Source organism: Typopeltis vanoorti, chromosome 12 (assembly GCF_054136105.1).
Source record: "Typopeltis vanoorti isolate ZY-2024b chromosome 12, IOZ_Tvanoo_1.0, whole genome shotgun sequence".
Lineage (NCBI taxonomy): Eukaryota > Metazoa > Arthropoda > Arachnida > Uropygi > Thelyphonidae > Typopeltis > Typopeltis vanoorti.
Genome location: NC_143560.1, coordinates 103,492,291 through 103,597,510, shown reverse-complemented (window position 1 = coordinate 103,597,510; position 105,220 = coordinate 103,492,291). Strand labels below are relative to the sequence as shown.

General features: G+C 34.9%; 1 protein-coding gene across 1 annotated transcript; it reads right to left on the bottom strand.

Annotated features, from left to right (window-relative positions):
- Positions 1-39,360: 39,360 nt before the first annotated feature.
- Positions 39,361-100,678, bottom strand: LOC150101087 (SCY1-like protein 2). The gene is made up of 17 exons (XM_090402161.1): positions 100,532-100,678; positions 83,162-83,322; positions 82,875-83,022; positions 78,133-78,279; positions 73,836-74,051; positions 64,716-64,832; positions 63,627-63,752; positions 63,307-63,483; positions 60,918-61,040; positions 57,799-57,912; positions 53,945-54,077; positions 49,696-49,814; positions 49,363-49,466; positions 48,666-48,793; positions 44,921-45,144; positions 44,446-44,595; positions 39,361-39,429 (listed from the first exon to the last, which is right to left on the bottom strand). The coding sequence occupies exons 1-17, from the start codon at positions 100,676-100,678 to the stop codon at positions 39,361-39,363; spliced, it is 2,403 nt and encodes an 800-aa protein (XP_090258287.1).
- Positions 100,679-105,220: the final 4,542 nt, after the last annotated feature.

Below are 105,220 nucleotides of genomic sequence, written 5' to 3'. Positions count from 1 at the left end.
CATGCTCTGAACTGACATTTAAATGATACTTTTTAGAGCTATTATTTAAATAACTGCTTTTAGGAAATTTTTTTAATAGAAAACAGAACATAATGCGGTCATCTTCAGAGCATCTATTAGATTCGTAGGTTTAATAAATTCTGAGTAATATTATTTGAACAAACACAAACAAATAATTACATGTTACCAATAGTCTGAATTAGTAAAGTTGGTTTTATTAGATTTAAAAATATGTTTTTAGTGAGTTGATAATTTTCTAATCTTGAAATTACGTATTGCACATATAAATAGAGATCATTCAGTTAAAAAAGTACACTTCGTTTGTAAATTACATTGAAAGAAGCCAAATTTTAGTTTATTATTATAATTATTATTATTAAAGCGTGTATTCATAATTTTTTAAAAACTTTCTCTGTACTGATACATCGTTTATTCAGTGATGAACTACACACACTCCAGCAGATTTGCATTTCCAATATCATAAATGTAGATAACATAAGCTAAGTTTTAGATTAGTAATGTCCAAAAAATAAATCTTTAATAATTCGAGGCAGGCCTCACAAATTACCTTGCACGTTGTGCAATGTTGGTGCTTCTTTCTTTGTGCACCAGGTGGTGTGCCCATACCAGTACAACGAAACTGCCTTAAATGCGAAAAAAAATCGCCATTTTTTTTAGGATATGAAAACCGGCACGCAGCAGTGTAAAAGCTCAGGCTATTTTATCAGTTGCCTTACTTCGGTAAAAAAAAAATACAGCACAAATATTTAAATTAAGTTTATGGTGGTTGGTGAAAACAGAAGATGGCGATCCAATATGTAAAAAAAAAAATAAATAAAGTAGGAATTTTTTTACTTTTGGGTTAGATTATACTGACCTTATCTTTGTAGATGTATATCATATATAAAGTCAGATAATATAAGAATTTAGGATCAATCTAATCTACGTAACTATTTATGTATAAATCTCTTGCAAATAACTACATCTTCTCTGAATGATAGTATTTGAATTTATACTGAAAATAATCTAAATACATTATACTATATCCTTTCCTTATAAGGACTGGCTTAAAGGGGCGAAGCAAGAATGCTTTTCATCTTCCCCGTTATCTGTAGAGGACAGTGTAGGAATAAGGTGGTATTGAGCTATTAAAGCTCTGATCATGGCAGGAGGGTAACAGCAATAGCCGAGCCTCAGTTAGAACTTAATTGGCTACAGCATTGCCATCCATTACCCTCCAAGGGTATTGGATTGAATGAATCAATCACCGCATCTCCTACATTATACTATATACGAAATATGAGAATTATTTAACCATTCTTATTAAATAAAATTTTAGCTGTAGCTGAAAGTAAAATTTAATTTCAAAATAAAAAAGTATTTTTTTGATCTCTGAAAAAAATCTTGGAGAATATTATAGATCCATCTATATTTTATAGCTAAATAAAATTATCAAATTTTAATATTTGTCAGGGTGCTTATAAGTGTATTACCTTCGGATACGGAGATGCATTGGTTTACTACTTAAAAAATACGCTATATTCTCCAAATACAAACAAATGTAATTCAACCTAATAAAATGCGAAATGCGGGCTCCTGGGTTGAGATCTTCTTTTAAGTAGTGCAAATCAAGGCGTCTCTGATGGAAGGCCATATTCGTAAATTTCTTTATTTTGTATAAAATATCAATTGATCTTTAATATCCTCGATAAAATTCTATTTCTTATGCAAAAATAAAGCACCTAAGTTTTATAATTTGAATTTAATTCATACTCTTTTTGTTAAATTGCTTACTGTTCATATATATAAGTTACTTAAAACAGCAACGTAGAGTTGGAAAAGGTGGGAAGAAAACGGAAGGAATCGACCGTGAGATGCGGTGATTAATACCCTCGGAGGGTAATGGATGGCAATGCTGTAGCCAGTGAAGTTCTAACTGAGGCTAGGCTATTGCTGTTACCCTCCTGCCATGATCAGAGCTTTCATTTAATAGCTCAATAACACCTTATCCCTACACTGTCCTCTACAGATAACGGGGAAGATGAAAAGCATTCTTGCTTCGCCCCTTTAAGCCAGTCCTTATAAGGACTATAAGAACGTAGAGTTGAAAATTGAAAAATTCGTTACCAGGTAACGAATGGTAATGCTTGTTTTTGCATAAAATATCTTTATTTTTTTTTTTGTATAAATTTCTTTATTTTGTATATTTTGTATAAAATATCAATAGATCTTTAATATCCTCGATAAAATTCTATTTCGTATGCAAAAATAAAGCATCTAAGTTTTATAATTTGAATTTAATTCATACTCTTTTTGTTAAATTGCTTACTGTTCATATATATAAGTTACTTAACAGTAACGTAGAGTTGAAAATTGAAAAATTCGTTACCTGGACTCCCAGGTAACGAATGGTAATGCTGTAGCCAATGAAGTTTTAATTGAGGTTCGGCTATTGCCGTTACTAGAGCTTTTAGCTCGATAGCATCCAATTCACACAGATTTTCTTCATTCAGATGGCGGGATAAAGAGTCAAGGACTCAGTCCATCTCCCAGTTCTTTTAAGAACGTAGTGGAAATTTAGATTGCGACCTATTTAAATAATTTATAATTTAAGTATAACTACTTAAATTGATGGAGATATATGCGCCTCTATTATTTAGAATGCACTTCAAATTAAAGAGAAAGTAGTAAATTGTATAACCATATTCAGTAGCGATCTCTTACTAGAGATCTGTGTATTAATCGTAAAGAATGATTCCGAAATAAAGAGAAGATGCAAGTATTTGTATACCTTCTAGTTATCTGTAGGAAGCAATCCTATCCTTACCGATGTTCCTACATCTCTTTAACCTCCATTCTTCACCACTATTTCTTTCTCTCCAGCACTTACACAATTCCAAGTCCCTTGCTAAATGATACACACACAAGGACTCTTGCATTATTCCGAAATGAAATTTTATGAGATATCAAGGCAACTTGTTGTACGAAAAAAGTCAATTATCCTTAGTATTTTCTACTTCAAAAAAATTGTGCAAAAGTTTTTCAGGATTAAAAATATTCCCTTGAATGGAATATGAACGATTTGTATGGATGTTGCAAACCATTCTGTTATTTGAGCTAAAATATAAAAAAGTGATCTATTTTTCTATAGGTCTAATATAACTAATTGATTATAATTTTTTGAAATGCGATTACTACTTTAAAGGAATACTTTCTTCATTAATAATTCTGCTTGAATACGACTTATATGCATTGTATATTAATGTCAATGTTTTTGGTGTTATGTAAATATTGTAAATAGACCCGCAGACCACTTTGTATTATTTATCGTAAAAAAAAAGATAATTTTTGTCTCTATGTGGATGTTTATGTAAACAATTGCTAATATCGTATAAGTTATAGCACTTAAATATATCATACTTATATTTTTTGAAGTAAACAAGGCCTAAAACATTTAAAATTTTAACATGAAGAATGTAATTAATTGGTTTAGTGGAAAAATGTCAAGTATCCATCATTTGATAGTTAAGTGAGGCAAACAAAACTTTGTACTCCGAATCTGGATCGATAGCAGTTTTCAGTTCAAGTTTTGAAGGTTGGGAGAAGAAGTCAGCATCTTTTTTTATCTGAAAACGAATGACAGATTAAAAAAAAAGAAAAATAATTATTGTATTTTACTCCTTTATTATTTATAGTTTAATTAAGTCATAATTTGTTTGTTTGTTTCTTAACTCTCTCTCTCCTTTCAGTTTCAAATCTCTTCTTCTACATATTAAAATGCTATCGATCTTTTTATGGCTAATACAACCCTGACAGAATAATAAAATAGTGTATTTAATAGCAATCTTTATTTTAAATTCAAAGTATTTTTCTTATGTTAAAATAATCCTTATTAGTATGAAAATTTATTATGAGAAGTCCACAAGCTGCACTAATTCTACCCATAAATGCACTGTTTCAATATTAATGATGGTCTTTTTTTAGCTAATGGATTCCTCGTGTTGCATTTATTTTCTGTATTGCGTATGCGTGCCAGCAAAATGTGACTGGCACGTGTTTTATTATTTTGTTAATAAATGTATTAGCCATAAAAATAGAAGGTACAGTAATGTCATTGAATGTTTGCTTTTCCATATATCCATATGGAAATTAATTACGTGATTAGTCAAGATAATATAGAGATGGAAAAAAATTTGTTTATTAGGAATAATCACAGAGAGTTTCGCAATGTGTGTGTGTGTGTAGGATTAAATTCTTTTGTAGCGGTGCATCATAGCATGATTAATACTAATAGGTATGTAGAATAATGACGTTTTTCTCTAAGCAAAGCTAGCAAACACTTATTAAATTGTAAATTTCCAGACAGCACTTAGTTCTCTATGTCTGGATGTAATAATGTGGATAATATGTACAGTTCATGCAAAAATAAAAAAACTCTGCATGTTTTTATATAAATTGTGTGTTTTTTCTTTTATTACGTTACTGGTTTTATATTTATATCTTTCACTGAGACACCACAACGAACGATTTTTTTTTTCACTAAAATATTTGAAATGAGATTATGCAAATTGGAATTAACTCGTCGAATGTGTTGAGACAATACTAAACACTGGACTTGCACTTGATTTCTATATTCAGAATAATATTTTAAAAGTTAACTATTTCCTTTACAGACTCACAAGTACGATAACTGTCTAATTATCTTTTAATTCGTAAATAATACCTCTTTTATAAACTGAACTAAAAGAACAGTCGAAGTTCTGAAGTGATGTAGGTCAGTGTGACCATTTCAGCCACGCCTGTATGGGTACAGACATTAGTAGGGTGTAGATGAATTTCATCTGTATGATGCAAGAGAGATGTTATAGTTTTTCTCCATGAAACTATAATTTTCATCTCGAAAAACGAGCAAAACCACTCTACATAATAGACACAAAAAGCTGCTGACCTCATAGCCTACTTCGGCCCCAAAAACAACTAAACCGATCTGATTTCTAAATTAGAAATATTTCACTCAGATCTTTACATTATGTAGATAACGTTATATCCATAGAAAATCCAATAAGTCTTTAGGATTCTTTAAGTAAATTATATGATAGGAAAATGGAAAATATCCATTTAGTTTTCACTGGATGCCTTATAGAACAAGTAAAACATTTTAGCTGTATCGGCACACTCTTTTAGTAAAGATGGCAAATTAAATATGGAAATAGACAACAGAATTAGCAAAGCTGGCATTGCAGGAAATCAACTGAATAAATTTATATGGAACTAGGGGGCTCCGCCCCCTGACGCCTACGGCGGCCAATCCCCCCGTGTTCCGGACTGTTAGACCGGTTCTCCTTGAATTCAGATGACTCGAATTTTGAAGACTCGACACTCAGGGTAGCCCTGAGTTTCAAAATGTTTCAAATAACTTGACAAAAACGTTACAAAAAACGTTACAGCCTACATCCGCTTCAAGCCGACGTCACATCCGTTTCCAATTTCAGCTTATCATTTTATAGTATAGAACAGATAAGAGAGAAATTAGTGAAAATATTAATTCAGCTGTATACAACACACTGTTCAAACCGGTCCATCGAAATCTGCGACTATTGATATAAGAGTCGCAAGAAGAATCAGGGGTCGCTTAAGGTTTAAAGCTAGTTAACTGAGGGTAGACTTCCAATTGGTATTTAAAGGAATGCCGAGAACCAGGATTGCTGACCTAATGTCCAAGCCTCATCATTGCGTGTGCTGCGTTAGTAAGTACCCACTCGATACTGCACTAACGAGGATGGGATGGTAACTTGGAACATAGTCGACCAAACTACGTATATTCCGTATTGGCTTAAACTAGAAACAAAAATCATGTTGCAACTTCATGCTGGCAGGGGTGGGGGTGGGGTGGGGGGAGAGTCGCTCTGGTAGATAAGATTCCTGCTGTTTTCGTTAGCTAACTGTAATCAACTCAACGTCAGCAGAATTCCAAGTAGGTCCCATCAGCGTAAGAAGACCGTCCTGGTTGGCCAAGTAGCGTATCCGCTCTCGGGTTTCCATCCATGGCCCAGTTAAGTCCATGGATGGAATCTAGTTAGGGGTCCAGTTAGGGGCATGGATGTTTGTGATTGTCCTACTAACTCTTAGTGGCTTCACTCCCAAAACTCAATGAGGTACGAGAGTGACTATACGGCGTGAAAATGACGTCGCATGCGAATTACTAACTAAAGCATAAGCAGTGTCAACGGAAAAGAAGTTGAGCTAAGACCGAAGAAGAAAAGAGGAACCACGTGGACATATTCGGCGTTACTGAGATGAAGAAGACTTAAACAGGTGAGATCCTGCTATATACATAAATGAAGGATTTTCTATTCCTGACATGTGATCAAGGAAAGAAAAGAGTAGAACGCTAAACGCAAAGGTGAACTTCTTCATTGGCAGGCAGTAAGAGTGATGTAGACAAATTTCAAAATGAGAAATTGGAAAATGACAGTTCTTTAGTTCAACTAAGGAATAAGTGAAGAAATTGTTCGAGTTAATGGAGAAGGCAGCTGACATAAAGAAAAAGGAGCAGTTGGTCTTTGTTGGAGATCTAAACAGAGAAATAGGAAATAAATACGAGACAGAAATGCTTTGGAAAATTTGGAGAAATGCCCAAAGCGAATGATAATGATAAGTGCCTGCTGGTACGTTCAGGACAGACTAATCGTCACTAACACAGGTTTCAACAACAACAGAAAAATATTCGCAAATTCACATGACGCAAAGATGCCAGAAATAGAAAAAGTCTCATTGACTATGTTATTGTTGATAGCGATGCCTTCACAAGACACGAGAGGATTTGAAATATGGAGTGATCTCCATTTAGTTTTGATCTGGATAAAATTGATAATTAAAAAGAAAAGTGTGCAGGAAAGTTTTAAGTACAGTCGAAAAGCTTTCACCAAGGAATTGCAGGCTCATTTTTATTCTTATTCAAAAAAACAAATAATGTAAAAACAAACAAACTAAAAACCTGAAGTTTTAGCGATAAACTTTGAACAAAACATTTTAAGACAGGAAGGCATGTGGTGAAGTTGTCGGATGATAGAAGCATAAGAACTTTTAATATTTTCTCTAAATATTCTACATATTTAGAGCAATCATTTTGAAAGAATGCTAAATGAAACAAGCGAATGATAATACAAAGTGGTAGAAAATTAACCAGGAATGCCAAACGGAGTATCAATACTTGAGATAGAAAAGCTATCAAAGCTTAAAATGAAAAAGAAATTTAATGCTCACGGGCAATTGTAGCTAGTTGCGTGAAGTCCTTATAAGGACTGGCTTAAAGGGGGAAAGTAAGAAAGCTTTTCATCTTCCCCGTCATCTGTAGAGGACAGTGTAGGGATAAGATAAGGTGTTTTTGAGCTATTAAAACTCTGATCATGGCAGGAGGGTATCAGCAATAGCCAAGCCTCAGTTAGAACTTCATTGGCTATAACATTGCTATCCATTACCCTCCGAGGACACTGGAGTGCTAGATTAATATTATAATACTATTAGAATCTGATATAGGTGTGTTTGCGTATGTGTTAAAATTAAGAAAGAAATTTATAACAATTTCCCAAATTTTATCCACTGACAGGTCATTAATAATATTCTTAATTTTTTAATATACGCCCAACTTAAACTGAAAAATTTAAGGCAATGAAATACTTTTAAACTAGCGGATAGTAACACTGTAATAGTGTAATAAAAAAACTATCGCGAAGTGTTCCTCTAATAGAAATAAAACAAGTTGAACCCAATTTTGGCCGAGTTATAAAATACGCACGACACATATTTCTTGCCAGCCTAGAATAATCGGTATCATTTCCGCTAATATCCTTCTGGTCAACAGATATCTCGCTGTCTCTCAGCTAATCCAACAACCGGATGAAACTCTTGTTGATACAGGATACCGAACTCTTTTGTTTTCTGTTACCGAGATTGCTTGAAGCAATCCTAGGCAGAATGATAAACAGCCGGCTGCGTAAGTGAAGTTCTACAAATCACACACTACAGCAAACCGTTGTCATCGTTTTTTGTTTACCAAAACAACAAACAAGAAAACGTCTGTTGTAGGAAAAAGTTTACGGCAATCACCTAAAGAGGAGAGCTTTCAGCATATGATAGAAAGAAAACAAAAACGGCAAAATAAACACTCAACAACATATTGCATGTTCAACTTTAGATTCCCATTCGATAAACTTCAAAATAAGAACACGGTTGCTTTTCCAATTCTCGCCCAGAGTTATCCTTAGTAAATCCCTCAAATAATCGTGTATTAATAGTTCAGTGAAAAAGGATCGTTAATAATTAAGAAGAAAATTTTACAACGTTTCCGGTGGATTCCATATAATCATCGATTTCAGATTATATATATATATATAATCGATCCATCAATTATTCGCGCTAAGCGAAATCGCGTTAAACGAATACAATAAACAATAGGAATAAGTATAATTCATCCATTAGTTAGCGTAAATTTGGAAAACAAATACAGTATAAGCTATAATAGAGGATAAAATCATCAAAGTCAATAAAAATCGTGCTCGACGTTTTCATCTTGTCATGCAATTTGCGATACGATCGCCTTATCAAGATTTCGGTGTACTTCGAAGCTTCATCGGCATCAGCATTGTAAATACTAAACTTTGTACATCTATTTTATTTAACTCATTTATGTTCTAATAACTTTGAACCCAGGAGCTCAAGTTTTTTCTCAGTTAGCTTCTTAGGAGTAGGATTCTCTTCTTGTTCGCACTCCTTATCTTCTTCTTCATATGCACGTTGTTCTTCTAGTGGAAGGAGACCATTCTCGTTTAACTGTTCTGAATGGGAATCGAGCGAGTTTCTCACATCTTCATTAAGTCTAAATTCTTTTCCAATTGTGCTGATTTCTTCAATCATGTTAGATCTTGAATTTTGCGCACGATACACTAGCATAGGCTTGAGTTTAAAGTCACCTTCTGTATTGCCTCCTAATAAAAGTGTAAGACGATCTTTAGATACTTACTTTAGATATCCTGGTTGCGATAATTCAGTTTTAGCTACGAAAGTTTTTGTTGGCATACGCTTCCAAAAAGAGACCAATTTCTCGGCGTTGAATACTTGCCGATCGCCATAATCACCCTCTTGAATTATCCTTTTGCAATTCTTCAGCAAACCTGGCCGCAGAATCTTTATCAGCACTAGCAGATTTCCCAATTATTCTTACGTTATGCGGTCCAGCTCGATTTTTAAAACAGTCAAACCATCCCAAACTCGCAGTAAAGCTTTCGCATTCCTCTTGAAATTTGGTTTCTTTCAACGAGGTAATAATATTGATAGCTTTTGCCTGAATATTCCCTGTATTAAAAGGTATTTTTTATTGGTTACAATCCTCAATCCAGAGTGATAGAAAACGCTCCATCTTGATCATTAAATGGCTTCTATTTCGGGTGATCTGCATGCTTAAAGAAACATTAGCAACTTTTCCTTGTTTTCTGTATTCTTTGTTCCTCTTATTCAATATAGTCCAAACTGTAGACTCGCTATATCCCAGGCCTCGAATAATCTTTGTATTACTAGCGCCACTTTCACGTCTCTTAATGACTTCCAGCTTTTCCGCTCTCTGCAGATTGGCGACAAAAAATTCCACGTAACGTAATAAAATCACGTTAACCGATTAATCACTCGCTTAAAGCTGGAAATGGTATCGTTTCACTCACTCTCGCTAACTAATTATCGCGCATATCGAATTTGCGTTAAGCGGGAGTTTTCCTGTACCCATTCCTTTAACATACCCGAAAGGAAGGCATCAAGTGATGTGAGATCAGAAGAACTTGAAGAGCACGGGAATTCTGTGAGCCTCCCGAGGAAGTGTTATAATAAACAAGCTCTTGAACCACGTGATGTGTGACAGGTTGCTCCGTCCTCTTGGAACACCGTGTACGAAATGGAATGTTTTTTTGCACGACGCATCCTATGCAACACATTCTTTTCGTAGCGTTTCGCTATCAAGGTCACGGTTACACCACCCTCTTCAATGACGGAGGACTCAATTATGCCATGGCCGGAAACCGCACCCCCCATAAGGTGATCTCGCTGTGGAGGGTTTTCTCTTGGACAAATTCTGGTCTCAAGAAACCTGTGGGTTCGTCTCATTGCATGACTACTTAGATGGAAATGCGTTTCGTCCGAGAACCCGACATTATGGAAGAAGGACAGATTTTCTTAGACATTGGTCAGCACGTGTGCATAGTATTCCCGCCGTACAGCGTAATCCGTTGCTGTTAAACACTGACCCACATGGACCGACGAATGAAAAGGCTCCTTAAGGATTCTCTGTAGTGACCGCCTCGGGTGTCCCAAGTTTTTCCGCTGTTCGGCGTTGACTGCGTTTCACAGACCGTAACACTTGCTCCAGCACACCTCCGTGATTCTCGTTTGTGTTAACAGTTTCGTGGTATCCACGAATGCTCTTTGCGTTGCGGAAGAACACTCCCGGTACGTCGAAACCTCTCGATTAATGCAATGATGAAACTATTGCTTGAGACAAGCTCAGAAATGAGCAACAAACTGCTCACAAACATGCTGTAGGTTTGAACCATTTGCTCTACCAACTCCGTATGAACGAAAACAATTCTCAACACGAAACGTCTTCTTCTAACGTCAACACAACGTCTACACGTGCTCTTCTATTAATATGAATGCAGTCGATAGGCATCTCATAATGCATGTACTGAAGGTGGATGTCGAAGTTCAGTACCATAATGTTTTTTTTTTTTTGAATGTGGCACGAATTATTTCTATGATAAACTTCAACTTTGCTGAAATAGTTGCTGATTATGACTTTCCCACGACTGCGTACATCGAAGAAGAATAGTTTGTGGTCATTCCAGTTTTGCAGATGCAGAACATGGAGAATTCGTTGATGGATTTCAGCTGGTAAAGAGGCACTGTTTTTCCATGGCGGATTGAATGCGTGGATTCACATAACAAGTGTTATAGATGAAAAATGAACCTCTGAATTTTTTTAAACCTGCAAAAAGCAGGTCTTTGACATATTAATCCGTATAAATAAAAATGGACACACACACACACACACACACACACACACACACACACACACACACACACACACACACACACACACACACACACACACACACACACACACACACACACACACACACACACACACACACACACACACACAGAAATAATTTGACAAATTTTAATAGAGGTTCTTAAATGCCAAATTTCAGCAAAATTCTTCTAGCTGGAATGGAGTTGTAATATACGTACCTAAGAACAGACACAAACAATCCACTACATTCTCATGCATTTCAAATAAATTCATGTAGCTATTAAAACTATCACTAATATGAAATTATTTCTTTGCATCGAGAATACAAGAAGACAAATAACAAAATAAGGGAATCAAACTTTGATGCACTCCAAGTAATCTGTGTTCATCTCTTTTGCACAGCATCGGACGGTTATGACGGCTTCATGTCAACATTTATGTCATGTTACGAGTCTAAAGAGGTGATCAATTACAACTCAAACTGACTGTCAAATTTCTGAGCGCATTCGAAAGCGATCCGAAGGGTGACCATCGTAACTGTATTGTGAACCTTCGAGTTATCCGAAGATGTTTAGACGGGTCTAAATGTTAATCTCCGAGTAATATAAATGAATCGTCATTGCTAGCGCCTCATAAGCCCGTGCCAAAAAAGAACCTTCAAGTTAAACTTTGTCGGTAATGGCGATCATTTCCTCGAACAAGGAAAGGCAGTTTAGAGCGGAAATATGGACTTCAATTAGGATAGCAAAATACTGCATTTACATTATTTCAGTCCTAACAGCCTTCTCGATGCACTTTCCTGCTTAATTATACAGCGGAGCACCTTCATTTGCGTGACTCAGAACCACACCCGGTGAAGGGAAAGAGGTTACCATGGAGATGGAGGAAACCTGGTGACCCATTTCCCATGACAATGAGCCACACTAACTCTCCGCACGACATGAACAAACACACCACGTCTCCGGTAGCCTGTCATTTCTTAAAAAGTGACTAACAAACACCTTCGTTTAATGTCATAACGCGCAGGTCTACACGCGTGTGTACTATCCTTCATAATTCCCCCATTGGGAGCTTCGTCTGGTTCTGTAAGGCTTCTACATCACTTTTACAACGCATGAGTGTGTGCAAATGAAGTCGTAATCTTATTAGACTAGAAAATGTGTGTCGTGTAAGTATATTGTCTGGAGAATACGGAGGACATTGACAGGAAATTCTTTCTACGGGACGTATCATCACTGGCCTGAGCACGTAAGCATTCACTTCTAATTCTAAAAGCAATCTGAACACTCGTAGAAAGACTGTTACAGTAATTTGAATAATTAGTGCTTTCTCTATTAAAAGTATCAAAAGATAGATTGCATTCTGTTTAAAAATTACATATTTACAGTATAAAATAAGCGAGATGCATCAATTGTTGCAAGGGCGTGCGTAATTGTTACGTCACAACAATTCAAATTCATGTATGCATTCAAATTGAAGATCATTAGTATGTATGACAGGCTGTTTCATTGTTGTAATTAGGTGATTAAAGCATGTCACGATTCAATGGTCCTTAAGGTAGCCAAATCGAATGCAGACAACAAGTGTTGCACGCAAACTTTTTCGAGAATGACGTAATAATCACCTTCCGGAATTCGAAGAGAAAAATCGATGTGGAAATTTATACAAAACAGAATAATTGAAATTAAAATTAACATTTAGTAAAGTTCCCCCAAGAGGAAAAGAGCATGCGTTGTGAAGTTGTCCAAAACCATGGGGTGTACTCCTACTAAACCCCCGAAACAAAAAATTGGAATTACGAAAGGTCCTTATCGCATTACGTATGTTAAACCAAGAGTGGTAAATGATCAACTGAAAACGAATACGGTTAATCCGACTCCTCGACATACCACCAGGAGCAGATCGGGATCCGTTTACCACAATAACTGCTTACATCGGAATGATAGGATCCAAGAGGTAAGTGTGATCATGCATTTAATTTTCATAATTGCATTGATTGTTCCATGTCGCTTTGCGAATAAAATCAACAATGACATTTCATATTTGGATGGTGCTCAATGACTTAATTGTTGAAGATTTGTTTCATTGTTACCTGATAATATAAGCTAGATAGCAGACGTGATCAAGACGCATTCATAGTTAAACATCAAAGTTTGTATTTGTTATCACGTGATACGATGTGCTTTATAACAATGTGCAATTTTTAATCGTTTATCATTGACAAACATCAACGTCTAATATGCCATTGTTCCATGAATATACTTTAATTGTTTGTTATTAAATAGCGATACTACATTAAAAATGGGAGTTTTGTTAATATACTCGACTGTAAAATGAATGTTCCTTAGTTTATAAAACATAGAAAGACTCCCAATTTATAATTCCTGTCTCAGATGAATAATCCCTCGCTAATGCTTACAATCTAACCCTATGTAAACGCAATTTGTCTGCAGTACAATACAAAGAACTATTTCTGTCTTATCAATATGTCATATGTCATTCACGTTAGTTATTTGCTATTAAACAAATAGCCAATATTATAAGAGAATGAAGTACTTGTCGTAATGACGACGCATGGGTTATTTGAGTGTGATTATCGAGGGAAAAATGGACGAAGAATTGCTGCAGGTGATAGCGGATGTCGAAGTTAGCTTATGGCTAACAAGTCTTATCAGAGATATAATGAAGGAAATTGGACTCAGATAAGGAAAATCAATGGGCTTCAGAAGCGAAACTCGTACTGATTATCTCTTTTCAACGCATCGTATTTTTTTTTAATAACCAAGAATTGGAATCAATAACTGAGTGTGTTCGTAAAGTAATTAAATGCATTGTTTGACTTCCAGAATGCGTACACAGATTTTATTTTCAATCATTAAAATTCCTCTCTTATGAAGAGAAAATTGGCTTGAATTTCCAAGAATATGCTGAGTAAATTGCTGCTTAAAATTGTCTAGAAAACATGGAAGTCAATGAGGTCGAAATTTTTTTATTTTTATTTTTTTCTATTTTCATAAATGTCCACGCCTAAGTGTTTGACCTTGTAACCTAACCGTTTGCAGTTATAAAAATATTCTTGACACATTTCGGTAACCAAATGTGACTCTTGATGAAGGGAAGAAAAATAAGGTTTCTCCTATTAATCTCTGTCGGGAGTCCCAGTTAATTTCTCTCTCCTAATTTTTTCGTTTTTACTGCATCTATGTTGAGTTAATATTCAAGCGAAAACCTTCCATCCTAAATATTATCTGTTTTACTTCCTGTCCATTTCCATTTACGGCATCTATATATCATTAGCAAAGGGTGTCATCTGCACTTTTCTTTCTATCTTTTATTACCTTCATTTCATTCTCTTTATACGGACTGAAAAACAAGAGGAACAGTGAGTGTGCACCTTTTATGTTCAGCATTTCTTTACTTTTGCTTTATTTTCTTTTATTCTTATTTTTAGTTTATGTCGTCATACAGTTAGTTTCGTATCTCTATTCCATCCGATTCCAATTTGTTTCGTCATTTTCAAAGGTTATTCTTTCTAAATCTATAAACTGGAATTATTTACTTCGCTCCTTCTGCATGCTATCATTCAGAGTGCATTCTTTTTCTAGTTTCCTTTCAAGAATCGAGTAGTCTTGGTTTTAAAATATACTCAGACTGATTTTGTGTTTCTCTATTCTTCTTCTTCTTCTTCTTCTTCTTCTTCTTATTTCGTTATATTATCAAGCGCCACCTATCTCTACACTGTCACGTTGTCACTGCATTAACAACAGAAATACCTGCTAATCTCCCGAAATTAAACCCTTAACACATGCCAAATACCTTGCCCTTTACGTAGATTATCATCACAAATGGATAAACACATAGAATACCTACACACTAAACTCCGCATCATACTGAACTCCTCCAAGAAAAAGACATGGTCCCATCTAACGTAAGAAAACTCCTATATCACAGTTTTTGAAAATCTCTGCTCAGGTACGGTATATACGCAAACACATCACTCAGTCATCTTGAGAAACATTACATCGGAAAATCTTTCAACAGCAGTGATTTTCGGACCTCATATACAACAGCCAATAATCGAATCGCTTTTGACTATAGACAGAATTCTGAGGCATTAAAAATCTGAAACACTACTTAATCTTACTAAGGAACTACTTCAACATAACCTATCGAAACAACAGAGACACATATCGTATAACACGACCCACAACAACTCTCTACATCCCCCATACCTTTCAACAACTCATACGGTTCTTTTGTGAGATCAAGCAAATACCCACCTACTCAACAACAACCTACCAAGAAATTTAAAACACATAGATAACACATAGATCACCAGCATCCAATGCCTACATTCCATCTATAAATAGTAACAACAACATAAATAGTGAAGGCTAATCCCACTCTCTTAATAAAAGCTAATCCTGGCTTCGAAGTAGGTGGGATAAGTCCAATTCAGAATTGTACACTTAATCCCTATAGAAACGAAATAATGTTACCCCATATTAGTTGTATAAAAAATAGAAATGTATTCAAATTAAGGGGGTATTAAATCCCACATTGTTTTAAAACCGAATAAGAAACTCAAAGATTGGAATCAGAGAGTTTCATGCCGAATATAGTAAACTATAAAAGTATCGGCGATTACTAGCCTGAGCCAATGCAAGTAGTCCTAGTACGTAGTACAATACCGGGCAACTCGCAGCAAAGTCGGTAAAGTTCTGATCGCTATTCTTGGTATTTTCCATAATGTAAAAACGCATTTCCTAGGAAATGTATGCTGTTATTACATTATGGTGGGAGGTCACTACCCAGACCGGTTTCAGCCTTTTTTTGAGGCTTCATCAGTGAGTAGCCAGACCAAAAGATACCAAAGGGTATAGCGAAAATGTATGCATCTATGCAAAGTTATTATTGTTATTATTATTATATAACATTTTGTACTAAACCGAAAATATAATATGTGAATAGTCTAAATGTAAATAGTCGTAGGATAATAACACTTTTTCAAATAAAAAAAGAGATATGTAATAAAATGTAAAATGCAGCATGTAATCACATTAACTACCTTGTGTAGCTGCGAACTATACTTGCAAACGATTACTGTGATTGTTATTATTCTGTTACATGAATTCCACATTATGCAAATTATAAAGATATTAAGAGTAAATATATAACGTGAGAAATTATAGCACTGTTGCCTAAATATTATAAAATATGGCATTTCTCTGAAAGGTAATAAAAGTGAAAATACAGTGATAAATTATTATTGTACCGAATTATACAGAATTGTAAAGTTTGTCTCATAAGGTTACAAAAATTCGTTATTATCCTCACTAGTGACTTGCATAATCATAATTATCTTCCTCTTGTGAAGCTTTTCTTAGTTCGGTCTACCCCTATAACGTGCTCATCTTTACTAGCTTACCAATATAATTTCTAAAATTAATTCTCTATTTAAAGAAACAAAATACATTAAGTTATTCTACAACCTACCCATTGACGTATAAGCAAACAGAGAAATTTTACACTTATGCTATGAAAATCGTTTATGATTACATGAAATAACAAAGCTCCCGCTAATATCAGGCTCCTAATAACCAGGTAATTGGAAAGATATTTAATAATTTCCCTATGAGCACCCAATCCTTCTCTTAACTGTTCATCTTCAATATTTTTAAGTTCATCATTTGATACTCCATCTTTTCTTTACATTTCGTCTTCGTTTTACATATTTTTCTACGTTTTGTTTCACGCTGCAATGAACATTTCAGCTTCAGGTTACTTGTAAGACGATTTTAACTTATTCCACATCACTGACATACAGTTTTCTATAGACGAAGGTCTCCTGTTGTTCACCACATAATTTTTGAATACTTCAAAAAAGGTATTACGAACTTCAAAACATGTTGACAAAACTCTAACAATCTTTCTCTCGTTTCATGTTTTCTATTAATCCCCCACCCTGCCCATCTCTTATGCGCTTATTCTCCTCACCAGCCACATAATTTGCATGCAGTTAAATGCCGTCCATATAATCAAATTACATTTATCTCTAAGCGATGTTATTATTTCTTCTATCTCATGATCAGAAGTATTACTTGTTGAAACGAACACTTTAATTATTTTTTTTATGTTTTTTTTTTAAACTGAATGCGAGTTAGATGTCCCAAGTAACAGGGTTTATATTCCCAAAAGACTGTCTCACCGGCTAGTAGAGCACTTGCAGGTCACAGATAATAAAACACTGCCACACAGCCTTAGTTGTTTAAGCCATAATCGAAAGCAATCCTCATCGCAACCAATCTCTTACAGATATTCATAACATTTTTCCAGAGATTATTCAAAACCCTTGTTCCATTTTCTTAAACGCGAATCTGAGGGCATTGTTTGAGTTTTCTAAGTGGAATGAAAGTCATCGCCAACTAATTCGATGCTTCTTGCTGAACTTGAGCTATTAGCACTTCGCTGTATTCAACGGAATCATCTTCAGGATGGTCCTCATCGTATGTTACGCTTTCGCGCAGGCCTACACATTCTGCGGGATTATCGGTTACGTAAGCTTCCGTAACCGATAATCCCGCAGAATAGGTTGGTTGCTTCTTATTCCTAGTAGTAATCCATGTCTGTCAAAGCGTGTGTTCACGGGGCCGGTTTACTTGCTTTGCCGGAGGAAAAACCCCAAGATAAACTGGGGAAAAACCCTGCTGTCCACGCCCAAGACCGGCTAACTTGGCTATGGCTGAGGAAGAGCCTTAAGCTGTTCACGGCGTCGACGGGAATCGAACCTAGGACACTCCTTCCCCAGGCATATGGTTGCGAAGCGCACAGTCATTAGGCTCGGATGGTCCTACCAAACGTAAATACTCTCAGCTTGTATGGTCCGTTCCTCCAATGGAAAGTTCCTCTGTCACGTTGAAGTAGCTAACAGAATTCGAAGGGCAAAAATTTTTAAAAATGCTTATAAAAGTTTGTTGGAAGATGAACTAATCTTAGTGTATGAGAAAGATTCATTTACTCTTTTGGCTGTCAGCAACTATAATCTCTCATTTTTATGTTAATCATCTCATTCACGAAAGTTTATAAACATATCGTATCGAATTACTAACAATCAATCCACAACCATTAAAATTATCTTTATTGACTTTTATTTTGCATTTATTTCCAAATTTAATTTTGGAAATAAATTTAATTTTGCGAATATAATAATTTAGATAATCTGATTTCTCCCTCTATATGTAAATTCATAATAATAATAATTTTTTTTAAATTTTTATTATTCCTCAGATAAATTACATACATTATATGAACACAATATGCATAACACATACTTTCTCGTACATAAAGTTTTTTAAATAATAATAACAATAACTGTTTACAACATATATTATTATAATATTCATAGTGATGATTATTACAGATGTTTCTTTGCAATTTTACACTCTATATATGCAATATCAATGGATATAATCACTCTATATTGAATACTTTTGTTAGAGTTATTACATACATTACATACATATGATATATTACTTACATTTGTTTACATATGATACTTACATTACATATATTGGTTTACATGTGATACGTACATTACATGTATTTGGTTGCATATGATACGTCTTGGATGAGAACTAATTTCTCTGCTTTCTTCCTCGAAGCTTATATGTAAGCTTATCTGAGGATGACATCAGTTGGTTATTGTTTATGTTTTTTTACTGTGTTGGGAAGCTACGAAATCTATGATTGAGAAATTCACACGCACGCACGCACGCACGCACGCACGCACGCACGCACGCACGCACGCACGCACGCACGCACGCACGCACGCACGCACGCACGCACGCACGCACACACACACACACACACACACACACACACACACACACACACACACACACACACACACACACACACACACACACACACACACACACACACACACACACGTCGCTGAACTGGAAGCCTGAGCGAATATATTGTGTTTCATTAAGTTTGTATGGTATTTTGGGTGCGTGTTTCTTGTTCGTAGTATGTCCTTAGAGCTCTTTTCAGGCTATTGTAGTTTGTAAGGTTACTGTATTCAAAAGGTAATTTGTTTATCATGTCTGGGATGTAGAAGTTTCGCGTCGCCTTTCCGTAGTGATTATCGTATTTATATGTGATATAATTAGTTGTCTGAGGTCTTGTTATGCGATATGTATTTCTGACTATCCTGTAGTTGGCATTATTAATAATAATAATAATAATACTTTTTTTTATTGATTTGTGAAATATTTACACAATTACAATAATCATCGTTAGTGACATTAAACTTGTAATTTTTACAAAATTCAGCACTAAGTGCTGCATATGTGATTCATTTTCTAAATTGCATTTTAATTAAAATTTTTGATAATAGTACTTTTTTTGCATCTTTGTTTACAACACGTGTTCTTCTAACATTAACAATAAAGATTACACGGATTTTTTGAATTATGGATAACAATAATAATAATAATAGTATTATATGATATTGCCTCAGATAAATTACATACATATGATTATTACAGACATTTTTGTATGTTTACACATTAAGTATAAAATAACAATTTTTCTATTTTCATCGTACAGAGTATGTACATATTTACAATTAATTCATATTACACTTGATACTCTGTACATTATACTGTACGCAGTTAAGGCACATTATTTCTTTTCAATATTTTTTCTTTGGATACAAATTCATATGCTTTTTTTCTTAATATCTGTATCTTCATTATTATTATACACCGTATTGATTGTTTTGTTAACGTAATTTACAGTCTTTGATTATGAGGATTACGTGTAGATGAGTGAAGCGAGTTAATCCCGCATACTTCGAAACTTGGTTTGGGATTAGCCTTCACTATTTATGCTGTTGTTACTGTTTATGGATGGAATGTAGGCGTTGGATGCTGGTGATTTGTAATGTGATATTAGTGTTAATGGTATATTGACTTTGTTGGTATATTTTCCAGAGTTCGTGTTTTAATGTTCTGTAGTTATCTATGTGTTGTTTTAAATTTCTTGGTAGGTTGTTGAGTAGCGTGGATATCTGATGTGATTTCACCAAAGAACCGTATGAGTTGTTGAAGGGTGTAGGGATATAGAGAGTTGTTGTGGGTCGTGTTATACGATATGTGTTTCTGTTATTTCGATAGGTGATGTTGAAGTAATTTCTTAGTAACATTATGCAGTGTTTCAGATTTTTAATGTTCAGGATTCTGTGTATCGCCATGTTCTGGTCGGATATTGGCTGTTGTGTATAAGGTGTCCAACTCACTGTTGACACAATTTTCCTAGGTAATATTTCCTTCGTTAATTTTGTTAGGTGGCTGTTTGATGTGTTTGCATAGACTGTTATACCGTATCTGAGTAGGGATTCGCAGATACCGTGATGTAGGAGTTTGTTTTGTTAGATGGAAAAATGTCATTTACTTAGAAGCGTTTCGCTGCGATGATGAGGAGTTTGGTATGTAGATATTTTATATGTTTTGTCCATTTAAGATGGCAATCTACGTAAAGACCAAGGTATTTTGAATGTGTTACAGGTTTGATTTCGGGATATTGGCAGGTTCTTTTGTTGTTAATGCAGCGGTATGTGTGACAGTGTATCGATAGTGGTGCGGGGCGCATGATTCTTGGGTTGTGTATTATCAACATCTGTGCTTTGGTGCCGTTGATTACAACTGCGTTTTGGTAGAAGTATGTTGTGATTTCATTTTTCTGGAATTTTTGAAATGACTGGTAGGGTGGCTATTGGTCTGTAGTTCTAAGTATCGTTTGTTTTACAATGTTTGTAAATTGGCGTAATTATTGCTGTTTTTAATTGTGGAGTAATGCCAGTGTCGAATATTGTGTTCACGAGTTTCAAAAGTATTGGATTTATTTGTTCAAAGTGTGTTATAAGGTCTGTGAGTCTTATTTTGTCTATTCCTGGAGTGGTCTTTGGTTTTAGCTGTAAGAGTGCTTCTTTTAGTTCCTGTTTTGTTATGGGTGGAAAATACATCGTTTGTTGTTGACTTTGTGTCGGTATTTTTTTGTTGATCGTTGGTAGTTTGTCTTTTTTGAGTTGTGTGATGTTGTTTGTGAAAGCATGATTCAATGAGTCTGCTAGTTCCTCTTGTGCTGAAGTTTTCTTTTTTCGGGTTACTAATTCGTTCAGTGTAGCCCATGTTTGCTTAATGTTGTCGTTATATTCCATGAATTTTTGGAAGTAGTAGCGTCTTTTTGCCCTACAATTTTTTGTTGTTAGTTGATTTATTGTGTTTTTGTATAAGGTTTGTAAATGTGTGTTACTGGGTGACTTTTTAAGTTTTTGCGATAGATTTTCGTTTACAGTAATACTATTTAGTATGTCGTCATTTATCCATGGATTGTTGTCTGTTTGTCGTATCGTTTGTGTAGGTTTTGTTGCTTTTTTGTATATTTCTGTGAACTTTAGTTGAAAATTCTCGTATAATGTTACAGGATCGTTTATTTTAAATAGGGAATTCCAGTCTGTATTTTTTACTTGGTTATCGACAATGCCCTTTAGTATGATCGAGTTTTGTCGACATTTGTGGTGGTGGGAGGGGGGTAGGAAACATAATAAAACGAAGTTGAGACAAAGTAGTGATCGGTAATTTTGACGTTAATTACTGATGATGTATATGTATGGATGGGAGCCCGTATGTTGATATGATCAATGCATGATAATAATAATAATAATAATAGTTTTTTTTATTGATTGCTAAAATATTTACTACTACTACTACTACTACTACTACTACTACTAATAATAATAATAATAATAATAATAATAGTTCTCCTTGTTTTTCAAATATAAATCCATTTGTTAAATAGAATAATTTGACAACAGAAATATGTTCTACATCTTAGTGGATGTGAATATTCCAATTTATTCATATATTGCATGACAAATTATTTATTTAATCAGTTATAATTGAACAATGATAAGGATGAACTCTTCTTTTATATGTCAGATGCGAAATTAGAGTTGGTTTGCGGCACAACACTTTAAGAATATGCTTGTAACGGATGTTATAGTGTTAAATTTTACAGACGATAGAGGAAGTCAGTGTGGTGAGCCATGTTGTTAAACGTGTGGATGCTCAAATTATTATTTATTTTAATTCTACTGCATTGACTATCAATAATCATTCTCATTAAGTTGCACGAGTTTATTTACTTATGTTTTTATGTTGACCATCTTATCCACGACAGGTTATAAACCTGTCCCACATTTGAACTCTGGATGGGCATTGCATTAGATAAGCCTGGATTATACTTGGGGCCGACACACGTGGATAAAATGGTATATTTTGCAGTAATAGTTGAGCGCTCTCTCTCTCTCTCTCTCTCTGTATTTATTAAGATGAAGACAGCACGCCATGTTCGAGGACATAAGAAACATAAAATGAGACACTTATGTAAAATAATGCGCTGCATGTACTAAAAAGCTCATTGAATATGAAATATTGTCTTCTACTTTGATGCGTATTAATGCTGAATAATAAGTCTGTATTCGTCTGGAATATTAATAAAGATATTAAAAAGCTTAACCGGACAGCATGGCTAACCTTTGCGAAAGCTAGACGTGGCGTGTCGGGGGGAAATCAGGGGAAAGTGAATTTGGTATCATACACGCCGCAAACTGCTGATAGGCGTGGTATCAATATTGTGGTGTACATCGCGTGCTCTGAATTTCCACCGCTGTACATTGTAAATTAAGGTAGATAATGGGAGAGAAAGGGACGTCATAAAATATGGAATCTTTTCTTTAGTTTCTGAGGAAGTTATGCTTCCTTATTTGAAGTCTGGAGAGGAAAAGCACTTCAACGACTTGGCTGTTCTTTCATTGTAAGTGGATGAAACACTAAAAAGAAACTTTTAACTACACCGTCTGAAAGATCAATGCGAAAATGAGAAAACTTAATTACAGTCGATTAGCGCCATCTTGTGAGTCATTTCCGAGGTGAGACCTTTATACTCTCAAGATGCAGATTTAGTGTATTTAGGAAGACACATTTAGGAAGAAAAAACATTTAAGAAATTAAAATGATAACAACCTTGAAATATAGAAAGGGGGATAGTAAATCCCTTTATGTTTTTTTTTATTATTATTTTTTATTAAATTAGTAATTAACAATAAATATAGGAGTACACCACTTCGGAAATTCGATAGTAGAGGTATGTAAGTTCGTGTTCACTTAAAACCTTGATATTCCAGGTCTATCTACTCACTGATGAGACCTCAAAAAAGGTTGAAACCGGTCTGGGTAGTGACCTCTTATCATAATGTAAAACAGTATATTTATACATCTCTTAGAAGCTGGGTTTTACATTATGAGAGAATATCAAAGTTAGTGACGGAGCTTGCTCCACCTTTGCATGGAGCTGCCGTGGTGTTGTACTACCCAAGTGATCATTTACACTTGGGCTCGCCGATAGCTTTTTCGGTATGAAACTCAATGGATTTACCATGGATAAACTCGATGGATAAAGGGATTTACCATCCCTCTTTCTATTAACATATTCGCCGGTAAAATAGCCTTTCGGCTTATTAAATTAGTAACCTTGAAATATTTTTTGTAATGAAAATCTTCTCGATTTAGTAATATTGAAGACTGAAGATAATTTAATTTGCCCTTTGGTTGGAAAGATCTGGGTTCGAATCCAGACTAGGACGCGAAGAACCTTTTTCCTGGTTTTATATCTGAGTTATACGGTCTGATAGGGGTGTCATAAGGTTTTTTTCCCTCAACAAAATTCGGGTTTTGCATCCTGCAAAAACAGGCAAATCGGCCAGAGGAACACACGTAATTTATAGACATCGGAAACTACGGGAATAGGAACTAACCACCCCATCCCATCGGATTAACTTCTCGAATGCCTGCATGGTAGGTGTACACGTAGACGTCAAATAGGAAGGAACGAGCGAATGGTACTTAGTAGTATACACCATTAACTTTTTGTTTAGTTTAATTCGCATAGCGAAACAGAGAGATGGCTGTAATCGTATTATGCTACCAAATAGTTTCCCGATCAGTTCACTTGTACGAAAAATTTCGGAGTCACTTCGTTATACAGTCACACCTCAACTTCACAAACTACACATCATACGTCTCTTTCCGCCACACGGGTGGCACGTTTGCATTCCTGAGAACTGCCGTACATGCTAGAGATTCGAACTCCTTGAATCCCCACTATTTGATCTGCTTTGGCTCAAAATTTCTCTACCAAATCAATCTGTCGTTTTCATATGCTCCCTCTATCGCTCTCCAACCTTCGTCAACCACTCTGGCCCCTTCCTCTCTCTCTCTCTCTCTCTCTCTAGTGAGGTCATCCTTCTTGGGAACTTCAATGTCCACAACTCATATTGGCTCCCCTTCTCCAGTTTCACTGATCAAGCTGGCAGGGGTGCTGAAGTGTTTGCCATCAGCAATGACCTATTTCAGATCATCAATCTTCCGGTTACCAGAATACCTGATAATCCCCTCCAATTTGCCAACACACTTGACTTCTTCCTAACAAGCTCCCCCTTCCAAGTATACTGTGGATGTCAGTTCTCCTCTTGGTAACTCGGATTACAACTTCATACAGTCTCTTTAGAAGCAGAACAATCTTCATCTACCAGTTTGAAGTCTCGTGTCGTTTGGCACTACAAGGATGACAACTGGAAGGACTTCCGTGACTTCTGTTCCTCCTTCTCCTGGTCTTGTTTCAGCTCTTTTGATCCAAACACCTGCTCAGATCGAATAACAGAAACCATCCTCACAGGAATGAAGGCTTTCGTCCCTCATTCCACTCCAAACTCTCAGCCACCTTGGTTCTCAAAAAAGTGTGCCAATGCTGTAAAAGAGAAAACCTCTGCTTACCACGAATGGTTCAAGTCCAAACCTCCAGCTGCCCACTCGGCCTATACTGCAGTTCGCAACAGTTGTAAAAGAATTAACACCAAGTCCAAGTCAGACTTTAAAAGGGCCAAATGCTGCAAACTCGCCTCTTTCCCAAATGTCAGCCGCTCCTTCTGGTCCCTGGCCAAGGCTATTGGGTGCAGCTTCTGCCCACCCATGTTTCCACCACTCTCACAAGACGATGGTACTGTAGTCACCTCGCTTAAAGACAAAGCCAACTTACTGGCATTACTTTTCTCTTCCAATTCCTGCATTGATAACTTGGGCATGTTCCCTCCACTCCACAAAGAACGACTCCCTTCATGTCTCCCGTAGTCTTCCAACAAAAAGAAATTCGAGGAATCCTGAATAACATGAACAAAAACAACGCATCTGGTCTTGATGATCCCATGTATTGTGTTAAAAATTGTGCCCAGAATTAATCTATTCTATTCAACTGGCATCTACCCGACAACAGGCCCACATCCAGCCTATCTCAAAGCAAGGCGACAAAAGTCCACCAACAAACTACCATCCAATTGCTATCACTCCTGTTCTCTCTCTCTCTCTCTAAAATTATGGAGAAGTTCATCAACAACCAACTCTTGAACCACCTATAGAGTCACATCAACTATTCAGTGACCAGCAGTGTATGGATTCTGCCACTCACGATCTACAGCTGATCTTGCTTACACCACTCACCTCTGGACTCAGGCCATGGAGTAATTTGGAGAAACTCACGTAGTCTTCCAACAAAAAGAAATTCGAGGAATCCTGAATAACATGAACAAAAACAACGCATCTGGTCTTGATGATCCCATGTACTGTGTTAAAAATTGTGCCCAGAATTAATCTATTCTATTCAACTGGCATCTACCCGACAACAGGCCCACATCCAGCCTATCTCAAAGCAAGGCGACAAAAGTCCACCAACAAACTACCATCCAATTGCTATCACTCCTGTTCTCTCTCTCTCTCTAAAATTATGGAGAAGTTCATCAACAACCAACTCTTGAACCACCTATAGAGTCACATCAACTACTCAGTGACCAGCAATGTATGGATTCTACCACTCACGATCTACAGCTGATCTTGCTTTCACCACTCACCTCTGGACTCAGGCCATGGAGTAATTTGGAGAAACTCACGTGGTTGCCTTGGACTTTTCAAAGGCATTCGATCGGATTTGGTACAGGGGCCTACTCACCAAACCGCAATCCTATTGTCTGCCTTCCTCGCTATGCAACTGGATTGCCAAGTTTATCAGTGGTTGTTCATTACGTGTCATGGTGGACGGTTTATTCTCCTGAGATTTCCACACCAGTGCAGGAGTACCTCAGGGTTCTGTTCTTACATCCACTCTCTTCCTCTTGTGTATAAATGACCTGCTCTTTCAGACTTCCAATCCTATCCATAGCTTTCCTGACGAGAGTACACTCTGTTCCTCATTTTCATTCGACAAACCTTGCAGTGCTCAAGTATTAGAATCCTCAAGATCTATCAAGACCAGAGACCTGCGCTCAGATCTCCTAGCCACATCCAAGTGGGACAATGCCAACCTTGTAAACTTCAATGCCATCAAAACTCAGTTCTGTCTCATTTCTCGCAAGAAAGAGCTCGCATGCCTCCCCCCCGCTTTCAGTAATACTGAGATATCTAAGCACAATCAGATTTCTGTTCTTGGTCTGATCTGCGCCTCAGATCTTTCCAGGCACAACCATATTTCAACTATAGCTTCTGCAATCGCCAAAAAAACTTGGTGTACTTTTTCGCATAAGAACTATTTCACACTTTGGCTGCTTCTAACTCTATACGAAGCCCAAATCCTCCCAGTCATGGAATAATGTTCTCATATTTGAGGTGCTGCACCAAAATCCTCTCTAAAGTTGCTTGACTCCATCCAGAAAAGGGCAATCCAGTTAATTTCTGATCCCTGTCTCACAGATGTTCAGTTTCTGCGATACTTTCATGGAAAGTGCTTTGCTGAATTGGCCACTATAATTCCTCCACTCGCTTCGAAAATCATTAAAACAAGAGCCTCTGCTAATACCCTTTACACCCTTTTACAGTCCATCTTGAAATCACTGAACCAACTTCATTGCTTCCTCTTTCATCCCATCTACTTCTCTCCTTTGGAACAGTCATACCATCTCTGCCTATCCACCCCTTCCCCAATATTATAACCCGCAGCTGTTGAAGAAAAATGTGAACGGACTACTCCTTTTAATTTCAAATTAATGTCAAACAGATAATCATCCTATTAAAATGAAATCTTTATTCGAAATTTATCCAGCATCCCTAGGTAATTCATCCAGCATCTCTACAAAATTCATCCAGCATCCCTATTTTTTCTACCTTATAATTTTTTAAATTATTTTTCGAGCTCATAAATGTTATTTATTTTTAAAATAAAAATATTTATTTAATATTTTATGTCATTTTTTAAAGGCGCATAAACCCAGACGTTCATTTGTTTCTTCGATGTCGAACCAAAAGTACGATACGGGGATCTACGAGATGGAAGGAGACTACAGTGTTGTCATTACAGAAACATCGGATCCCTCACTGATACGAAAAGTATTCGAGGACTTCAAAGATGTCGAAGGACAGCAAATGGGTAAGAAAAGTTCAGATTTGGGTTTAAAAATGCAAAATCAAAGCATCGCAAAACACTCATTATTGAAAACAACAAACGATAATGTTAATGCCAGCCAAGATGCTCCTAAATAATAATAATGATTAATCCTTTTAGTTCTCTATTGATCTTCACAATATTTCTTTCTCATGCCTTTTTACAGAACTGTTTGTGGAAGGCTTCGCTTGTTCAACTGGAAAGGGTAAAAATGACAAAGCAAAAGATCGTTTGGACGGTAAAGATATCATTCAACGCCTTGTAGAGGAGGGTGTCATAGTTCACATTCCTTCTCCGTCAGCAGAAGATTCCAAGTAAGTGAACAATATCTCATTCAATGAAATAATGACATTTTCATTTTCGTATTAGCAACTGAAATTACATCCCATTTAACAGAAATAAGAAGATTCGAATAGAAAGTCACATTTCTTCCTTTTTTATTTTGATTTGCACTTCAAGATTTTAAGCTTTATCTGTAATTCTTTTATTTTTATACTTCTATGTAAAAATATCGGTTTACTGTATTGAAATCCGTAAGAGAGATGTACGAATGTGTGTATGTAAATTACGCACCTTCTGTCCAAAAAGAAACCGAACCGAAATTTTGATAGAAAATAAAACACAGGCCAATTATAATTATTCAAATCATTTATTTCAATTAATACACTCTGAATCAGTTTCCATACAGTTTGGCACGGTCAATTAATTCGTTAAATGAATTTTTTATATTGGTCTTTGGGATACTGGTGAGGATCGCGGTTACTGTCGCATGAACGTTTTCCATGGTGTCTTATCGCTTTCCTTTCATCGGCAAATGAGGGGGGAAGAGAAAGAAGTCCCAGCATGCTACATCAGGTGAATACGGCGAGTTTGTGATTTTGTGATCCAATACACAAACTTGGTTTTTGCTCAAAAACTGTCTCGCAATCTTCAATCGATGAGATGGTGCATTATCGTGCAATAGTGACCAGCTGCCTGCACCACGATATTCATGCCATATGTGACGAATTCTCGCTATCAATCGCTTCAAAACGTTGAGATAAAACTCACCATTGACCGTTTGGCCAGGTGGAACGAATTCTTTGCCCTTAGAATCGTAGAAACAAATCAGCATTGTCTTTACTTTTGACTTCTCCAAGCGACTTTTTTTCGGATGCCCTTCTTCTGGTAGTCGCCACTCAGCACTTTGGCGCTTTGCTTCGGGCGCATACTCAAAACACCACGTTTCGTCACCAGTAAGGATCGTTTCAAGGAAGTTCGAGTCCTTACAAGCGGTTTTAATGAGGTCCTTGCAGTGTTCAACTTGATATACATTTTTTGGTCGTCGGTCAACTTGTGGGGAAGAAATCGCGAATTCGATTTATGAAGGCCCAAACTCTCGGTCAAAATGTTGTGCACAGTTGATTTTGGAATCCCCAATTCATCTTCAATCAATCTCACGGACGATTTCTGGTTTTCTTTGATGAAATCACGCACTTTTTGGATGTTAACTTCGCTCAGTCCAGTTTTTGGACGGCCCGGTTTTTGTCGTCCTCAAACGTCTCACGACCACTTTGAAATCGCTTAAACCACTCGTAAACTTGAGTACGGGATAAGCATTCATCACCGTACGCTTTTTGAAGCATTTGATGCTTTTCGATAAACTTTTACCAAGTTTAACACAAAATTCAATCGCAGCTCTCTGTTTGAAACTCATTTTGCGACCGTTCGTCAAAACAGACTGTCACTCTTGGCACTATAACTCGGCTTCTAATGAAACAAATGTCATAAACAGTTGACATAACACTAATGAAGGTTGCCATGTTCGACAAAAAAAAAAGATATAACAGGTGGCCCCACTAGTTTCCTCTATTGTCGAAAAGTTCTGTTTCTTTTTGGACAGAGGGTGTACATATGTAACAAGGTTATCTTGTTAACACTTTCATTGCCAAGCTGAAATTTGGAATTTCGTGTGGTGGCCAATTTTTTTTTATTTTTTTATTTAGTTAGCGACGTCAACGCGATAACGCGTGATCGACCGTTTGGTGAGAACTCGCATCGCGCGATAGCGCGTGATTGGCAATGAACGTGTTAAGGATAACAGGAACGATTCAAGCATAACCACGTCTGGAACAATTCTGAATTATCCAAATGTGGAAAATACCGATTGTCCGCGCGGTTAGCCTAGTGGCTTTGCGCTTCGCAACCATATGCCTGGGGAAGGAGTGTCCTAGGTTCGATTCCCGTCGGAGACGTGAGGAGCTGAAGGATCTTCCTCAGTCATAGCCAAGTTAGCCGGTCTTGGGCGCGGGCAGTAGGGTTTTTTCCGCCAGTTTATCTGGTGTTTTTCATCCCGCAAGCAGGCAAACCGGCCCCTTGAACACACAGGGATACAGCCAAGAATACCTTGAGGCATAGGAGTGACCATTCTATCCTCGTATTTCGGTTACGAAATCCAAGCATGCTTGGAAGGTTGTGGGCCTTAAAGGCCTGTTAAAGCCATTGAGATAGATAGATAGATAGGAAAATACCGATTGAAGGACAATATTTACTGATTGACAAAATAAGGGGCAAGAAAGTGTTGATAACTAATCACTTAGCAACGGATAAAGTTGGAGGGAAGATGAATTAAATCCTTTGATAATAAGCAGTAAATATCAGGATTACGAATTCCACTTCTGGTCATCTTCGATAAGCCGCTGAAATGAGAAACAATCCATTCTGAGTGAAAGTTTGCAGTGGTTATTCCAGTCATTAAGGTGGATCATCACATAAAGTGGAGGATTATGGACCAGTGAGTCCAATCGGTGCTATAGACATTACGTAATTGAAAATTAGTAATGGTATCTAGGATATTTTTGACAGGGTTCACTTGTTGACAAAAGCGGAACATAATTTTGTTAAGCATGATCACTTATAACAAACCTACTCATCAAATTTACAAATCTGTGTTCATTTTTTTTTTCACTTAGACATTGTGAAGTGGGGATTGTTTTCCTCCAGGTGCTTCGTCCCCTCATAAACATAAAACCGCCCCGAACATATTCGATAGTACGATTTCAGAACGAACCAAATTAATAAATTGTTTTTTTATTATTTTATAAAATAATTTCCCCACCTACGTAATTAAACAAACTATTCACCAGCTTAATATTCAAAAATAACCACCAGGTAGCGCAGATATGTAATGTTTCGTTCGATAGTTTGAAGTGGATGACATTTTAGCTCTCTGATGTGTCACCCGTTCAAACGCAGACGTCAATGTCTTGACGATGACATTTTGACAACAGTCTGGTGATAAATCGTCTTGTATTGCTGACAAGAAACAAAAATTGTATGCATCAAGAAATTTAAATATTTTCAGTGGTTAAATAATTTAGATAGAAACAATAACTTTAATGTCCGTCTCTTATGTAAGATTATGCTCTCTGCTTGCTTGGTAAGGTAACATTAGTATAATCTTCGCATTTCTTTCTTATGATTTCCCTAAAGCATTTTCTTCGTGTTCTATGGTGATCGAAAACCACGTGAATGGACATAAGATTAAAATTACAAAAAACGGAATAACAGCTGGAAATAATTTTAATTAATGGATTACGAAGGTTTGTTTGAAAAGGGAAGGAAGCTACTAATTATATTCTCGGAAATTTTCCGCTCAATAGATACACCGAGAAAGGCAAAATGATGACGCCAGGTGTCGTCTCCATTTATTTCCGTCTTCATTGTCTTCTTTCTTTCTTTATATTTTAAATTCTGGTTATCCAAATGAATTAATTTTGCCCAACGTCCAACTAATTACCTTCTGGGAAATTGCTGTCACACACACACACACTAAATTTTATTTTGTTCCTCTTTTTTTCAACTCTGATGTCAAACTTGAGATTAAATAGTCTTAATTATATCAAAATACCAAAGATCTTCGCAAAAGAATACGAAAAATAAGATCTTAATATATTAAACCAGGTTACGAAAATGTTCATTAGTTGGTCTTGTTAAATCGGGTTTTTTGCATAACTTTTAATAGAGAGTTATGCAAAACAACACGTTAATTTTTTTTTTTTTATAAAACAACACGTTAATTAAATTTTGATTATCGAAAATGCAGTCTGCTTAAAATGAGCAGAAATATTTGTAAAAGACTGCAAAATTATAATAGACTAGACATTTATTATGCAATCGAGGAATTCGCCTCTATACTATGAATAAAAAAAAACCCGTACTCATTAAATAAGTTCAGAAAAGACTAAATTTTATTGTTTTTGAAAATGCAGACAGTTGGAGAAAAAGGTACGATCTACATTCAGCTAGCAAAATATTTGAAACATTCCTAAATAAACGAAATTCTCCAATAACGTGAAACGACAAATTAATAAACGAACACTATGTAAATAGATGGTGGCTTGCCTCCGGAGGTAGTATTTGAGTTCAAGTTTGTATGTAAAGAGATCGTGACCGGAGTGACTTTCAGTTGAAGAGATCGTAAACCGTTGTCATTCTACGATGCTCACTGCATTTATCGTATCTGTTATAGCGAGAAGATGTGATAAATAGAAAACATGGAGTCATCATCGAGCATGTGGCCGAAAACAGCCGATTGCCACAGACGCAGAGGAAGATAAACGACATTGTCAAATTCAATAAATAGATGCTTTAATTGAGAGAGAGAGAGAGAGAGAGAGAGAGAGAGAGAGAGAGAGAGAGAGAGAGAGAGAGAGAGAGAGAGAGAGAGAGAGAGAGAGAGAGAGAGAGAGAGAGAATAGCTTGAATACAATATAAGGGAAAAGTACCACAAGGATACTGAAGGGCACTGCTTGTGTTAAAAAGTCTACAGTAAGGAGGAGGAGGAAGAAACGACATCCACAAGACAGGATTAGAGATAGGTTGTATGCAGAGAGGAATCCTGGTTCCTCTCTGCATATTTCAATTGCGAAAATACTATGGAATGGAGGCAACAAGAACTCTTGATCAGAACAACTCAAGCCGGTGGAGAATATTTCCTTGGTACTTCTTAGATGTCTTGATACCAGAAGCTCAAAAACTCAATTATACAGCCTACCCGATTATCATTCCCAATGAGGTACACTCATCAACTCAGATCGTTTACCCTCCATGCAGCAAACATTTCGATGTGCTATGTTACAATGCACTTGTCATCTCAGAATAGTTACAGGGATTTCATGGAGTCTACTTTCACCAGCGTTTCGAAGCTGTTCCTAAGGCGCATGACCAATGATGCTCTTAATTTAAAGTATCTACTAAACTGGAAATTGATGTATCTACAAAAAATCGATTTTCAAATACCAATTTTTATTGGATTTGTTAGTATTACGAACTTTTTTTAAATATAGAAATAAGAGATTTGTTTTATTATTTTATTTATTTTTATAGAGATTCTTCCAGAACGAAAACGTCGGAAGATGGGAAGCTGAAATTGAGAAGGTTGCCTCCACTGAACATTCAGCAACGAGACAGCTTTAGGAAGAAACTTTTGGGCACAAGCAGTGAGGAAGGATCTCAAGACGAAACCAAAAAAGTATGCTTCTTCCCAGAAATTTCTGTGCTTGTGCTAATTTAAAGAATGGTTAAAATCTGTTCATTATTTATTCATTTACGAAACATTTCATCCAATCAACTGGTTCATGAAAATTATAAAAAAAATATCCTGCTCCTTTGGCTTAACTTTTGGAGAATCACTGGACAGCCTTTGCACAATTAGCCCTTGCTGAGAGCAGGAGCCAAGACTATCAATGATTTCCTAGGTATAAAGGGAGGGGGAATATGTAGACATATCTTATTGTTTGAAATAATATTAGCTCTATGGATGATTTATTAGTTTCCGGGATTGAAACCGAGTTCTTCAGGTACATTCATGTCTCCAGTCAAGAGCAGGTTTCCTCTTGAGTTTACTTTCCCTTCCAGAATTTATCTGAAAAACTCATTTCTTTACCATATAGTTAATACGTTTTTCTTATTAACTATAAAATAAAGAAATGTAATATCTTAAAATATCATCGTATCATTCTGTAAGGTTCAACTATTATTTATGCTTTTGAAAACCCCACGCATTGTTGATGCAATGGAAGTTATATTTAATTTATGAGAGTTGGAAGCACATTAATCGATTGTAAACATTTATGAAACAAAGACATTCATTGAATTTATTTTTTACAACAGCTATGAACAACATTCCAAAAAGTTGATAATAAAAGGAAATATTTTATTTATTTATTTTTAATATTAATCACACGCACGACGGTGAAGGAATCTGAAAGTATTTTAGTACTTTCATCGATTGGTGATATTTATTGATATCACCAATCGATATCAATATTGATTGGTGATATCAATGAGGAGCCAAATTTGGACAATGGACGTAGATAGAGCGAAAGAAGAATAGAAATTTCTGTGAACGTTTTCAATGAGTCCGACTGTGTTCTTCAGTCGGACTCATGAAATGGGGATTGATCAGTCCTTACTCTGTGTTACAGACTTGCAGAGGAATAATAAATGCCATTTCAATGGTGTGCAGCTAAAGCACATGTCTGCACTGTGTATTTATATTTTATGAGTGTCTGTGGAGAACAGTATTCTAATTGTATAGGGAAACGTTTGAACGTTGAACAGCAAACGCCTTTAGTAGGAAACAGTTTTTTTTTTTTTTTTTCAGAGTCTGGAAAAACTAAAATGTGATCTATTTGTGACAGGATGCAAGTTAAATAAATAATTTGCCTGAGAATAAATATATACACACCGGCCACTGAATTAAAAACTACCCAGATTTCCGTATTGGCATGCGACTCCCAATACTGATCCTCTTCAATACTCTGCGCATAGTTCGGTGAGGTCGGGAACGGCCTTCATTAAATGTTTTGGTGAATTGCTGCCCACAGGAAGTTCTGTTTGTCCATTCAAAACCTTCTCAGACTACGGCGATCTCGTTCCTCACAGACTCTCTTATGATCACAGTTACACCTAGTTAGAAAGCAATGCGGGTTATTTATCCACTGATTAAACACTCGGGATGCCACACCTTTCAACAGTAAGACGTATTTTGTTTTCCTTACGCATTAATCCTTACGCACCTTTATAATTATTGATGTGAAATATAAATAAAACAATTGTCCCAAAATATACAACAAAACATGATCTAAGCCAATAATGTTGATATATTTTTTTTCAGTTCTTTATTATTACAATAATCGTTGTTGTATATTTTTAGGAAAACGCTTTAAATGAATCTTTGAAGATAAAAGAGGAAAACAATCGGCTGAGGTCCCCAAGATCGCCAAGGAAGCCATTAACACCACGAAAATCACTAACAGGAAACCCCCAAAGACCATTAACACCTGTTCCAAGCAGTCCATCAGCATCTCCAAGGAGTCCTTTAACACCACGAACGCCAAGGAGAGCACCCCCATTGTCTTCAAGGACTGACACAACATGAGAGAAAAGCAAACATATGTTAAGTAACGAAGGAACATAATTTGAGGAATTTGGAAAATACGGTTTTTAAGAAAAAATGTTTTCAGGGCATTACGTCATATATGACGTAATCATATTATTTACTTACTATAAATAAAGTGAGATCTCAATTGAAATGCTATATTTTGAAAGAAATTTGGCGAAATTGCCTATTGAATATGTTCATTTATAATCAATTTCGAATTCTATAAGATTCTCCGAAATTAAATTTAAAGGGAACACCTCAGCACGATATACAACACGTTTTCTTGTCATTTAAGCTTTTCACTATTAAACTCAAATGTTATTTATACCATTTTCGATTTAATCTCTAACTACTGTTAATACTCTCCTTCATATTTATTATTTATGTTGTTTTTAATAAAGTTTTCATTTTCTTGCAAATGTTAACTGTTTTACTGAAAATTAATAGTAAAATTAAAGTACTTAATGAAATGACTAAACATATAAATTTTCGAGGAAAAATATAAAGTTTAGTATAAACACCACTCAAATTTCATGATGAATATTTTATAACATTAATGGAATTAAATAATAATAATATTCAGTATTATAAATAATATTTATAATACTGAATAATTCAGTATTATATAAAGTATATAATACTGAATTTCGTATTCAGTATTATAAATAATATATAAATAATATTTATAATACTGAATACGAAACTAAATAATCAAAATTAAAATAATTTGTTGGTTACAATGGACTTCTCTCATCCCGATATTTAAATAATATTATCTATTAATATTAGCATTATTTTATTGTTTTCCCTGACCCTGCTTTATATACAATTTTTTTAAGGATTTCTGCTATGTGTGCTTTTCGGATTTTGGTTTGTCATCCTAAATTCCTTTATCAATTTACACACATTTCCATTCTGTATAATTATCCGATGCAATTTTTTATGTATAAATCCTTTTAAAATTTCCGTGCTTCATTTTGTTAATTTGGTTTTATTATTTTTTTTACATTTTAGAAAATGAAAATTGAAATGAATTGTCTCGTGGCGCCATCTTTTGGCAAGTTATTAATGTAGGTGCAATATACATTAGTTGTACTAAATAAATATATATATATATATATATACATATACAGTATATAACAACGAAGAACTCCAATTTTTAAAAGTAATTAAAAAACAAATTATAGATTAAATAGAGTGTAATGAAGTCGTTAGAACATTGTGATAGCAGCTATATAAGCCAAAAGTCAGATATTTACTTTCAGTTGGATTTTCAAAAGACTGTTCAATTATTGGGATCGATGAAATTAAATGTTTGAGAAGTATAATTTTCTTAGGAGGGAAACATGTTTCGATTTCTTAACGAAGTTAAATATGAACATGTATGAAATATGAAAATATAAATGAAAAGCAAATCATGTTTAAGTAAGGTAAAATAAGGTTTCCAAAAATTTCCTTTGGCACTCTTTTAACAAGACAGATCTTCAGAGGTTTATTACTGTTCATCTCTTCTTTTTAAATCAATGCATTGAAAGAAAAGTAGTTCTATAACAGCTCATGCCTGCGAGACAATTTACTGTCAGTTCGATTTTTAAAAAAATGTTGACGGATGCACAAAACAAAGGACTGTTGCAACTCACGAACTGTGCTCCACTTTTCACATTCTTTGAGGATCCAAGGATGCTTTTGTTCAACATCCCCAACGGGCAGAATATAAATAGAAAAAATATCTGCTTAAAGGTCGAAAGATCTTTAATACTTACTGGAGACCTACGGCTGTTGATTGATCTTGGAGTGTTCTACAAAGATATGCAAAATTATAAAACGTGCGTATCAATGGAGTGAGAAATGTAAGAAATAACGAACTACTTGCGCCCTCTAGCAGTCACATCAGTAGTGTTAGACTGTATTGGTTTCAGTTATGTAAGAGGTCAGTGAATGTTGTTAACTACATGTGTTCTGTGGTTAGTTTGAGTGTTTTGTATGATGAATGAAAAACCCGAATTTTTGGCCGGAAAAATCTATGCTACCTCTAACTGAGTGACTAATTCGCCTTCAACTGTGAAAATGTTCTTCGTAAGAGAGAGGGAAAATGTAATTAAGGAAAAAGAACAAAAAGAAACACTTTCCAACTGTCTCTATACTGTCTATCTATCTACAGATGTTTTTTCAGCTATATGTAACATCATACCCACTATTCTCTATTCTTCCAAGTCTATTAATCCTTTCAGATTTCTACTTCTCCTTTGGCGTTGTGTTCCCCTTTTTCTCTTAATATCCTAGGGATGGCTTTGTTGTCATTGTTTATCTCATTTCCCAATACGTTTTTTTTTCCTTTTCTGTCTGGCGCGTTGATGCAAGTCTCTTGTTTACAACGTCTCTTGATACCGTCTTCTGCATTTACTGTTCTGGCGTTCTCTTTCTTCCAATCAATCTTTATTATTATTTATTATTATGTTCACATTGAAGGGTTATCATATGTTCATCTCTCTCTCTCTCTCTCTCTCTCACAATATTCTTAGCTATAGCACGTAATATGTTCTCTTCGAACTTCTATTAATTCATGCATTGCTAATTTATTATTAAAATAGAGTGAATTTAAAGACAAAACAGCACTTTCGTACAATTTTCATACTTGTTTGACATTTTAAATGACAAAATGACATTTCATATGAAGACATTTGTTAGACACATCGTTCGTCGTGACAAAAATTATACATCAAAAGCCATCAAGAAGTGAAACAACTGAGAAAATGGAAAAATGTAACAATATTTCACAATATATTTTCTTTATTTTTCCTTAGCTCTGAATGAGCTTGCTTGTAGTAACATTTAAAAGAATCCATTTATTAGCACAAGCAACATAGCTGAAAATATACGCGATCTCAGAATAGATATCTGTGCGATACATCCAAACACGAAGAGAGGATCACAGACTTCTATATTTCTGTATTAGGAACAATAGATAAAATACTTTTGAACATCTATTTCAGAAAACCCTCCTTGCTATGTATTTATATATATAGATATTTACATTTACAGGACATATTTATTTTTAGTTACATTTTAAAAAATATTAGCTTGGTTTTTAGGCTATGAATTTTTTGAAAATTTAATAAAATAAATTATACGTAAAATGCAAATTTCATTTGTGATAGAGAGTTTTATATTTTATCAATATTTTATCAACAATTTTGTCACTTTAAATTATGAATCAATCCGTGAATCTGACATCAAACCGCTTTAAATTAAATTTTTACTTTTTAATTTTATATTAGTTTTATATTTGATTTATTTTAGTGTTTTATTTTTTAATATGTTATTTAGTTATGTATTTTGATAAATTCGATATTTAAATAAAATATAATAATTTATTTCTATAACATTAATTTTTATATAAAAATATTTATTTCACATTAAAACTATTTGTTAGGCTATATTTATTATTCAAAATAGCTCTTTCTATTAACCTTTGTATCATAAAATATGAATCATAATAAATTATCATATTACATTTGTGTTTTGCATATATTTGCATATTATTGTGTACTGCTTTTTACTCATAATAATAAGCAATACAATCAAATATTATTTTGTCAAGTCAAAAATACTCATTGTCAAGATATTTCTATTTTTCAGTGCAAAGATACTTATCGAACTAAAACTTAACTATTAATGCAAAACAATCACTCAATAAAATTAAGCTTTATAAAATAATTACGATTTAAAAATAATTAACATAATTAAGAAATAAAATGCAATAATTTTAATTTTTAAATTTTATTCATCAATAACACCAAAAAGATTTTATTATATCAATGATATATGTATTATTAATTTGTCGAAAAAAACATTATCCAAAGCCTCAAATGATCTTTTATGAATATTTCATAATAATATTCATAAAAGAATAAAAAAGTTCTAGACTTGCTCGTGCTTTCCAGTATTTCTTATTAATAATAATAAGCAATACAATTAAATATTATTTTGCAAAGTCATAGATATTCATGGTCAAAATATTTATATTATACTTTTAAATTATATTGTGGGAAGGTTCAAATCTAAAAGAAATACTCATCCAGATGTTTGAAAGTTTTTGGCGTTGAGTTTTTTCCTGCAAATCTGCAGAATCGTATTGTTTCTATAATTCCTGTTGATTTATGATGTCCATATCTCAATAAAATATACCGCTTTGCCATACTCACTTAACTTATTCAAGATTCGGAGTATGTCGGTAAATTTATGGTACTGAAAATTGTTCGTATTTACCAGAGAAAGTTATTCCTAAAGTTCTCGATGGTTAATGTTATTCAAAGATAAATTTAAGAGATAAATCACTCCCTTTTCTCTGTGTAATATCTTCAGTACGATCTTTCTGCAGGAAAAAATACGAAATCGTAAAATTGACTCAAGTGCTTCAGGTTAGTTTTTAAGTGAAGATTACAAACTGTCTGCATATCGATAAACTTTGCGTTTTGCGAAAAAAAGACGCGTTATCATAATCACGTGATGTCGCCCATCTAGCATGCTATGACATCATACCTCGTGTGTATCCATGGAAACAATTGTCAGTGATGTATATCATACGACTGCATAACTAAATATTTCACGGCTTTTTTTAATATACGCATTTTCTGAAAACGAATAATTCTTTATATTTGTTTATTTTTTCAGTTGTATTTAGATAAACATACCGGACGAAATCTGTGTTTCAATTTAGACAAAATGTTCACTGTATATTTTCTGCGACGCATTTGGAATGAAATGCGATCTACAAAGCTGAGAATATTGCTGTTACTCCATAATTTCGACTTATTAAAGGTGATCAGTGCATCACTGCGAATTTCAATGAATTTGTAGGAACTCGAAGAGGCAAAGAAGGAAAAGAGTGAAGAAGGGAAATCGTACGAGGGAAGAAATAAAAATTGATGACATGCATTTTCGTAAGGTCCTATTTCTTTGCGTAAAATCATTTCTCAGCGAAGAAGTTCGCAGTGATTACTCTCTGAAGTTACAACTTAGATGAGCCAAATTTAGGAAACCTATTAAGCTGATTCATATTTCTTTCCTTATGTGTATCACGTTTCACTGGAAATACTTTCTTAGAGTATCCAATGAACATTTACTTTAAACAGAAATAGTGAAGTAATAAAAAAATCTTTTGAGTACTCTTCGAAAATAATGAACGAAGCAGTCTGTTATTAATAAAGTTGATTTGAGTGCCTTTAAAAAGATCTATTGAAACTCTTGTATTTTTTCCCCGTTTGTTTAATTTTCTAAGTTGAAGATTGTCTTTGTTCGATGTATATGTACTTGTTCAGTTCCCTTCTTTACTAATAACAATTTGTTTTTGATAAATTCATTTATTCTCTTTGTCTATTTCGAAAAGTCTAAAACACATGCATTACTACGCAATCACATTGGATTAATAAATATCTAATCTCTTCCGTGCAGATAACTAGACAGATGCAACGTTATTACAATGCTAGATTACAAGTAGTCGTTTTTTTTTTGAAAGCGGCGTTAAGAAGTATTACTATGAGAACATCTCTAGAAATACAAGGATTTCCACGCGCCTACTGCTTGTTTGCACCTAAAAGTACAATTAGAATGATGTCAGCAGATATTGGGCTGGTAAGAATGGATGTCAAATGATTTATAATTTCTTAATATATACAAAATTTTATGTAACAGCATTCCATACGTCAATTTATTTCTTTAAGTCATGAGAAACGTGATTCTACTTCCTAACTCAGTAATTCTGAAACACATAGAATGCGCTTTTATTATAGTTTTCTAGGAATATATACTTCCTAACTCAGTAATTCTAAAACATATAAAAATGCGCTTTTATTATAGTTTTCTAGGAATATATTAAAGTTCAGTGATAATAGCACTATTATATCGTAACCTTAACAAGCAAATAACGTATTTTCCGGGAATGTCTTATTAAAAACTATATTAATTAAAATGGTGTATTACCAGATTCTTATTAAATACTTCAAATTTTTAAACTTCTTTTATATTTTAAAACAAACTTATTTAATATATGAGTTTCTTTAATATTATATATGTTATTACTATTGTATTCTATATATATAATATATAATTCTACTGCATAGTTTTCATAGTCTAACAGTGGGAGGAAATACAGTTGTAACAGGCTAAGCGTCATTTAATGATGTATAACATATTTAAATCCACACATATTTTATGGAAATCTTTATAAATCAACATATTTATATGATGTTAAGGATAAATCTGTATAATATACAAACTATAATCAGAGTAGGATTCTCTACAGAGGTATTGAGAATACCTTGACGTTCATGTCCAATAGGGAGGACTAAGGGAAGTCTAATTTTTCATGCTTAAAACGAAATGATTTTATGGGAGAGAGTTATAAACTTGATTTTGCATTTCCGGAGCGCTCTATAAGAGTCAGAAATACAAATACTATTATTCATATACATGGAAAGCCCTTTAGTCAATCCCTAAATTGCAATTCCAACCCTCTCTACCCGAAATATAGAAATCTGTGATCCGAAATGGAGAATGATGAAAAGGAATGTTTATCATTCGAAGAACACTTCCATCATGCACATCAAACACCTCCACTTCGACCATGAAGGGTTACACATAGTGCAACCAGGAAGGGGATAAATACAGGGGATATATGATACAGTTCACGACAGTACATTCAGATGAACGAGCTGTTCCAATACGCACGAAAACTTTAAGAGACAGAGAGAAAGAACATTGGTAAGTACAGTAGCAGCCATAGCGCCCCTCCGTTGAAGGCTAGCACAAAATTCAATGGGATTGTCGAAAGTAACACATACAGAAAGGCGCGGTGCTTTACTGATGAGCACGAATCTTTCTCTCAGCAAGTCCTGGCACTGTTTTTTTTTTTTTTTTTGGTTGATATCTGAGCTCCTCTTGCTGAGGTCAGGTCCAGAACCTCCTTTCTTCTCGACTCGTCTGTGACTCGGGTCAGTGTCACATTCCATAGTCATCCTGATTGGATTACTTTCCAGAAAATAATTGTTGCTGAAATTAAAAAAAAAATCATTACAACATATATATACAATATATATATACGAATACAACAGGTGTATTCTTAAAAATACTATAAATCAAAGGATAGAAGGTAAATTCTTTAGATAATTTAATCAGTATTTGTTGGTTGTTCTACTTCTGCTTAAAGGTAACTTCAATTGCGTCAGTGTTCAATTGAAACGCTGACAATTTTTCCACAATCATGAACAGGTTTGGTTTCTGATGTGTGGACTGTATTTGTGTGTGGAATTGTACTTTAGCAGCTCTTACAGAAGGACTTGTTATTCTTTATATTCATGACCCTTTTTATTTTCATAAAAATGTACTCTAGTGAATTTTTTTTACAAAAATCTACTAAGTTAGATTAAATGAACGAGATGAAAACCTGTCAGACAGAGTTCACATTATCGCAATAATAGTGTAGTTGAAGTAAGAAAGAATCGGATTTCAACTCAAAAATATTATTTACGATGAGAAAAGCTACAAATTAGCAAGAAGCTTCTGTCGTATACTTTTTAGAAAATTACTGGAAACTGGAGTTTTTTCACCCGGAAATTCGGGTTTTTCGTCCCCAGGAACAGGCAAACGAATACGGTTTGGAAGGGCTAAGGACACTCCGTAACAGGCCACTATGCCTAACACGTAAAAGGAAGAAGAAGAATTCAAGTTTGGGAGAAAAAAAATCTCCACTCAGACGACCTAAGTCGCCTTCACTTGGAAAGCTCTATAAAGTAGAAGAAGGATCGAACCCGAATCTTTCTAATCGAAAGGATTTCGAGACGACTCAGTTACTGAGGCTGAAACATATTTTATCAGGTGTATAAATTAACGTCATGTGTGTGTGTGTGTGTGTGTGGGTTATATAAGCTGTACAAGTCATGCTTAGTTAGACGATCTCTTAGTACAGTTGTGTGTATGTTACATCTTCGGTCTGTTTTTGACTTTCTCCTTAACTTTTTGTTATCTGCATATTCGCTTATTCGACATCTGCAAATATTAAACATTCAGAAGCAAATAGTGGAAACATACACCCTCTGTCCAAAAAGAAACCGGACGTTTCGAAAATAGAAGAAACTAGTGGCGCCACCTGTTGTATCTTTTTTGTTGTCGAAAGAGGTAACTTTCATTAGTGTTGTGTCAACTGTTTATGACATTTGTTTCATTAGAAACCGAGTTATAGTGCCAAGAGTGACAGTGTGTTTTCACGAACTGTCGGTCGTCACGATATTCATGCTATACACGACGGTTTCTAGCTATCAATCGCTTCAAAACTTCGAGATAAAACTCACCATCGACCGTTTAGCCAGTCGGAACGAATTCTTTGTGGATGATGCCCTTGGAATCGTAGAAACAAATCAGCATTGTCTTTACTTTTGACTTCTCCAAGCGACTTTTTTTCGGATGCCCCTCTTCTGGTGGTCTCCACTCAGCACTCTGGCGCTTTGTTTTGGGCTCATATTCAAAATATCAAGTTTCGATCGTTTCAAGGAAGTTTGAGTCCTTACAAGCGGTTTTAATGAGGTCCTTGCAGTATTCAATTCGATACATTTTTTGATCGTCCGTCAACTTGTGGGAACAAATCGCAAATTCAATTTACGAAGACTCAAACTCTCGGTCAAAATGTTGTGCACAGTTGATTGTGGAATCCCTAATTCATCTTCAATCAATCTCACGGACGATTTCGGGTTTTCATTGCTGAAATCACGTATTTTTTGGATGTTAACTTCGCTCAGTCCAGTTTCTGGAGGGCCCTGCTTTTCGTCGTCCTCAAGCGTCTCGCGGCCACTTTGAAATCGCTTAAACCACTCGTAAACTCGAGTACGAGATAAGCATTCATCACCGTACGCTTTTTGAAGCATTTGATGCGTTTCGGTAAACCTTTTACCAAGTTTAACACAAAAGTCAATCGCAGCTCGATGTTTGAAACTCATTTTCCGACCGTTCGTCAAAACACTGTCACTCTTGGCACTATAACTTGGCTTTTAATGAAACAGATGTCATAAACCATTGACACAACACTACTAAAGGTTGACGCTTTCGACAACAACAAAAAGATACAACAGGTTACGCCACTAGTTTCTCATATTTTCGAAAAGTTCGGTTTTCTTTTGGACAGAGGGTGTATTTTGCTAAGAAGTTACTTTTAAGTTAGATAAATGTTAATTATAAAATTCTGTAAGTATTATTTAAAAGTTGTCACTGCTGAAACAGAAAAGTAATAATTAACACCATATTATTGGGGTTCTTTTATTAAGTTTCTGTTCATTAGTTAATTAATGATTAGTTATTTCATTTATCTTTTTAAAAAATACAAATATCTCATATTAATTACCACTCCTGAACCAAGCTGCTGTAGCAAACTTGAGCTTTGGTTTACTCCTGGACCTCCAAGTCCAGCACCACAGATGGCAGCTGCTGAGTATCTTCTCATGCCTGCTCGGGTCGTAGCGAGAAAATCCATATTGAAATTTGGAGGAGGCATCTGTATCAATGTAGATAGAAAAAGAGAAGAATTAATGTTACTACTTTTAATTTAGAGAAAATTAAAAATAGTCCTTAAACTTAATAAGAATGAGAAGGGCATTATAGGGAAGTATGCGAGAAAAAATTTGGTCGATCCTTCCTACCGAGGATTGAGCCACTGTTAACGGGATGAGAGTCATTTATGGATTTGAATAATTTCGGACTTCGGGATAATCTATTATGCAGACTTTTTTTCATCACCTGATGATGATGGAACACATCGAACAAATTTGTTTGGTTTAAACAGTCAACGTATATGAAGTTATAAAAAGCCTTTTTCTTACCTTTGGAGTATTAAAATTAAACCTGTTGTCGTGTGGTACGAATGGTCCTACCGTAGAATGTCTTCTTACTGGTAACGATCCTGCACTTGGTCCTCGCTTTAGTGTTCCTTCAGGACTTGCTGGAGCTATGAGGATCCGAGGTGGTTGAATGGTGTTATCAGAATGACGCCTGCCAGGAAGATTGGCTTGTACCCTTAGAAGATTAGAATCTGGGGATGACGATGCTGTAAAAATCGACCATATAATAAAAATGCACAAATAAGTTCAATTGTATCATTCTTTAAATATATTTCACTGAAATCCACCGTTTATCCATGAAGAGGTTTAAAATATTAATACTGCCGAAACACTAATTATAATTAATCAAGCAGTATTATCTTGATATTTGATAATATAATATTATAAAAAGGTTTTCATTTGGACGTCATTGCCTAGACGAAAGGTTACTAACAAAATGACCCCTCAGAATGATTTAATTTTCGCCAGTTCAATCAATACCTTTTAGGTCACCAAACATATTCAAACCGTAAAACATCAGGCATCATATTAAGGATTTTTTTTTTTAAATTTAAATTTACCACACACCAGGCATTTTTCAAGTGTTTGATATCTAAGAGATTATAATAGCAAGTTTTATGCATCAGATTCATTAACAAGTATAACACTATTATTTTACTTATCATATGTACCGAGTCATCTTCATCATCAGTGTCTGATGATTGTTTCACAAGTCTTTGCCATTTCTCTGTCCATGGCCAGGCGACTCAAATCCTGCAAACTCTTTCCACGTCATCGACCCACTCTCTCCTTGGCCGTCCTCTTCTGTTTATATCGTCCATTGTACCAAGCATCAAGGCGTGATCTTTCTACTGTTATCCATTCTACAGATATATTCAAGAAAGCTTTAGTTTCCGTCGAATCATCATATCTCTTTTTAGAGTTCAAATATAACAACTAGGTTCATCTGCAATTCATCAATTATTTATTTTTGTACTTTTCAAATACATGAGAAGATGCTGAGGGGGAGGAGATCTCGTGCCTCTTGTTGTCCGGAACCATCTTCCTATTAATCCACAGTTTTTTCTCATAGCAGCCTCTGCATTGTCATTGATGTTCTGCAAGAGACATACCACGTTCTTCATTTGTCCACACCATAAGATTCAAGTACAGTCCATGCCACTTTCTATGTATTGTCGAATGCTTTCTGAAAGTCAACAAAACAGATATGAAAATTTTTATTTTAATGAACAGCTTTCTCCACAATTAAACTTAACATTAATATTTGGTACACAGCACTTTGGTCTCTTCTAAATCCTGCTTGCTCAATCTTCCATTAATTTCCTTATACCTGCTATTAATCTCATCACAAATACTTTTCTCACATCAACTCAGAGCAATTGTTCTGTAGTTTCGGCAGTCCATTTTGCTTTCTATTTTGTAAATGGGTATTAGTACTCATTTTGTCCATTCTTTTTGTATTTTGCCTTCGTCTCCCATGAAATGTTACACAATTAGTATTGTTCTGCCTCACCACAATTTTTTAACATCTCTCCGGTGATCTTTTCATTCCCAGTGCTTTTATGGTTTTTTCAGATATTTTATTGCCTTTGCAACCTCAATATATATATATATATATATATATCCATCTCTTATCCATCTCTCTCTCTCTCTCTCTCTCTCTCTCTCTCTCCTATTTATTCTGTATTCATCAAGATTTCACCATTTTCATGTTTTATGGTTCGCTGCCTTTGGATCCATTTCTTGTTGACGTTTCTGATCATTTTATATAGTTCTCTTGTTCATTATTCACCACAGTATTTATTGATATCCTGGCACTGTTCATTCTATACTTCTCTCTCTCTCTCTCCCTCTCTTAATTTTTAATGTCCTTTTTTCTTGAATTATGTTTAAATGTCTCTTGTTAGATCCATCTCTTCTTCGTCTGCTTTGTTTCTAAGACTGTTTTGTCTATCGCTCTTCACACTGTCAAACTGATGTGGCCTATCTCTTGCTTATAAATATCATGCTCTTCGTTCTTCCATCAAGTGATCGCCATGTCCACTTATTACAGTCTTTTGCTGGAAGTTTGATGGCAAATTACCGTGTCATGTTTCAAGGCAAATTCAAGCATCCCGTTTCCTCTTTCATTGCTTTTTTTCATATCGCTATTTGCCCATTATTCTTTCTCATCCTTCATGCTCCTTTTTAATCTCTTCCAATGATTATTATATCTTTCTTTGGTACTGCTTTTAAGATTATTTCCAAGTTGCTATAGAATAAAAACTGCGATGTTAAATGGAATTTCTGCAATCTTGCTATTATTAGTCATTCATTTACTGGTCTGTGTTCTATAAATGCTTTTTTTCCTCTTTTACTGAGTCGGAACCCAACTCCTGCTTGTGTTTTATACAGTTGCCGGACCAAATGATTCTTCCACCTCTCAACTCTGTTCAGCGCATCGCCGTTAATCCAAGGATGTCGCATCGTGTTGCTCCATCTCCTTGCAAAATGAGTCTAGTTTTCCAGGAGTTCATAATGTACGGACATTCCGTGTTCCTGCTAATAGCCTGTCTCTTGCTGGTTTTAATTGTATTGTACTTCTTTCGGTAGCTGACTTATCGATCCAATCCCAACTATTCAGTTGGGTAGATATGTGTCATGCGAATAAAAGGGCGCGTTTATTTTACAAGACAGAATTTTAGGGAAATATTCTATCTGAAATTTATGAATTGAATAAAATAATGAAATAGAAATATGCATAATAATTTATTCAGTATACTTTTTGAAGATTGAATCACAGAATGGAATACATTTTTTTTAAGGATTTAGATTTACTACTGTTTTCAACGTAGAGCAGGACAAGAATAAGATGCAATATTAAGTATTATTGCACCTTTAAGACATGTGCATTTGAAAGAATAATTATACTCTAAAGAGCGAACGATGGGAATGTCATAAAAACAGAGGAAACCAATCTGTTCTCGTTTCATTTCTTCTTTCTTTTTAAAACACCGATGTGGAAATAGATGAAGAATTAAGTCAAGTCTGCTTGCTACTGACGAGGCCCAAGATTCGCTACCAACGACTAAAGGAACAGATAATCCTTCCATTATGCAATTAGCATCTATCGTTAGTGTACAAGAGAAAAACCAATCTCATCATGAATGGAAATTGCTTCATGTGGAAGATAGCACGAGTTAATCTAGACCTGCAGCAGCAGCAGATGAAATACTTTTCATTAATTTTAGTTGCTTCCTCAAGCAGTTGATTTCTTTTGTTGATGTATGCAGTGAAGGAAGATATCAACAGAATCATTCATAACTAACCAACTTAAATCACTAATCTATTCGAGATAAGGAAACTTTATTTTACAACAACAGTACACTAGTGATTTCATTCAAAATACAATTAATGAAGTTCATCGATTGTTTTCGTCAAGTTAATAATGAATAAATCTTCTAAAAAAATCCTTTTCATGTTCGAAACGGAGTAAGTAAAACTTCATTTTGGACAAGAATGTAATGAAATTATTTAGTAGAGGAGAGAGAGAGAGTGATCAGAATACAGCAGACTGCAGCCATCTTGTGTTCCTAATCCTAATTACAATTGTACGCAAATATTGTTTGAGTTATTCTGTCGCTTTATTCGAGTTTTGGGATTAAAACTTTGCCTTTTTTTCCGAAAAAGAAAACTCCTACTTACCTACACCAATATATCTATTTATATTACATTTATAAGCTCTTACCTGAATTTGATCTCCTAACAACATCATCCATACTGATAGACGTTCTTCTGGACTCTAACCGCAACATTGGAGGTCGGTGAGGATATCCTGTTGCTTGTTCCATAGAGTATTGAAGCTGGACAGGCAATCTGAAACATTTGAACAGTCACAGTGACTTAAATTTATATACTTCACACATATAAAGTACTTTAAGCTCTTCTATTCAATAATTGCACTTCGTTCATTTTGTAACCTGTTGTGGTTGATATATACATTATACGTAAATTACACCATATCGCTTTTGTGCTGAAAACCAGCGAATAACAGAAAAAAAGGAATTGTTGCATCTGTTTAATCCTACATCGTCAGAGATGTTTCCATACTACTTATGGAAATAACTTGGTCATGCTTAGCAGTTACTATGAAGAACATCAGCCATTGCTGCTCTGTTTTTAGAGGTAGCGATTAATTGAAGACAGTTTATAAAAATAACTTCTTTAACTTAAGACGTATCATCACAATGACCGTTTTGCTATCTTAAGTCTTTGCCTTAGTGCTTCTTTAGAAATTTTGTGGATCCAATTTATTACCAAGTTTTTAGTAGACTGCGAAGTAAACTGCTTCGCAATCAATCTAAAACTGAGCGATTTTTTTCTTACTTACGCAGTTTTAGGGTGATTGTGAAGCTAACCCATCAAATATTAATTAAAATACTTACACGTCTGTGGAAGGAATGGAAAGTTTTTCCAATTTGAGCTTATTTCTTTGACTTTTAGCTACATGTTCAAGCATCTCTCTAAGCAGTTCGACAAGGGAAGTAAACTATAAACAGAAGAAAATCAACCAATTAAAATTGTAGATTGTTTTTAATAATGTATGAGATAAGTTAATATCACTCGTTCCAATGTAGACGTCTAGATAAAGAGCAGTTCTTGTAATAAAATATACTTTTTATAACTTGTGGGCTTAAATATATTCATCACACTGCCCTAAGAATGTATTAGACAATGAAAATAATAACTGAAGATGTAAAATTTATGTATTGATGCACCTGATCTAACTTGAGCGCTGGACTAACAACTACTGGTATGAGAGTAGGCATTACTTTAGTAGCGAGCAGATTGACGGTTAATCCATATCTTTTGTCTCCGAGCATGTGCTTGTAAATCCCTGAAACACAAAGTTTATTATTAGTTATCTTAAACTTAACATAAATAACATGAAAGATAATTTATATTAAACTCTACTGCACATTTAATCCAATGTACTTTCCGAATCATAAAAAAGAAAAAAATACAGATCGTTCACAGGCTTCTAAATTGTAGCAGTGAAAATGGCGCAGTGTGAAGAGACGATGTCAGAATGAATGAAAGAAGAATGACTGATTTTCAGACTACGCAAATGTCCAATTGGTGGGCATTTGTAGGTGAAGAAAATTGTCAATTTATGAGGATGAGTGTGTAGGCGTTCATACTGTTTGAAGTTGGAATGTATGTGTTTGACGTGCAAACCAAAGCACTACAAGTTTGGATTATTCAGAATTCATGTCTCATGGCGACGTCATTAACTCCAAGCGATATGTTGCAATACACAAAAACGGATTCGAATAGTTGCCTCTGACTTGAAACTTTTACTCCGATACAAAAGTGTGCTGCCTCGCATAAGCTCACAAATAACTGTAAAGATTCGTGTTCTTTACAGAAACTGAAGGAACATTTAGAGGCAATTCATTATTTCTTTTTCGTACGCCCTTCTTTTTTCTGCATCTTTATCTCTAAAACTGATTTTCAATTAAAAGTAGAAGTTTTATTACGTTAGATTATTATTATTATGTTATTACTGGACTTAATTAAGAGACTTAAATCCATCCAGGGAAGTAAGGAGTGACCTCCACAAATTATTAAACTTCATATTTATATCTGGAATATGCGAAGTATGCATGTTTAAGGTTAATATATATATTTTTACTTCCTTTCTCCTAAAAATGAATCTTCGTTATGATCTGCTAAGCTTTATTAGTTGTCTTACCAATATAATGCCTAAATTTAAATCCGTTATCAACAAAAATACCCAAATCTTTGTATTCATCGGCCTTTTATAAAACCTGTCCATTCAATTTATATCCATCTAATATTATCTTCTTTCCAAACTTTGTTTTCATGACATTTTATGTCCACTTTACCCTCTACCCATCCAGTTGTTGAGGATCGTCCTCTAGAGAACTTAAAATTCATATGAATGTTTGACTACTTTACATCATCATCACCACCAGGAAATATAGAAATATTAACAGTAATATTTGAACCTACATTATTTAGGAATATATTAAACAACAAGGTCCGAACACCGAACTCTGTGGTACTCAACCCATAATGGCAAACTCCCCTCTAAACACTCCTTGTCCTGATTTTATTAACCATTTCCTATTAATCCCATTACGTGATCATTAATCTATCTTGCACATTTTTATCAGCAGTTCTTATGTGGATATCAGAGGATCGCTGAAATCCAAATAAATGCACTGCAGCTATTACTTCGGTCCATTCTCCTCTTGACTTCATCATAAAAGGTACTCTCAGGTTTATCATAGATCGACCCCCAAAACTATGATATTCAAGAAGATTATGGATACGACTTCTAATTATATTATTTTGTCTAGTTCACCCCACTTTATGTGATCAACAAATCTTAAGAACTGGAATAATCCTTGTACACTTCAAATATTAAAAGTACTATTTCCGGTCTCAGTATTAATCGAAAATAATCAAAACTGGATTAACTAACCCTAATATGTATCTGCACACTACCAACGAAGATTACATCCAACCTTCTCATTTATCAAATGATTCAACAGTTTCCTTTTCTTGTATTATGACGTAAGATGAATCTAAGAAAAGGAAACTGCCACTCGAAATTTTTACAGACGAGTTAGTTCTATTTAAATCATTTCTATCACCACCCATTTTTACATATCTATGAACCCCTTTAAGGATGAATCCTAATCTTCCTAGATAATTGTAATTCCGGTGTTGGTTTAAAATCTTTAGTTAACAGTTTACTGAATGCTAGTTGCATTTGTATCTCTTATACGTAAATCAAAATTATCACATGAATACTCTTTCCATAGCTTTTCTCAACCGACAGTATTCTCTCAAGATTATTCCTCCAGATTTATAATAAAATTTACTTCTAGGGATGCCATCCAGTTTACGGTAGTGTCATTCCTATTCAATTAATGTCTCCTAGTCGATTATTCTTAATTGTTTTTATCATACTCTTAAATTTAGCTTTTTTTTTTGTAAAAAACATCCCCTCCTGATGCTTTCTAATTATAATATCTCCTCTTTGTCTTAATTCTCTCTGTCAGAGAGGTATTTTACGTAATTAGTATAATCCACCACTAATTCTTCTGATGTTTATGAAATCCAAGATCCCTGTGCCGTAGGTTCAAATACGTTATTACAGATAACTATCACAAAAATTACTATCCGTCGTATTATAGGCTCTTTCATTCGCTAATCAATATTTCCCATCGAAATCCCTTTTTAATAATACTTTACCTCACCTTAAGTAGCTGCCATATAATATTATCGCTACTTCATCTATGTTACCGTAATATAGATGAAGTAGCGGCAGGTACTTAATACATACATAATATTCTTACATCACCTGGAACGCCTGTCCAGAATAGTAATTCAGTATATCGTTGATAATCATAATAATAATCAGTGGTATTTAGAGGTCCACGGCTTATTCATATTGGTTTTCGTAACCGTAATTTTAGAATAAGGTGGTTAGGCTTATGCATTGCGCATGTATTCCTAGCTGGTTGGCGGGTTAAAAAATCCGATTTTCTGAAAAGAAACACCACTCCACCTTCGGATGAGACGGGCAAACTTACCTTCATTAGAAAAGGCTTTAAAAAAGTTCTTTGCTAGCGATTCGAACCTAAAGCCATTTCGATCAAAGGGTTTCGTCAAAATGGCGTGAGCTATGGAAGCACATGTACATGACATAGTAGCCTGAATATTCTCTGATAAACGGTAACATGCCCTCTGCCTATTTGTTCTCTTCTGACAAAATAATTACCGTTATGTCCTTCGATGTCCTGAACATCATCATTACGCCAAGACTCGACCTACCTACAATATGTAGCTTTCTTTTTTTCTAGTTAAAATATTAATACACGTTATTCTTTTAGCTTTATACATTAGTATAGAAGAAGATATATTATTCGACTAAATAAGTAAGTATATATTTAGAATATATATTATAGATGACAAGCACATAAATTTATTTATATTTTAATAATAACTAAAAATCAATCGCTCATTTCATATATTTGAATAAATATTGTGCTGCAAATGTGTAGTAATGGATGTAAACAGTCTATTCAGAGGATTGTAATGTGTTAGAGACTTCTTACATCCATCATCTATCTTTTTTGCATCCATCCACACGAAACACAAGTTTTGCGTTTCGCCGGAAAGCGAGTTTGTGGTTCCTTCATCTTTATAGCGCAAAGGTCAGAGGATTTAGTGTAAGAACTAAAAGTAAAACTAAAGAAAAAAGAAGTTGAACGTGATTCTGTTAAAATAAGAAAAAAAAGCTCTTCAGGAACAGTTGCAAACTCATGTCTGAAGGAAGGAGGATAATTGAAATAACCTAATTGTGATTCTATACCAGCTATCGTGGAGTGTGCTAACACTCACTTCCTCTCACAGCAGGAAGTCCCTTGCATTTCATCCAGAATATCAAATCACCCAAGTTAACCATGCCACCTGCACTGAAACACGCTGATTTATAACACAGGAGAGCGCCATCTAGCGCCATTTTATTTAACAAATTCATTTACATTTTTTATTAGGTACTTGATCATAAAGTTTATTCACTAAATATCGGTAATGTAAAAGTCATGGGATTTAACCCATTGAAATGAAGAAAAATAACATTTAAATTTTATAAATATGAAAGTTATTTTATATTATCTAATAGTATCTTTAGTGTTATATTATATTATTCTTAAGCAGTTAATTTCTAACTGTACAAAATATTATTATTTATTAAAATAAAATTAACAAGCTAATCTTACCATTTATAAAAAAGGATATAAAAATTATAAAATGCAACTGAAGATGATTTCAGGCAATTTATTAAAAAACATACAGAAATTATAAAAATGAAGTGAAGATGAAATATATAATAAAAATTAACACGAATTATGTCTTCGTGATTTAAATTACCGAAAATTAACATTAATCAAATTACTGTTTAAATACGAATAACTTAGAATTACTCACTCACTACTGGCATCAATATAGCTGGATCTTGAACTTTTGCCTTGTTTAGCATCGGAAGCACTTCGTCTAGGATGTCGGTCTTCTCCAGTTTATCGATGATTTTTTCCACACACGTTAATGCATTAGCTTGAACCTGAATGAGGCAATCTTCCTGAAGTTCGAAGCACGAATGACAGAGGAGGAAGGCAGTGCATGGGAAATAAGAGGAAATGGTGCAGATAGGCGTGCGATAATAGATAGAGAAGATGGAGAGATAGTTGCAAATTAAATTTATCCACTCAAGTATACGTTGCAATGGTTTAATTTACAGCCTAGACAATGCAAAACATCGCTAGATTCTCAGTGCTAATGAATCTGATAATCTGTCGTGTATTACACTCTCCTAGCGAGCTTTATGGGGATACTTCTTATTTTTTTAAAGGCATCCACTGAAATTTTGATTGCGTTTATGAAAAATTACAAACAGGGTTTTAAAATAATACTTCAATTATTAATCAGTATTAGAAAAAATAAATTGAATAAACACAACTTATAGATATGCTCTTATACAAAACAAAAAAAAAAGAAAAAAAAAAGCGAAGACTTTTTTACGTAACTAAATCATCTCATTACCAAACAAGCTTTGGTTTTATGTTAAGTATTATCAGGAAATAAGAAAAAAATTCTTTCTCAAGTTTAGTAATACAATATTCTACAAAATTTAAGGTAGTCAATATTAAATATAATCCTTCGAACTTAGATCCAGACGTAATCACAAGATAGAAGGTTTAGGCATAATGAAAATTTCAGATTTTTGAGAAAGATGTAACCTAATTTATCCGAAACCTTAAAATAAGCTCTGAGAATCAAGGGAATACTCTATATTTATGTGCATAGCGGGAGTTAAAATGGTTTGGCTAACTATCCTTGTTCAATCGGAATCTGTGTACAACTCAATCTTTGTTAAAAGTAAATTAAGTTAGGGAAGGAATATATTGAGTTTAAAATATTTTTAAACATTTCTATATACTTGCTTTCATCATATACTTGAACGGATATAATAAGTAGAGTGAATTTATTCAATAAATTTACAAATTTATTTACTAAGACATTTTATCATTTTTTTAAATACGTAATCATTTAGTTACGATTAAAGTCGCTTTTACTGTAAATATTTTTTTTTAAATCTCAGTTCAAACTATTATATGCATGCATAATTAATGAATTGAAACCAAAAATAAGTAATTTAAAATGAATTATATGAAGTAATCATCCGAGAGAGTAAATCAAGGTGTCTTTGAAACAGTCTCCCATTTCTTCCTTGAATATTTCATGCATATGGGAACAAGCTCTCGTAGGCTGTTGGTAAAATTAGTTACTGGAAGAGAAACTGATGTTTCTTCAAAAGCTTGAAAATATCAAGAGGATGAAATGTGGTACTGACATTGGGAGACATCTTCAATCATCGGGAGGAATGATTCGGCCAATAAAATACTTAAGATGAAAAAAGTAGGTGTGCTTCAATAGGGCGTACATACACTACACGAGATCAATATATCAACGTGGGTGAAGCAACATTTGCAGTGAATAGGTCGATTCGAGAACAAATTCGACAGTTAGAGGCCAGACATGCTATCATAAAACTATCATTTGTTACGATTGAAATAGGAGAGAGAGAAAGAGAGATCAAAATGATAGTCCACAGATGGTTCAACCTCATGGACTATAACAGCTTAATATTTCTCAAAAGCAATTTTGTGAAACATTGGGAACTGTTTCAGATCATTCTCGGAAAATAAAGTGGACTCCACCGCCACAAGTGGACGATATCATCATCATCAACCCCTAATATGTACCCTCAAGGAGTGCATAGAATGCCATTTATTTCCAGAAAGTGATTCTGGAAAATAAATGGCAACCTACATGAATGCTAATTGCCACCGTATTCTCTAGATTTTTCGTATAGAATAAAATAAAAACGAAATAGAATTCCGATGATACTAATAAATCACAGTGAAACTGATTATGGTCAGTTCTTCTCATTCGTAGCATATTTCGATTGGGTGTTTAGATCATTAAAAGGCGAATGTGAAGTGAATCAAGTTGGCCACTCCATTTGAGGCTGTTATGATGAAGAGAAAATAAGGCTGAGAGGTCTGGATGAGAAGGGAGCTTTGCTGGAAAGGAGACCCTAATGAGGTCAAGGTATATCAGAGAAATATTAATCAGGCGAACTGGTTGAGAGGAGCTCAGGGGTGTTGAGAAGTCGAGAGGATTGCTGAGTATTCTGTAGGGCTGGTATGATCTCTCTGTTTACGTATTTGGACTGTAGATGATCAAACTTCATAGATAGATAGATAGTGGAAAATTTGTGCTGAGACCACACATGTTGGCGAAGTGGGAGGAATGTCATTTTTAGAGGTTTGTAGAGATCATTTATAATTAATCAGTCATTGAATATTACGAGACAATTATTAATGGAAAACTATACAAGGGAGTCCAAACCGATACACCGTTTTTTTTTTTTAAAAAAAGGTCGCTTAAAATTATCATATTTTGATCACTCAAAAAGATTCAATAATATTGTTCGAAATTCTTACCACATGCACAGTGACGTGTAAAGAAAAGAGTTTTATACAACAACACGCGGTGAAACTTATTTTGGTCTAAAGACCATTAGCTAGCATCTACTGTCTAGACAGTTTAGAATTTCTTCTTCGTTCAGTAAATGTTAGACGGAAGCGATTATTAAGCAGGTAATCTAAACTAGGGAATAGAAATCAAACCGCAAGGAAACTTATAAAGAAAAAAAAATGAGATAATGAAAAAAAAGTTCTGCACAGCCATTTCACAAATGATCGATTGATGGGGACACTCCCAAAATACACTGCATAAAAAAGTGTAGACATCCAAGCGATACCGTATTAAAAAGATACGAAAAAAATCTAATTATATTTTAAATCAAAGGCGGAAGTTCTTTAATCTCATAAATTTAAAACAGCGAGTCGCAGGCATTTTTGATACCCAACTTTCCCATTTTTAAGTATTTTTCTAACAACTTTTCTATCTTTTTTCTAACTTCCTGTAAAATATATTTTGGGTAGAGTGAGGTAGTTATTTTTTATTGTTAAGTTATAAAACAAGCCTGTTTAATACTTGCCTGTAACATAATCCATGCGAAGTATCGTAGTCATTTTTTAGTTTAGTCATTCTGGGTCGATGGTTTGCTTCGAGCTAAAGATAATGAAACAAGGACTCATGACGCGAGCGTATTATGTTAATCTTATGATTATTCATGGTCTACACTCTCTGTATTAGACTTGCTGACTCACTTACATACGAAAATTCCATCACAGATGTTGCTGACGTCCTAGGCTCATTTCGAACCGACGTCTTTTCCTTTCAAAGGGTTGCCGCTACCGGATGTGCAATAATAAAGTATAAAAATTAAAATGAAATACAGTATTATTTTTAATACTAGAAATGCTCAGAGGTGATTACGTATGATGAGAAACCGATCACAAATATTCGGGATCAAATTTATTGCGGGGAAATTCAAGTGCGTGTGCAAGTTACTTTATGAGTCTCCTATTTGGATGCGATGATCTTTATACAATTAGATGAGTTTCTGGTGAGGTATTTTTTTTTTAATTACTTGCATCCGCGTAGGTTTTATTCAATCTGGAGGAGGAGGAGGATGCAACAAATCTGCGATTAACGCATGGGGGGAAAACTATGCAGATATTTTTGGCTAAGAATTCCTGGCCACTCAGGTGTGTGTGTGTGCGTGCGCTAGCGAGCGTCCCTACATTGAAATACACAGAATAATCTCCTTAATATTATAATCATAAGAAACCTTAGGCACTGTGTGTTACCTTGATTCCAGTGTTATTGTCGAACACCTGCTTTGTCCTTGGCAACACCATTTTCCTTACAGCAGTTTCTTCCAAGAAGTCAGCAACTTGGGCAACTGCATGAAGGGCAGCACACTGCGGAACGAAGATCGCAATTTATTATATGCTCAATAATACTAACAGTCGAATATACGATATATTAAAACAGATTTATAGAAAACATACAAACATATTATTAATATGTAAATAAGACGGTCGCATAATGAAGACTAATATGAAATGTAATTTTGAAGTTCCAGTTTTCTTGCACTGTGCCTTTATAATAATTAAGTTTAGACCTAGAAATATATAACTGTGAAGCTTTTTAACTTTAAATAAAGAATGCAAAAACAGAGGAATATTCAAAATGACTTCACACAGGGATATTTACACATATTTACAAACTGAAGCATAAAAATATATTTACATATTTATATGCTTCAGTTTCTTAACGATATATGGGAACGTAACAGAGCATATCAGAGTTGGAGAATGTAATATCTCCATTCTTAGCTCGAAACATAATACAAGATCTTTCTTAGGTTCTAAGAAATCTAAAAACGATCCTGAACTCATCATTGATCTGCTCTTTGTGTGGAAGTTGCCACTGCATGTGTGTGAAGTACACTTAATTTTTCACATATAGCTCTACAAGAAAAACGGATGGAACATCAGGCGATCTTGATGGTCAAGGTAACGACCCATTTCTATCCATCTAGCGGCCTGGTACTGAGACATAAAGGAAGGAGCGACCATGGAGGCGAGTGTGGAGAAGCTCTGTCCTGTCGGAATATGACGGCAACTTGGGTCTTCATCTACGGTTCTACAAGCGATTGAAGAACGACTTGTAACAGAATGTTTCGGAAAAGAACAAGAACATTCCAGTTTTTTATGTGGTCACAAGAAACATTTATTTTGGATGGTTTCTTGACCTTAAAAATGAGATATGGATTCTTCATTCCCAGATGCGAAAACTCTATTTATTAACCCCAAGTGCGAAATATTTTCTTAGTCGGAAAATATGATCAAGTTCAGATACTCTACAGTGTGGTTCAGACTATCCAACACTCGCATTGAATGATATGATCATCGTATGTTATATTGTAAGTCACTTGAACTTTATATTGGTAGATCTATAAGTGTATATGAAAAACGTTATGGGCGGTTGCATGAGTAATTGGGATTTCTTCGAACGGCAGCATGTATACATTCAATACTCATCCGATGTTATAGATCATAGGTTGCCAAACTTATAACAGTTTGAATAAAACCATATTTCAAATACTCGATACTGTACTGTCGACATTTCTTCTTATATTCAGACATAATGAAGTAATAAAATTTGCAAAAATATTCACAAAATAAAAGATTTAATTTACACTTTGTATGACTCCACTTATCTATCACACTTTCGACTGATGATTGTTGGCAAAGCACACAAAAAATAACGAAACTTATTCCTAAACCACTGGTATTTATAGATTTGAAATCTAGCCTGAATCGACTTGCATGCATTGACTTGTTTGCGATACCATCGTACTCGTGCTTTGAACAAGTCACTGCAAGCACCCATATTCCTGTCAAAACATGCTGAATTGAGTGAATTACCTACGTAATAGTTGACCGACATACTACTAGTTAAGACTCGTCTGCTGCATGGATAGACTAAAGCCTGTATGGCACGATCAATTTTTACAATAGCAAAAAATTAATAAATTTTTTAAGTATATAAAAAATATAAGTTAAAATATCCTGTATGACACGTTCAATTTTCTCATTGACATAGAAAATTGACATCTATTTCTATCTGACATGATAAATTTTCAAATGATTAAATAATTGAAATAGAAAATTGATAAAAAAAAAACTGATCGTATAAGACGGGCATAAGATGATTTAAAATTAAATATTTAAATTTTAAATGATTATCTAATCACAAAATGACGAAAATAATTAATTTTTAAATAAATATTATTAATTTCTTCTATAAAGAGCCACGACCCCTAGACCGCCTGAACCCCCCCCCCAAATGCTTCTGATCCCACTATACCCCCCCCATAGAAGGCTTCAGCGCCCACTGGGGGGGGGGGGCAGTACCGGAACCTATGTTCTAGATCTTGATACCTTACTAGACACTGAATCTTTGTTGAGCTAGGATTAGTGACGTAAATTAAGCCATCCATGGCATACATTTCGCTTTCTCTTGTGAGTTAATAACTAATAAGAATCATAATACAATAATAAAATACAATAATTGGAATTGTACTGCGATCGAGGTGAAGGGTACTATATTTAATACAAGGGTTTAATTAATAGTAATAAAAAGATTTCACTACTCTTTCTGTAGAGGATCTGATGAAATTCACAATAAAATGAGTCTCGCATAATTAGATAGTTGTGTACAACGTCCTTCGGCGATGATACGTAGATTTCTTGGAGGTGTCAACGTAATAATAATAAAATCTCGAGGCAAATTTCAGGAAAGGATACTATACCATAAGTACGCTCATATAATTTTTATTTTCTTTGTATTATAACATCGTCACCATAACCTTAAAATTATAGCTCCATCTGTTCACCCACTACGCATGTTACTTCCTTGGTGTGTAAATTTAACGACCTGCTCTATGAGTTTCAACGGTGATCGCGTATAATAATTCTGTATATTACTAAGTTACTCCGAGCATCTTGAGGTTTTTCAAAACCTGACTATTGTCGAAGTTATGGCAGCATTTTCCAGGGTAACAGAGAAGCTTATGAAAGAAAAACTGAACTCCTCTTTGTTGTAAAGAATTTTTAAAGAATTATAAAAACTTGAATAAAATAATAAAAGTAAGGTATTAAAGAAGAAATGTGCGTGTTATTTAAACCTTAATATTAATATTATCCATTGCGTACAGCAGCTATAAAATGTTTTAAAAAACTCCATGTTTGTTGATTCATAGCAGCCTCACAAGTCAATTTAACTTAAGACATATCCGATAGATGGCAGCGCATGTACGAATCAACTGATGAATTTAGTAATGAAGAAAAAAAAGCATTATGTTATTTTGAAAGAAAATATAACTATTTTTTATTAAAGATTAAATATAAAATCTTACCTGTATTTGTGGGGTGGTGGAATCGAAAGCATTGTAGAGCATAGGAAGAACTTCCGACTTAATATCACTTTTAGGTGTCTTTTTCATGATTATATCCATGTTTTCTAACAGCGTTACCATGGCCTAGAAAAACAAAATGCACCTCACTGTAAACATTTATTCTAAAAATAATATTTTTTCTCACGAATTTAATTCTACTTCTTACTAAGAAGTCCTTATTATGCTCAGTCATAATATGCTGCTGAAGTAGTGCGTTTGATTGTGTATTGCTGGATATTATGATGGTCGTCAACTCTTCTACATCTTAAATCTATATTAGTCTGGAGGTAGACCTTGCCGTTGCAGCTAATATTACGTATCGTTTTGCTTTTCAAGCTATAGTATTTTAAGGGTCAATAGTTTGAACGAGAAAAGATGTGGGAATGGATGGAGGAGTAGGAGGAGCTTCCTGGCTATTAATAAGAACCTAACAATGAATTCTATTCTAATTAATTAAAATTAATTTTTTAAAATATCAGATTAAACTTTTTAAACTGCAAACGCTTTAAAAACGTTTACAAAGTTATAACTTTACGTGACTTGGAATGTCTTGCAATTTCAGATCATCATAAATGTCATATGGTAGGTTTCTTATTATTGTATTACGGATAGTAGAAGCCCCTACTCAAGGAAAAACAAGTTCTGATTTACGCCATAAATGTCTCTGTGGGTTTTCGATATCACATCGTGTTTGTCGTCATTAAGCACGATGATTTGGAATTTATCCAGCACACTCTCCTCTTTTCCATGACCTACTTCAAGATGCTTTTCACTAGCATTTAACAAAACACTGCGCAACAAGGACCATTTCTAAGGAATTAAGGTTTCTTGTTAAACAGTGTAGCAGACTTACTACATCCCTAAATAGTTAGCTGCTCAAGAGTAAAAAACCTTTTCACCAACTCCTGGAAAATATGGAAGCTTGTATTATCCTTACGAGAAAATTACTGTAATTATTCTTAATAGGTGGGCTTTTGCACACGTGGTTTAGAAATTATCTTCAAATCAGATCGGGTTAATCCGTAGTAGAGAGTTGCCAGTAACCTGTGGAATGCCACAGAGAGCTGTTCTCTCCCCAACTCTATTCAACATTTACATGCACGATATTACCAGCTACCTCTCAAAGGCAAGATCTTCCAATACGCAGACAATATCCATCTGTGATAATATCACAGAATAATATCCATCCATAATAACGCAAGCATAGCCCAAACAAATATGCAACATGACATAAATCTGATCATAGACTGGCTCACGAAAAACTCCATACACCTAAACTCAGAAAAGACAAAATTAATGATATTCAGAAATCCACTGACTCGACCAGTTGACAACAAATATATAACCATCCAACATCCACTCTCCAACATAAAACACACACAGAACAGCAAAACCACTACAATCACTCAGGTTGAAACAATACGATACCTTGGAATTTACTTCGATGCAGATATGAACTGGAATAGCCACATAAACCATCTACACAACAAACTCCGTACAATAAGTGGCAAACTCTACAGGTTAAAAGACATAGTTCCCATACGCCTAAAAACACTAATATACAAAGCACTATGCCAAAATATACTAAGACGCTATAACAACGTATGCTTTCTGTGCACCCTACAAATAAAATAGATTAATGTCGTTACAGTATACAAAATTATAAAACTGATCTTTCCGGAACATTGCAGTGTTCTGTTGGAATCAATACAAGAAGAAAATACATTTGTTACAACTACAGCACACAGTTATCATCCCTGTTCTAATCCTATTACTGTTCCAATCTTATAAATAGTCGAAGAAGGATTAAAAACAGCTCTTGACAATATAAAGTCAGTATAGAATACTGACTTTATACTCCCTGCAATGTCAGAACACAAAATACTAACAGAAAAACACTTATGTTACTACGCAGCTATGCTAAACTATCAATCTGATGGCAACCACAGGACAGTCAGAAATACATACCGAATAACAAGACCTCAAACAACTAATATCACATATAAATATAACAATCATTACGGAAAGGCTACTCGAAGCTTCTACATTTCAGATAAGCTAAATAAAAACTAATTTTTGTAGACAAGCTTTACAAACTGCAGTAGAAACAATAACTAACCGGTGTCATCATCATCAGATAAGCTTAATAAAAAGCTTCCAGGATGCAAGCCGAGACATCAAAACTCAATTGGGATCAATACAAAAAGAAAATACATTTGTTACAACTACAGCACACAGTTATCCTCCCTGTTCTAATCCTATTACTGTTCCAATCTTATAAATAGTCGAAGAAGGATTAAAAACAGCTGTTGACAATACTGTAATTCAATGTCTAGTGTTGTTCGTTTACCTGCACTGACTTCGGCATACCAAATACACTCCTGAAAACGGGAAGGATGATCGCTTGGTACTCTTCAGCTGTGCTTTCCTCGATAATATAAAGAAGAGGTTGCAGAGCTGCAGCAAGTACTTCGGGAGACTGGAGTTCCATCCTCAAAGAAGGCAGCACGTGCAGATACCACAGTTTCTGCGAGAAAAGGGGGGGGAAAAAGCAAAGAATGCATGAATTCATCTTTTCGATTCTACTTAAAAAGATAATCGCAAATAAATCTGTTCGTTTTTCTCTCTCTGGATAGAAAGAAGAAAGAAATATAACGCGAATTGACCTACCTTTGGAATGTTCGGGAGCACTCCTTTAAGGCTGTGGTAAAAGTGAGACTTGTGGGTAATATCCTTCATCTGTATCACGTCCAAGTATTGCAATGCGTGCACACTGGGATCCATGAAATATTTGACCTGCAATTAAATGATATTGTTTGGTCTCATGTGATAAACTAGGTAATCTTATATCGCAATGCTTAGCTTATAACATGTCAAATATGACAAGGTACCGGCATTAAAACGTATTTTGCTTAATATTTTATTATATAACTTATCTAGCATAATATTATTATGATTTTTATTTGTGCTAATGAACTCTAAAACTAGTGATGGGAAAAGTGAAAATACGCACTGATTTTCCCAATATTTTCTATGCAAACATTTTTATCAAGAAATAGATTACCTTATCAAAACAAAATCAATACACCAAACACCAAAAAAGAAACGAAAAGAAGAACGTAGGAATTCGCTCTGAGATGTCATTTATGTCAACCGTCATTCTTATGTATCTCGATGCGTTTTTATTACTATTTTAAAAGTAAATTGGAATTCTGAATCTCTTCTGCAGAGGTTCATTACGTACTATACAACGTGCCATTACGTACTCTCATGATAAATTTAGGTCATGTCGAGAATGCGAATTCCAATCTGTTCAAAACTTCTCTAAGCAACTAGGAATGGCAGGAATATTATAATATAGAACTATGTCACTAATTTGCTCTATGGAGCCTAATAATTTATCCACAATTATGGATAAACTGCGAGCGTGCGTTCACGCATAGATGTTGGGTACACAGAGAAGCCAGCAATTATTCATGTAATCAGAAGGAATGCGAGCACATGCTGATCGGTAAATATCTGAGGAACTTAAAGTTAATTCCATACCGCACGAGACCTCAATGAGAAAGAGGATGGCTGCAATTGAATACCGATAGTGGTGCGAATTCTTGCTCCAAATAAGTTTAAGTTGGGGTGTTCATAATTCAACCAAATAAAAATGGACTCCCAGAAGGGTTTGAGCTGCAGGCAATTCTCAAGTTATATTTCGAAATCTAGTGATCGTTTTCAATCTTAAGAAATCAATTACCTCGAACTCACCATTGAAAAATTCTGTGCATTCGGCCTTCTCCAGGGATCAGTTTGTAGCAGCCCTTGTAGTGGTTCTTGAAGATGATGTGGCAGTCGATCCAGTAGATCCTGAAGATTGTGTTCGATCTGATAAATAGAACATCTTCTTCTCGGACCGGATCTTTCTTCTGTTTGCTTCACGTACTGCAAGGAAAGAAACTAAAGAGTTCTTTTTCCTACCACTTAGTCTACCTAGTCTCATAATCTTAACTCGCTGTCTATTCATACGTATAACAGATTAGTTCCATTTAAAATGATTCTGTCAGTGTAATAATATTAAAGAATGTGTGATGCTAACACACACACACACACACACACACACACACACACACACACACACACACACACACACACACACACACACACACACACACACACACACACACACACACACACACACACACACACACACACACACACACACACACACACACACACACACACACACACACACTGTTGAAGTACAGAAAGGCAGGCGCATTACAAGCTAGAAATTCTAAAAGTAATAATGCGTGTTGTTTAACTTTAGGTGGTTCCGATCATTAGACAGAAAGAGAAAATTTCCAGGGAACAGTGAAACGCTTTTTTCATTGGCAGGTGTCATTAATAATGGGATAGCAATTCGCTTCGTTTTGTGGAACTGACTATTTTTATCCACTGCAAGGTTAACCACAACTCTAGTATAATCTGCCGATCGAAGGATGCGTTGTGTCTAAACTTTCTTTTTGTTTTCTAAGAAGAGTAAAAACTTAAACTTGGGATATCAGTTAATTTAGCGAAAATTTAATTGCTGAAAATTATTATACACACTTGGTTATTAATTAATTATAGTCTAGGATCATTACGTAAAATGCTCCAACTGCTGAGTTACAGTTTTGTTTCCGTAACGAAATCACCAGTAAAGAAACCCAATAAACAAACATTGTATTAATGAAGCAATTAATAAATTGCAATGGTTAATTAGCCATAATCTCACATGTTAAATGCGATCCATTTTTGCATTACATTTGAATTATCTAAAGCTAATCTTCAATATACAGTGTAAGCACAAAATTTTTACCCAAACTCAATTGGACAAATGATAATCGCTCGCACACGATTTTCTAGCTTACCCTCATTATTATCTGTAAATATAATGCAAAAAAAGGAAAAATGAACTGAATATTTAACTAAAAGCAATATTACAATTACAACAGAAGTCTAAGAGGCCAGTGTATGATGTTTGTGAAGTGTGTTTTCTGGCTGGTTTGCCTGTTTTGAAAAATGAAAAAAAAATCTGAGTTTCTGGGAGGAAAAATCCACTCACTTCCACACGAGACTGGCTACCTCATCTTCTGAATAATCCTTATAAAAATTCCTTTCTGAATAATTTGCGTACGAAGACGAAAACTTATATAAATAGGTGTTTTAATTAAAAGTGGCATGAGACTAACGTGAATAAAAAATTAAATCAAAAGATTTATTTTTAAGCAAAGATCTGAAATAAGAAATTCCACGTTAAGTTAGAGCTTTTCTGTTATGTGTGCGCATAGAAACGATGGTCTACGTTTAGACGCCTTTAACAAAGGTGTCTAAGCACTTGATTCCTTATCAAACCTAGAATAGTGTTTGGCAGACCTACCATATCCAAGATTAACTGGGACTTGTAACAGATATTTCTGTAAATAACAAAAATAAATTCTGTGCAATCTCAAGGCATGCTGTATAACAGAAACTCGGGTTTTCCATCAAAACAGACAAACCGACCGTGAAAACGCACGCAATATACAGACCTAGGACGCTTAGAAAATAAGGATTGACCGACATATTCAGTCAGATTTGGTTTCAAATACCTGCACGGTGAAGTGTGGATCTATTCAGGAAGGAATCCTGTTTAATAGACAGAGGGGGAGAGATTTTTTCCCTGTCAAACGTTGTGTATATGAGTGAATGTTTTACCTAAAACATGACTTGTAAACTCTTTCTACGTTTAGGAAGTATATTACATCCGTGCTGTTTCTCAGAGGATTTTATTTGATTAAAAACTGGAAATGTTTATGGAAAGCAATTTAAAACGGAATATATTATACATCCGGGCAACTTATTTAAATAAATTTAGTGCAACACACCAACATGGAATCCCAAAACGCGAAAGACCTCATCGACTCTTGTTTATGAGAAGTAAACTTTATTTTAATGACAGTGCGGTGTTATTTCGCCAGTGTAGAGGTTGTCGATGAACTAAAAGCATAGAAAGAACGAAAGAATAGAAACCGTCTTTACTCGCAATAGTAATTAGGATTGTAATAGTCGGAAGTAGAGGAGGCAGCTAAGGACATGAGTCAAGTATAACAAGGCTTAACGTGTGTCTTCGGCCAGTTTATTTGTTTATTTTTGGAGGAGGAAGGGAATCCAAGTTTTATGAAGGAAATGTTAGTAATTATTTAATTAATAAATAATATTTTACTTTATATTTAAATTTATTAAAAATTTAAAGCTGTTTAATTTTAAATGTTTTATAAGATATTATATACGTTTTTGTTATCACCTTTATAATATTATAAATATATATATAAATATATAAATATATAAATTATAAATTATAAAATATAAAATATAAATATATAAATTATAAATATATAAATATTATAATTTATAATATTATAATATTAAATAATAATGAAATAGGCGCTTGCAACATTTAATGTGTTACAGGATGAATTGTGATTTTAGTTGTGTACGTGATACTTGTTGCAGACGAGTTTCGAAGATCTCGCCATTTCATGTGAGTGCTTTTATCCTAAAAATTCAGAGTTTTGCGAAAATACCGGCCAAACTACAACTGCACGATAAGCATTTTTTTTAAAGCTTCTGACACTTCAAATTGATAGACATGGAAAAACAAATAAATGAGACGATAATTGAGGAAGTATATCGTGAATTCATCAGACTAGGTGAGCTGCTTAATAACAACTGGCCAGGAAAGGTGAAACTTTACGATACATCCCCCCCCCCGCAAGCGTCACACGCAAGAAGCGCAGAACAACCGTAGAATCACCCAAAGATAAAGAAATGGCACAAGACGGTCCGGTTTCGGACTCCACTGCTTCTCCCAAAGAAAAGGTGCCTCCGATCATGCTATGAGAAAAACACCGATAGTCAGCTCTAAGATCTACAATGTCCAGTTTACAAATTGATTACACAAAGGCCAAAAATGTAGACGAGGGTATCAAGATACAACCCGCCACGGTAACAGATTACAGAAAATTAACAAAGGAAATGGACGTCAGAGGCATTCAGTACCAAACCATCTCACTCAGTTCAGAAAAAAATTTAAAAGTGGTGATCCGTGGCATCTCTGAAGACATTGATCCAGAAGAGATAGCTGCTGATCTTAACTTACAGGATCTGCCTCTTATTAAGGTCAGCAGAATGTATAGATCTTACAATACTCCCATGCCGTTAGTCCTTGTAGAGATCCATAACATTTACAAAAATATTTATAACTTAAAATCAATCTGCGGGTTCATCGTTACACCAGAACCACTCCGGAAAAGGGCATCTTCTGGGCAATGCCACAGGTGCCAAAAGTTTGGACACGCCCAGAAACTGTGTAAAACAAAGTTTAAATGTGGGGATAGCCACCCAACCAATATCTGTACAAAGCCGAAAACCACCTCGGCTAAATGTGCCAAGTGCTGTGACCCTCATCCTTCCAACTATAAGGGATGTACTCAACACCCGAAGAACAGACGGTTGGAGACAGATAAACAGTCTTCCTCCTCTAGAACACGAATACCAGAGGACCTTGCACCACAGCGGGAGGCTCAGCGGCCACAATCAGAGGCTTTCAAGAATAGAGTACCAAAGGCAAATAAGAAGTTTGCAGACGTGACCTGTTCAAACATGTCAACACCAGAACAGAATCATCAAACAGCACCTGCTACCCTGACCGCTGTTATTACTGCCTCTCTAGCAAACATGCTACAAGACTTCAGCATGTCAGACCTTCAGCAACCTCCATTAAAAGATTCCTACGCGAGACACAGGCCATCCTCACAGCACTTATAGATGAACAGAAACAAAACTATTTTCAGCCTCTTTTCAGATCGTTGACTGGAATGCAAATGGCATCAGAAACAAAATTTTAGAGCTCCAAGACTTTACTCAGCGATATCAGCCAGATGTTATTCAAATAAGCGAGACACATGTAAAACCCTCGGACAGCCCCAAAATAAGGGGATACTATACAGAACCGAATGGCTAAACTATAGAAGCGGCGGTCTTGCCATCTTAATTAAAAATTATATCAAACACCATTCTGTAAAAATCCCTCCAACCACTAACCTTGAGGTCATAGGTGTGGAAATATTCACCAGGTCGGCTGGCAGACTGAAAATCTACTCAGCTTACAATCCACCCTTAAAAAACGCAGTCACAAGCCTCACCACCCCAACAAATTAACTCCGCTATAATGGCTGCCACCTCCTACAAATCTTCCCACAAGCCTGGTCATCTGCTTGAAGACATTATGAACTTGATTAGGGAAAAATAGAGCAAGGAAAAGTTTTCACAATACTCGCGCACCACAAGACAAAACAGTTCTTAAGAGACTAAATGGGGCAGTGAGAGATATACTCAAAGATTACAGAGATTAATGGAAGAAAAGTTAGCTTCTATCTCACCTACTGATCACTCTGTCTGGGGACTACTGGGGAATATCAAAAACAAAGGCAGATTACTTCCCCCTATACTTTCTGACCAGGGCCTTGTTTCACACAGACGTAGAAAAGGTAGAAGCCATAGCAAAAAAAAATTAGAAGAGCAGTGCAAACCGTCGAATGAAAACTTAGACTTCGATCACGTGTATAAAATTCACAGACAGGTCAGACACTCATTAAAACCTCCCGATACCGGTGTTGACCATATTGCACCCACATCACTTGCTAAAATATATGATATCATAAAAATTTAAAGAAAAAAAAGCTCCTGTCCAGATGGTATCACAAATAAAGTGATCAAGCTGCTGCCCCGAAAAGCTGTAGTGCACCTGACCATAATCATAAATGCAATCTTGAGGTTTCACTATTTTCCTTCCACCTGGAAACTGGCTGATGTAATCCCAATTCATAAGCCAAGAAAGGACCCGCACCTTCCCCTCACAATTATCGTCCTATCAGCCTCATCTCCAACTTGGGTAAGATTGCAGAGAAGGTCATCCTCTCACGACTTCAAGCTTCAGTAAATGAACTAAACATCCTTCCTAAAGAACAATTTGTTTTTCGGCAACACCATAGTACTACCCAGCAAATCCTCAGCATAGTTGAATATATTACCGCCAGCTACAACTGGTATCAATACACTGGAGCTGTTTTTCTTGATTTACCCAAAGCATTTGACAAAATATGGCACTTCGGATTGCTACATAAACTTATCTCAGCCAGTATTGCACTGAAAATGGTACATCTAGTTAGATCATATCTCCAGAATAGAAGCATGCAAGTCATGATAAATGGTACTACCTCATACCAGCGCCATATCTTGTCCAGAGTACAACGGGGATCCCTACTACTCCATTACTGTTCTCTATATACATGTCAGACATTCCGCACAACCCAATGTCATCCATCATGGCCCTAAATGCGATGATACAGCATTATTAGCCACAGAAATCTGGCTAATAATGCTGTATCTTGAAGCTAAAAAGCTTCAAGAAAACCTTCTAAAGTTAGAGAAATGGTTCTTCGAATGGAGACTACAAGTAAATCCCCCAAAGAGCTCAGCCATTCTCTTCACGAAAAGATAGAGATCTCCTGTAGGAGACGTCTTACTATTCAATACTAAAATTCCCTGACAGACAGAAACATAATACCTTGGTGTCGTGCTCGACAAAAATTAACTTTTAACCAGCACATGAAGACTATGTGTACAAAGGCATCTAATGCCATCGCCCAGATCTACCCCCTAATCAACAGAAACAGAAAGCTAAACATCAGAATTAAATGCTTTTATACCAGCTGCTGATTCATCCCATAGTCACTTACGCTTTTCCAGCCTGGAGCCACACCTCCAACACTAATATCCTCAAACTGCAACATGTACAAAATAAGTGCTTACGAATGATTCTAAACGCTTCATGGTTCGTCAGAACCAAGCAACTTGAAAAGCATCTTGCTTCACCCCTAAAGCCATTAATGTCAAATTGATGTGTTACACAGTTGCTGTTAACATGTCACGTATTTTTATGTTGGTTGTTTGCTGAAGTAAAGTAAAACAAAACGAGTTAAATGAAATAAGACTTATGCTTCACTAGCATTAAACTGAGTGATTACAGAACGTTCAAGTTATGTCGCACTTTATTTTAAACCATAAGAATAAGGAAACTGATGAGCGATCTCCACCATCAAACACACACAGTGACTACTACAACAGCAAACTGATCACTCATTCTTATAACGTGGTTTTGTCGTATGATGACTGAAATCACTGAAATAATCGTGGAACAAACATTGTTTTCTATTTTGTCATGACAAAAACATCTTGTTAATTTCATAGTTCAGTAATTATAAGATTGATATTGATGTTATAATTCAGCTAGGACAAACCTCGTTCCATATTTACCCTCCCCTCCAATTATATACCCTTTATGCGTGTATCACGCACGCAAGGCACTAAAAACATTAAAAATAATATTTTTAATAGAAGATCGAGATTTGGTAAAATAGTTGGTTTTTTGTAAACATACATATGTTTAGAATATCAACCTATATCATAAAAACACGGTTTAATAATTTGTCTGACATGGTGACGTCATGAATAATACCTTTAAGGTTTAGTAATGTTATTTTGATATTTTTAAAACTATTCTTACTCTAAACGTCAACATTGTTTTATATAATTTATAATTTGTTACTTTTAATAGATTCAAAATTTTTCTAAATGTTTGAAAATACTAAATACACCTTTAAATATTTCACATCATAATATTACAATTAGATTGTCAATCCAATAGTTTTTGGGGGCGGTGAGATGTGGTAATTAATACCCTTGGAGGGTAATGGATGGCAAAGCTGTAGCCAATGAAGTTTTAACTGAGGCTCGGCTATTGCTGTTACCATGATCACAGCTTTAATAACTCAATAACACCTTATCCCTACACTGTCCTCTACAGATATTAACTGAGGCTCGGCTATTGCTGTTACCATGATCAGAGCTTTAATAGCTCAATAACACCTTATCCCTACACTGTCCTCTACAGATAACGGGGGAGATGAAAAGCATTCTTGCTTCTTCCCTTTAAGCCAGTCCTTATAAGGATAAGGATTAAGTTTTTGTAGCTTAACAGAAGTTATAGTGCGTATTTCCTGGGTAATTGTTTTTTCTTGTATTCAAGGGGTTGGAATACTGTAAGAGAACATAATAAATTGCGATTAAAGCAATAAATTCCTTCTTCTTTAGTTAATATGAAAAATAGATGTTTTATTTTATTATATTATTATTGTTATTTTTTTATGAGCAAGAGTCGACTTTTAGTGATGATACTTTGCAAGTATCATCACAGGAGGCTTGAAATGGATTGTGAAAAAAAGCCTTGTTGTAGGGTTTGCAGCCAGGTAGATGATACAATAACTATACAAGATTAATAAAAAATAGCCAAAAAAAAGCTTTAGTCCACCCACGGTATTTCTTGCATAACTTGGAATAAAATGTCCTCTCTTTAGATTTCACTTTTCCTAAAGGTACATAATTAGACGACGATACAGAAAAGGCAAGAGAACTCCTATGAAGTAAAAGAACCACTGCTACATAAACAAGCAGCAAGAACCCTGGAAGAAAACCCTTACCCAGAAACTATAATTTTTCACAGAACTAAACTTCAATAGACAATTTCTTTTTAAAACATTTGGAAACCGTCCAGCAGAATCACAACTTGTTCCAAACACGTTACAGAGGGCACATACGATAAAAATAAAAATCCAAGAACTTGACATAAAAATTACATGGCAAATCTCAGTGATTCTTCATGTCAACTTCATGAGCTGTGGATTCCTAGATATTCCCTCAAATTATGCAGTGAATTAGTAGAGTAATCTTCAGCTGTTATCCTAAGAATATTCGCAAACGTCTTCATCGGCATCTGCGACCTATTTAGAATAACCATTTCAAGTAGGTTGTAGACATCGATTCACTTTTGGAGAACTAAACTCTCCTGCTACCTTTCCATTTATCATAATAAGAGATAAGAGGCAGTCTCAATTTATAATCCAGTCAAATATTCATTTATTCCAACGCAAAACACATCTTAAGTAATACTTTTTTGATTATTTGTTAGCAGGAAAAAAAGAGAAAAGAAAAATCTTAATCCATCTTGATACCAAGATTGCCTTATATTGACATCTCTTCTCACCTGCAGTGCTTAGTATTTTCATCTTTATAATCTTATATTTAAAGAAGAGTTCATCTGGCTTAGAACTAAAGTCACTCTCATCATATTTAAGCTTACGGTTCACTTTTTTATGAAAATATCATGAAAAGCTCGATGAAATTAAGCAACCGCCCTTCATATTAGCGCAGTATTAAATCAAGGGTAATGCAAGCTTTGATAAATAAGTTTATGTCCTAATATGCAACTAATGGCCATTTTATTTATAAATATTGGAATAATTATAAGCTTTCATCATTCATCTTTTCCTCCCCTATACATTTAAAATTTGATTTCTAGGCTATGCTATTACAACAGTTCTAGAATTCCATGTTTATTAATGTCAATACTTATTCGCCAATAGATAACAAAAGATATAGTTAACTTCCACAATAAAAGATAAACTCTATTTACATCAAATTGATTATTATTATTGGCTATTGAAAACACACACTGTTATTTCATTATTAATAATTATTCAAGTTAAATAAATATCCAGTTATTAATAATTAAATTTTATAATCATAATATTAATACATTTATAGTTCGAAAACGAACTCCGGTATATCACACAAAACCACGTTCTCTATCACTGCACAATGAATTATATTTATCGTTACATTTGAAGACTATTATATTAGCTAGTTTATTTTATTGTACGAGCCTTGAAACAAAGATCACGTACTCACCATGTCCAACTGTTTGTTGTAGCTGGTGGCGCTGTGGTTGGCTTCGATCAAGGATCGTCCATTATTGAATACGGCACAAATGAGCAGTCCTAAAGAAAACATGTCACTTAGAGGTGAGCAAGTGGAGGTCGCCTGCACTTCAGGAGCCGTGAAGTCTAAATCAGGTTGACCCATCTTAGGCAGTTTGGAAGTGAATGGCTGGCAAGGCACAGGACTCTGAGTTAAAGCATGTAAAAACAAATTATATTCGATTTTAAGCCGAAGTTGAATGCACATCTTAAAATATTAAGAGTGGAAAACAGGGATCGGAGACGCAAAATAGGAAAGCGAAACTTACATTGTAACAAGAACGATTTGAAAAGTGAGAGGAGGTTATCTGAAATTCAAAAGAAGATCCAAAATCGATTCTCCTTTTACAGTGTGTGTAAACAACAGCAGAAAATAACAAGAATCCAATATTCTTTAGCACATTCATCATGGAAGCTCTGCAAGCTCTTTCTTGTGACATTGACGCTGTGTCGCTAGGCAACGTACTACCCATTCTTCGAAATAACTACAAAGATGGCTTTCCACACATAAATATATAATTTCATGAAAAGCCTTTTTGATGCACGCGTTGGGCTGGTTTAAAAGACGTACAGACCTGAACAATGCGAGCTGTTTCCAAGTCTTTTGTCCCCCCTTTTACTTACCGCGACAACTCAACTCCGAATTAGCAAGAAACCGACGGGAGACCTTTTCCTTATGGACATCAAAGAAATGCTCATATTAGCTTTTCTGCTAGCTGCAGATGCTTTGTTGGAGGCATTGTTCGCTTAAAAGACAAGTGGGAAGCAAAAGCATCAAAAATAAAACTGACGCCTCGAATAACATTAAGCTCCACTTTCGTGTGAAGAAAGAACAGTTGTTGTTCTTTCGTTTTCTTTTCAAGGGTAAAACTCCATGAATTATAAATTTAAATATTTAAACGATGTTGACATCTCTATGGAAAAAAATTTCGGAAATTTGAGATCCTGTAACACAACATTTATTCTCAGTTTAGTGATCCGTGTCTTTTTTAGGTGAGTTCTATGGCTGGTGTTTGGAGGATAAGCTTCCACAAAGAAATGCCACCTCCGTACGAGACTGGTTTAAATATTATTTTTAAAGCCTATATATTGAATCGTAGATAGAATTCGAAGCCTTGTGTTCCCGACTGAAGAGAACGATCGCTCTTCCAAATAGTCTAGAACCATTTAAAGACAATTATTATTATTTTTCCTTTCTTACTATTTCTTTCCTTTTCTTCTTGCTTCTCCTACTCCTCTTCTTTCTTCCTTTCTCATTTTCTTCTTCATTCTTTTATACTTTTTTCTTCTTTATATCTATCTGTCTTACTATAGCTTTGATTATGTTTACTTCATGTTTTTTTAATTTTTTTTTTTTTTTTTTTTTTTTTTTTTTTTAGTTTTCTAGTTCATTCATGAACGATCCATTTCCGAGCGTAACCTTCCACCATCATGTCGGTGGTTCGTCTACGCGCTCGCGCGGAAGTGTGTTATTTCTTATTTTATGGAGAAAAACAAAAGTCATTGGTTTAAATGCTGTTAACGTAGGAGACTTCGAACACTCTTAAAAAAACAGTGCCAGCTGTGATTCTGTCATATGTCTGAATCCTGAAAACTTTCCTAGAATTGTCAAGCGAAGAAAAATGAAAGAAGTAATAGCTGATATTAGTAAATGCTTCACATTCTATTGCTCTGATGAAATTCCAATGTCGAACGAAATTCAGAAAGGAGAAAAATACTTGGATATTGGTTGGAGTAACTACGGGTTAAAGGTAGTCATTTTTCTTTCCGGTTTTCGAGTTAATTTAATATTTTACGTCGGCATACCCGTCTATAATAAGGTCACATAACATTATTTTATTAAACCTCACAGAAATAGAAATTTTTTTTTTCTGACAAGCCTTTCGAAGAAATTTGGTAAACGGAGAATAATCTGAAATCTTTATGTTAAAGAATCATCGATTTGGAAAAATACAGTTTCTGGATTACAGACTTTTAAAGAAAAGCATTACACTTAATGTGGTTTTTCTTATTTTAATCCTTTCTTTAAGTAGCCATTCAATGATGTAAAGAGTTTAATTGTCATTGAACGCTAAGGAGGTTTATGTTCACACTGTCTTAAAATACGTGTCTATCTAGGGAAATTGTGTGGCAAAAGATGATTAGGAACGTTCGTTGAAATTCGAGTCTCTGAGTGAGCAGAGGAAGCCAGGTTTACCCATTTCCGTTTAAATGTTGGTTAAAGCGCAGAATAGTATTTTGTTAACAATTCTCCTGTTATCCCAACTAGACAAAATATTAATGAATTGGGTACTATGATAACCAGAGTATTATTCAAATTCTTGTCTTTTATTTAACTGTTATGCCCATTTCAGTTTCAGCTAATCTAATGCTAGGGACTTGCTTCAGTATTTACTTCAAGTTTTCATTTGAATTCTGATGGTCGTAGAAAACTGCAAATGTAATTTTTTTTATATTGTTGATATCAGCTGAAGCAATTGAATCTGCGTATCTGGGTTTGACTACCACTAGAAGTTCACCATAAAGCACCTCTTCGTATATTAAGAGAAAGTAACCAAGATAATTAGCCATCCATCCATCCATCCATCCATCCATCCATCCATCCATCCATCCATCCATCCATCCATCCATCCATCCATCCATCCCTCCCCCCACACAAACACGTTTTCTTATTGCGTGTTCTTCGGCTGGTTTTGCCATTTTTCAGCCAGAGTAAAAAGTTGCCACAAATGTATCAAACCAGTGAACCTAGTTTCAGAATTCACTGGATTTTCATCATTGGACTGAAGTTCAATCCAGTGATGACGAAATAGGTCGAAATTAGAACGGGTTTTTCACTTTTAGATGTTATCCAAGCCTCTTCTCGCCCTAGTGTCAAAGTGAACCACAATTAAGAGCAAAATCAACCAATGTTGATTACACTTTTGGATTGTATTTTTGGATTATATTTTTATCCTTTTTGCTTACTTCAATTAAATTGTACAACTGGTTAAAGTCATATTTTATTTGGTAAGACAAGAAACATTGTGAGTTGATACATCTCAGAGAGATAATTTGGTGCCTCAATCTACTTTGCTGATTTCTTAAGTCGGTATATTTTTTCAAATTTTTTTTCACTTTTGGATTATATTTTTATCCTTTTTGCTTACTTCAATTAAATTGTACAACTGGTTAAAGTCATATTTTATTTGGTAAGACAAGAAACATTGTGAGTTGATACATCTCAGAGAGATAATTTGGTGCCTCAATCTACTTTGCTGATTTCTTAAGTCGGTATATTTTTTCAAATTTTTTTTCACTTTTGGATTATATTTTTATCCTTTTTGCTTACTTCAATTAAATTGTACAACTGGTTAAAGTCATATTTTATTTGGTAAGACAAGAAACATTGTGAGTTGATACATCTCAGAGAGATAATTTGGTGCCTCAATCTACTTTGCTGATTTCTTAAGTCGGTATATTTTTCAAATTTTTTTTCACTTTTGGATTATATTTTTATCCTTTTTGCTTACTTCAATTAAATTGTACAACTGGTTAAAGTCATATTTTATTTGGTAAGACAAGAAACATTGTGAGTTGATACATCTCAGAGAGATAATTTGGTGCCTCAAACTACTTTGCTGATTTCTTAAGTCGGTATATTTTTTCAAATTTCTTGATTAATAACCATTTTAAAGCAATCACTCAGTTGAAACATAATTAAAAAATATTAAATAATCCTTAAAATTAAAAATGAAAAATAAATCGAAGAAAAAAGAAAACTAGCAAATATTAACGCATTTGGAGCCATCTCAGCTCAGTCTGTTTCAAAGAAGCCTTTAGTTTGAAAGACCTGGATTGGATTCCTGTATAAGAATAGAACTCTTATAAGGGCGTTTCAATGGATGGTAAGTTAGCCGGTCTCATACCGACGAGAAAGATTTTTTCTTCAATAAATTAGTTTTTCATCCGGCCAAACAGGCTAATTAGCCAGAAGAACACACGCAATTTAGGCAGAAAAATATGATTTACCATAATCCTAAAATTATGGTTATTACGAAACCGGATCTGGGTAGGTCTTGGGCCTTAAGGGCTTGCAAGTACCACAGATTATTATTATTAGTAGTAACACAATTTATTAACACAGCTTGGAAATGCGAACTGCATTTAACCTCTTTAAGAGCCAAAACTATATAAAGTAAGTGATGTCGAAATAAGTAATGAAATATTAGAATATCATTTATACCTACCATTAAATCTGATTCGTTGCATTTCTCGGCAAATTCTAAACCTGCCAACTTCCAAGTGCCTCTTTTATTAATAATCACAGATTGAGGACACAGATTCCTGTGGATTAGTTTACAAGAGTAGTGAAGAAACGTCAGCGCTTCTGTGATCTGCAAATGGAAAACTAACGATTGACTAACATTACTCAATGTTATTAAGACATGTTTATTCTGAGATTGATATCCTAATCTTATAGACATAAACTTTCATCTAATTTTGTAAAACAGTCTCTGAGTACATGAATCCCTAATTTATATTAATCCTTATTCTAATCGCTTATTAGATGAGCATTTTGTTATTCAGATTGCAAATTTCCCAACTTTCATCAAGACCACATCACAACGCTTTTGCTCTAGCACAGCATCCAATAGCGAACTAAAGTGTGTTGTCATGGTAACCAACTGATTATTGTATCCATCTATGCATGTTTATAGTCAGTTATTAGATATAGTGATTAGTAACGGTCTGGTAATCAAGTGGATAATCTGGTTTGCGCGACTATGTATCAAGTGGAAAGAAATATTCCTTACGTTCGATTCATTTTGGCATTTCCTGATAAGTAATAACAGACAAAAATGAAACTGAGCGAGATAAAGTCCAGATCTGTATACACGCAACCAAGCATAAACTGCTGCGCAGAGAGAGAGAATTTGGGGCCGGCCTCTGAACTACAACTTAATATCTACTATATATATATATATATATATATAGATCAAAATTAAAGAATCCGTGTTTAAGACCTTGTGGAGCGCCATACGTTGGCCCAAATGAGACAAAGGAATACTGTGGACATCATGCTGCGGAAGCCATATCTGGTGGGGGGGGGGAGATAGTTCGACAATTCGCCATCGCCATCATGAGGCGTTGTAAACACCAAATGCATGGAATTTGCATATCTCGCAACTCAGGTTCCAAGAGGATTTAAAGAGATGGACAAGGGTATTATTTCTCCCTTCATTCCGGTTGTTAATACCATCCATAGTGATGACACTAACCTTGCTCGTGAAGCCTGTACTACCTTAACAATTACAATGCTGTTGCGGCTGCCGTTGTGGAGTAGGCGATGAATAACACCGTTAGTTCTTGCAGTGCACGTGCTGTATCAAGGCACATGAATCTACCTTACACAACTGTCTGGAAACCTCTACGGAAGATTCTGCATTTCTACTCATTTATTAGTCATAATTGGAATTATGACTAATAAATGGCTCGTGATATAACGTGTGATATAAAGCGAAAGTGCACAACAATATTTAGCTTACGTTTAAGGATGATCGCCCTTGAGGATGTTCGTTAATACTATGTTGGTGTGGGATTGCACGACAGCAATATTCATACTCACATTTTCTAAGCCTTTTTTTTTCAGCTGGCTCCCAAGTTAGTCACTCTTTGGCATGTAAACCCTGGTTTTAAACCTGCAACTGCAGACAAATGAACGTAGAACCTACATTATTACAGACAATAATATATACTGTTAGGATTAGGAGCAGTTGTCTGCTATACTCTTCTTCCTAGATGTCTTTAGACCACTAATTGATTCGGATGATGCTGTGAGTGATGTCAAAGAGCAGAGAATGGCTGTCATGGATCTTCAAAAGAGTTAAGACTAAAATGCCCTTGTCTACTCTCTTTGGTAATAAAAGGAGTTATCGATTTTTTAGGTTTTAGATGAATTTCATCAGCCAATGGGGGAGCACCCTCCCTGCTTAGTCACGGTCCGAAGTGACTTGAAAACTTTTTATTATTTATGTACACAGCAGGGTTTGCAAAATATGGGCGATTATGTAACCATTTCCTCACCAACGTTTAGTGGATAGGAACCAAATAAAATATAGTATTCAAGTTACCAAAATTCGATGAAAATTATTTGGATATCTTTTTATAGAACTAATAAGATTTATGGTAAGAAACCTAACTTAGAGAGGAGATGAATCAAAAGTAAGAACTACTGTTCAAGATGTAGTGAGGTATATTTTAAAATTTATTCTTCGGCACATAAATGTACACATCCTGATACTGGATATTGCATTCATATACCAGAAACGGACAGCGCATCTAGCCTGAGGAATCTGAATGACTTTTTGGTGCCCGTATGTTTTGAAACGGAGATGTTCAAGGGCTTCTTTGGTTAAATCACTGTTGCGACACCACGCACATTTGTATGTTTGTCATTCAGACGGTTTGCAGCATTCTTTCTGTATCATTGACTACTGAAGTGCGTGTTGGTAGAAGCCATATATCTGGCATATTTGTAGAATGGAGTTTGTAAAAAAAAAAGGATGCATGTAGTGCTGCAACAGGAAAGCTGTTGACGATATATCAAGATATAAAAGTACAGCGCAGTACGTTTGATGTGGGATAACACAGAGGTCGAGGAAAAATGTAAGGATACGAAAGTCTTTTAAATTTCTTATTATATGTTTAAATTTCCAATTATACTTACGGTCAGTATTAGTTAGTATTGTCAAGAGACTTTTGGATAAAGTTTTCAAGCTATCATAGTTGCATCGAGGTGGTTCTATCTGCAGTGCTACTTAGTATTACGGGTAAGGTGTCCACCAACAAAGGTGTATTTGAGATGTGCAGATTAGCTCACGGATATTACTTAAGAAGCGACTAACAGAGCTAGCTGTGAGTGGATTGTATACTCTACGGAACAGCAAGAAGATGGATATCTCACAGGCAAATATCAACATTATCTTCAATACGTTCTTCTTATGGGATATTTAAGATCACGGAGATCCACGTTAACTTGTTTTACCCTCTAAAATTTCACTCTTTATGTAAGAATGAGTTTCCATCTATCTTAGTTTAATGCAACAGTGGCGCGTACAAAGCACCACGTTATTACCTTTTCCTTAAACTCTGCACATTGCGCAATCTTTGATTCGCATTTTGTCTGCGAAATAGCCAGAACACGAGGTAGAAAAATGGGGAGAAGTTAGATGGCTACATTTTTAAGGATGAAATTTGATACTGCTCTTAAGGATAGAAACCAGAGAGATAAACTAAATAACATAATACTTTTTTATTAATAATAATAAAGAAAACACTAACAACATAACGGTTCTATAATTATACATCTCGTTATCTATCAAAAATTAGACTCATTTACAAATGAACATAATTAATATAGACATTTTATATATTTACAAAATATTATTTGATTGGAAATAAAAAATAACTTTAAAATCTAATATATTTAGAGTTAAGGATTCGTATTTTTGGTAACAAGATAAAATAACATTCTGATTACTTGATGAATATTATCACATATATCCCTTTCTTAATGGTAATCCCGTAGTGATTAATAGCCCTAGGAATGAATATAACTTCGTATGTATTTTATGACTCAAAACATTAAAAAAATACAATGAATAACTTGGTTATCCAATTTAAAATAAATTAAATGTCTTGAAGTGTTTCTGTACCTCGGTCATCCGTAGTGGACACACCCACCCACACACACTACTAATTAAGGATAGAAATCAGGGTATATGTTTTTGGTATATTTTTTATGTCGCAAAAGTTATGTAGACACTCTTTGGTAGGAAATACGTAGCTTCGAATACAGTCAAAAAGTTCGTATTTAGGCAGTTTGAGCTAAAACCTTAGGAAACTCTTGAGTGTACAATGATGATGTTCATTCAAGCATTATAATGAAATGAGGAGAAGACGCAGAAAGAAAATAATGGATAACACACGAACAAAACATTAGTTCATGTTATAGCATCATGGGATACATTATATATGAACTAAAAGACACATACAGTGTTATGAAATATTCATTCCCGAATTGTCTTTGTCAATGGTAATGTTCAAGCGAGGTGAGCAGAGTATCTGGAATACATGATTATCCGTTAGCTTACAGTGTCATCCAGTCAGAGAGAGAGAGAGAGAGAGAGGCTACATTAATCATGTGTGCATATAAATAACAAACGTGACTAATGTGGTGTGTCTCCGCGTTTGAAAGCCCTCGGGTTTGTCGATCTGCTCAGTTTATTTGTACAAGACAATGTGCAATGTTGTGTGCAGTTTAAAAAGAGCCTTTTTACTGAAATAATTTACTAGAATAATGTCATTGAACGACAACATAAATAGAAAACAATACCGCAAGCTCTAACATTCCATGGTTTATGAGTATCATCATCATTCATGTACACTACGTTGCAAAAATTGTGTAGACACCTACATAAATTTTTTTGTCCTTCACAAATCGTAATTTGTGATTTCTTCGAATTGAAATATAGCTGATTATCCAGAAAATAAATCAACATTGAGACATATTGTGCGTCTAATGCCTAAGCATATCCACATGGAAGGTTTTTTTTTCATGGCAAAAGGTAGAAACCTAACAAACAATTCACCGTGGAAATATCCTTATTTACATGGAAAATAACAATTATAATTCAAGATGGCTCTAATAGATATTAGCGGCTGTTGGAAAATTTATTTATTTTTGTCGATTTTTAACTTTTGTTAAGCAACCTCTTGAGGTTGCTGAACAAAAAAAATTCCTTACCAAAACTCTTAGAGAAGGAAAAACGAAACGCAACGAAATTGTCCTTTTAAAGAGTCCGATATTTGCAAATGCAAATCCAGTCAAACGTAATGAATCTCTTCATCATAATGTGTATACTGACTGAATTTATATAGAAATTGCAACACTATAAATACGTTACGATACGAGTAAATAAAGATTTACCTGCAGCAGGCCGTACTTAATCTCTATATCTAGAAATGCGTACTCTCGTACTGATTGAGGGAGGTTTTGTGGCAGTCTATCTTCAAGATATCTCATCACGTTAGCTAAACTAGCTAGCACTGGCTCTGTAGCAAAGGCGAGAGTTTCGCTGGAAGGAAAAAAAAACAAATCTACTTGTATGTGTTGCAAATTGCATCAGAAAAAGAAAATAAGTCCCGTTTCTGTTGATCGAATGACAGTTCCAATCAACACAACACCCACCTAACCACTACCGAATATAATCTTACCTGGATTCTTCGATAGGATGATAAAGAGTCAGCATTTTGGGGTGTTTGAATCGATCCAATTGTCGGACGCTAAACCTTAAAATCTCCGTGATAGTCTCCTTCCGTTTAGGTTTATGTAATTTTTCTGCTAGCCTCTTGTCGAAGAAGAAAACAGACGCTTCCTGTAAGTATAAAAATGTACTCTGTTTACTTAAATATTGATTAATAAAATGTTTCCGATGCAGTGTAAGAATAAATTAAAGATGCTTTTCATCCGATGTTTCCCTTATGCTATAATTCGAATATTTCATCACACAAGTTGAATTGATTTGCTTTAAGTATTATAATTTTTTTTAATATTTTATTTCAAACATCTTCTGGCAATGACAACGAGAATACAACAATTTATTTATTATTATTTTTTCCCTCATCTTGTTTAAAAGATTGACGTTATCATTGTCTTTGCTATTAATCTGGGCATCATGGCTATTTGTTCCACACACTATGGAATCCGTTGACTGTATGTAGGGTATGGGAGATTGCAAACGAATGATTGTCTTTGCTAACTATAATAAGTAAAGATAATTACTATAAAAACTGTCATTTTCTGTGTGATAACAAATTTACTAAAATGATCTTGCTAGCGAGTTAAAAATACGTGCGTTGATCGAAGAACATCTGACTGATGCTGATGATCTCTCTGGGGTGAGATTTCATGTCATGAATGAAATGTCAACTTGGGAATTTCTTAAGCTGAGTGCTACCCACTTAACACGTCAAAAATGACTGGATCGCTAATGAGCCACCAATGTAATCTTTAAAATATCATTTAGGACACTAAAAATTCCCACCAAACTTCTTTAGCTAAGATTGCATTAGGGAACGTAAGAATTTTTTTTTCTCTGTCTAAAGAAAAGAAGAACGCTGTAAAATGAATCTGTAAGAAGAGAACAGCCTCCAGCTGTACGTGGTAATAAGATGACATTCACAATCTCTTTATGATTCGCCTGTCGTAAAATTATTCATTTCAGATAAACAGTTATTTCAATGTCCACCATTAAAATAACTGCTTTTTGATCCCTAATATGCACCTTGTCGCTAATCGCTTTAATATCTACTATGTTATAAAATCTCAAATACTTGAACTTCCGGCTATCCTCACCAAAATATCATTTCCAGCATTTAAAGAATAAAAATTCTAACAATTATTGGGATAAATGTTTAGCCATGATCCAAAGTAACGGTTACTGCAATGTTAGTGAACAAAAAAGGCTTTTAGACTGACATTTTAAAAGATTATTTAAGAACTTTAAAATCAATTAACTTGTAAGAATAAAATAAGGAATTAAAAGCAAGCAGTGGCTCAGTATCAGATAAACAATCTGCCGAATAATGAAAAAGATTTTCTTGTTTTAAAAAAACTATATTATTGTTTTTTTTTAAAACAATAATATAGTTTGGTATAATGGGTATAATTTTTAAAAATTTAAACACTGCTTTGTTTCTGTATTATAAAGTGAATTTACTTGGTATCATCAAACGGATATGACGTTTCTTCCGTATTATTTCCATGACAACGGAAGGTTGTGTTTGCGTCTACAAGGTGGCATATCAGTAGCTCACATTGTTACTGGTTTCAAAGGGTATTCGTTCCAATCCAATATTAGTATGCGAATTGTTTTTAAGAATAAAATAAGCAAGGTAATAAAATGATTAAGAAAAAATAAGCAATCTTTCACCTATATATTTTACTTATTCTAATTATGAGTAGAAATTATAAAATAATGTTTTGAAATGTTTAAGTTAAGGGATATTACATCCCATATCGTTTCTTAGCCGAATAAGAAACTCAAAGCGTTTCATGCCGAATATAGTAGAAACTACATAAAGTTCGGCGATTCCAAGCGTATGCAAATACCTGGATACTGCAGCAACTGACCCTTAAGGTAGTGCAAGCTGAGGCAACTCGTGTCGAAGGTGGAGCAAGCTCCGATCAGTATTCTTGATATTTACCCATAATGTGAACTTAGCTCCTAGGAGCTGTATTTCTGTTCTACATTATGAGAGAAGGTCACTACCCAGACCGGTTTCAACCTTTATTGAGGTCTCATCAGTGAGTAGGTAGACCTAGTTAATATCAAGTTTGTAGCGAACAGAACTTACAACCCTTCTATGGGATGTAATATCCCTTAACTTAAACAAGTCATATGTCGCCGAATTGAAGCCTTTGGCTCTTCATATATCTAATGTTTTAAAATATTTTTAACATTTGAAGTTTTGTAGAAAAAAATATGTAAATCAAAGTTACAATTTATCTACAGCAATTTACGTTTCCATATTTCATTGGAAGCATGTTTGGTATTAGCGCTGATGCTTAGTAGTTTTCTCCTCCACGAAAAGCAACAAAACTCTCCCCGCAATTTGTAGAAAGCTGTTAAGATTTTCTTTCAATGTTCTCCTTCAGATTGTACATGAATCTCCATGGATACCGCCCCCCCCTTCAGATAATGCCCATCCAGTAATGTTTCCATCAGTATGTGGGGCTGGATCTTCACCAAAAAATATTTCCATGGAGCAAATTTAGGTTTTTATGTTACCATAATGAAAAGCAATTTTTGCTAAGTGTATCTTGTCAGTAACTATAGCAACACCTCTCATTTCTTTGCGAGAACATGAAACCTACTTTTAAATCGAGCAAGCAGAAAACAGTAGTTTCAATGCTTCAGTTTTTTTGTATCATTTTTGACTAAGAAAACCATCATAACTACGACTGGTTTTTAAAAGGATACCCAGATGCTGAGAAACGACCTTTGTTCTTTAATGGCCATCTCTTCGCAATGTATGCAGATTGTGATTTTCATTTAAATATCTATTTTTATCTTTAAGCATATGCATTACATTACGATAAAATCTTACGCTGCTCTCTGTATATTGAGAAAAAATATTTGAATGCATGCAGGAAAGTTTGATACATTATTTTTTAATTTTTTTTTTCTGTTATTTAAGCAAAGGATAACAATTTAAAGAATTTAGATTATTAAAATTAAGGATTGTAAACTACTATAATTATTTAAATTGTTATGAGATGGATGACTGGGTGATTATATACCAACTTCAAAAGATTAATTGTAAAATATACCTTCAATATATTTTATAGCCAACTGTATAGTAATGGTATTATTATTATTATTATTATCAAAATTAGACTAGAATTTCAGTTAGCGACACTGGTTGAGAGGAAAGCATGGCATAAATAAACAATAGGACATTAGATACTTATGTTAATTTACTTTCAAGGATCCTGAAGGATTTGTGAATACTTCAGTTTTTCAATTTGGGGTTACTGTTCTTTTAATTCGTCCATATCTTTAATTATATTAATACAGCTTAATTATTAAAAAACCTGTTGATATAAAATAGGGTTTTATATATTCGATAAATTTACTGCTGGATCTTAAATCACCCCGATATACAGGTTGGTTCAAACATCCACGTACAAACTTTGAGGGGAGGTAGAGAACATCAAAATCAACCATATTCAATAGGAAAGCATGACCGGAATCATCACCCGAAAGTGATAGGTGGCGCTGTTCGCCAAGGCTCCAGGTGGGCAATTGGGGCTTCCTCATTCCAGCTTTCAACGTCGTACGAAGAACATGCTTCGTTTTACGAACTCTGAGATGGTAGACGTGCACCTCGTTTACCATATTATGTATCCAACTACTATTGAACTGTTCAGTTACGCCTAATAAAGTTTTTTACACTACTTACTACCTTGTGTTATTTCTGTATCTTTGTGTCCCTGTTAGTGCCTTCCGGTGTTTCTGGTCATGCTTTCCTATGCGAATATGGTTGATTTTGATGTTCTCTACCTCCCTCAAAGTTTGCACGTGGAATTTTGAACCTTGTTTAGATTAGATTTTAGAGTTAAACATAGTTTTATATAAGACTGCGTTAAGACAAACGACAAAGATAAAAACTAAGCTTACATAGACGTCTCTGAAACATCAATGGGATTAAGTTTCTTCTGTTTTCTTGGTGCATACTAAAATTCATTTTTATTGACTTTCATGTTTTGATTCAGAGAGAGAGAGAGAGAGAGAGAGAGAGAGAGAGAGAGAGAGAGAGAGAGAGAGAGAGAGAGAGAGAGAAAGAGAGATGGATGAGTGAATGGATTAGACTTCTGTGCGAAAGTGCAATATATTTTGCCAGGTGGTCATCTGAAAATGTTTGTCTCAGTCACAGGTCCTGGAGGAATCTCTTAATCCCATGGGTTTAGCAACAGCGCCATCTCTTACTGGTCAGCGATCAATCACAAAACCAGAAAAAAAAATTCCACGTGCTTTAAGCGCTGTTCGTTTGAGTTGGGTAGCGGTTGCTTTAACTGTATTAAACTTAATTCTGTGTGTTACACGAAAAAGGAAAAATTATGGTAATCATTAGGATTAAATATCAGTAGGATCAATCTATAATTAGCGCAGAATTCCAGTTCATATGTTGCTAAAATTATCTACAGTATTATCTTAAAAGAAACTAACCTTTCTGCGGAGGTCATAGATCATGTGTATTTATAGATGGTGAAACACGACTCTAGGTGTATCCTCATTAAATTTAATGAAATGCACCGTAAGAATATTTTCTTCTGCGCATTTTAATGAGAACACCTTCATTAATATAATGAGAAAGAAAGAGATAATTATTTCTGAAATCAATTAGCGAGTCGGTGCGCCGAAAATTAGCAAAGAAAACAAACGAAATAACAATAAGTGAAGATGAATTATTTCTTTATAATTGCAGGAGCAGATAGACAGCAGCACATTTCTCATTAAGAGCATCAATGTTCTTAATGCGAAATGACAAATTGATCCTCTTGTCTCTAAAAACAAATTGCAATATGTAATGGAAATCGCTTAAAAGGTTTCGTACGTAACAGGGAACGTATAACGATACTGATATCCTTCAATTAAATTGCCGACAGGTTACAATAGCTTCGTTAGATAACTATAAGCTACTTTTCTAAAATAAAATACTCATGCGAAAGAATATTAATAGCTGTAGTGGACCAGAAGTAATACGTTTTTAGCGAATGATTATCTCCAATGTAAGTTACGCATTGTTTGGATCATAATCACATGTATATTAATGAACAAAGTTTGTGAAAGCAGAGAGATAATAAAATCAGAAAATTCATTGGTTAAACCATAACATTATTAACAATATTTCTTTCCTAGAGTTATTTTGTATAGAGATGAGCTGTGGAGGATATACATATGCTGATGCATAGCAAAATGGAATATCAGAAGTTTGCTAGACGCATCTGCACATTCTTGTTTCCAGCATGTCAATATCAGAGAATGCAGAGATCCAGGAGTTGCTATGTTCTTAGCATTCTTTGGTTTGGTTATTCTCACGGCTGAAACACAAGAAAGCGGAAATTTCAGTTTCCACAGTACCAACATTTCTGACATACATAATTATTTATTAAAAGACTGCTTGTTTCCTGGTTCAGGACTTCGTTATCCTGTGGAAAAGACAAAGAGCAGATCACTAATTGGGTTGTTTAAGTGAATTACGTTGCATCAATTAGGCCGTTTTACATAAACCTGTCACATACTTTTCGTGAGAACTGTTAATTAAGGTAAATGCGCGCACTAGCCTTTCATATTTAGTGGAAAACTGCTTCGCAGAAGACAGAATTGACCGTTGGCATTTTCTATTGTCCAACTCGAGGCAATTTATAGAAGTAGAATGATGAAATCTAACATCGATCGATCTAGCTCTACATCAACTAGTTTTTCACATTCTTCACATGAAGGTGATGATAACTAAAGAAAATACTTTAAATATTCTAATATTAATTGATTGTTATGATAACCGTAAGGACTCTAACTGACGTGAGAAAGGAATTTGCCTTGTCTAGTCTTCGTAACTTGTTAAGCTCAGCCTGTCGTACCCAAATTATATAAACTTAAGTAATCCTTATAATAAGACGGTTACTACTAGCTCCAAAGGCAAGAGTGTGTGTGTCAGATATTCTTTTTCTTACAACCAAACTCGAATTTTGAACAATGTAAACTTGTGGAATTTATCACCTAGATACATAAAGCAAGACAGATATACCTCTTTATACTTTCTTTCTTTGAATCCCTTTTATCGATCTATTTTATAGAATCGGTGATGTTTCATGAGTGAATATCGCTGTTTCTAGCAGCATTCTCGTTATCCTGGCTAAAATTAGTGCACTTTGGATAAGCTTTCTTGTTGAACCAAACTGAAACACTGTAAAACCTAAATCCTATAGACTGACGACAGTTTCGGATGTAATCTACCAATCTTGTACATTTGTATTTTCGTTTATTATTTTACATTAAATATATATATTTTAAAATATATTTATCTTTATTGCTCACAATTTATATAATTTATTTGAAAGCATTTATTGCATATTATATATATTCTTATTTTAATATAATTCCAAAATTCTCAATTTTCTTCCTTTTTCTATCTCTTGCACGCACGCTTTCATAGCTTTTCTAGATGGATAGATGCTGTAAGAATGAGAATGATTAATTTCCGATCTAATATTGCCGGACCAACATTCTCAACGAACTGTAAACTTCGGCTGTATGCGGCCTCAACTTCCTTAGTATATATATATAAGGTTCCGCTAGACTTCACTTCGATGGTTAGCTGACTAATAAAATGGATTAAGACATCGGAGAGAGTCTAGAAAGTTCAAAAGGTTAAAAGGCTAACAGCTATATATCACCCGGCTATCTTCAATAAACAGAGTAATTATGCAGTCTTAAGTTTCTTTTAGTTTTTTGGTCTGACTCTGCATGCTAAAATAAATTACAATAATTAGGATTTGATATGCTTGCACTACATTGTAGGCATATCTTCAATGGAATTGGAGGAACATTTACGATTTGTTTCTACAGCTCTGGATGCTGCCAACGAAGCACTTCCCGAGGACGAAACATATTGCATTTAGGAGAACACGCTAAGCACACTGTAGAGACAGTGCAATTGTTGGATGCTACTCCCAGAGAAATGCACAAATTCTGCATCCGTTCTCACATGTTTCGGTAGACATCCTGTTTGAAGTTCGGGTTCCAAAAATTCACAAGAGTATAGTTTTATAGTTGAAATACAGAATGGATAGAACTTGTGCATTTGTTTGTTAATCCGCAAGTCGGCTGTGAAAATGCTTCGATTCTGGAGCTAAAAATACGAGTTAATAAGATGTGACGAAAGAATCGATTTGTAAGGTGCAAGCCATAATTAACAGAGAGGGCATTATACTATTAGCATAAAATACAGAAAGAACACATCTGTTTAATTTTCACTGTGCACTTGTATAAAGCCAAGATTATTTTACTTCCTTAAGGACAAAAGACTTCTGCCATTGTCCTCAGCATGCCTCTCGTGACGCAGATGTCGGTGACTCAATAAAAGCCGGTTCTTGCTATCTGTCAATAGCAGCCGCTCTGCGAGGGTTTATTGAAGGTTCTAGTTAGAGAGAGAGAGAGAGAGATGCCTAGGAGCTTTATTCTTTACTCTCTAGTTTCGCTAATGCACAGAGAAGTTTTTTTCCCTTTTTATTCTGAGAAATAAATCTTGTGCTTTACCATTTGGAACGATGGAGCAGTACTGCTGGATATTTTCAATACCACTATTTGCAGACTTTATTTCTCCCCCATTTTAAGTCTGTAGAACCTACTGACTTTCGTTCATAATTTATACAGACTATACACCAGTAAAGAATACATTTCTGGTGTCCCGGAGTTTACTTACATATCTACAGAATTATCTTTTTCTACTTTCAGGAAGAAACAACGAGTGAATCCACTTTGAATACGACTTGCGTATTAGTATAACGAATACTCTATGCATGAGTCTTATTTGCATTCTTATTATTTATTTACGTTTCGTTTTCTACAAAAATATCAGATACTAGCAGAACTACTTCCCGAAATCAATAATGCTTAATGGTAATATTTAACGATAGATTTTAGCAACAATTATTTGTAACAGAGGAACACATGATGATTTTTCTTATCGTCTTTCTATAAAAATTTATAGGCAGTGAATGCTTCCTTTGATCCTAATAAAATATAACATGAGGATTTGAAAATTAACGGGAAGAAGTGTTATGAGAGAATCCACGTTTCCTCCTGTAAAGCAAATAAGATTCAAATTTTAATAACGCAAATGTTTTTTACGAAACTCAAGTTTTTAATTTGTATAATATACTGGCTATAAGTTACCCATTTTCAGTTCTTTTTAAGATGCGCAACTATAATTAAAAGATAATATTCAGTGAAATTTCTTTACAATATTAAAAAATGTTATTCTAATAGAAAAATGTGACTTCCCACACCACATTGAGAAAATTACTTTCCATTTATATCTCGAGTCTTAACAAATGAAAAACTTATACTGAGACAAAAGGTATCTAAATAGCGGTTAGGATACGGGTGGCATTCGTCGATTGAAAACATAAATGAGAAAGCTATTACTATTTTTGTATTTCACTCACCTCCCCTTATCTCGTTCGTCTCTCCAAACAACTGTTCATATGATTTTAGCAAGTAATAGAACAATAAATGGGTAATCCCTTCTTCCCTGACCCGTCTTCAATTCAGCATGACTAACCTGTAATATCTGCAACGCTAGTAATGCGAAAAAGAAAGAAATTACAAATACCTCCCCTCTTTTACACATATTTAAACAATCTACCAATATTTTTATCGATAAAGTCATAATAAACTGGAGACAGTATTAACAGACGTTGCCAACAGTATCCTCCATATTGCTACACAGTACGCATGCGCAAAGCATTTTTTAAATGTTCTCGTCAGTTTATGAAAAGCATATACAGTATTTGCAACTCTGCATGTGGAGTGATGCAATGCACACTTGAAACTATACTGTCGACTTCAGCATCCTCTTTCCCGCTTTATAACTCAAGTAATTTTATCCGAGGCCGATATCTAAACAAAACATTAAGTAATATTCTTTAATCCTTTTAATGGCTTCTTTCTCCCAAGAGGCTACATTACTTTCGTGGTTTAGCCATTAAGTGGAATGCGTTTTTTTTTCGCTTTAATTGCCATCTCACGGAGCCTTTGTAGTTCAGTTGCGATATGCTACTGATGCTCTACTTGTCCTCCCCCACCACCATTTATTACTTTTGCTGAGAATGCCATCCTGTGTTCAGGAACATAAACAACTCACAGTATATTTAATAATAAAGAATTATTTCTACAAACTGATTTCAGATTGTTTTATTTTTGTTACAGCCAAGATCTTATTTAAATAATGCATCAATTTCGCATAATTAAAATATCCTAAGAGTTCCTAGACGAAGTTCCCAAAATAATTTAAACGAGATCTCAAAGCTGTTTTTGTAAAAAATACATTATTTCGAATGTTTAATTTTTGAATTTCCTTTGCACTTAGTGTTCATGTTTCACAGCCATATGTAAATTTTTAGAAGAATACATTTGGTTAAAAACTTTTCTCTTCGGGCATAATGGTAGTTGGCGTTTGAACACTGACTGTAATTTTCTAAATGTTTTCCACCTAAGCATCGTGTCTTTTAATTTCGTCCATGGTATTTTGTTCCATTGATATTCGTGGTCCTAAAATATATGTGATGATTTTCTTCTTCAATTTCATCAGCATCGATTTTTATTATTTCTGGTTGGACATAGGTATTGAACATTAACTTAAAGTCTTCAAGTTTATCTTCAGGACAGCTTTTTTGCTAGCAATTTGGAGTTCATGGATATGAATCCATGCGTATGTAATTCATGCGCAGTTGAAGTAAAGATAACTGCCATCTGCAAAGCATAAATTACTTAAATATCTTCCAGATATCTTCCATTTATCTTCAGACCTTTTTCTTCCCAATCAAGAAGTTTGACTATTTCTTCCAGGTATGTTGTGAATGATTTTGAAGATATTGTCTTGGATTTATCTCCAACTACCATTGGAGATAAAGTTTTCGCTCTGTGTTATCCCTCTCTGTATTTCCACAGTAGAGATATTTCCATTGAAATGAATTGCTGATTTGATGGTCCTGACATATGGTTCCTTCACTTGCTAGTTTCGTAATGCTTTAATTATTGAAGATTATTTTTCACTGAATCGAAGGCTATCTCATAATCAATAAAACCGCGGCATAATGGTAGTTGGTATTCATTACGCGGTTCATTAATCTGTTATACAACTTTATTATGATTGGTCCAATGTGCTAAAGTCACTTCGAATGCCTGAGTGGTCTTTTGGTTGTGCTACAGGTCTAGAGTCGCACATAGCCTATGAGCGAAGTAAACACTTTGTAAACCACTAATAGTAGACTGATGGGTCGATAGTTCGTCAAGACTTCTACTTCACCTTTTTCATGTATCAGAATTAGGGTAGCCTTCTTCCATGTTCTGGTACATCATTGTGTTACTGCATTATTTTAAGTATTCATATGGTAGCGTAGTCTGATATATTTCATAAGTTGGGTTACGTGTAGAATATCTTTCATACGTTTGTATGAAATATAAAATGAAATACAAAAATAAATGTGAAGAAAAAGGAAGAGCAAAAGTTAGTAATTAGTTACATGAACATAAAAGAATGAAGAAAACGAAGAGAAGAGAGAGAGAGAGAGAGAGAGAGCTGAAAGTAAATGATAAAATATGAAAAGGCGGAATATTGATCGAGTAGCAGGTAAAAGGGACTAAACTACACTTAATTATCATTCAATCTAAGAAGAGTTCCATCTAATCAATGGATGGCTAATTAGCAGCGTCCTGAATTAATAAAATATTAACAAAGTCTTAATATACTTGAATTTTTCATCACAAATCATTTTTGTCTGCATAGCGTTGTAGAAAACATGAGTAGACTCTAATAAGATTTCGGATGGCCTTATTTCACAAGATTATTGCATTTGCCCATCCAGCAATTTATTATAAAAATTTAAAAACAAAACGATACCTGTATATCAAATTAATTACAAATTACTTAAATCGACACAATTATATTTTGTGACGCTTTGAGGTTACAAAGATTTTCACGTTAACCCAATTTTCCAGCCGTGGTAACCAGAAGAGCGTGCATAGCCTCAACAGCCACCTAATGATGCAATTATTCATTTAAGTCATTAGCAGTGTTGACGTGAACTTGACAAGGTGTGAACAACACATTCTTCGCCTCGTGCCTCGTTGGTGAGTTTTAAACGCTTCAATACATTGCCAAACCGAGCTCATTAGAAGGTTCAGTCCGTTGTAAATTTGGAATTTAGGAAGCAACTTGAAGGTCTGTCATCTCACTTACTCACTCCATCCATTAATTACATTCAGGACAAAGTTACCATAAAATATCAGTAAAAGGTTATTCTCTTGAGCACTGACTTTTTTCTTTCTTAGTTCTTTGAACTTAAGTGGAATGTTTAGTTACTTGAAGGACCGGATTACAAGTCGCGACTGTTCAGGATTTGTTGTTCTTTAAGGGGCAATTGCTGACTGCACAGTGGATAAATTGATGGAGCCGTTGGGAACTACATAAATCCATTTTAAATATCGATGGTACCAATGAACTCCCTTGGCAATCGATGAGTTTAGAAAGGGTGCATTTATTCAGTTGTCTTCACTGTTAAATGGTGAGTATGCTGAGTAAGCACTGTTTGGCTGATAAAGTGGAATGAGTGTATTTATGGAGCGTTTAGAAAACTTATTTTAATTTTTGCGAATTTTCTACAGATAATCCAAGTTTTTAAGAAGATAAACTTGTGTTGAGGATACCAAAATAATGAAAAAATCCAAGGTGGATTAAACTTTGCCATTCAAAATGAGAAAATATCTACTTATTTAAATAAAAATGATCCAAGGTTAAAAATTGATTTCGTCAATTTCTGTTCTTATAATTTTTTCGAAAATTATCCTAAGCGTAGATGCCTTCAGTAATCTCATTTTGATTACTTCCACCCTTCAAATTATTCACATATCCATGGATAAATACAACAATTCCCACAATGCTTCGAACACACGTTATTTTAATTGGGCTGTTAAAGTTACGTTTTAACTCCTATCAAAGTATTGATTTCTTTACCAAATTAATTCGTTTTCATTCTGATTTCTTAACTTCATCTCTAGGATGTATCTTTAAAATATTTCTGAGAAATAAGAAATCAGATGGTAGATATAGACAATACGTTTTAGGAAGCTTTCGGGTCACTTTGAACATTTTAATAATACTGACTTGACTATCATCATATTTTGATATATGAAGAGTATTTGACACATTTTAATTAACTTGTGAATTCGTCACTGAAGCAAAAGTTAAGGGGAACGAGAAACAGCGACTTTGGTGTGATCAAAATGAATTCGTTAAAATCCCACCTTAGCAGATGCTAATACTTCGGGCAAGGCACCAAATTCATAAAAATTCGTAGCATATTTAGCATCAAAATGTGATTATTTTATATTCAGAGTCTCTTACAATGTTGTTTCCAGTTTTTAAAAATATTTTCAGAAGAAGGAATTAAATGTTGAGCGATTTTAGTACTTAATCTATTTTTCTCCCAAGCCAGACTACCGGATTATCTCCATCATGCACGCCAAAATTCTTTGGCAACATACTGACGTGTTTGCTGCAATCAAATGCTTACCATTAACGATCGCCAATATAGATTCTACGATCTTCCTTTGATGACAGATTTCCTTTATTGTCCTTTATATCTGAATGATGATCTCGCGTTTTGTTGCCGACTTCGCGTGAGAATGAAATACTCTTTCTCTTCAAATCTGTCAAACAATTCTACTTAAGTTTTTCTCTTCCGCTCTCCATTGAGTGTGTCGTTGTTTAATTTCTTCGATCGAAAATTTACCACGTGTCCATCATTGCATGCACACGACTTTCCTGGGAAAAGCTGAACGTTACACAACCAATGGGAAATACTACAAAATTTGCCATGAATGCTTTAACACTTTCATTGCCAAGCTGAAAATTGGAATTTGGTGTGGTGGCCAATTTTTTTTATTTAGTTAACGACGTCCACGCGATAACGCGTGATCGGCCGTTTGGTGAGAACTCGCATCGCACGATATCGCGTGATTGGCAATGCACGTGTTAAATGGTATAATCCAAGGTCCCGGTAGTGTGATTTCATTCAAAATATAATAAAGTGTATTTTAATTCAGGTTACCATCTCCAATAACCAAATTTCTAGACAAGATCAAACATATCTCACCAAGAGCAGCGCTGTCACTCTAAAAGCAAGTGCTTGAGCAAACTGGCTGTGTTTACTCCAATAATTATTAACATTAAATTTCAGTGCTATGATTCCGACTCTGAGCTGAATATTACACGAGTGTTCAACATTGCAGCCTAACTTGGAGTATTAATAACCGCATTTATTAAACGAAATAATGTACTTTGAAAATAGGGAAATAATCCCTAAAACAAGGTTTATTTCTTCTTCTCCATTGCTTCCTGTGGGTTGCATAGTTCACCTAATTTCTGCCAAATCTCGAATATAGTTGTTTTTGATGTTACTGAATGTCCCATGAGAAATTCCTCCTGCTAAGACACCCCAACAAATTGCATCATTCAATCGATTTCACCAAATTTGGAGAGCGCATGGTTATTCCTTATGTGGTTTGTGCTCTCCTGAGAATTTCAGTCCTATTTGGCGAAAGAGGTTGTTAAGGAGGACAAGATAGTCCTTCGAAGGGGCACTTTTGCAGGGAGTATCGTTCAACTGATTTCGATCAAGTTTAGAATATGGTTGTTTCCTATGCTGTTTAAGATCTCCCCTGCTTTGTATATTTCCATAAAGGGACGAAAACAGAGGATGAGTTGTAATGGAAGGGAAAGAAAGAAGAAAAAAAAACTGTTTAACGATTTCGAATCAAAGACAATTTCAACTACTTCTTTTAAAAAGATTATTATTATTATTATTAAGAGTGCTCAAGGAAGTCAGGGATTCATCGAGGGAGGCCACATACTACACACACCAGCTATCATACTTATTCTTGAATTCATTCACGCTGCTTACGTGCACTCACAACATCCAATGGCAATCCATTCCAATCACACACCACCCTCTGAGAGAAAAATGTAGCCCTCGCATCCTTCTTGGCAGCCTTCATTCTCAGCTTCCAAGGATGCCCTCTCGTCCTTTTCTTACCCTCCATAAATTGACAAATTCCACCAATTGAAACCCTGTATGATCGTTTCAGAATCTCAGTCATATCGCCCCTCTTTCTCCTGTTTGCTAGTGTCTGCAGCTTACAAATTCTTAATTTGTCTTCATAATCGGAATTCCACAATCCTGATATCATTTTTAACAATTTCAATTACACTCTAATACATCAGAATCACAACGGAAACCAGGAGACTAGACCTGCGCACAATAGTCCATGTAAAGTCTTATCGACGCCTTTTAAAGAGGCGAAATGACTTCCTTATCTTTACATGTGAACGTTCGTTTGAGCATTGCAATTATCTTTTGAGTTGTATTTGCAATTTTTGCAACATGGCCCTTGAATTTCAACTTCCTATCTGCTAGCACTCCAAGATCCCTAGTCTCATCAGTTTCTTCAAGCATAATCCCACCAAGGATATCTAATCACGCTAAGTGTATGACTTTACATTTAGTAACATTGAACTGACATCCATTTTTCCATGCCCACAATTCCAGCCTATTCAAATCATTCTGCAAGTACTGCATATCAGCAGCATTCCTGATTATCCTACCTATCTTTTCATCATCTGATGCCAGCATGTATATCGCTTGTCAAATCCTTCCCAATATCATTAATATACAGATTGAATAACAGTGGACCAAGCACTGGTCCTTGTGGTACACCACTTGTTACCTTAAACCTTGCAGATCCAGATCCCCCGTATACTACATTTTGATACCTGTCAGTCAGCCATCCTCTTATTCATGCTAATGTTCTATAACCCAAACCCATTTTCTCCAATTTATGCAGCAGTCTGCAATGCTGTATTCTGTGAAAAGCCTTAGCAAAATCCAAAAGTATCTTGGCGTAGAGATTTACTGCCAACTCATTTCGGAATGCGAGCCCTAACCAACTTTTCCAAAATCTTCACCAACACTCCTGAGATACTAATTGGTCGATAGATGGATACATCGGTCTTTGCACCACTCTTGTGCAATGGAATTACCATACACTCTTTCCATTCTTGCGGAATCTTCCCTCTTCTGAGATTCATATTAAACATCCTAGTCAAAGGAATGGCCAGTTAGCCGACACTCCTTTAGCACACGTGCTGATATCCCATCAGTCCCTATTGCTTAATTCTTATTCAGTTTGTGCAACAGCTATAATACATCATCCTCATACACCTGAATTTCTTCATCCAGTGAAGAGGTAGCAGTGAGCTGAATGTCGCGTAAGATAAGTGACATATCCGTCCTCGCGGTTAGCCTAGTGGCTTTGCGCTTTGTAACCATATGCCTGGGAAAGGAGTGTCGTGGGTTCGATTCCCGTCGACGACGTGAGAAGCTTAAGGATCTTCCTTAGCCATAACCAAGTTAGCCGGTCTTGGGCGTGGACAGCAGGGTTTTTCCGCCAGTTTATCTGGGGTTTTTCATCCCGCAAGCAGGCAAACCGGCCCTGTGAACACACGGATCTACAGCCATAAATACTTAACCCCCCCATGAGGGGACTCAACTCGCCCCAATAGGGACGGAGGAGAAAAGGGAGGAAACTCCATATGAATAAATAAATAAATAAAATAAAAGTGACATATCTGAAAAAGCGTGTCATATGTAAAAAATAAGCCAGGTAATAAAGAAGTGCGAAGTCGAATGCAGTCTAGAGGACTACCTTGTTGGCATTATCGTTTAATTAGTGAGACATAACTTTCCCTTTGAAATTTTAGCAAAGCCATAATAGCCACCAGGGATACCAATACTGCTAATTATTAAACAAAATAATGTAAGTAAATAGCATCTTCTAAACTGCAGCTGATCTACTGTTTTCACTATAATTGATTCACTTTTCTTACAAACAAGATGTTCCTTTATAATAAGATTTGGTGAGCCATCTACGATATCAAATCTGTGACTTTTTTTTACTAGTAGAGACATATTTGCAGAATGCATCACTTCTAAGACATATAAAGAAAGCTCTGTTTCATTAATGCACTGAATTTCTTAAAGATTGTGCTAGAAATGATTACGCTGATGTTATATTCAGGAGTTTTCGATGTAGTAGTACCCATTTCTTTTATTAGTAAAATACTATAGAGTAATAACTTCATTTGATATGAATTATCCCGATTTATAGGCAGGAAAACTCGAGTTTCCGGAATAAAACTCTTCCATCCCTAAGAGATCGAATAACTCACTTCATTTCTAAACAAAACCTTGCTGGAATCGAGATTAGTTGTAGTTATCGATGCCACTCAAGACCATGAGCAGAGGCCAGTATTATGTACGTTAAACGCATATATTCTACAATCATTTAGTCTGCTTTGGTGATGTAAAATATAAGATTTCTTTCAATGTTCCTCACATCCTAGATGGGATGGGAACGCAGACCTTTTCGACCAAAAGATCACACGCGTCGCAGTCTTATGATTGAGCTAAAGACTCTGTAACAACATACGCAAGTGTGAGAGTTTTTTTTCTCTCTTTGTGTTTTTTAAAAGTATTTTTAAAACATCACTGTGCTTTACTACAAACCTTCACGTATGAGTTAGCAATCTTTATTACTATTTATTATCTCCGAAGCATACAATTGGAGCAAGACAATCATTCTTTGTTCATCTTCGGCTTACCGTGATGCGAATCCTGTTATACTCCAGAACTACAAAAGAATATGTTTACGTGTGTTTTTCATATTTTCTGCAGAATTCTAAACGCTGTTATTATAAGTTTTCTCTGTTGTTTTATTCTAAAGAAATCTTTCTTGCAATTCCATTCTACATCAGGTCACGCACGGAACGAACACAGATCAATATGTTTTCGGTTCTAACTCCAAAGTATTACGATATATTTATGGAAAACGAATTGATTCATCGGAGAACGTATTGATTTAATAATTCTTGTTTTCTTCCCCTCACATCTGTCATGTTAAACAAATCTTTAGATACAAAAAATGTTTTTATTGAGCGCAGATCATTAGGAAGTCAGAACTGTGACAGAAATATATTATAAAATACTCAATTGAAAAAAAGAAAAAGAAAGAATATAAAATAGGAAAAGAAGTATTGCTACAAGAAAACATTCGCAAATTTGTAGGAGTTCTGGCACGGATAAACGGAGCCAAAACGTTTAAAAATAAATGAAAATAAGCCTCAAAACATAATACATTTTAAAATTTCTTTTACGAAAATTGTAAACGTATAACTTACTCTTTTGTCAGACTTCCTTACAGCATCAAATATTTTCCACACTAACTCTGGTCCTGCACTAGCTGACTGCCTCCCGAGTTCATAATATTGAGTAATAGGGTTAGCCTCAAGCGCTGTAGGATTAGATGGTTTAAACTTTGAAAACATCTCATTTACCCTTCAGTAGCCGATTGATGCACATTGATTGCACATTGATGAAAGCTTTCACAGGACCTAAGTTACGATGTAATTCGACTTTTTGAAAAGCACTGATAAAGACAATTAGCCTGCATCAACGGCAGCTAATCAGCTGGTTCAAACAGCTTGGACAGAAAATAATAACTGCACAATCTGCAATTAAAATAATAACCAATATAGTATAATCCATTGTTGATGAATTTACTTAAGATTTATAATTTACTAATGCACTGAAATAATGGCAAAATAGATAACAAAATATGTTTTGCTTACTGTTTATCATGAGGAAAATTCTTAATCAAAAACACTAACAAAATATCCCAGAGGGATTGCGTCAATTAGAAGCAGTAACTCATGTAGATGGCTATATTTTCCATAAACAGATGTTTTTGAACAATCTCTCGCTTTGAAAAGGTTTGGTTTCAAAAAAAGTGGAAGTGAGTATTCTTTAGTTCTAAATAAGCGCATTTTTGGTCTATTGAAAGCAAAAACTAAAACTCTAAGTAAAAACATCATGCTTATGCAAGGAATAAACATCATGATAAGAACACGCGAAGATGATACACCCTTATCAAAGAGGACTTGAATTTTAGCAGATAAGAAGGCGCTTTGAAAGCGAATTCTTTAGAAGGAAGAAAGCTGATTTAAAATGAGTTTCATGATAACTTTCGTGAGTCATGTTTGTTTTGTTGCTGAAGCAATAGAAGTTGAACGATGCCTGCTTGATTTCCATTAAAATTTAATAAAAGAGAAGGAGAATTTCACAGCAGTTTATTGGGTAGATGTCTTAATGTTCTATTCACTAATACGACTTTTCATTTTTCCAGATGGCAAAAATTAAAAATCACAAAATAAATCTGTCAGAAAGGAGAGAAGAGAATGACGTATGAATCTAGTGAACGAACGTGCAGTTTTAAAATCATTACAGATGTTTCTTGCAAGCCAGACACGACTCGAACTGCAAATAGAAGCAAAAGAATTGGAAGACTAAGGATATAAGTATTCAGGTTGTTTAGGATAATTTTTAAGTGGATTAATGTTTGTCATGAAACATGGCTTATATCTGTTGGATGCATATATTATCGCAGAAGGGTTTTGTGTGTGTGTGTGTGTGTGTGTGTGTGTGTGTGTGTGTGTGTGTGTGTGTGTGTGTGTGTGTGTGTGTGTGTGTGTGTGTGTGTGTGTGTGTGTGTGTGTGTGTGTGTGTGTGTGTGTGTGTGTGTGTGTGTGCGAGAGAGAGAGAGAGAGAGAGAGAGAGAAACAAAAGAATATCATTTATGGAGACGAAATAGTAAACCAAAAAAGAGTCCTAGGATATTCCCATAATAGAAGAAATGTTTCAAATAAAAAACTATCTTTAGTTACATTAATCTTCCAGACAGTCAGTGATCACCACTTAACACTGATCATTCAGACGTGGGAAACACACGATATTTCCATGAAAAATAATTAAAATTAATATTACGTTATTCCAATGAATTATAGATGAATCATGGATTATATTGTCGTAACAGTTTGCGAATTGAGAAATCGATGGTACTTAAAAACTCATTGAAAATTCGAATTAAAAATATTGTATTTAAAACATGATATTCCAATCATGAAAGCTCGCTTTTAAAAGAAATTCCAATCATGTAAAGTCTTATCCTACCTCGAACCATTTAAACAACTGTTATAAAGAATGGATGTCTTTTTATGACACATCCACATACGTTCTATAAGGCCGAACAATAATTTCAACTGGCATGATTTTACACTAGACAGTGGTGAAGCTACGTCTTTCTCATTCCTCTCTTCTCCCCTCTTTAAAATTTCCAAGTTCACCAACTAGAACCTGTTCGGAATTTTATTTGTAAAGTAGAAGAAAAAAGAAAATTGACGAGCACGCTTTCGCAGTAGTTTTATGTCACCGATAGCCTGAATGGATCTCACACCTGTTCGATTTTTTAGTAACGAATACCGGTAGCGAAAGAATAAATATTCGGAGCAATAAAGTAGACCCTGGAGAGGCATGGAAGCAATTCTCCAATGCTCATCACGTAAGTGTCATTGCTGTCAAGACGCGATCTGTGACCGCCTATAAAATAGCTGATCGCCACAAACAGGGCAGGAAGAAGTCTTTTTCATGAGACAGTTCACTCTAAAAGAGAGTAATTAAACCATCCCACTAACAATCGATAGAGCTCATTTGTTGATTTTATTTTCACGGACATTTTTCATTTGTATTTTTTGTTCTGTTCCGAACTATTTCCACACGATTAAAAACGCAATCAGAACTTTTGAATTTTAAATCCTAATTTAGAAAGATAATCACCGTCGTTGTTGGTCATCGAAGTGTTGGGCATCGAAGTTGGGCAAGTGTCAACCCACTTGTCACTACCCTATATGTACTCCCCGTGTTAAGTTCATTTAGGCGATTCTGAGTTCTTTTATACAAAATTTATGAATTACGTTTTTAGAGACAGTGGAATTTTTGTTCTTATTTGTCGATAATGGTTTTAAACAGAAAACAAGAAAGAAATAGTAAGGATATGTTGTTATTCTAACTTCAGGTAGTTCAAGAAGTTGTACATTTGGCTAAGAGGGTTGAGCAATATCGTAAATCGAAATAAAAAAAGAACAACAAAGAGAAGAAAAGAATGACAGAGGAGTCAAAGTAAAGGGAAAAAAAATTTCCAATCCGAAGGTGAAAATTAATGGGAAAAAAGTCAGTGTCCATGAAATCAATGAGATAGAAAGGGAACATATATTGATAATTAAATGCTAATCGAAGAAAACTATCCGATGTGCCAAATGCAGTAAAGTATTCGTAATTGCTAGGGTGGTCTGAAAAGTTTTCGGCCTAACAATGAAAAAATGAATTTATAATTTCAAAATTAGTTTTATTTTTCAACATAATCTCCTTTAAGACTAATATTGCAGCGATGTTCCAGTGCCATTATCCCGTCCCTGTAGTTGTTTTCAGTAAGATCTGCAAAATACCCCTCTACAGCTTCAATCGCCTCTTAATTCGAAGTAAAACGCTGACCAGCGAGGAAGAATTTTAGTTTTGGGAAAAGATGGAAGTCAGAGGGAGCCAAATCTGGGGAACATGGTGGATGTTTCAACAATTCATAGTGCAGATCCCTTAATTTTCCAATTGCCAAAACACCTTTGTGGGCAGGTGCATTGTCCTGATGGAAGATGATTTTTTTTCTTCTGCAAACCAAGTCTTTTCTCGGAATTTTTTCGTTTAGTCTGGTTAAAAGATCGGAATAATATTCCCCGGTTATTGTTTTACCCTTTTCTAGATAATTAATAAATAAAATGCCTTTAACATTTCAAAACACCGATGCCATGACGTTTCCTGCTGATGGAACCGACTTTGTCTCTATTGGGGCTGAACAACCGGCTTCTGTCCACTGTTTTGACTGCTGTTTGGATTCTGGTGTGTACTGGTGAATCCAAGTCTCATCCATAGTAATACATCGACGCACAAAATCAGTTTTATTCTTGTTAAAATGCTCCAAGCACTGTTCAGAGAATTTCATGCGAGTGTGTTTTTGATCTGCTGTGAGCAAGTGCGGCATCCATCTTGCGCAAAGCTTTTTCATTTGCAATTCTTCATGCAAAATATATCCTACACGTTCTTTTGAAATGCCTATAGTCTCAGCAATTTCACGCACTTTGATTTGACGGTCATCCAATACCATATCGTGCACTCGATCAATGACTTCTGCTGTAGTTACGCTTTTTGGACGTCCTTCACGTGGATCATCTTCAAGGCTGGTACGGCCACGTTTAAACTCGGCAGCCCATTTCGTAATTGTCGAAAACTAAGGAAAAGAGTGCCCATAAACTTATATGAACTTTGAATGAATTTCGTTTGGCGTTAAATCTTCTTTTACAAAGAATTTTATAAATGCACGATATTCAATTTTATCCATTTCAAGGGATTCAGACAACACTTTTGCTTCAGGCAGCTGTATAAAACAAACTACTTGATAGAATGACTTGCAATTTCACATGGATGCTTATGACAGATGTACCAACTTAGAAAACAAAATCTTGTCGATAGTATTGCTGTCTATTGTCGAGGTCGAAAACTTGTCAGTCCACCCTCGTACAACACGAATCTCTTGATAAAAAATAAATAAATAAAACCGATAAACTGAAAGACGCGATGCAAGAGTATTTGTTGTGGTTGCTGAAACAATTATTAAAATTGTATGATGTTTGCATAAGAATAAATTTTCGTTGTCAATTGTCTGGTCCTTGTTGCAATTGAAGAATAGTAAGTTTCGCCTTTAAAAATCAATTATGTTTCTCGTGATAAATCGATATTTTGAAAAAGTATTAGCAAGGATCTAACATCCCTAATAAGAAATGTAATCTCCATGCCAATATGCCAGCACACGCACTGCTGTATATCTATTGGGTCACTTTTAAAGAATATACTGTATATCCAGTATTCTAAGAATCACTCGAATGAGTTTGAATTTCCGCGCAAGTGCAATTTCACAAAACTAATAC

Bases quoted from the DNA above. Each gene is read 5' to 3' on its own strand.
- LOC150101087 (XM_090402161.1), bottom strand. From the start codon at position 100,678: ATGTTTTCAAAGTTTAAACCATCTAATCCTACAGCGCTTGAGGCTAAC. The intron at 54,078-57,798 runs GTAACACACAGT...TGCCTCATTCAG, and splicing joins ACAATAACACTGGAATCAAG to GTTCAAGCTAATGCATTAAC. The intron at 48,794-49,362 runs GTAAGTATTTTA...CAAATGTTTCAG, and splicing joins TCCATTCCTTCCACAGACGT to ATTGCCTGTCCAGCTTCAAT.